At 44.8% G+C, this 144179-nt stretch overlaps 1 protein-coding gene across 2 annotated transcripts; it reads right to left on the bottom strand.

The window, feature by feature from the left end:
* Nucleotides 1-25290: 25290 nt before the first annotated feature.
* SLC6A15 (solute carrier family 6 member 15) lies at nucleotides 25291-98550 on the bottom strand. Of its 2 annotated transcripts, XM_075344780.1 has the most exons (13): nucleotides 98424-98550; nucleotides 97820-97925; nucleotides 86015-86473; nucleotides 82885-83042; nucleotides 77769-77895; nucleotides 67769-67950; nucleotides 64729-64839; nucleotides 47049-47290; nucleotides 46771-46963; nucleotides 40058-40250; nucleotides 36372-36531; nucleotides 35913-36075; nucleotides 25291-30128 (listed from the first exon to the last, which is right to left on the bottom strand). In XM_075344780.1, exons 3-13 carry the CDS (start codon nucleotides 86301-86303, stop codon nucleotides 29751-29753), a joined length of 2196 nt encoding a protein of 731 aa, XP_075200895.1. In that variant the 5' UTR covers nucleotides 86304-86473; nucleotides 97820-97925; nucleotides 98424-98550; the 3' UTR covers nucleotides 25291-29750. The 2 variants fall into 2 exon arrangements, with proteins under 2 accessions (XP_075200895.1, XP_075200894.1); XM_075344779.1 differs by lacking the exon at nucleotides 97820-97925.
* Between the last annotated feature and the right edge of the window lie 45629 nt (nucleotides 98551-144179).

Raw genomic sequence — 144179 nt, forward strand, 5'->3', positions numbered from 1 at the left:
GAGGATGGCAGAGCGTGGGCAGCAGATCAGGGAGGGGCACAGCGGCAGATGCAGGGGGGCAGTGGCAGATGCAGGGGAGCAGTGGCAGATGCAGGGGGACAGTGGCGGATGCAGGGGGACAGTGGCAGATGCAGGGGGGCAGTGGCAGATGCAAGGGGGCAGTGGCAGAGGCAAAGGGGCAGTGGCAGATGCAAGGGGGCAGTGGCAGATGCAGGGGGGCAGTGGAAGATGCAAGGGGGTAGTGGCAGATGCAAGGGGGCAGTGGAATATGCAGGGAAGCAGTGGCTGATGCAGGGGGGCAGTGGCAGATGTAGGGGGGCAGTGGCTGATGGGGAACGGCGTGGGAACAGATGCAGGGGGAGCGGCGGCAGATGCAGGGGGGGCGACGGCAGATGCAGCAGGGCGACGGCAGATGCAGCGAGGCGACGGCAAATGTAGGGGGGGGACAGCAGATGCAGCGGAGGCAGTGGTCGATGCAGCAAAGGTGGCAGCGGCAGATGCAGGGGGGCGGCGGCAGAAGCAGCGGAGGCAGCGGCAGATGCAGGGGGGCGATGGCAGATGCAGGGGGCGGCGGCAGATGCAGGGGAGCCACGGCAGATGCAGGGGGTCAGCAGAAGGACAGAACAGTGGCGATGCAGGGGCGGAGCAGAGCAGGGGCGGAGCAGAGCAACGGCAAAGCAGATGGCGGGCGGCGGATGATCTGGGGCAGTGGCTGCGGCGGTGGATGATCAGGAACAGCGGTGGATCGGGGGCAGTGACTTACCGATAGTCACCCCCAGGGATCGTTCTCCTCAGCTTCCACAGCGGACAAGCTGAGGAGAACACCTACAGATCGCCGGCCCCAGATCCACGGTGATTTGAGAGATCGGTCACAAGGCCAATCTCTCCAATCAGAGCTGGGGGAGGGTGTAGCAAAGGTCACCCAGCTCCAGCCAATGGTCAGTGCTACAGCTGCACTGATCATAGCTGGATTTCAATGTTTCAGCCATTTTCAATGGCTAAACCATTACACTGGCTGTGATTGGCTGAGCGGCGTTTGTCAGCCAATCAAAGCCTCCGTAGGTCTGGGGAGGAGACACCACCCCTCCTGAGGTCAGGTACAGGTCCTCTCCTTCCCGAATCTACAGTTTTTGAGTACCGATCATGGTCACCGGGGCTCCGGAGCCGCGATTTCGCCATGGCGGATACATCCGTCATGGGTCTTTAAGTACCAGGGCACCATGATGGATGTATCCGTCAAAGGTCGTGAAGGGGTTAAAGATGCAGAAAGCGGCGGTGCGTTGGTTGATATCTGCTAAGATGTAGGTTAGGTAAATGCCACTGACCGTTTGGGCAACTAATAACAATGGACAATAATAGCCTAATAATAATGGACAGCAGTCATGATCCTACCTACCCATGTTGTAGATGGTTTCCCGGAAAGGTCAGTCGGTCAGGGGATTCCGCGTTCTTGCAGGGGTACTGGAGCTCTGGCAAGAGCCACATGGAGAGGGACACGTGAAACAGCGAAGCACTGAATGACAGTGAATGACAAAGAGTTCCAGCCGGAAACTCTTCTGCCTGGCAGGTGCATGTGCACAAGCAAGATGAGGTCCCTTTGCTCATGCGGAAGCTTTGCAAACTGCACCAAGTCATATAGGTCTCCCAACAGCAATTTTAAGATCTCTCCACAGGTGTTCAATGGGATTTAGATCTGGACCCATTGCTGCCACTTCAGAACTCTTCAGCACTTTGTTTCCATCCATTTCTGGGTGCTTCTTGAAGTACATTTGGGGTCATTGTCAGCTGGAAGACCTATGACCTAGGACGCAAACCCAGCTTTATGACACTGGGCACTACATCCTTTGGTAATCTTCAGATTTTATGATACCTTGCACACAGTCAGGGCACCCAGCTCCAAAGGTAGCAAAACAACTCCAAAACATCTTTGAACCTCCACCATATTTGATTGTAGGTAATGTGTACTTTTTTGTGTAGGCCTCATTCCATTTTCGGTAAACAGTAGAATGATAAGCTTTATCAAAAAGCTCTATCTAAGTCTCATCTGTCCAAAGATGCTTTCCCAGAAGGAGTTTGGCTTACTCACATATATTTTGCAAACTGCAGTCTAGCTTTTTATGTCTGTGTCAGCAGTGTAGTCCTCCTGGATAGTGTTTCATTTTACTCAAATGTAGACAGATAGTTTGCACTGACACTAATCTATCCTGAGCCTGCAGGACAGTTGAATTTCTTTGGAACTTGATTGGGGATGCTTATCTACCATCTGGATTATCCTGCATTGCAACTTTTCATCAACTTTTCTCTGCCGTCATAGATATACTGTATATTGTTTCCCAGCTTTATTGTAGACTTAAAATTGAATCACATGAATTATTAGGTACAGCTGTTCTGACACAATCATAATTTTTTGATGCAGCCATGTGATAGAGCTGAGGGAGCTGTCCCACCCACACCAGGCTCTCTATAGAGATTAGCAATTGACTGTGAGGTGTCAATCAGAGGAGGAGGTGTGTAGGACTGCCATGCTCCTGACATTGTAGTCCGAACAAAGACAAGTCCTGCTCACTAAACAAATATAGCACATAAACAAAAGATTGGACCTTGACAAGACATCCCTGAATTCTCTGTGTTAACCCTTGCAGCATGCTGTCTTCAGCTTACATAACAAAAATCTGCTAACAGATTCCCATTAAAATGGAATAAATTATCCAATAATAAAATTTTCCTGGTAAAATCCTTAAAGGCCCCCAATCATAGTCAAGTGTGTACGTGAGTGGAGAGGTCTGGAGAGAAAGATGGTGGCCAAATGATCTGATGTGTATAGCTACTCTTAGTTCCCAATTACATGAGCAGAACATTATTAATAAGACACAAAAAGGGGGGCAGTAGGGGCAATATATGACTGTTTTAGACCAGAAAGCATCAGAGTGCTTACATCATGATATATATATATATATATTATATATATATATATATATATATATATATATACATATATATATATATATAATACAATAGAAAAAAACAGAATGAAACAGGGGTTCCCTTGCTGGTTTCCCATGCTGGTACTAACCTGAGTTCAAACCGTACTGGCAGCACCTTTACAATGTGAACTAGTGCGTATCTGGATGGTGTGTAAATATAAGACAAAAAAGACCAGTCGTCCACTGTGAGAAAACAAAATAAATTCTACCTTATACATAAATGGAGGTATTTAGAATATTATGATGGCTACTGTAATACCAGCCCGGCGCCCCTTCACGGCAATATATATACACATACACGCACACACACGAGACCAGCAGAAGGAAAAAACATTTCCTAAAGTATCAAAGTCAGACACTATTTCTGACAGCTAGCTAAAGAGGATGGATTGTTGCTCTTATTTTGTAATTGGCAGCAATCTAAAGGTTATCACTCCTCAGGCAAAACCAAACTTTCCTTGAAAATTGTCTTTCAATGCCATCAATCCTGCTAAGCATATCATAATATCGCGATGATACATATAACATCCACCAGTTACAGAACTGGCTCCAAATATTTGCCATAACTGATGATTCTTATTTTGGGTTTAGAAATAATAAAATAACAGATCAGCATCAGGTCACAGAGGAAATACTTTCACTGAATAAACTATTCTTTAAACACATTCGCATTCCCTAAAGAGAACATGGAATATAATACAGGAAATGAATTAAAAACCATGGGAAATAATTGAAGAAATATTTTAAATATTGAAATAAGCCAGAAGTCATATTGAAGTATCAATGGAAAATAGCCAACAGGATATACTAGGATAGCTATTTATGCATCATGTTTTATGTAAAATGCTGTCAAAATGTGAGATTTACAGGTTAACAACAGTTGTTCCTTTGAACGTTCTGTACTCAGAATAATAATTGTCCTGTGGAAATATGTAAAGGAAATGGAGACAGAGGGGATAGAATAATTGCAATATGTCTGATCTAAATTCAAGAAGACAATAATCTTACACTATGACTATATTACCACACATCTTACCTTAGGTAAACCCAATATTGCAGACATCCTTTCATAAAATCTGGTACGATCTACAAAAGGATGTTTCATGGCAACACTTACTAAAGGCTGGCCTTATAGGTTAACTACTGTGTGTATATATATATATATATATATATAGATATATATATATATATATATATATAGATATATATATATATATATCTATATATATATATATATAGATATATATATATATATATATATCTATATATATATATATAGATATATATATATATATATATATATCTGTATATATATCTATATATATATATATAGATATATATATATCTATATATATATATATATATAAAATCACATTTTAGTGTTGTTCTTATTTTATATATACATATAATATACAGTCCCTGACAGACGTTCTGTCGCTTATCCATGTTATGTACATAAAAGCTTATAATCTGACTTTAAATTCATCCGTTGATTTTATAAATTACTCTTTTGAAAGCTGAAACCCTCCCAAATTTGGTTTAGGTTATGAAAATAAAGTGCTGCAAAGCTGAAATATTGATCATTTAATTTAACACAGAAGGGTCATATTTTGGCAAGACAAAAGTTTTGTCGCCTTGTCATATAATGCAGAGAATTAGAAACAACGCACTCTCAAATGGTGATACAAACTAAGAATTGATTCCATAAGTCTTAAAGCTACATGTGATGTTTCGGTCAGGTGGCCTTCATCAGACAACTTGTTCTTAAAACTGTCAGGGTAGTGGTAAAGGCAGTGGTATCCACCACTATGCTGCATAAGATCTAAAACTTTTCCTATGGGCACAAAAGGCCCTTTTCTCTCAAATATTGTAAATGAATTTGTCTAAATCTGTGTTAGTGAGCACTTCTCCTTTGCTGACAAAATACATCCACCTCACAGGTGTGACATATCAAGATGCTGATTAGAGACCGTAATTATTGCACAGGTGTGCCTTAGAAGAGGATGAAGCACACTGTATACTTCTGGGGCATGAAGACCTGTCCTGGTTCTGGTACACACGTGTGTACATGTATTTACCCTGGAAGAAAAGAATGAAGACTGCTTTATAACAAATAAAAGCTAAAAAAAACCCCACAAAGAATTGAAATAGAAAATACACTAGAAAATTCTACTGTAATTCCCATTTTTACGCTATAGCATTAATTTTATTTCAGAAACTAGCTGCTCATAAAATCAAATGTGACATTTATCTTTGGTCACAAGATGGAGTTTGTTGATAAAAAATAAGAAAAATGATGGATTACAGCGACATCTAGTGAGAAAACTGTGCATTAAATATATGAAATTTGTGCAGGATTCATTTGTTGAAAATTAATTTATTTTTCTAATTGTACTAGACCTGATATCTGAAGAAATATGTAAAAAATTGCAAAATCATGAGTTTATTTCTCTTTTACTCTCAATATCCTAATTATTTTATATATTTATTATACAAAGCACTAGTACACACAGATAGAAGAAGGCCCCAAGCAGGAGCAGTATATACCCTTTGCAAACCAATAGATCATCATAATGCACAATTATACCTACTTTAGAGGTAGAATTTGGTCCCCTAACTCCATGGGCCCTTGTGTGGCTGCACAGGTTGCTCCTATGATATGTCTGCCCCTGATATGATGGATACCAAATATTATGCAATTGCTTTAAAAGTGAACCTGACATCTGATACATGCTGTATAATCACAAGCCAGTTATGTCTGACTCTGAAATGCTGCAGTATTTCGGAGAAAAATATAATTTTAATAGCTATCGGGTCCAAGCCACGTTTTAGACTAGTTAAATTGGCAGGTCACCTGCAGCTTCTCCCCACCCGCTGCCCTGGATTGTCATGTCTCTTATCAGTCACTAACAGTGTTGGGAAGAGGCCCTGGCGGACCTGCCTGCCCCGCTAGTCTCCAGCACATCTGTAGCACCCCTGAGGCTTCAGTCACCACAGAGTTACTGCACCTCAGCCAGAGGTGTGGTATCCCATTCCACGTACGGAGGAGGTCATCCACTGGTATGCGCACAAAACTCACAACCCCTCAGTTAGCAGCTCTCCACCGGGTTAGGGTTAGGACTTGGTTCCATTAATGCTATGTATCGCAACCACTGGTGATGGTTGCTCTCTCCCCCTAATCCGACAGGGCCTGGGGGTGGAGTATAATTAGTTGGGGGCATTGTAGTGTCAGGCAGTTAGAAGGAGAAATAGAGGCGTGAAGACCTGTGGCCTGGAGCTGGTGTAGCTCTGCCCAGGCACAAGACAAAAGGGGTCCTAGAGATCACGGGAAGTGTGTCATGCTCCCTTGGCCTTGTCCCACATACAACCTTGGAGTGGAAGGACTTGGCCACAGATCAGGGACTGGTCCCTAGACTTGGGGAGAAGAACCAACGTGCTCCGCTAGTAAAACCAGTGGCTGCGGACCATTTAGTACCAAAGCTAACTCTGCACACAAATCCGCTGGAAGGTGACCACATAGGGCCAAGGGATACAGCTTCAAGCCACCCAGAGAGGGCCGGCAAACATCGGCCCAGGAAACTGTGTGCATAGGCGCAGGACAGGCGGGAAAGAAGTCAGTGCAGGAAGACGAGCATGGAAGGAACACTAGAAAGGTGCACCGGACTTGACCACCGAACTACCCGGGATCAGCTAGAGCCCTTCACAGTTGAACTTCAGCACTCCAGAAGCGGTCACTGACATGTCGTGGTACCTTGGAACCTGCTGCAGTGAGTAAAAACCTTGAGACTGCATCCCTGTGTCACTCCATTATTCACCTGTGCTTCCGGCCTGGCACCCCCGCCATCGCCTACTATTACCCCCATTCGCCCTTGGGCCCAGCTCTGCCTGTGGAGAGCTATACCAACCAAGCTGCGTCACCAACTGCCCCAGAGGCCTCATTCCGCAGCACGGCACCCACCTTGCCGCATACCACAGGTGGCGTAAAAAATAACTGTCATCATCCCCTTTCTATTTAAACGACACCGACGGGGTCAAGGAACCATGCCTCGCCACTACAGCATCCCAGAAACAGAACCACGGCCCGGTAATGAGTCACCCCACAGCCCCGGCGCAAGCATGTCATATCCGTGTCCCTGGCGACTATTAACACTATGTTTTTTTTCTGAAACACCAGAGTTTGAGTCCAAAATAATTGGCTGTGATGGTACAGCCATTGCCTAATAAATGTTGACCCTGGATTGGGAAGCCCATGTTTGGTATAGTTAAACACCAATTGCCCTAAGACAAAGAGTACACATTTTCCCCCTAACTGATTAATGGTTACGTGCTCTTAATATACTCTAACAATTAACCATACAGCCTCACCAACAGAAATAATTTTCAATCACATGGTTTCTTTCCCAGCTATTTATGAATGTTTGATACATTTAAACAGGCCCTCATCTGCCATGAGGCTATGAGCATCTCGCCTCAGGCGGCGGTCAAAAGTAGCATTCAAGGGGCTGACCAAAGAGTTCTCATAATGTGGACTGAAGCTAATCCTGCCTTACTTTGTCACTCACTGTGCCTAAGGCCTCTTTCTCTCGTCCTTGTCTCCAGTACATATTTGGTCCTTTTCCTCACGTATCGGAGACACAGGCACATGTAGAACCCATTAAAATCAATGGGTCTGCGCTCAAGTGCGTGTTCTGCCATGGACCGTGTGTACGCGTGGAGCATACGTGTGTCCATGTGCTCCACACGTCAATATATCTGTTTTTCTCCGGCATCACGGGTGTCACACGGAATGCAAACGGACCACATGGAGGAGTTCCATGTGACACGCGCTGGAGAAAACACACGTGTTTGAGAAAATAAAAAAAAAAATTTAATCACCTTCTCCAGCCCTCCTGTCTCTGCCGCTGCTGTCACCTGCTTCCGACCCCCGCTCATTATGCTCATTGAATATTCACTTCACTGCAGCCGGAACCAGCAGCAGTGGGGAGTTGGCAGGACCGGCGACCGAAGATCAGCACCACGGACAGCGACGCCAGGGACAGGTGAGCAGAAAGTTGCCATTCTCCGTGTGTTATCATGGATAACACATGGAGAACACACGTAGGCCATAAACACGGCTCCCTGAGGGCAAAACACACCTCTGACACATCCGTGAAAAACATGCGTGGTTTTTCATGAACGTGTGAAAGAGGCCTAAGGCTGCTATAGCTCTGACTCCATTAATTTGCTATTGATGTGGACACACTGCAGTACTTAGAGCAGAGTTTACTCCTATGAACAGCCAATGTAGCCATGCCAGGTTTGGACTGTGTATGCCTGTGAGGTGAGTTGCATAAGCATACTTCCCAAATTTAGAAGAACAGAAAGAGGAACAAACTATTTGGGCCACGCCCATAGCCACACCCCAAGCCACACCCCTTTGACAGTGAGGAACATTCAGGAGAAGACCCAGACTGTTCACTCATTCATAATCGTAGTAGTCAGAACTTTCTCATCTTTATGTAGCTTCACTATATGGCATATGTTTTGTGTGTGTGTACAGCCATGTTCACACGTTGCATAAATCCTGTGTGTTTTGTTTTCTGCAGGTGTGTGCACAAAGCTACACAATAACAATCTTCTCTGATTATTTCACTTTTGCTGCATTTTTTATGTATTTTCCCCATTATAGCAGACCAAAATAAACCTTCTAAAATTTGATACTTTATTAGAAAATATAAAAATGGTCCAAACAAGTAAAAAGAAAAAAGAAAATTGTGGTGCTGCATGAAATGTACACATGACGATACCTGCAGTGGTTTGAGTAGTTAAGGCAAAAGGAAAGTGATGACCTCCAGGTTACAGGTTATGCAGCCCTGAATTGATCTCTGGGATTAATAGGCTCACCCTTCATTGCTCCCTGCCTGGCAACAGAAGTTATACACCCTAGATTTTTTGGTGCCCCCACTCCACCATAGCTATCCCTTTTATGCCCCTATCTGTCACAAAAATAGGGTATCCATCACCAGGAGAACCTCAAAAAAGTGCTTGTGCATAGTAAAAATAGTCAAGTATGAATATCGAGCAGTCCTAAACCAATGATAAATTGAGAAACCGGACCACTGTATTCGTCACTTCACTGGGCCTATTAGTAATGCTCTAGAACAATAAGTACATTAGACTCATTCAAGAGTGAGAGACATCTTATACATTGACTAATAGATATGGATAACCATAATAAAATAAATAGCCCAAATGAGGGGTACTTAGTTTCAGAAAATAGTCCTAGTGTTGATCCAAAGGAGGTTTTTTTGGTGCTGGTAGGTTCCCCACACACACACTGATCTCGATAAGTTCCCCCCTCAATGAAAGGGGTTCATCAGGGGATTTACAAAGAAGCAGAGGGACAATCAGTAAGTCCTTATGGGTAATGACCACCTTTATGGAGATCAGCCATTCTGGATGAGAGCGTGCCCGAGATCCTCACTCCCTATACGGCACTAGCTCTGGATCGTATCCTTGCTCCACGTGTCATGCATTTTTGGTGTAGCTGTGAAGCTGCGTTTTTAAATGTTTTTTATAGTACAGAAAAGTTTTAATTCTGCACTTAAAAAAGTAACTGCAGATTTTTTCCTTCTTTTTTTTTTTTAACCCCATAACGACGGCCTAACGTCTCAAGACGTCGGAAAAACAGGGTACTTGTTCTGTACCGATGCTTTGAGACATTATGCCAAAAAAAGCTTGTAGCGCCCCCCAACGATGGAAAATCTCCGGGATTTCAGCTACCATGGCTAGCTGAGACCCTGGAGATCATGAGTCAGGCCGTTTTTTCCGGTCCCCGCTCACGTGATCACCGGTATACACCGTATAACGATGATCACGTTACAGTTAATGACAGCGCCGGTAAAAAATGATTCATCTCCCACCTGGCATGATCAAACATGTCAGATGGGAGATAAATCTCCTCCCCGGTCCCCTCTGGTCCCCCGGTGTCTCCAAAGTGCCTCCCCCGACCCTACACCCCCTCCATAATCTAAGATGGCAACGTGCACACTGGCATTCATCTTCCTCCTCTGATTTCTGTCGCATGTGCCATGACACATGCAACAGAAAACTGCTCCCCAGGCCCTGCCAAGTCACCCACTATTGCCCCCCGGTGTCCTCCAGTGTTCCCCCCGCACCTGTTGCAGTGCTGATCCCCCGCGGCCCCCTCCTCCTTCACAGTGCACGCTGGTCACATGTGTGCAGAGCATCTGTCAGCCAGCTTCCTGCTTTGCTTTCAGAAACGCTGGTTGCTGCTCGCACTCTGCAGCTGTGACCCGGAGAGAGTGGGTGCAGTGTCATTGCACCCACACTCCTCACATGGAGGGTCTGCACTCCTAGAAAATGGGGGACACGTTCCCTGAGCGTGCCCCCATATTCTAGAAGGTCCAGAATCGTCGTTGGACCTCCAAAATGGATTACAGCGGATTTCTTTTTCTCTTTTCAATAAATTGGTGAAAGAGGGAATGTTTTGGGGAGTGTTTTTTTTATTACTGTCAATTAGTTATGCCGGGTATCTGGTAGACAGCGTGACATAACTGCTGGGCTTGATGTCAAGTGACATTACACATCTGGTATCAACCCCATTTATTACCCGTTTGCCACCGCACCAGGGCAACGGGATGGGTTGGGGTGAAGCACCAGGATTGGCGCATCTAATAGATGTGCCACTTCTGGGGGGGCTGCGGCCTGCTATTTTTAGGCTGGCTGCGGCCTGCTATTTTTAGGCTGGGAAGAGTCCAATAACCATGGCTCTTCCCACCCTGAGAATACCAAACCCCAGCTGTGAGCTTCACCTTGGCTGGTCATGTAAGTTGGGGGGACTCCACGTTTGTTTGTTTTTTTTAAAAAAAAAAAACAGCCTGGGGAGCCCTCCAAATTGATCACCAGCCAAGGTGAAGCTGTCAGCTGTGGTTTGCAGGCTACAGCTGTCTGCTTTACCCTAGCTGGCTATCAAAAATAGGGGGGACCCCACGTTGTTTATTTTAATTATTATTTTTTTGGGGGGCTAAATACAAGGATAGGCACCCTTTAGTGCCACATGAAAGGCACTAAAGGGCACCAACTTAGAATATGCAGGGGGTGGGGCAGGTATATTTGTTTGAAATCTATCCATTCATCCATTGTAGCATTTTAGGCTCTGTGCCCACAATCAGGGTTTGCAGCATTTTGGGCGCAGAATGTTTTCCCTGCGTCCATAATGCTGCGTTGTGCTTCTTTTCTCCGCAGCATAAACCGACCTGTGGTGCAGCTTCCCGAGCCTCAACATGTCAATTTATGCTGCGGAAACAAGTGTTCTCTGCAGGTAGAATAGAGCTAAAGTCCACAGCAGCCTGAACCCAAATCGTGGGCATAGGCAGCTGCGTTCTCCCATGGACAACACTCACATCTCTGCAGGAAGGCTGACACTGTGTACTAGACGCCGTGTCGCTGGATCATGGCCACATAGCCTAACAGTGAGAATATTGTTCCTGCAGCAACATTTTTGTGAAGTACCTGTGGATTCAAAATGCTTACTATACTCCTGAATAAAATCCTTGAGGGGTCCAGTTTCCAAAATGGGGTCACTTGTAGGGGGTTTCTGATATATAGGTACCCAAGAGGCCCTGCTAATGTGACATGGTGCGCACAATTTATTTCAACTTTTCCAAAATTCAAATGGTGCTCCTTCCATTCCAAGCCCTCCCATTTATCCAAACAGAGGTTTTTGGCCACATGTGGGGTATCACTGCGCTCATAAGACATTGGATAACAACCTGTTGGGTCCACTTTTTGTTGTTGCCTCTTGAAAAGTCAGAAATTTGATGCTAAAGCAACTTTTTGTGAAAAAAATGAAAAATTTCAATATGGCGACCTAAGCTTATCAAATTCTGTGAAGTACTCGTGGATTCAAACTGCTAGATACACCTAGATAAAAGCCTTGAGGTGTCTTTTTTTCCAGAATGGGGTCACTTGTGGGGGACCTCCACTGTTTAGACACCTTAGGGGCTTTCCAAATGCAACATAGCGTCCGCTAATGATTCCAGCCAATTGTGCAGTCAAATGGTGCTGCTTCCGAGCCCTGCTGTGCACCCAAAGAGTTGATTTCCATCACACATAAGGTATCAGCATACTCAGAAGAAATTGCACAATGAATTTTATGCTGAATCTTTTTCCTTTTACTCTTGTAAAACAAAAAAGCTACCTGGTTGAAATAACAATTTTGTGGTAAAAATGTATTTTTTTTATTTTCACAGCTCATCATTATAAACTTCTGTGAAGCACCTGGGGGTTCAGGGTACTCACCAAACATCTAGATAAATTCCTTGAGGGGTCTATTTTCCAAAATGTGGCCACATGTTGAGGAGCTTCACTGTTTAGGCACCTCAGGTGCTCTCCTAATGCAACATGGCATCCGCTATTGATTCCAGCCAATTTTGCAGTCAAATGGCACTCCTTCCCTTCCGAGCCCTGCCGTGTGCCCAAACAGTTGATTTCCATCACATATAAAGGTATCGCCAAACTCAGGAGAAATTGCACAATAAATTTCATGGTGATTTTTTTTCCTGTTACCCTTGTGAATAAAAAGCTACCTGGTTGAAGTAACAATTTTGTGGTAAAATTTTATTTTTTTATTTTCATGGCTCAACATTATAAAATTCTGTGAAGCACCTGGGGGTTCAGGGCACTCACCAAACATCTAGATAAATTCCTTGAGGGGCCTAGTTTCCAAAATGGGGTCATTTGTGGGGGGTTTCTGCTGTTTAGGTACCTTAGGGGACCTCCAAATGCGACATGGTGCCCGCAATCTTTTTCAGCCAAATTTCCTTTCCAAAACTCAAATATTGCTCCTTCCGTTCCAAGCCCTCCCATTTGTCAAAACAAAGTTTCAGACCACATGTGAGGTATCATCACACTCATAAGAAAGTGGGTAACAAATATTGAGGTCAAATTTGTGGAATTACCTCTTGAAAAAGTGAGAAAATTGATGCTAAAGCAACACTTTTGAGAAAATTATTAAAATTTTCAATATGACAACGTAACGTTAACAAAATCTGTGAAGTACCTGTGGGTCTAAAATGCTCACTATACCCCTAGATAGAAGCCTTGAGGGGTCTAGTTTCCAACATGGTGTCACTTGTGAGGGGTTTCTTCTGTTTAGGTACCTTAGTGGACCTGTAAATGCAACATGGTGCCCGCAATCTATTTCAGCCAAATTTGCTTTTTAAAATTCAAATATTGCTCCTTCTGTTCCGAGCTCTCCCATTTGTCCAAACAGAGGTTTCTGACCACATATGAGATATCGGCGTGTTCATAAGAAAGTGGGTAACAAGTTTGGTGGTCCATTTTGTTGTGTTATTTTTTCTAAAAGTGAATAAATTTGGGTTAGAGCAACATTTTTAGGTAAAATTTAATTTTTGCTTTTTTTCATTCCACATTGCTTTTGTTCATGTGAAGCACCTGAAGGGTTAATAAACTTCTTGAATGTTGTTTTGAGTACTTTGGGGTGTACTTTTTAGAATGGTGTCACTTTTTGGTATTTTCTTTCATCTAGGCCTATCAAAGTCACTTCAAATATGATGTGGTCCCTAAAAAAATGGTTTTGTAAATTTTGATGTAAAAATAAGAAATCGCTGATAAACTTTGAACCCCTCTAACTTCCTAACAAAAAAAATGTAGTTTCCAAAACTGTGCTTATGTAAAGTAGACAAGTGGGAAATGTTATTTATTAACTATTTTGTGTCCCAGAACTCTCTGGTTTAACGGTATAAAAATTCAAAAGTTGAAAATTGCTAAATTTTCTAAATTTTTGCCAAAATTCAATTTTTTTCATAAATAAACACAAAAAATATTGTTCTAAATTTGGTACTAACATGAAGTCCAATATGTGATGAAAAAACAGTCTCAGAATCACTGGGATCCGTTGAAGCGTTCTAGAGTTATAACCTCATGAAGTGACACTGGTCAAAATTGCAAAATTTGGTCTGGTCATTAAGGTGAAAATTAGCTCCGTCACTAAGGAGTTAAAACTCCAAATAGAGAAGACAGGTTTAAAGGCTTTTGGTTTCAGTCCCGGGGGAGATGAAAGTTAAGAAAATTACACTTCTGTAAGTAGTTTTCTAGGAACAAACAATCTGATTTTATCTTCACCTCCAGGGAGATACCATATTTTTCGGACTATAAGACGCACCGGATTATAAGACGCACCCTGGTTTTAGAGGAGGAAAATAAAATTTTAAGCAAAAAATGTGGTCATGACACATTGTTATGGGGCGAGGATCTGCTGCTGACACTGTTATGGGGGTAATGTCCCCAAATTCTCTGCTAAGGTACTCCATCCTGGTATATGCCCTCATCCTGCTATATACCCCCATCCTGCTATATACTGCCATCCTGGTATATACTGCCATCCTGCTATATACCCCCATCCTGCTATATACCCCCATAATGCTATATACTGCTATCCTGGAATATGCCCTCATCCTGCCATATCCCCCCATCCTGCTATATACTGCCATACTGCTATATGGCCCCATCCTGCTATATACCCCCATTCTGCTATATGGCCCCATGCTGATATATACCGCCATCCTGCTATATACTGCCATCCTGCTATATGGCCCTATCCTGCTATATACCCCCATCCTGCTATATGGCCCCATGCTGCTATATACCCTAATCCTGCTATATGGCCTGTATCCTGTCTCACACAAAAAACAATAAACGTTTATACTCACCTTTCCTCACTCCATGCAGCATCGCTCCTCCCACTGTCTGTGGCGGTAGCAGCGCCACTGATCTGTGTGGAGCCATCACCGGTCACTTCCCTGCAGCATCGCTCGTCCTCCTGTCTGTCTGTCAGCTGACTTGCGTGGAGACTAGCGGCGAGCACAGCGATGACGTCATCGCTGTGCTCACCGCTCTCTACACAGATCAGCTGACCGGCAGACTGGAGGAGATCATGATGCTGCACGGAAGTGGCCGGTGAGTACTGTACTTATTCACTGCCCCCTGCACTGATAATGATGCGGGGCAGTGAATATAGCCGCACATGATCACTCCAGGCTGTAGTTGCCAGGGGTGATCACGGCCGGCTGTTAATTATGCGCGCACCTCCTGCCCATCATCCCCCCCACCTGTCAGCGCTGGCTTCAGTGCTGAGGGATGATAGGTGGGAGGATGGGCGTGCATATGTAATGAGCGGGCCCACATTGTCACGGCAGGCGCTGCTACAGCCTGTTCGTTCCCCCGATGGCCCGCTCCACCGCAGCACACTCATTCCCGGCCACAGGCCTATATTCAGACCATAAGACGCACCCCCAACTTTCCCCCAACATTTGGGGGAAAAAAGTGCGGCTTATAGTCCGAAAAATACGGTAGATATATATTTACAGTGTATCTTTATGTAGCTGAATAATCTCCTTTTGGACCTGAAATATAAGTCAAGATTTCCAAATCCTCCTATAACTCAGTCCAGGCAGTGGCTCAATGGTAGAGCTGCTGCTTATCTACAAACAGTTCACTGGGAAGAGCAGAGGAAAATATTTAATTTATGTACTGTGTGACACCCCACGGAGCTCAAGATAGGAGCTTACCTTCGTACCTTGTATACCCGTTGCCAGGCCAGTGGTTTGTAGAAGTCATGGCCTGACTCAGTTCCATGGCCCCGTGGTGCACAGTAAAGGGAGGCTAGCAAAGATTGTTCCTGGAGAGGTAGTCACCGGTTACAGTGGTGACTAGGGTCCAGGCCTCCTCCGCTGCTGACCCATCCTCCGACCTTTCCTCCTCCTGAAGTGGAATGGATGATGTCGACTATATACGTTATACATCTGGTGTTTTTGTTTTACGAGTATTAGTCTAATTTGTAGACTCAGGCAGTTTGACCTTGAGTCTTTAACAACTGAGGAAGACTTAATTATTGCCTCATCATTTTTTTGACCTTTGACAGATTTTTGGCACGATTTACTTCCATAATTATTTATGGTGAGGGAGGTTAATCTTTGGCAAATATTCTTTTAGGGTAAGGTAGGAAAGAGTCGATCAGGAGCAGGGGGCACCCAAAACATCATGGTACAACTCCGCTGGTAGGTAGGTGACAGTGAGGGCTAATTGTCAGATATAGCAAATCTTATACCATCATAATTTTTTAAAGTATTGGTGAATACCCACTACCCCTTCTCCTGTACCTTATTTTTTTGTGTTTTGCACCCCCCTTCACTTGACCATGGTCTGGTGGGATTATGTTTATAGTTCTAGGGTATACTGTTTTAATTAGTATTAAATAAAGTATTTTTTTAGGGGATTTTTTTCTTTGGGCTTTATACTTAATTCCTCTTTTAGATTATTTCCTTTGGTTTTCTATGATACATCAAAGCATCAAAGCAATTATATAAATGACTTTCAAAAGTCACAATTTTTGTGCAACGTGTAGTTACGCAAAAATGTATCACTTATCATTTTTATGCCAGTGTCTCACCCAGTTCAGTCAAGATCGGCAAAGTTAGGACAGTACAGGGGGTGAAATAAGGGTGTTTCTATTTCATGAAGAGTTGTGGTGTACCTTATGCAAAAAATCTTACACTGGAGTAAGATTTCTGCAAGGTGTATGTATGTGCATCACATAGATCACACGCCAGATAGGTCACATCAGTCTCTTAGGGGGTGACAAATTCCCACAGTGGTCGTATTAGCTTTAACAGTAGTTACATGCATATGTATATCAGCCTCTCATAAATAAACACTAAGCAACTAACCTGAAGAGTTAACTCCTGAGATACCAGTCATCTCATTCTCCTAATTTATGCTCTCACTTTCCTGAGCCATGTGCTTGTTTAAAAGCCCTTTAACTTGTATATGCAAATATAGTGATAATAAAGTAGACTGCAGAACAAGTGCTGACATACCTGAATGTGTCACAGTAGCACAATATCAACAATAGGACAAAGCTACTATACTAGAATCTGCCCTATCCACCCCCACATCATCACCTGTGAAAGATTCTAGAGAGCTGTGTTTAGCATCCAAAATTCAGGAACATAACTTAATTTCCTCCAGTGCCTCCAATAATAGAAAAAGGCAGCACTCTAAAAAATAAAAATTGAAAAGGTGCTGAACTGTGATGGGCAAATCCAAACTATAAAGTTCGGGGTCCATGCCCGAACACAGACTTCTCATGGAATTTCGTCTTACTGTTTGGGTTCAGCCACCCGGGTAAAAAAAAAGTTAAAAGAAAGCAAAATAGTCATTAAAGCAAGAGAATTCTACTTACCGAGTCACCTTCATTGCTGTCACACTGCTTCCGGGTTCGACCATTCACTACTTCCCCCGCCCACCCTCTGTGACAGCGTCTGTGATTAGCTGCAGTCAGGCTATCGATGTGCTGGTGTCTGTAATTGGTTGTGGAGTGAAATAATAAATAAATGGAAAAAATGACATAGGGTCCCTCGTATATTGATATCCAGTACAGATAAAGCAGACAGCTACAGACTGAAGCCCCCAGCTGTGTGCGTTATCTTGGCTGTGTATCAAAATAAAATGGACCTCATAAAGATTTTTTTAAATTATTTAAATAAATAATTAACAAAATGACATGCAGTCAGCCCCAATTTTGACACCCAACCAAGATAAAGTGACAGCTGGGGGATGGTATTCTCAGGCTGGGGAGGCCCATGTTTATTGGGTAACCTTAGCTTAACAATAGCAGCCCACAGCCACCCCGCATTTGTTGCATACATTTGATGCACGAATCCTGGCACTTTACTTGGTCATCCCGATTTTCTCTAGTGTGGTGACAATCACTGTAATATAAGGAGCTAATGATAGCGTGATTTGTCAAAAAGTCACAGCTGTCACCTAGCCCAACATTAGTAATGGGAAGGGGTCCATGAGACCCCCCCCTACTACTAACTCTGTAAGTAAAAATAAATAAACACAGAAAAAAATCCTTTATTAAAAAAAACCCTCTTTCTCCAATTTATTAACCACAAATACAAATCACAGCTGTCATTAATCCATTGTATTCCCACAATTGGCACCAAACCAGGGCAATTGGGATGAGCCAGGCAAAGTAACGGAATTGACAGATTTAATGGCGTAAACAATTCTGGATGGCAGCTAACTGCTATTTTTAGGCTGGGGACGTAATAACTATGAGCCACGACAGCCTGAAAATACCAGCTCCCATCTGTTGGCTTTATCTTGACCAAGTATCAAAATTGGGTGGAAACGCATGCTTTTTTAAATTATTTGTTTAAATAATTTTTAAAAAAGCTGCATAGTGTCCTTCATATTTTGATGCCAATATAACGCGCACAGCTGGGGGCTACAGCCTGTAGCCATGTGCTTTATCTGTGCTGGGTAGCAATATATGGGGGACCCTAAGTTATTTTTTTAACTTATTTATTTATTGTTACACTCCAATAGGGGACCCAGACAACCTCTATGAGGGCAATCAATCAGAGCATTCTGGAGTGAAAGAAAAAGAGCGTACCTGATATACCTGATATACTTGATATACCTGATTTTTCTTTCACTTCACCATGCACTTGTTTCCGTACCTAGGTGATCCCACCAGCAGGTCTTCCCTCTCCCTCTTTTTTCAATTTTTTGACAATCAATCAGAGATGTCGGTACTTCGGCAATTTGAATGTAGCCATTCACAAACAGTCACAGACAGTGTTCGGGGATAACAGTGAATATGCATGAGATGTAATGAGCGGACCCGGAAGCAGTGTGACAGGTGAGTGCTCAGAGACTGGTAAGTATGTCCTGCTTTAACCACTTTGCTTTCTTTTTTTTATTATCCAGGACTCAGACACCTGGTGTTCGGTACAAGCCTCGAATTTTACAGTTCGGGTTCGCTCATCCCTATTCACTGATGGTATACACAGAGTCTTGAAAAAGTATTCATGCTCCTTGATCTTTTCCACATTTTTTCAAGTTACATTCACAAATTTAAATGCATTTTATTGGGGTTTTATGTGATATACCAACACAAAGTATCAAATATTTATGAAGTATAAAGTAAATGATACATGATTTTCAAATATTTTAAATATATATATCTGAAAATTGTGATGTGCATTTGTATTCAGCCCCCATTACTAAAATCATGAGTGACCAATTGCCTCAAGAGGTCACCGAATTAGTAAATAGAGTTCACCTGTGTGTAATATATTCTCAGTATAACTACAGCTCTTCTGTGAAGGCCTCAGAGGATTGTTTGAAAACATTAGGGATAAAAAAGCATCATGAAAACCAAGGAACACACCACATAAGTCAGGAATAAAGTTGTGGAGAAGTGTACTGCAGTAAAGCAGGTTTTGAATATAAAAAATAGCCCAAGCTTTGAACAAATCACTTAGCACTGTCCAACCCAGTATCCAAAAATAGAAGGGTTATGGCACAACTGCAAACCTACAAAGACATGGTTATCCACCTAAACTAATTAAAGAAGCAGCCAAGAAGCCTGTAGTCACTCTGGAGGAGCCTCTACAGCTCAGGTGGGAGAGTCTGCCCATAGGATAACTACACAAAAACAAAACAAAAAAAAGCCTTTTTTTGAAAGCAAGCTATAAGAACACCCGTTTGCAGTTTGGGGACATATAGAATGTACAAGAAGGAGCTCTGGTCAGATAAGACCAAATTAGAACTATTTGGGCCAAAGATAATATAGTTTATTCACTGCTGTTATTTAATGTGCATTTTTTTGTTACAAATTGTATATTTGTGTAAATAGTCTATTCTCTACTAGTATAATATTATATTTACAGTCCATAGGGATGTTCATTTTAAGAGCTCCTTTACACATCAATTTTTTATATACAAGTCCTGTCCATTTTTTTTCACGCATACCACTTGTATTTATTTTTGCAGTCAGAGTGGTCCATGCAAAATCATGGAGACATGTTGAATCAAACTCAGCAATGAAAGTCATTAAGTCCATGAAAAAAAATTACAGTACTCCATCCATGAGAACTTTTTTTGGGTGTGTGTCGCCCAGGGCTATGTGGTACTCGGTCCCGGGTGGTGTACTGTTGGGGAGATGTCACTTGGTGGCCGTTGCCCTTTTCCGTGTCCCTGGGGATGCTTTTTAAAAGGGCTATATTTACAGGGGAGATTAAATGAAAGTTTATCACGTGACGCCACTAGTGGGTTTCCGGCTATGTAGATGGAGATGCCGCTGCACATTTCTCATTCCTGGGGCTGGTGTTGGTGACAGCCTGGATGTTAGGCCCTCTGCGAGCAGGGCCAAGCCCCAGAGGATAGGTGATGAGGATGGGTGCAGAAAGAAGGTAGGCCACACAAGGGGTTGTAGTGTAACTGGTTTCTTTACTCAGGGAGATGGAAACTGGTCACCTGAGGAAGACTGGTCTTGACCACTGGTCCCCTTAGTCACAGTGGCAGTTTGGTGACCTGGTGGCTTCTTTCCCCTGCACCTTTCTTTGGTTGGTGGGTCCCCGTGGCTTGGAGCATCTGGGGGTCCCCTCCTGGTAGTCTTTCAACGGTAGTCTGTATGATGGTAGCGTGAACCATGTGGAGTTAGAGTTTCTGGTCCTATTCCCCGGTTTTCCCATTGCTACTGTATCCCGAACTTCAAGGTCATTGAGGTCCTTGATGGTCCCCTCATTGTGCAGATTTTATCAGGTCTGCCTGGAGCATTTGCCTGACCTAGGATTCTTTACCCTGTTGGTGCTATGGTTCCGGGAGCGTTCCACCATACTCCACCGGCAACCAAACGCCTGGGCCCTCAGGTCACTGTCACACTCCTGTCAGTGCGTCTGCTCACTTCCTCTCTCTGTTGTGTTCTGACTTTCACTGTCCACTGTCTGACCCTCCCACCTGGTCGTCTAGTGGACTGGATCAGCTCCAACTCTAGTTGGCCATCCATTAGGTTTGGCACCATTCTATGGGCAATTTGGGGAAAAACAGGGATTAACTGGAATGCTTTTGTTGTTACCGGCACTGGTCTTTTGGGTCCCTGGGGGTAGGCCCTGTATCCTGGTGTGGATGCAGTACTTTGTAGCTCCCTGATGGCTTCAGGGGAGCTACATGTGGGAATCAGAGAAAAACTGATGAAACTCTACCAAATAGGTGAAACTCTGTGAAACTCTGATAACACTTTGATGAAAATCACTGATAAAACTCAGTCTGTTTTTCTCTTACATTAAAAAAAGTCTGATGTCTGAATAAAGCTTAAGTTACAGAAATACAATTTTAGATTTTATTTGTTGTATAGTTTTTCTTATTATTATTGAATGGTGTTTGTGGGCACCAATTTATTTTTTTACTCAGAATGCAGACAAGCCATGTTTTACATAATCAGAATAATGAAGGCATCACTGCAGCTCACACCACCAGTAATACTGAATAAGGCCGGAGTCACACTTGCCAGTTACTCACACGAGTCTCGCATCGCATCACCCAGCATGGCCACACTCTCTCCGGACAGCAGTGGGCCTGCTGCATGTATTTCTTTGCAGCTGAGACACTCTTGTCAGGAGAGAGTGCGGTGATGCCGGGTGTTGCGATGCGAGACTCGTGTGAGTCACTCACAAGTGTGACTCCAGCCTAAAAATGAATCTTTCCGAGGATAAATGACCAATGTGTCTTTGTTGCAAGATCAGGAATGTTGGGAGTTTTAAAGGCTACAACAAGAATACTTTTTTCGCCTTCTGAATGCCTCCTAATTTACTCCCAATAAATATCACCAATCATATGACCACCATGCTTCCTTTACATCATTAGACTAGAATTTGATTAGCAGGCTGAGGTCATTGATGGAGCACTGATTGGCCAAAGAAATTACAATGTCAACAAGACCTCAACATATAGCAACAAAGAGTGGCAAAGAACAAAGGATTGGCATTGGTTTATACAGGTAATACGTTTTATTATTAATTTATTGAATTTTCCCAAATTTGGCCATGTTATTTAAATCATTGATAAACAGTTATTGAGTGACTATGTCATAATATTTTCAGGCCATGAAAGGATACCCAGGATGCCCGGGCTGCATAATATAGTGTCTATCACTTTTAAGGACTAAGAGAAAATTTGTCAAGACTTCGTAATTTGTCAAGACAGTCCTGATCCGTGATCCATTGGAGTAGATGCGCCATATTCATTAAGAGGTACACAGCTCTTAATGAATTACGTACATTTCTGCTATCACTTACATCACCTTGGGGGCTGCATTAGACCATGACCCTCATATTAAGCACCTCCACCTTTTCAAATAATTGTCAAAGCTGCCATAAAAGTGCCAAATGTCACACATTGTTTTGCACCACTATGATTTACGCCAAATAAAAGTGCATCTTTTCTATTCATTTGCTGGGTTATAATGTTTAATAAATTTAATTGGCTTTTAATACTTTTCCACAGTACATGTGCCTGTAATTATAGAACCAAATCAAATTAGATGGCGGCTGAGCGAGCTCCAATGTTATAATGCCTATCTGCCAAATTGTGGCATTGTCAGGCTATGCTACACACCAATAAATCCAGAAGGAAGAAAATTAATATTTCCTGATTACATAGCCTCAAAATTGTAGTTACAAGTCATTAATTTGAAATCTTAGCACCTAATCTTACTATTTTAGCATAGGCTACTGTCAATATTAATTAATTAAAATTAAACACATGTATAAAATATATTCAGAGTGTCTGCTTCATGTCATCACAGGTAAGTATAAGCTTTGCTAGTACAGTAAATATAATTTCCTCCCTCTAATTTAAGTTAAACTAATTTCAAATGTATTTTTGTTAGCATATTTGGCATTTGTGGTGCAATCAAAAGAGTGCCCACAATTACGGGTATGTCTTTGGACTCAATCAGCTTTGATTGTGGCTAGAGATGAAACTGAGTGTTACTTGAGTCGTACAAAAATACGCATTTGCCAAAATGCTGATTTTTTTATAATTAATTTCCATGGAGATTCAGCAAAATAGTGGGTGCTATCCACTATGAATCGTAAAGTGCCATCATAAAGTAAAAAAAAAGTACTCATCTTACCACTCACCTCTTTGGCCACTCTGCTCCACTTTGTCAACTGTCCAGTCCTCATTATAACTTCTGTTGGCCGCCATGAGCACTAGATCCTGGAGTTGTGAACACGTCTGCCCAGAACCCTCCTGGACCTCATCAGAGCCGGAAGTCACTGCCTAATGTGAAGAGGCACGAAGATTTAGCATTCACAGCAGTGATTAAAAGATGTGACGAGGATCAGAAGGGTGACAATACGGAATGAAGAAAAGTGTGGAAAGATCAGGATGGGCTGAAACGTTCAGTTGGATCATTGTGATTTAAGGGTATCATTAAGGGTACCGAGGTATATATATATATATATATATATATATATATATATTCCATCAGCGGGAATCTGTGATATATACATTTACCCTTGCTGTGAGACCTCCAATATTTGGCATTATTAGCTCAGCAGCCTCATTTTATTCATTGTCCTGCAGTACCAAACGTGGCCTGCCAACAAGAGGGGCGCTAGAGAGTAGCCTGTCTTTGACAAATCAGCGAAAAGCTGCAGGATATCTGAGTGACTCCCCCGGCTGTTTGTGACAAATTGGCTTGCAAAGTCTCCTTAAGGAGAATAGTGTTGCCCCGTGGTCCCCACATAGCTTCTAATAAGCCGGATCAGACCCCCCATACTTTGCACTGACGAGGGGCAAGCACCCCGAAACACCACGACTGCAAATTGGGATTCTGATCTGGCATAAATCCTAAGTCATATGCAAAGGATTGTTAAAAATCCACTTCTGACTTTTAGGATCGCTACTTCCAATAGGTGGCGCTGCGCTAGAGTTTGTCTCCTTTCCTGGAGAGACAATTTGTGATTTAATACAGATATAAAGTTATACCTTCCATGAATATCAGGACTTGTATGATTTTGCAGTAAGGGGCGAAGAAGCCGAAGAAGTGAGTGATAAGGTGAATACAAGTATATTTTTGACATCTTGCATTTACAATGCATCAGGATTTAAATTGTCTCTTCAGGGAGGAAGGAGACAAACTCTAGTGCCACCTATTGGAAGTAGTAATCCTAAAAGTCAAAAGTGACCTTTTAAAGAGCCTTTTCATATGACTAAGGGGTACTTTGCACTCTGCGACATTGCTAGCATCGGCTAGCATTGCCGAGCGCGATAGTACCCGCCCCCGTCGCACATGCGATATCTTGTGATAGCTGCCTTAGTGAACATTATCGCTACGGCAGCTTCACACGCACTTACCTACCCTGTGACGTCGCTCTGGCCGGCGACCCGCCTCCTTCCTAAGGGGGCGGGTCGTGCGGCGTCACAGCGACGTCACACGGCAGGCGGCCAATAGAAGCGGAGGGGCGGAGATGAGCGGGACGTAAACCCACCTTCTTCCTTCCTCATTGGCGGTGGAGGCAGGTAAGGAGATGTTCCTTGCTCCTGCGGCTTCACACACAGCGATGTGTGCTGCCGCAGGAACGAGAAATAACATCGTATCTCCTATTGGTGCGACATTATGAAAATGTCCGACGCTACACAGATCACCGATTTACGACGCTTTTGCGATCGTTTATCAGCGCATCTAGGCTTTACACGTTGCGACGTCGTTACCGGCGCCGGATGTGCGTCACTTTTGATTTGACCCCGACGATATCGCAGTAGCGATGTCGCAACGTGCAAAGTACCCCTTAGGATTTATGCCAGATCAGAACTCCAATTTGCAGACATGGTGTTTTGGGGAGATTGCCTCTTGTCATACAGCCAGATCAGATCTCATACTTTGCTCTGACGAAGGGCAATCATCCCCCCGAAACATTGTGTCTGCAAATTGAGGTTCTGATCTGGCAAAAATCCTAAGTAATATGACAATGTTCGTTAAAGGGTTACTTTTGACTTTTAGGATTGCTACTTCAAATATGTGGCACTAGAGTTCGCCTCCTTCCTCCCTGAAGAGACAATCTGAATATTTCCCAGAGGAGCATTGCAGCTATAAGACTCCTCACTGGCAGCCACAGTGGTTTGTCAGTCTTTGCCATGAGAAATGTTTTTCCTTAGACAATGCAGCAGGAGACACGCCAGAGCAAAGTACAGGACATTCAATTGGTGGGGAAAAAATGATCTGGTAATCCAGAAAAATGTGCGTGAACAGCCAAATTCAAAATGTTACCACTTAAGTACACATGAGCGAGTGACAGACTCAATGGCAATGGGTTAGGCCTACATTAAACACAGCACTATAAATAAGTTCTGACAATTAGTTTTAGCAAACCGGATATTTATAATAAAAGTATAATAATGATGACCACACGTATCACGCTTCTTGTTAATGTTTTAATAACATACAATATAATACAACTAAAGAATGATGTAACAGAACCTGATGTACAGGTACATGCGAATAACAGAAAAGGTAATGAATGTATGGCGGCTGAAGATGAATACCAGAGTCACTAGTTTTACCTTTCAAGTTAGAAGGAAAAAAAAGTACAAAAAATATTGTTTGTTCGTATCTCACTTTATGCGTGTTTTCACAAGAACTCCAAAATAAGTCCTCTTTCAATAAAAGAGATTTGCTTCTACGGCCAGCTTATAGCATGTCAGTGTATAGGAATATACATATTTACAGCACAAGTAGATCGTATAAATATACAACATATCAGACATGATGTAACCACAATAAATAGCAATCAAAGGCTTCATTAGGAACAAGACATGTAAAAAACCTTTAATTCTCACTGTAACTTACTATAACCCGATAAGAGATCATCTTGTAGTTAACATCAAATTTCTTTACTCAAAATATACAACTTTATGTCATACATCCACAGCAAAGGGGACAGATTACACCCCAGAGTTACTAAGTGCTATCGTTTTCATTTTGTACTACTAATTATCTAGAAAGCTAATACATGAGAAAATAAGAAGCAGACTATTTTATGCAATTCTGACCTAACAGTGCTAATAACATAAGAGTACCTATGTATATTACAGTACAATCAAGTGCAGGTGTATGTATAAGTGTCAATCATTTTAGGGGGTAGGGCAGCTATACTAACCCCAGGAGGAAACAGTACAGAGATAGTTGGCTTTAATGTGTCTTTTTGAAGCATGGCCTGTTCACATTATCATTAAAGGGAATCTGTCAGCAGGTTTTTGTTATGTAAGCTGAAACCAGCATTCTGCAAGGGTTAACACAGAAAATTCAGGGATGCCTGTCTTGTCTGTTTAACCAGCAGGATTTCTCACTGCTCGGACTACAAAGTCAGGTGCACATCAGTGCAGCACGCCCCCTCCTCTGATTGACACATCAAGGTACAATCTCTGTTGAGCGTCTGGTGTGGGCGGGACAGCTGTCTTAGCTCTACTATATGGCTAAATCTAAACAATCTGATTGTGTCAGAACGACTGCAGCCAGTAATCTAAGTGATACATCATTGGATTTAGGGTCTGCTTGCATACATCTTGCTGGTCTCAGATGAGGTAGCAAAAATCTGCTGACAGATTCTCTTTAAGTGTTTTAGAGGTAGTGAAGGCCAGAACTAATTGAGATTAACCTGTCACATTGACCATGCGGTCCTGCCAGTACAATGTTCTAGGGCAGGAGGAGCTGAGAAGATTGACGGCTTTGTGGAAAAAGACTCAGGAGAATTTATGTTTTATTCATTTTCTCTGCTTCGAGGCTTTGAGTCCTACCCAGTGTTTGACTGCTATCCAGTATTTACACACATAAGGATCTGAATCATTCAGTAAGAACATATCCTAGACTCATAAGCCTAGAAATAACTGAAACCTAGATCAGTAAATTACAAGGTGTACAGAACATTTTCCTACAAAACTATATAGTAATCATCTCAGCTTTAACATACCCCCAACAAGTACTGTAGTACAGGATTTCCAATGTGAAATGTTCCCTTTAACAGTTTATTAGGCATATCTTCCATCCTTAATTAAAGGATTATTCAAGTGCTTTGCAATTTACTTGTTATTTAAAAGTCTTTCTGTTCTCAAGAACAGAACAATATTTAATTTCATTGTTTACTGTGTGTTGTCTTATTTACCGGCCACTTGTGCAGTCTGTCAGTATTTTTTCTCCAGTCTCCTAGGAATTTAGAGCAGCGCTTACAAGCTATTTCCATTAGAGCTTGTAAGCACTGCACTGAAGCTGGATGAGAACACTACAGTGAAATGCCAGCTATAATTCGTGCTATTGTGCGCTTCCAAGGCTGCAAAGGGAAAATTGCCTTATGTAGCATCAATGGAGAGGGCACAAATGGGGCCAGTGGTGCAATAATATCATTGGTATGAACTGTCTATCAAGCAGGAGTGTGCCTCCCCCTAGAGATCAAGAATCGGGGAGGCTGAAGAGTGGTGTACTCCTACTATAGCAGATGGGAAAACCAGTTTAAAGACAATCGTAAAGATAGCATAACTACTAGCAATCGTTTACCTGATACAGTACATAACCTGACAATTAAAAGCATTTTACCATTAAGTCCTACAAAACTTTTACTCAGATTTTTAGTCTCATTATAAAAGGTAGCATTTACTAATACTGTATTTCTTTCATTTTTTGTTTTACTCTCATCTTTAATGGAGGATGAAAGGCATAACTGATACACAAAGTGCTTCAGCTGTAATATTTACTAGTATGTTCTTTTAATGGTAGTGGAACATTTTACAACACTGGAACATAAAAGAATAAAGCAGACTACACCTGCCTTTAGCTCTGTATACTAGTCAATGTATTGTTTATTACAATCATTATGAGCTATAAATACATGTTCAGGCATTAATAGTATCTGAGGTCGACATGAGTTGTTAAGCATTAAAACATATGTGAAAGCTACTGGAGCAGAGTTTAGGTAATTTCAGATATCGGGTAGGTGCACACAACCGTTTTCTCTCCATCCGAGAAAAACAGTCTGATTATGCTAATCAGACTCTTCAAGGGTGAGGGAAAAAAAATTGTTTCTCCACCTCCATTACGTGAGTCCATGAAAATCAGACTGCGCTTGGTTGTCATCCTACTGCAGTCATATTTGTTTCATGGACCCATAGACTTGCATTACCGATTTTGATCCAACACTCGGATCAAAATTGGACATGTGACTGAAGTTTTCCTTTGTCCAAGGAAAAAATCAGACATGGGCACATCCTCGAAGAATACCATAGGTTCCAGACCTATTTGAGAAAACTATGAATAGCACTCGGATGAGAAAATTGGTCGTGTGCATGAGCCAGTTGAGTGCAATGCCAATCTCAAGCACTTGTATATTAGCCTATTATTGGAGCACATAATAAAACTGGGGTCAGTCTGTCTCAAAAACATATCCATCCATAGAGTAAACTGCAGCCAGTTTATAATGAGAAATGATCAATGTGAATGAACTTCTGTAACTAATTCCAAACTAAACAGTGACTGCATCCCCAGCAATAGAACAGACCCATCAGATCTATACGCAGTGCCATATACTAAACGTCACGTTTCCGATGCAAATGTGCGTGTTTAAGTGTTCCTGATTCCCATATCATGCAAACTGACCAATGTTACTTTAAAACCAAAGAGTAGTATTCTACTTGGTCAACGAAACATTCTGTAGAACTTTATGCACCTAATAGTTGTACAATCATTGTCATTGTGCAAATTATGTTAACTGATATTGCATGGTAGCATAATGCAAGGAACTGAAGTTTACATAAAAATATATCACCCTTTGCCCTACATGTAAAAATAGAAAAGTCTATTCTGAATCTGATGTCTATTACTGACAATGAGGTGATACTTGTAACTTATTGTATATTAGCATTAGTGAGCAGGCATCAAGTAGCTTCTTAATAATGGTCCCTAACTGTACAGATTTACTTTGGAGCATGTCGATAATATAAATGCTCATGTCTACTTTACAAAAATGTAAGTCATTTTGGCACGCATAGCTTTGTCTTGTGTACATAGTCCTAATAATGCTTCTCTATATAGAATACATTCGTGAGGAATTGTAGACATATACATTTAGCATTTCTGTGCCATATGTGTCTATGGCAAATGCCAATTTTGGTCATCGGAAAAAAAAAAACATTCAGAATTGAGAAAACATTCTTTTAGATTGTGAGCACTGAGTGACCCTGTCATTCTGACATAAAAATAATACTGAAGAAAGAACCTGGAAATGAACTATAATAAAATCACATAAAATGGACCAACATGAGAATGGATCAGCTGCTTGATAGCCCTGAGCTTCAACTGACCTACATGACGGAAATGATCCGCACTAATAAAATACTGAGAAATATCCATAATACGTGATAATACTGCAGCTCACAAACCAACCACTTATATGGCTTCAAGGGAGCTTAGGGACCCGCGATAATTATTCCCATGTAAAACAATTTCATTTCTGGCACTTTTAATTTCATTGCCCTTATTGTTGATTGTATCCATACAATGTTAAGATTTGTGACGTTTCTACGCATGTAGAGAAGACAGATGTCAGTAATTTTCCACTTGATGTTGGGACATATTAGGCACAGAGAGGTAAGACACATACAGTACTTAAGGTCCTAGAAAGTGCTAAGGGCTAAAGCCATATCCAGAACATAATAGTGCCATGCCTTTTGGTAACAATCCTTAATACCCTTCTCCCTCTCAAACTAGGTGTCCTCAGTTCTGAGAACATTAAACAGTTATCAGTGCTCCTCAAGCATTAAAGCCAACCTCTTCACTTCAGAAGAGCTAGTGTACAGTGCCAAGAAGGAAAAAGTTGCATCTTGCCATGGCATTCACAAGTCTGATTCAGGCATGTCTGGCATATCTGCCATTAGGTACCCAATGCCATAACGTCCATTGGGGGCAGTATCTACTTTCAAAGTTGGAGATCCACTCTGCTTCCTGTAGATGCTATTTCCAATATTGGGAGATGGCATTTCACTTTGAATCTTCTCATGGATTAGACTAGCGTCATCTTCTTCAGGATTGGATGTTTCCTTAATAATACGTCCCCTTTTATATGAGACTGAAGCCAGACTCCCAGTGGTATCATCAATAAGATTAAAGAATCGGACAACAAAGACTAGTGGAACGGGCAATAAAGCGAGTACTATCAGCAATATACATACAAAAAGTCCCCAGGGTGGATAACTTAGACGCTCTTCAGTTGCCTGAAAGAAGAAAAGGATTCTATAAGTCTAGAATGGAATGGAAATAGAGTTCAATGTTTTAAAAATCGATATATTGGATCATCTACACCAGTGTTTCTCAACTCAAGTCCTCAAGGTCCACTAACAGATCATGTTTTCAGGATTTCTTCAGTATTGCATAGATGATCGGTTTTCAGGATTTCCTCAGTATTGCCCAGGTTATGGGTTTTCAGGATTTCCTTAGTATTGGACTGTTTATGGGTTTTCAGGATCTTTTCAGTAATGCACAAGTGATCGGTTTTAAGGATTTCCTCATTTTTGGACAGGTTACGGGTTTTCAGGATTCCCTCAGTATCACCCAGATGATGGGTTTTCAGGATTTCTTCAGTATTGAACAGGTGATTAGATTTCAGGATTTCCTCAGTATAGCCCAGGTGTTGGGTTTTCAGGATTTCCTCAATATTGCCCAGGTGTTGGGTTTTCAGGATTTCCTCAGTATTGCACAGTTGATTGGTGTTCAGGAGTTCCTCAGCATCACAAAGATGATGAGTTTTTAGGATTTCTTCAGCATTAAACAGGTGATCGGATTTCAGGATTTCCTCGGAATCGCCCAGATGATGGGTTTTCAGGATTTCTTCAGCACTGAACAGGTGATCGGATTTCAGGATTTCTTCAGTATTGCACAGGTGATCGGTTTTCAGGATTTCCTCCGAATAGCCCAGATGATGGGTTTTTAGGATTTCTTCAGCATTGAACAGGTGATCAGATTTCATGATTTTTTCAGTATTTGCCCGGGTGATTGGTTTTCAGGATTTCCTCAGCATTGGACAGGTTATAGGGTTTCAGGATTTCTTCAATATTGCACAGGGAAAAGTTCCATCACCTTTGCAATACTAAGGAAATTCTGAAAACCTGATCTGTTGGAGGGCCTTGAGGACTGGAAAGGACGAATACTAATCTAGACCTGCTTTTCTTAAAAACTATATGTATTGAAAAGCTATAAAAATAAAAATATGTAAAGTGCTTAAAACATAAAATGCTGGAGCTAAAAACTCCCCAGATAATACACATTACAAGATGCATACACTATTGCATAGATCTCCTATAGAGCTAATGAGGCTGGTGTACTCTCTTTGAAAATCCTTTTCAAAAATGCTATTAATTCTAATTTTAAAATGAAGGTATTATGAGTGCAGCTCAAGGTTGCCAACTTGACTTTTTATTTTTTTCTGGACAGCTTATCAAAAAAATAATTGGAAAACCGTAATAAATCATTATGATAATACTGTAAGTGATCCATGTCTACAGCAAATAGTTTTGATATTAAGACATCAGCTGCATTCACTGTAAGCTGTAAAATGGTGATGATAATTACAGTCAAAATAATCTGTTTAAGTTGTTTCAGCTTCAAAAATCATGGACACCTACATTTTTTTTACAAACAAGACAAAAAAGTGCCGTGTTTTCATGGACTATCCTGGAACTTAAAGGCCCCATTACACGCGTCGATTTATCTTGCCATCGCATGTGCGATCGCATCCGCCCCCATCATTTGTGCATCACGGGCAATTTGTTGCCCGTGTCGCAGAAAGTCGGTCACCCCTGTCACACGTACTTACCTCCCAAACGACCTCGCTGTGGGCGGTGAACATCCTCTTCCTGAAGGGGGAGGGACGTTCGGCGTCACAGCGACGTCACACAGCAGCCGCCCAATAAAAGCGGAGGGGCAGAGATGAGCGGAACGTAACATCCCGCCCACCTCCTTCCTTCCTCATTGACGACGAGACGCAGGTAAGCTGTGTTCGTCATTCCCGAGGTGTCACACGGAGCGATGTGTGCTGCCTTAGGAATGACAAACAACCTGCATCCAGGAATGTGACCGATATTTTGAAAATGAACAACGTGTCAACGAGCAACGATAAGGTGAGTATTTTTAACCATTCACAGTGGTTCGTAGCTGTCACACGCTACGATATCACTAACGATGCCGGATGTGCGTCACGAAATCCGTGACCCTGACGACATATCGCCCGATATATCGTAGCGTCTGATACCGGCCTAAGGACAGTTGGCAACCCAGTTCCAGCTTCAGCTCATTTTACTGTTAGGTGGGGAAACTTTCACAAACGATTTTAGAATCATTCTGACATTGATTTTCAAAGTGAATTAAAGGGAACCTGTCAGGTGCAATATGCACCCAGAACCACTAGCAGGTCTGGGTGCATAATAGTAATCCCTGCATAACAGTCCTTGTATGTAGTAGCATACATAAAGAGATCTTTAGAAAAATTATTTCTAAAGATCCTTTATGATATGCTAATGAGTGCAGGGACTAGTTGCAAGGTCGTTAGTTCCTCATTAACTCATTTAACCCTATTAGCTTGTTAGCACACCCATCGGGGTGTGCAAACATGCTATTCAATGCCTATGGCCAAACGTCATGATTGGCAATGACTCATGTACCTGTGTCCGTTGCACCACCTCAGACGCCAGGTATGGGGTCATGCGCACTAGACCTGGCTGAAGCTGGGAGGCATACACCCGACTTCATCGTGCGCATGACCGGAAATGCCGGGCATTCTGATCCTTGTGCACTGACCCTAATCCTGGCGTATAAGGCAGTGCGACTGGCACAGGTATGAGCGTCACTGCCAATGATGATGCTGGGCCACAGGCATTGAATAGCATGTTAGCATGGCCCTTTGGGCATGCTAACATTCTAATAGGGTGGAATAAGAGCAGGAACTAATGCCCATGCAACTATTCCTTGCGCTCATTAGCATCTCATAAAGAATCTTTAGAAATATTTTTCTAAAGATTCTTTATGTATGCTACTACATACAGGGAAAGATAGGCAGGGATTAGCAATATGTACCCAGAACTGCTTATGGTTCTGGGTTCATATTTCACCTACAGGTTCCCTTTAAATCAATGCTGAAGCTCCTATAATCACAAAACATTATAAAGTAACAAGTTACCTCTATAGACACACAATCAGATTATAATTTCCTTCTACTATTAATTAATATTACTTTAGTTTTCACTAAAACTAAAGAAGTCTGCATTTATGGGAAAAAGATAACAATAAGGAAAGATCACCCATTCTAAATAGAAACGGTCACCATGAAAATGCCATCTAATCTGCAGGCACCATGTTATAGAGCAGGGGGATCAGAGCAGATTGATATATAGTCTTGTAAGTAAGGATTCACTATAACCTGTGTTTTATTAATTTAATCCTCTGCTCTTCCTGGGGTATTTGGTCCAGTGGCCGGTGCTATCAGTAACTGATAGGTAGCCCTGTGTGCAGATTTTTGCAATGAAAGCTGTCAGTTACTGATAGGACCGCCCACTGGACTGAAAACACCAGAAAGAGCAGAGGATTAAAACACAGGTTATTGTGAATCTTTACTTACAAGTGTGATGCAGTCACTACTTACGGGCAGAATGGATGGAAGAGTAGTCAGGAAAGCCGTGATTTGGTAATGGAAAAACACGTAAGAGCAAAAGGAGTAAATGGAGGCATAGTTAGTTCAATATCCGGGGTCAGAAATCTAGGAGAGCACGTAATGGGTTCAAGGAGAAAACAGATACGTGGTCATGTATTGGTCTGAGGTCAATAGGCAGGTCACGACTGGTGACAGGGAGCGGGCAGAGAAAAGTCAAAAAACAATCCGAGCTCACAACACAAAGATCATAACACTAGCAGAGGCAACAGCACAACAGCAGAACCAGAAAATACAACTGGCAAAGTTCTGGGCGAGCATGCACAGTTAGAAGCCTGAGCAATTACCAGTAAGGAGGAACACCTGAATAATCAGCACCAACATGGAATCCTGTGCTGTCAAACAAGCTGCTAGCTCAGTAGCTCAGGAAGGCACAGCAAAGCATCTCGAAAGGCATAATGCTCTGCACAGAGGAATCGTGTAACTGTCAGGAATGTAATTCAGGAAAATGCAGCAGAGCATCTTCTAATCTGCAAGATGCTCTGCACAGAGGAATCGTGACAAGACTATATATCAATCTGCTTAGCTCCCCCTGTTCTACAGTGCCTACAAGTAGTATTCAACCCCCTGCAGATTTAGCAGGTTTGATAAGATGCAAATAAGTTAGAGCCAGCAAACTTCAAACAAGAGCAGGATTTATTAACAGAGGCATAAATCTTACAAACCAACAAGTTATGTTGCTCAGTTAAATTTTAATAAATTTTCAACATAAAAGTGTGGGTCAATTATTATTCAACCCCTAGGTTTAATATTTTGTGGAATAACCCTTGTTGGCAATTACAGCTAATAATCATCTTTTATAAGACCTGATCAGGCCGGCACAGGTCTCTGGAGTTATCTTGGCCCACTCCTCCATGCAGATCTTCTCCAAGTTATCTAGGTTCTTTGGGTGTCTCATGTGGACTTTAATCTTGAGCTCCTTCCACAAGTTTTCAATTGGGTTAAGGTCAGGAGACTGACTAGGCCACTGCAACACCTTGATTTTTTCCCTCTTGAACCAGGCCTTGGTTTTCTTGGCTGTGTGCTTTGGGTCGTTGTCTTGTTAGAAGATGAAATGACGACCCATCTTAAGATCCTTGATGGAGGAGCGGAGGTTCTTGGCCAAAATCTCCAGGTAGGCCGTGCTATCCATCTTCCCATGGATGTGGACCAGATGGCCAGGCCCCTTGGCTGAGAAACAGCCCCACAGCATCATGCTGCCACCACCATGCTTGACTGTAGGGATGGTATTCTTGGGGTCGTATGCAGTGCCATCCAGTCTCCAAACGTCACGTGTGTGGTTGGCACCAAAGATCTCGATCTTGGTCTCATCAGACCAGAGAACCTTGAACCAGTCTGTCTCAGAGTCCTCCAAGTGATCATGAGCAAACTGTAGACGAGCCTTGACATGATGCTTTGAAAGTAAAGGTACCTTACGGGCTCGTCTGGAACGGAGACCATTGCGGTGGAGTACGTTACTTATGGTATTGACTGAAACCAATCTCCCCACTGCCATGAGATCTTCCCGGAGCTCCTTCCTTGTTGTCCTTGGGTTAGCCTTGACTCTTCGGACAAGCCTGGCCTTGGCACGGGTGGAAACTTTCAAAGGCTGTCCAGGCCGTGGAAGGCTAACAGTAGTTCCATAAGCCTTCCACTTCCGGATGATACTCCCAACAGTGGAGACAGGTAGGCCCAACTCCTTGGAAAGGGTTTTGTACCCCTTGCCAGCCTTGTGACCCTCCACGATCTTGTCTCTGATGGCCTTGGAATGCTCCTTTGTCTTTCCCATGTTGACCAAGTATGAGTGCTGTTCACAAGTTTGGGGAGGGTCTTAATTAGTCAGAAAAGGCTGGAAAAAGAGATAATTAATCCAAACATGTGAAGCTCATTGTTCTTTGTGCCTGAAATACTTCTTAATACTTTAGGGGAACCAAACAGAATTCTGGTGGTTTGAGGGGTTGAATAATAAATGACCCTCTGAATAAACTTTTCACAATTTAAAAAAATAAAATAAAAATTAAATAACATTCTTTTTGGCTGCAGAGCATTTCACACTTCCAGGCTGATCTACAGTCCAAATGTCACAATGCCAAGTTAATTCCGAATGTGTAAACCTGCTAAATCTGCAGGGGGTTGAATACTACTTGTAGGCACTGTAAAACATGGTGTCTGTACATTGGACAGCATTTTCATGGGGACAGCTTCCTTATAATTTATACATTTTGTTACAAGCCCTAAGAAGCTTTTAAGTGGATCACTGGAGATAACTTTAACTAAGTATCTACATTGTATAGCAGAGGCAATTATTTCCATCACTTACCGTTTCAGCAATCCATGCATAATAACCAGGGGGAGTAAAGCCCATCTGGACAACACTTGCTATAAATAAAATAGTCAACAGTATAGGAGAGATATATTTCCACATATAATAGTAGTATCTGTAGGGGGTGAATCCAAGCATATCCTTTAAGTCATCCATAAACCTAAAACAAAACAACACAATTTAACGGAATATTTATATAAAATAATAGAAATTAATATTGACAGGTAAATATATACATCTAGATGTTGAAAAGAAACATAAGTAGAAACCAAATCTCAGTTCAATGGAAGCCTATGGAAAATACTTTCATTTGTTATGTCACCAATTTTACAAGTAGACGTGCAAAGGTTTTGTTTTCTGTGAGATCCATGTGAAGTTGAATGGTGCTGTGTCCTATCCAGTCATTTTATAAAACATTCTGGACTAACAGCCTTGCTACAAAAAATGACAACTTACTTGTCGATTCCATATATCCAAGAGATAGTGACATTCTCCAAGATGACCACAACAAGAAGAGGTAACGTTGCAGAATAGTCATCAAACATGGTAACAAAATAATTTCCAGATCTCTGTACGAAGAGTAAGCCAATGCAGAAAGCAAGTAGACAACATCCAACTGAAGGGTAAAAGATGAAATATACCCAGAATGAGAGACTATTCATAAAAACAGCAATACAATAATACAGTGAAATTCTAAGTTATTTACTGAAGATATTAAGCACACAAAGGCATTTACACTGAAAGATTATTATGAGCTATAGTAGGAACACTCATTTCATGATCATCTTGCAGTGTAAACAAGAGACTGATCGCCCAACATGCTAGCAAAACTCTCATTCCTTGGGTGAAATGATTTTTTGTGCTGTACAAAATATCATTGTTTCAGCAAAACATCATCCTGAGTAATCAACACTCATGCTGTAGAGAATAATGGAAGCCTATGTGCACAGAACAATCTATTACAGATATTAAGTTTGATGAGCCTGTGTTAACATGCTAGTAATTGCCCACTGATCAGCAAATAAGCAACTGATGGGCAGTCATTTAGTGCCTCAGGTCAGCCCATATAAACAGCTCCTTAAAGTGTTTGTCCACTACTAGGACAACCCCTTCTGATCCCACAAATTTCCCCAGGTAAAATAGTAAAGCCTATATTCACCTCCCGTACCGGACCTCTCCCAGCACTGCTGCGACTTGCAGTGTGGGGGCTCATGTGGGACTGTGACATCACAGGAACCTCGTGTCCAATCAGCACCAGTTTCTATCTCCCTGCCTTCAGTCCCACGTTAATCAACAGGAAGTGAGAGCAGCTACTGCTCTCACTTCCCATTTATTAACTTGGTACTGAAGGCGGGGAGACAGAAGCCGGCGCTGATTGGATTCAGGCCGATGGAGGCCGCTGCGCTCACTTCACGTTGATTGCAGGTTTAATTAACTGAACTATGATCTTGACTGGGATGAGGAATAGACGCAATGTCAAAAGTATATTAAAGAGCTTGCCAGCATAGGGTACTGTCTTTAGGCTACTAAGATTTGTGCCAAATTTACACAATGCTGATGTGATAAGTTTCACAATTCTACTAACAGAAATGATATAGTTATAGAACACAACAGTCATGTAAGTTAGAATCTGTAGAACCAGGCGTGGGCTGAGTTTTTGTGGCCATAATGTTCCTAGTACCATAAGTTGCATCTATTACTTTTCTGTGAAACAGACCTACAAGTATTTAGTCTAAACAAGTTTCCCTATGTAAAGTGAGAGGTTAAGCAAAAAGCTGTTTCGTAAGTAGTTATATCCGTGGCCTCCAAATTCTACTACCATATGATTTTTACTGTATTGCAAGTCTAGAAAAATAATATTTTGCATTGTGAAGCTCCATGGCCCTGTGCATAACGTAAAACATGTCATTCTACCTACCATGTTCCATTTGTACGAATTGTCTCTGCTTATGTGGCAGAAATGTCTTTGGTACCCTGGCCCACATGCAAACTAAAGTTATATACTTAGATTAAAAGGGGGGGGGTCATATCCACCTGATGGTGCCCAGTTATTTATAATTATGCCCTGGCAGCGTATATAAAGTGAATAGAATGTTGTAAAAAAGAAAAGTTTTTCCATAGAATAATGAGCATATTTTCAGTTAGTACAGTTAGGTGCAGATTGTAACGTTTAATTTGAAGGTTTGAACAAAAATATCTGATAGAAATTGTAGGAATTGTACACATTTCTTTACAAACACTCCACATTTTAGGAGGTCAAAAGTAATTGGACAAATAAACCAAACCCAAACAAAATATTTGTATTTTCAATATTTTGTTGCGAATCCTTTGGAGGCAATCACTGCCTTAAGTCTGGAACCCATGGACATCACAAAACGCTGGGTTTCCTCCTTCTTAATGCTTTGCCAGGCCTTTACAGCCGCAGCCTTCAGGTCTTGCTTGTTTGTGGGTCTTTCCGTCTTAAGTCTGGATTTGAGCAAGTGAAATGCATGCTCAATTGGGTTAAGATCTGGTGATTGACTTGGCCATTGCAGAATGTTCCACTTTTTTGCACTCATGAACTCCTGTGTAGCTTTGGCTGTATGCTTGGGGTCATTGTCCATCTGTACTATGAAGCGCCATCCGATCAACTTTGCGGCATTTGGCTGAATCTGGGCTGAAAGTATATCCCGGTACACTTCAGAATTCATCCGGCTACTCTTGTCTGCTGTTATGTCATCAATAAACACAAGTGACCCAGTGCCATTGAAAGCCATGCATGCCCATGCCATCACGTTGCCTCCACCATGTTTTACAGAGGATGTGGTGTGCCTTAGATCATGTGCCGTTCTCTTTCTTCTCCAAACTTTTTTCTTCCCATCATTCTGGTACAGGTTGATCTTTGTCTCATCTGTCCATAGAATACTTTTCCAGAACTGAGCTGGCTTCATGAGGTGTTTTTCAGCAAATTTAACTCTGGCCTGTCTATTTTTGGAATTGATGAATGGTTTGCATCTAGATGTGAACCCTTTGTATTTACTTTCATGGAGTCTTCTCTTTACTGTTGACTTAGAGACAGATACACCTACTTCACTGAGAGTGTTCTGGACTTCAGTTGATGTTGTGAACGGGTTCTTCTTCACCAAAGAAAGTATGCGGCGATCATCCACCACTATTGTCATCCGTGGACGCCCAGGCCTTTTTGAGTTCCCAAGCTCACCAGTCAATTCCTTTTTTCTCAGAATGTACCCGACTGTTGATTTTGCTACTTCAAGCATGTCTGCTATCTCTCTGATGGATTTTTTCTTTTTTTTCAGCCTCAGGATGTTCTGCTTCACCTCAATTGAGAGTTCCTTAGACCGCATGTTGTCTGGTCACAGCAACAGCTTCCAAATGGAAAACCACACACCTGTAATCAACCCCAGACGTTTTAACTACTTCATTGATTACAGGTTACCGAGGGAGACGCCTTCAGAGTTAATTGCAGCCCTTAGAGTCCCTTGTCCAATTACTTTTGGTCCCTTGATAAAGAGGAGGCTATGCATTACAGAGCTATGATTCCTAAACCCTTTCTCCGATTTGCATGTGAAAACTCTCATATTGCAGCTGGGAGTGTGCACTTTCAGCCCATATTATATATATATATATATATATAATTGTATTTCTGAACATGTTTTTGTAAACAGCTAAAATAACAAAACTTGTGTCACTGTCCCAATATTTCTGGACCTAACTGTATGTTGTTCATGTGTCAAATGAACCATACATGGACAGCACACAGACCAACGCAGTGAATGGGTAATGCATAGAACATCTTTACATGCAGATTGATATTCCACTTGTAAAGTGTCATAGCACGTACTAGTCTGATCCAATTTTCTGGCCCATTTGAGTAAACAGATGTGTAGAAAAATGGATGTGATACAGACCACCCAACATTTTTTGACAGATCTACTGCAATTATTAAACAAAAAAAATAATATGTTTTAATTAATATAAAGAAAACAGATGACAAACTGGTGCCATATAGATGTCAAAACTAGACATATGAATGGCAATATGGATGGAAAATAGTTTTTTTTTTCCTAAATTAAAATTGGACAATTTTTTTCTATGACAGTCTGGACCCATTCTTTAATGTGAAAACAGATGCCTGGACTTACCGGTGAGTGGTTCCTTCCTTATTTTAAACGTGTCAACTATTGGTGTGGTGATTCCTTCAATCGTCCCAAACATGCTGCCAAGGCCCAAGTTTACCAACATGAGGAAAAACATCACAGACCAAAACGGGGATGCAGGAAAGTGTGTCATGGCTTCAGTAAAAGCAATAAAAGCCAAACCAGTGCCCTGAACAGACTGCAAATAAAGGAGAGATCGTTATAATTATTATTATTAATAGTAGATATAACAGCAGTAATAGCAAAAAATGATAGCATCGGTAAGGGTGTGTTGTGCCTTGAAATTTGTTGTACACAAGTTGATGCCAGCTGAGGCCCATTATACATCACCTATTAACACTAATACTGTACAGTAGCTGAAAACTCCAGTTTTAGGCATCATTGCGTACCTACAGGAATTTCTAGGTATTGTATAAATGTTTTGCACAATGGCCAAGCATTTATGGCATGCCAACAATCCATTTGAAAAAAAGCACCACCTGTAATCAACGCCCCCCAATTCAGGTAAACTCCTTGTTTGTATTGTATTTCATCAATGCACTAAAATGTCTTGACTTTCGGTGCTTTCACGCCCTTTGCTCCCAGCTCCAACAAAGTGGGTAGAGCTAGAGCGCCCTCTCATCAAGACCGGTGTGAAAAATGATGGTCTTTATGAATTGGGGTCTAAATCTATTAAAAGCAGTAAATTATTAAAAAAATATCCCAAATATAATATATAAAAAATTGGAATTGCCAGAATCAAATTGACCTGTAAAATAATGTTGCCACATAATTTTTACTGAACAATGAGCATTGTAAAATCAACACCCAAAAAACAATGGCAAAGTTTATTATCTTTACCACTTTACCCCACATGGCTTTTTTATCCCAATTTTCATTGTAAATTTTAATGGTGCATTTAAAACTACAACTCATCCAGAAAAAAAAATAAATAAATGCAAAAATATAATCCCTCATTGGGCTATGTTTATAGAAAAACAACAAAGATATGAACTAGTAGAAAAAGGGAAATAAAAAATGGAAACATAAAACTAAAAATTTGCCCTGCCATGAAGGAGCAAGTGACCAACTTTAACTTATGAAGTACACCTAAGTGTGTAAAATCAAAGCATAGTGTGTAAAACATTGAATATTTTCCCAGAACAACGTATTAAAAGCTATATGTGAGTCTGCTGAAGCATTTGCTAGCTAGTCCTGTGGTCGCAGCAGTATCAGCATTGATTGAAGTAGTGTGTACGGCCTCTTTCACACATCCGTGCATTAAATTAATTAATGTGTGGGACGGTCCATGGGGAAGGTACATGTGTCTGTGTGTGTTCTACATGTGCTGTCCGTATGACATCCGGATAGCACATGGACAGCATGAACTTGTATACTTACTTGTCTCTACTGCTGCTGTCTCTGGCGCTGCTGTTACATCCGGGTCTGCGGTAAATACAGTGAATATTCATGAGGCATAATGAGCAGAACCCAGAAGCAACAGCAGCGCCGGAGACAGGTAAGTCAAAAAATTATTTTTTTTTTAAGTGACGTGTTTTCTCTGGTTCGTGTCACACGGATCACATCAGTGTGCAGTCCGTGTGACACCTGTGCTGCTGGCATAAAATGGACATGTCACCTTGTGGAGCACACAGACATGCGTGTGCTTCATACAGACACACGGTCCGTGTAAAAACATCTACACGTGCGCAAAAACATTGAGTTTAATGAGTCTACATGTGTCCATGTCTCTGGTATGTGTGGAAATGGACGTCACACATACCAGAGACATGGATGTGTGAAGGAGGCCTAAGAGTGTACTAAGGGTACCGTCTCACTAAACGGCGTACCAGTGATTCTGACCACGATACAACCTGGTCAGGATCGCTGGTACGTCGCTACAGGGTCGCTAGTGAGCTGTCAATCAGGAACATCTCACCAGCAACCAGCCACCAGCGACTCATGTAACGATGCTGCACTTGGAAACCAGTGTAAATATCGGGTAACTAAGCAAAGCGCTTTGCTTGGTTATCCGATATTTACCCTGCTTACCAGTGTACACCGCTAGGCTGCCAGCACTGGCTCCCTGTATACGTAGCTAGGGTACACACCGGGTTACTAAGCAAAGCGCTTTGCTTAATTACCCGATATTTACCCTGTTTACTAGCATACACCGCTTACACAGAGTCGGTGCTCATTGGTCTCCCGCCGTCAAACACGCCGATGTGTGCTGCACAGCGGGAGACTAACAAGCAAACAATGAACCAAAACAGTGTGTAACGATCAGCGATTTCACAGCAGGGGTCAGGTGGCTGCTTAATGTCACACACAGCGAGATTGCTGATGAGGTCACTGGTACGTCACAAAACCTGTGACTCAGCAGCGATCTCGCTATGTGAGCAGTACCTTTTACAGGGGAGGGAGGAGGAGGACTGGAAAGTGTAATGTGTGCTGTGAGATTTGTAGATAATTTGTGCTCCAGACCCACTGTAGCATTACAAAGAAGGCAATTTTAACAACTTCCTTTTACTTAACTAAACCAAATAAGCCCAAAGAGTACATCAAATCTTTCCATTCTATGCAAAATTCCTATAAATAAACAGACACGAAAAAGCATTGCTAAAAAATATTCATTTTATTATTTAAATATTTATTAAAAAAAAAAAACAACAAACAAACCAAAGAATGACACAAAAGATAATAAAATACTGTAATAGTGATGTGAAACATTGCATAACCAGTCAACACATGACTGGTACAATTGTATATGTATAAGTATTGGATTTCATGCAAACATTTAAGTGAATTTCTGTTGAACGCAGTACCAAAATAGGTCACTAGATGGCAGTCATTGAATCTGTTGTCAATAAAGGTCAATATTTTTCCAAAGCTTTTTCATTTTCCACCAATTTTCATTGTAATGTGAGATAAATATTGCCTGATGGTCTGGGATTGCATTTTTTGGGGGGAATGGGGGGGGGGGGGGGGCAAGTAACTCATCTCTTTTATGCTGCAATGCTTATCTGATCACTTTTTTACTGTATCCACTTTCCATGAATTTGGTTTCATGAATTCCAGGGGGCACAGCTAACATGTGGTCTGCTCATTAGATTCTCTGGTGTCTGTTCACTTGCTGTTAATGTATTCTTGTTTTTAGCGATACACCATTTTTTTAGTAGTGAACCATTCTTCTGGATGGTGTGGAGGACTTCCAAAAGAATCTTTTGCCCTCGCTTTTTACTTTTCTTAATTTAGTCGACATACCACATCTTTTCAAATTAAAATTATATTGTGGTTTGACTGCCATCTAGTGGTCTATTTTGGTACTGCTGTCAACAGAAATCCATTTAAATGTTTGTAGACAATCTGATAGAGTAGAATGCTTTTCTGCTCTCTGATAATAACATATACAGTGCCTTGCGAAAGTATTCGGCTCCCTTGAATTTTTCAACCTTTTGCCACATTTCAGGCTTCAAAAATAAAGATAAAAATTTTAATTTTATGGTGAAGAATCAACAACAAGTGGGCCACATTTGTGAAGTTGAATGAAATTTATTGCTTATTTTAAACTTTTATAAAATATAATAAACTGAAAATTGGGGCATGCAATATTAGTCATCCCCTTTAAGTTAATACTTTGTAGCGCCACCTTTTGCTGCGATTACAGCTGCAAGTCGCTTGGGGTATGTGTCTATCAGTTTTTGCACATCGAGAGACTCAAATTCTTGCCCATTCTTCCTTTGCAAATAGCTGGAGCTGAGTGAGGTTGGATGGAGAACGTTTGTGAACAGCAGTTTTCAGCTCTTTCCACAAATTCTCGATTAGATTCAGGTCTGGACTTTGACTTGGCCATTCTAACACCTGGATACATTTATTTGTGAGCCATTCCATTGTAGATTTTGCTTTATGTTTGGGATCATTGTCTTGTTGGAATATAAATCTACATCCCAGTCTCAGGTCTTTTGCAGACTCCAACAGGTTTTCTTAAAAAATAGCCCTGTATTTGGCTCTATCCATCTTCCCATCAATTTGAACCATATTTCCTGTCCCTGCTGAAGCAAAGCAGGCCCAAACCATGATGCTGCCACCATCATGCTTGACAGTGGGGATGGTGTGTTCAGTGTGATGAGCTGTGTTGCTTTTATGCCAAAGATATAATTTGGCATTGTGCCCAAAAAGTTCGATTTTGGTTTCATCTGACCAAAGCACCTTCTTCCACATGTTTGGTGTGTCTCCCAGGTGGCTTGTGGTAAACTTTAAACAACACTTTTTATGGATATCTTTGAGAAATGGCTTTCTTCTTGCAACTCTTCCATAAAGGCCAGATTTGTGCAGTGTACAACTGATTGTTGTCCAATGGACAGACTCTCCCACCTCAGCTGTAGATCTCTGCAGTTCATCCAGAGTGATCATGGGCCTCTTGGCTGCATCTCTGATCAGTCTTCTCCTTGTTTGAGATGAAAGTTTGGATGGACGGCCGGGTCTTGGTAGATTTGCAGTGGTATGATACTCCTATTTCAATATGATCGCTTGCACAATGCTTCTTGGGGTGTTTAAAGTTGTGGAAATCTTTTTGTAACCACATCTAGCTTTAAACTTCTCCATAACAGTATCATGGACCTGCCTGTTGTGTTCCTTGGTCTTCATAATGCTTTCTGTGCTTTAGGCCCCTTTCACACGTCAGTGATTCTGGTACGTTTGTGCTTTTTTTTAAACGTACCAGAATCACTGACATACGCAGACCCATTATAATGAATGGGTCTGCTCACACGTCAGTGATTTGTCACTGCACGTGTCTCCATGCGGCGTACCCGCATGTGCGTGATTGCTGCACGGAGACATGTCCATTTTTTTCTGGCATCACTGATGTTCCATGGACCACGCAGTGGTGTGGTCCGTGAAACACGTGCCAGAAAAAAACGTGCATTTAAAATAATAAACATTTTAACTCACCCGGCGTCCAGCGATGTCCTCTGCAGCCCGTTCTCCCTGCTCATTCTGTGCCGGCTGATTACTGTCGCGCATATTCATTATGCGCGACACAGCCGACCCGGAAGCAGCTGCTGCAGGTGTCGCGGGCAGGGAGGAGGGTGCCGGCACCGCGCTCACCCCCCTGCTCGGGTCCGGCTGCTGCTGCTCAGTGGTGGCTCGAGCGGTGGGCCGGATCCCGGGGGTTCTCGAGCGGCACTCCTCGCCCGTGAGTGAAAGGGGTATTTTCTAGGGGAGATTGTCCGTGACGCCACCCACGGTTGTGGTGATTTGTAGCACCACCGCTGCTCAATATGGGGATCCCGGGAGTGGTGATGCGGAGCAGCCAGGTGTTGTGTTGCCCCTCCGTGGGTAGGGGTTGGTGATCCCGGGGCCCGGTGATGGCGTGGAAGGTGCAGGGCCTGGTGGGCGCAGGGACGCGGGGGCAGCGCTGTGCCTTGCGGCACTGTGGTACTCACTCAGCCTGAGACGTTGACACAGTTTTACGGTAAACCACACGGCTGGAAAGACGGTTCCCACGGACGGCTGCACTTGCTCTCCCAGCAGGTAACGGTGATGTCCCTCTGACCTGCACCTGATGTTTCTAAGTTGGTAGCGATGGGTTCCCACCGGTAAACGTCTGTGTTTTTCACTGACGTGTGAAACGGGCCTTAAACAGAACACTGAGACTATCACAGAGCAGGTGCATTTATACGGAGACTTAATTACACACAGGAGGCTTATATTTATCCTCATCAGTCATTTAGGACAACATTGGATCATTCAGAGATCCCCAATGAACCTCTCGAGTGAGTTTGCTGCACTGAAAGTAAATGGGACGACGCACCAATTTTCAGTTTATTCTTTTTTCACAAAAGTTTAAATTAATAAATTTCATTTAACTTCACAATTGTGTCCCACTTGTTGTTGATTCTTCACCATAACATTAAAATTTTTATCTTTCTGTTTGAAGCCTGAAATGTGGGAAAAGGTTGAAAATTTCAAGGGGGCCGAAAACTTTCGCAAGGCACTGTAATTATACCGGTTACGTGTTAACTGGTTATACAGTATTTCAGATCCCCAATACTTTTTATTATACTTTGTGTCATTCTTTATGGGTTTTTTTAAAAAAATATTTAAATACTATAATGAATATTTGTTTAGAAATACTTTTTTGAGACTGTTTAAAGAATGTTTCCTTTTAGTCAAGTAGGAAAAGGAAAGATTTGCAGAAAAAATGGATAAGCTTTTAAAGGAAAGACTTCACAAAAATATACTATTTAGGGATCTAAGGGCAGACCTTTAAAGAGGTTGTCTACTACTTTTACATTGATGGCTTACCCTTAATATAGGTCACCAATGTCTGATCAGCCCCCCACCCCCACCAATCAGCTGATATCTGAGCCATTGGCGGCAGCAGGCAGCTGGAAATACTCAGTTCCGGAGCTGCCCCGTCTTCTGATAGCGGCCGCGTCTGGGTGCTGCTCATCCGCCCTCTATTGATTTGAATGACCGGTAGACGCTATCAGTTGACGCGGCAGCTCGAAAACTGAGCGTTTCCAGCTGCCTGCTACTGTGGGACCAAGAATAGCTGATCAGCAGGGATGCTGACCAATCAGACATTGATGACCATTCCTAAGGATAGGCCATCAATGTAAAAGTAGTGGACAGCCGCTTTAAGGCACTTTTTAAAATTAGGAAACAAACAGATACAATACATAAATAATAAAAAATGATGGGGTAATATTTACCTTGTCAAGTTCATCTTCGATCTGGCAAGCTGCCAACCCAAGCCCTTCAAATTCTTCTTCTTTCACTTTTTTAATTATATCATACACCAATTGGTAATCCGGTGCTGTGATACTGGAGAAATTCACATGATGCGGAATAACACTGTGACTGAGATTGCCCGTCTGCAGCAGTTTTACAATCTTCCCTGCATTCCTACAACACCAAAGAAGATTACTTTTTACATGCTGATGTTACATTTTGTGACTATTATATATTAACAAAAATCTCAAACTCTTACTCAGATATGCAGCCCTCATTCATAATGTTCGCTTTGAATCCTAACACAGCAAACACAACCAATGTTGCCAAAACTGATGTAAAGAAGTTGATTAATGAGACCAAGACGGCATCGAAGTGGCAATTGTTGTCTCGCTTGTTGTAGCTTGAAAAAGCAATAACTCCTCCAAATCCCAAACCCAGAGCAAAGAACACTTGTGTCGCTGCTTCTCTCCAGACCTTGGGCTCTAGCATTATTTCAAGCTGAAATGAGAAAACAAGTTACTAAGAAATGATTGCAGCAACTGTGCCGGCGGCATAATGTTCCAAAGTTATTTGCCCTTTATATATTGTAATCTGATATTTTTTACTTTTCTTTTTTTTAACCATCTTTAGACTTTTATGGCGCCTCTGCAAAGTCAAATGGACTATGATAAGAAAAGGGAGAGGAAAACATATTTAAAGTATCTAAGAGATACATTAAACATTTCAAATATTCCTACTATGTCTCTATATGAGAGAAGTAATTATGTTACGTAACACTAGGTGGCACTATATACTGGTGTCAATAATGGTCACTATCACCACCAGCACAGAGCGCCTGGTAGGTCATATAAATTGCTACAATTAGGCCATGTGTGCACGTTGCGTTCTCTGCAGTGCGGAAAAGAACGTACCCTCTGGCAGACTGGACACTGTGTTTCTAAAATAAAATGCATCCACAACGCATGCATTTTGGATGCTTTTTCCATGCATTTTGGATGCATTTTTGACAGTGCGTTCCCACGGCAATTCAGCTCTGCTACATGCCAGCTGACAGCACACACAGAGTCGCACAATGAGAATGAACTCGGGTGAACTGCACCCGACTTCATTGTCATACCGCAGCTCTGTCTGTGTGAGGCGTCCCGATTATCATCTTCACCGCACACATCCCATTACCGCCGACATCCCCGCACACAACCCGACATTCTCGCACACATCCTGATATTACCGCCGACATTCCCGCACACATCCCGACATTACCGCCTACATCCCGACATTACCGCCGACATCCCCGCACACAACCCGACATTACTGCCGACATCCCCGCACACGTCCCGGCATTACCGCCCACATCCCGGCATTACCGCCGACATCCCCGCACACAACCCGACATTCCCGCCGACATCCCCGCACACGTCCCGACATTCCCGCGCACACATCCTGACTTTACCGCCAACATCCCCGCCCACATCCCAACATTGCCGCCCACATCCCGACATTACCGCCGACATCCCCGCACACATCCCGACATTACCGCCTACATCCCGACATTACCGCCGACATCCCCGCACACAACCCGACATTACTGCCGACATCCCCGCACACGTCCCGGCATTACCGCCCACATCCCGACATTACCGCCGACATCCCCGCACACAACCCGACATTCCCGCCGACATCCCCGCACACGTCCCGACATTCCCGCGCACACATCCTGACTTTACCGCCAACATCCCCGCCCACATCCCAACATTGCCGCCCACATCCCGACATTACCGCCAACATCCCCGCACACAACCCGACATTACCGCCGACATCCCCGCACACGTCCCGACATTACCGCCCACATCCCGACATTACCGCCGACATCCCCGCACACATCCTGACATTACCGCCGACATCCCCGCACACATCCCGACATTACCGCCCACATCCCGACATTACCGCCAACATCCCCGCCCACATCCCAACATTGCCGCCCACATCCCGACATTACCGCCGACATCCCCGCACACATCCCGACATTACCGCCCACATCCCGACATTACCGCCGACATCCCCGCACACAACCCGACATTCCCGCCGACATCCCCGCACACGTCCCGACATTCCCGCGCACACATCCTGACTTTACCGCCAACATCCCCGCCCACATCCCAACATTACCGCCTACATCCCGACATTACCGCCGACATCCCCGCACACATCCCGACATTACCGCCTACATCCCGACATTACCGCCGACATCCCCGCACACAACCCGACATTACTGCCGACATCCCCGCACACGTCCCAGCATTACCGCCCACATCCCGACATTACCACCGACATCCCCGCACACAACCCGACATTCCCGCCGACATCCCCGCACACGTCCCGACATTCCCGCGCACACATCCTGACTTTACCGCCAACATCCCCGCCCACATCCCAACATTGCCGCCCACATCCCGACATTACCGCCAACATCCCCGCACACAACCCGACATTACCGCCGACATCCCCGCACACGTCCCGACATTACCGCCCACATCCCGACATTACCGCCCACATCCCCGCACACATCCTGACATTACCGCCGACATCCCCGCACACATCCCGACATTACCGCCCACATCCCGACATTACCGCCGACATTCCCGCACACATCCTGACATTACCACCGACATCCCCACACACATCCCGACATTACCGCCGACATCCCCGCACACATCCCGACATTCCCGCACACATCCCAACATTACCGCCGACATCCCCGCACACATCCTGACATTCCCGCGCACACATCCTGACATTACCGCCAACATCCCCGCCCACATCCCAACATTGCCACCCACATCCCGACATTACCGCCAACTTCCCCGCACACAACCCGACATTACCGCCGACATCCCCGCACACTTCCCGACATTACCGCCCACATCCCGACATTACCGCCGACATCCCCGCACACATCCTGACATTCCCACGCACACATCCTGACATTACCGCCGACATCCCCGCACACGTCCCAACATTCCCGCGCACACATCCTGACATTACCGCCAACATCCCCGCTCACATCCCAACATTGCCGCCCACATCCCGACATTACCGCCAACATCCCCGCACACAACCCGACATTACCGCCGACATCCCCGCACACGTCCCGACATTACCGCCCACATCCCAACATTACCGCCGACATCCCCGCACACATCCTGACATTACCGCCGACATCCCCGCACACATCCCGACATTACCGCCCACATCCCGACATTACCGCCGACATTCCCGCACACATCCTGACATTACCGCCGACATCCCCACACACATCCCGACATTACCGCCGACATCCCCGCACACATCCCGACATTCCCGCACACATCCCAACATTACCGCCGACATCCCCGCACACATCCCGACATCCCCGCAAACATCCCGACATTACCGCACACATCCCGACATTACCGCCGATATCCCCACACACATCCCAACATTACTGCCGACATCCCCGCACACATCCCGACATTACCACCTACATCACCGCACACATCATCACCGCACATACACCGGCATTACCTCATTGACGTCCCCGCTGTCAGCGCGATTCACTTCAGTTGCTGTGTGGAGCTCACTGGAGCGGCGGTGTTCTACGGCCGCTCCTGTCAGCTTCATGTAGCAGAGCTGGAAGTGTCGCGGGACCTCTGGATTACGCCGGACCTGGAGGGGTATTTGGGGATTTTAATAAAGTGGTGAAAGAGGGTGTTTTTTTATCTTTTATTCCAAATAAATGATTTTTTCGGGGGTATGTGTTTATTTACTTTCACTTACATGTTAATTATGGAGGTATCTCGGGGAGATGCCTGTCATGATTAACCTAGGACTTAGTGGCAGCTATGGGCTGCTGCCATTAACCCCTTATTACCCCGATTGCCACCGCATCAGGGCAATTCGGGATGAGCCGGGTAAAGTCCCTGGACTGTCGCATGTATTGGATGCGGCAATTCTGGGCTGCTCCTGGCTGATATTGTTAGCCTGGGCGGCTCCCCATAATGTGGCGCTCCCCATCCTAAGAATACCAGCCCTCAGTCGTGTGGCTTTATCTTGGCTGGTATCAAAATTGGGGTGGACCGCACGTCATTTTTTTTAAATTACCGTGTTTTTCCAAAAATAAGACCTCCCCCAAAAATAAGCCCTAGCAGGGATTTTCAGCATTTTCGGAGAAAGGCTTAAATATAAGCCCTTCCCCGAAAATAAGCCCCAGTCGCGGATCAATAATGAAGTGTCCGTGCAGCTAAAAAGATACAGATACAGCAGGACACTTCATTATACATAGCGGCACCCGGCAATCACACTCACCCGACACTGAGCGGCAGGACCTGCAGTGATCACACACCCGCACACATCAGATCACACACACACACACACCAGATCTCACACACACACCAGATCTCACACACACACCAGATCTCTCACACAAACATCGGATCGCACACACAGTCAGATCGCACACATAATCAGATTGCACACACAAACATCGGATCACATGCAAACATCAAATCACACACACCAACATCGGATCGCACACACATCAGATCGCATACATACTCACCTCATCCAGAGACACCGATCTCTTCTCCTGAGAGGCAGTGCAGTGGAGCGCAAGGAACAGGACCTGCGGCCGGACACGTGACTTGCTCTCATTCCCTGCGGCCGTAAGTGCTGGATGTGTTGTGATGTGGTGTGTGTGTGTGTGTCTGCGAACAGCTGTGTTTTTCTGCGATCGGCTGTGTATGTCTGTGATCGGATGTGTGTATCTGTGATCGGCTGTGTATGCCTGCGATCGGATGTGTGTGTCTGCGATCGGATGTGTGTATCTGTGATCGGCTTTTGTGTGCCTGCGATCGGATGTGTGTATCTATGATCGGCTGTGTGTGATCTGCTGTGTATATCTGCGATCTGCTGTGTGTGTGTGTGATCTGCTGTGTGTATGTGATCTGCTGTGTGTGTGTTTTTCTGCGATCGGCTGTGTGTATCTATGATCGGCTGTGTGTGCCTGTGATCGGCTGTGAGTGCCTGCGATCTGCTGTGTGTGATCTGCTGTGTATATCTGCGATCTGCTGTGTGTGTGATGTGCTGTGTTGTTGAGGAGAGCCATAAAATGAAATACTTAATTAACCTCTGGACATAGAGCATTGTGGGAAATATGTCGATTTGCCTTACATAATTCAGGTTTCAGATCATATACATGACACAGATATAAAGGTGGCTGTCATTGCCTGTTTCTCCACACCTTGCCTGGAATGCAAGGAATGTCCAGGTGTAAGAAGATACCATATAAGATCAACCCAAAGATCAGATGACATTACAGACCAGACCATCCAGCATGGATTCACCAGATGACGTCCCTCCCATCACCTTCGCCATGGATCCATCCAATGATGTCATAGACCCGCCTACAATGACGCCTACCAATCAGCTCGTGGACTAATACATTGTTCGACCCACTGACCAATGAACACATCCGGACATGCCCCTTTGCAAGGTTATATCAGAGCAATCTCAGTTGTAATAAAGCAGAGCATGGGCTGACTTCTGTCGAGGAAAGATGAATATCCGACTGTGTCTGATCTCATTTTTCAAGCATGCACTCGACCCACACCAATTAGGCCAGGCAGTAGGCAACTAGTGATCTCTGGTTAAGAGTTCACCTTAACATTATGTGTGTTTGTGTGTGTGATCTGCTGTGTGCCTGCGATCTGCTGTGTGTGCCTGCGATCTGCTGTGTGTGATCTGCTGTGTATATCTGCGATCCACTGTGTGTGTGTGTGTGTGTGTGTGTGTGTGAGATCTGCTGTGTGTGATCTGCTCTGTATATCTGCGATCTGCTGTGTGTGTGTGTGTGTGTGTGTGTATGTGTGTGTGTGTGAGATCTGCTGTGTGTGATCTGCTGTGTTTGTGTGATCTGTTGTGTGTGCCTGTGATCTGCTGTGTGTGTCAGCGTGTCAGCTAGCAGCAGGGTAGGACAGCGTGCAGCACCGACCGGAGATCACAGGAGGACCTTTGAATCACGCAGACGTCCTGGTCTGGTGAGTATGAGTCTCCTGGGAAGTGGGGGGTGTGTGCTTTTTTGGGGGGTAAACTTACCCTCAACCGTGTTTCTCCAAGAATAAGACCTCCTCCAAAAATAAGCCCTAGTTCTTTTTTGGGGGGCAAAAAAAATATAAGACAGTGTCTTATTTTTGGAAAAACACGGTATTTATTTATTTATTTTACTGCATGATATAGACCCGCCCACCTGTGGCTGTGATTGGGTGCAGTGAGACAGCTGTCACTCAGCGTGGGAGCGTGTCTGACTGTAACCAATCATAGGCGCCGGTGGGCGGGGAAATAAGGGAATACGAGATTGAATAATGAGCAGCCAGCATTTTCAAAAGAGGAAAAGCCGCCGGAGCAGTGTGAACGCCGTGCAGTGCCGCGCTGGTGATCGGGGATCAGTGAGTATGAGAGAGAGAGAGACAGACAGAGCGACTAACTGACAGAGAAAGAGACCAACCGACAGACAGAGAGAGATTCACCGACATCCACAGACAGAAATTGACCGACATCACAGAGACTGAAAAGACCTGCGTTTTGCTTGTCAAAAAAGCATGCAGAACGCAACAAAAATGCAGTCCAAGTGCATTTTGGTTGCGTTCTGACCCACATCATTGATTTCAATGGGTGGAGAACGCAGTTACAACGCACAAAAGAAGTGACATGCTGCTTTTTTTTCCACAGCGATTTTGGGCATCCAAAACGCTGCGTTTACAAACGCAGCGTGTGCATTGATTTTTCGGCTTTCTCATAGACTTTGCTGGGGAAGCTGATCGCATGCAGTTATGCTGTAGTTCAAAACGCGGAAAAAAACGTAACGAGCACACATAGCCTTAATTATGCATTGTACATTTTCTACCAATAAAAAAACTAGCATTCATAACAATGTTATTCATTCTTTATGTCCAAAGATTGTAGAAAAGCAAAATTGCCTAAAGGCAACAAGGTGCAACCCAAATCCTGATATGAACAACAATATAGCAAGGATTAAAATGTAACTTTTAATTTTTACTGTCTAAAAACAATAGACCTTAATAGAATAATAGATAAAGTGCAGTGCATAAACAATAGGGATAATAAAAGGATGGATCTCACCCGATATGTCTCTCCCGAGCAGATCACACACCACCGGAACGAACCACAGGCGGAAGAGGGCAAAATCAGACAAAAGAGGAGGGACCAGCAATTTCAATAATTCCTACCCCTGTCGTGCCCATGCAAAATGCTTCCGCCCTTACAAGGGCAGCACCCAAGTCAGGTCAAGCTACCCCAATGGAGATATACCCCTCCCAACGCGTTTCCCTCTCCGCGTTACCAGAGAGTTCATCAGGGGAGATTAATGTGTACAACCTGCAATGGCAGGAATATACAACACACAGCACGTTGGTCGCATATGTGTTCACACACAGCTCGATTTCTGTGTGTGTGCTAGTGGCCAGTGGGACCACTGGCCACTAGCACACATTGCAGGTTGTACACATTAATCTCCCCTGATGAACTCTCTGGTAACGCGGAGAGGGAAACGCATTGGGAGGGGTATATCTCCATTGGGGTAGCTTGACCTGACTTGGGTGCTGCCCTTGTAAGGGCGGAAGCATTTTGCATGGGCACCAAAGATTGTAGCTTACATCGATTGAATATAGTTAAATGCTAATATTCAAACTAGAGAATGTATTGAAAATTAAGCAGGAAATTTTAAGGGCTTAAAGGGAACCTGTCACCAGTTTTTTTCAGAATTTAACCAAAAGTATCACCTTCTGCAGCTCCTGGGCTGCATTCTATGAAGGTGCACCATGTTCCTGACTCCCCTTGCAGACCGCAGAAATAGCTTTAGAAAATCTGCTGCCACGTACAGTACAGACCAAAAGTTTGGACACACCTTCTCATCTCTAGAACAACTGTTAAGAGGAGACTTTGTGCAGCAGGCCTTCATGGTAAAATAGCTGCTAGGAAACCAGTGCTAAGGACAGGCAACAAGCAGAAGAGACTTGTTTGGGCTAAAGAACACAAGGAATTATGGATTAAGATTATGGATTAAGGACATTAGACCAGTGGAAATCTGTGCTTTGGTCTGATGAGTCCAAATTTGAGATCTTTGGATCAAACCACCGTGTCTTTGTAAAAAAGGTGAATGGATGGACTCTACATGCCTGGTTCCCACCATGAAGCATGGAGGAGGAGGCGTGATGGTGTGGGGGTGCTTTGCTGGTGACACTGTTGGGGATTTATTCAAAATTGAAGGCATACTGAACCAGCATGGCTACCACAGCATCTTGCAGCGGCATGCTATTCCATCTGGTTTGCGTTTAGTTGGACCATCATTTATTTTTCAACAGGACAAGGACCCCAAACACACCTCCAGGCTGTATAAGGGCTATTTGACTAAGAAGGAGAGTGATGGGGTGCTACGCCAGATGACCTGGTCTCCACAATCACCAGACCTGAACCCAATCGAGATGGTTTGAGGTGAGCTGGACCGCAGAGTGAAGGAAAAAGGGCCAACAAGTGCTAAGCATCTCTGGGAACTCCTTCAAGACTGTTGGAAGACCATTTCCGGTGACTACCTCTTGAAGCTCATCAAGACAATGCCAAGAGTGTGCAAAGTAGTAATGAAAGCAAAAGGTGGCTACTTTGAAGAACCTAGAATATAAGACAAATTTTCAGTTGTTTCACACTTTTTTAAGTATTTCATTCCACATGTTTTAATTCATAGTTTTGATGCCTTCAATGTGCATCTACAATTTTCAGAGTCCTGAAAATAAAGAAAACTCTTTGAATGAGAAGGTGTGTCCAAACTTTTGGTCTGTACTATATGTAAATTAACCGTTCTGGTTGAATGGGTGCCCTGTTCTTGGTAAGATGGGCGTCCTTTTCTTCAGCTCTTGTCCCTTCTTCTGCCATTGTTTGCCGTTCTCCTTTCATGATTGATGTGGGTGACGCCTCCCTCATCATCCAAGTTGCTCTGCAAAATATCGTGCCTCTGCAGAGTCATTCCCGGCTCACGAAGGCTCAGTTCACTCTGCGCCATCACGGGCAGAGCCAAAAACATAGGTGCACTTGTGCGAGCCGGTGAGCTCTTTACGTAGGCACGAGATTATAGCTGGCAATATGGATGACTTCACCTGCGTCATCCTCGTATCCGACCTAATTCTTGCGCATGCACAAAGACCTCACCGTCTCGAGCAAGCGCACCTATGCTTTCGGCTCTGCCCGTGATGGGGCAGAGTAAACTGCGCCTGCGCAAGTCAGGAACGACTCTGCACAGGCGCGAGATTTTGCAGAGAAACTTGGATGATGAGGGAGACATCACCCATGTCAACCATGAAAGGAGAACGGCGAACAACGGAAAAAGGAGGGACAGGAACTGAAGAAAAGGATGCCCATCTGATCAGAACGATTCATTTACATATGTGGCGGCAGATTTTATAATGGTATTTCTGGGGTCTGCAAGGGGAGTCAGGGTACAAGGTGCACCTGCATAGAATGCAGTCCAGGAGCTGCAGAAGGTGATACTTTTGCTTCAATTCTGAAAAAAATGGTTACAAGTTCTCTTCATTTCACTTCACTAGTTCTAGATCATTTGATTCTAGACTAGTGATGAGCGAGCACTAAAATGTTTGAGAACTAATTACTTGAATCCAGCTAATAGGAATCGCAGAACGTCTTGACTCGAGTAATGAGCATAATGGATGTCAATGGGAAACTGGAGCATTTTTTCATAACCCACCAACAGGAGGGCCGGTGGGGAGATCAGGCCCAAGCTCCAGAAAAATTGGAAAGGATATGGCCACTAGGAAAGTGAGCATATTGAGCACCCTGTTACTCGACCAAGTATTGACAAAGTAGTGGACTTTGTAGTGTGACTGTTTGAGGTTGTGGACAGATGTCTTTTATACTAATAGCAAGTTCAATCAGGTGCTATTACTACAGGTAATGAGTGGAGGACAGAAGAGCCTCTTAAAGAAGAAGTTACAGGTCAGACAAGGTGACATTCTGGATTTTTTTTTTCCCATTTTGTCTCTCATTGTTGTGGTCTACCTATGATGTCAATTACAGGCCTCTCATCTTTTTAAGTGGGAGAATTTGCACAATTGGTGGCTGACTAAATACTTTTTCCCCACTGTTTGTGTGATTTTCCACATAGACCGAAGTGAATAAAATCACAGCAAATACTACTCTTGTCCGTGTTGTAGACAAGACACTGCTTATGTTAATGGCAGGTAGTTTGTTGACATTGATGACAATTGCAGCTGGTGACTGAATGTTCGTTTGAAAGCAAACGTTCATTTTCATCTTGTTAAAGCACAAATCCTGAGTTTTTTCTTTTCAGTGCTGAAGTAGTGCTTCTAATCTAAGTTCACTTACCCTAGTCTTATACTTACTCATGAGCGTCTTCACCTATTATTGGTGCTGCTCCAGTCCCGCAGCGCCATCTTGTGACAGCGACTTCTGATTGTCAGTAGTCAAAGACAATGGTCACAGGTTCTCAATACGAGTCTATGAGATCAAAAACGAGGCTCTCATAGACTTGTATTTAATTGTGAACTTCGGTTCACTCAGACAATTACTGGAGAGATCTAGCAGGTAACAAAGAGCAGGAGAATCAGAGAAACAGAAACAATGACAATAGAAGGTGAAGATGTTGGCAGTTAAGTTTGAGACTAGGCTCAGGGAACTTCAATTAGAAGCACCACTCCAGTGGTAAAAAAAAAAAAACAAAACAAAAAAGAACACTGGAGTGGTTCTTGTGCTTGTGCTTGTAAAAACAATGAACTTTGCAATTTACTTCTTATTACAAATCCTCTCCATTCTCAAGAATGGAGGGATTTTAAATTCTCCTACTTTACTGCTTGTTGCCAAGGTTACTGGTCAGCTTTGCAGTCTATCAAGTCTATCAGAGGTGGACGGTAGAGATGAGCGATGTTGGAGTCAAACGGTTTGCCAATTTCATGTTCGAGTGATTTCGGGGAGTGTTCGAGTCGTTCGACGAACTCTAACGATTTGCTTAAAGTTCGGCAGTTCGAGTTACGTTCAAGAACGGTTCGAGCACCAAAAGCGTGGCTTTTCACAGTAAGTGTGTGCGCACGTTGTGTATCTGCATGCGTCCTGCATCCCCAGCACAATCCCTCTCTCTTTCCTACTCACCGATCACAGGCGCCTCGCTGCACGGCTGTCACAAATCTCCGGTGGCTTTTCCTCTTTTGAAAATGGCTGCCACTTCATTATTCAATCAGATATTCCGTGCCATACCCGCCCACCGGCGCCCATGATTGGTTGCAGTTAGACACACCCCCACGATGAGTGACAGCTGTCTTACTGCAACCAATCATAGCCGCAGGTGGGCGGGTCTATATTGTGCAGTAAAATAAATAAATAAATTAAAAAAAATTACGTGCGGTCCCCCCCAATTTTGATACCAGCCAGGATAAAGCCACACGTCTGGAGGCTGGTATTGTCAGGATGGGGAGCACCACGTTATGGGGAGCCCACCACCCTAACAATATCACCCAGCAGCCGCCAGGAATTGCAGCATCCATTAGATGTGACAGTCCCGGGACTCCACTCAGCTCATTCTGAATTGCCCTGGTGCGGTGGTGCTCTTTATAAATCCTCAAACAACACTCCAGGTCCGAAGTAATCCACACGACAATGTCAGCTCTGCTACATGAAGATGACAGGGAGCCCCGTAGAACACGAGCATACTCCATCCAGGACTATTTGCAGGAGTTTTTTGCCCCCCAAAAAAATGACGTGGGCTTCGCCATATTTTTGTATGCTAGCCAGGTACAGCAGGCAGGTACGGCTGCCCCCAACTTCCAGCTGCCTATTTGTACCCGGCTGGGAACTAAAAAAATACGGAAGCCCTTTTTTTAATTATTTCATGAATTTCATGAAATAATTAAAAAAAAAAATCGAGATGGGCTTCGCCCAATTTTTGTGTCCAGCCAGGTAGAACTAGGCAGCTGGGGATTGGAATCCATAGCACAGATTGGCCCGAGCTTTCTGGGCCCCTCTGCTGCGAATTGCAGTCCGCATCTGCCCCAGAAAATGGCGATTTCATAGAAGCGCCATCATCTGGAGTTGTATCCAACTCTTCCAGCAGCCCTGAAGTCGTGTGGCTTGCTGGGTAATAATGAGTTAATACTAGCTTTGTTTTACTAGTTAGTATTAAGCCAGAGATTCTTAATGTCAGGCAAGTTTGACCCGGCCATTAAGAATCTCCAATAAAGGGTTAAAAAAAACACCACACAAAGAAAAAATACTTTAATAGAAATAAATACACAGACACATCAGAGACTCCATGTTTATTACTCCCTGTCAGCCCTCCACGATCCTGCTCTTCTGTCTTCTTTCTCCTTCAACCCATGCAGCTCTGCTACATCAGACAGCACAGTATGGGAGGAAGAATGCTGCTGCTCCCGTGCAGTCTATTCACTCAGTGAGTGAGCAGAAGCTGCGTGCTGTAAGTGGTGATGTCACCGCTGACAGGCGGGTTACCATAGCAATGGTGCTCCGATCACGTGATTCCCGGTGCCGCTATTTACCGGCTATGACAGCTAGTCCCTACATGTGGGCTGACTTTGTAAAGAGCGCCCACATGCAGGAACGGGGAGTTGACCATGTGCCAGAGCATTTCGCCGGTACACGGACATCTCCAATAAAGGGTTAAAAAAAAGACACCACACAGAGAAAAAATACTGTACTTTAATAGAAATAAATACACAGACACATTAGAGACTCCATGTTTATTACTCCCTCTTATCCCTCCATGATCCTGGTCTTCTGTCTTCTTTCTCCTTCAACCCATGCAGCTCTGCTACATCAGACAGCAGTGCATGGGAGGAAGATGCTGTTGCTCCCTGTGCAGTCTAAACACACAGTGAGAGTGAGCAGAGGCTGCGAGTTGTAAGCGGTGATGTCACCGCTGCCACCATTACTATAGCAACACCAATCTCCGATCTTCCCAGTGCCGCTATTTACCGGCTGTGGCAGCCAGTCCCTGCATGTGGGCTGACTCTGTAAAGCACCCCCACATGCAGGAACGGGGAAGCCGACCATGTGCCAGAGCATCTTGCCAGTACACGGAGATGCACAAATGAGCACCGCGTACCGGAGAGATGCACTGACAGGACCTAGCATGACGTTTAGCCATGTGCCCAGTCTGTAGCCAATGAGATAATACACACGTGACTGGTCACATGACGTCACGGAAGGTCCTATCATCAGTGCTGGTTACCGGGAGGATGCAGCGATTATCGTAAGGAAAAGCGTCAGGAGACAGAGTGCAGGACGCGTCGCGGGGACCTGTAAGTGTTATGGCAATGTTTATTAACTATATGTGTACATGTATAATGTGTTTTTTTGTGTTTGTGTTTGCCTGCCATTGTTTTCAATGGGGTTCGAAGGGGTTCGTCGAACGTTCGCCGAACGGAGCCTCCGTTCACCGAACCGAACTCGAACTCTAGGGGGGTGGCTCATCTCTAGTGGATGGTTTCTTAGGCAAGAGAAGCTCTTTGCGTTATAGACTGCAAGTGTTGCTCTGAACCTGGAAGGACAGCTGAATCCGACCAGCTTCAGTGCCCTTGCCTAATCCGATGCTGCGGAGGCAAAGTTGGCAATGCTTTCAACACTGGAGAGCACATAGTTCAGAGTAGAGATGAGCGGTTTCATGGAGGCTCGGTTCCCCGGCAGCAAACGAGCCGAGCATCCATAGGCTCGATCCAGACCCGAACCCAGGAGCAAGTCACTGATTGGCAGTTTGAGTCTCCACCCACATATAGCAGATACAGCCATAAGCAGATGACTTCCATGGAAGGGTGGGCAGACTTTTTCAAAAAGATTTTGGGGATTACACACTACATGTAAACACGCTGTTGTTACCCCCAGTACGAGCCGTTCAAACACTGCAAGCGGCTCGCACAGGGCTGAGCCCCAAGTGTACCTGAGCACAGCATTGTCAGTGCAAGTGAAGTTCACACGAAAAGCACCTGATCCCCGAACCTAAACCTTGATTTTTAAATTTGGTGTTCAATTTGAAAGCCGAACCTCAGGTTTGCTCATCTCTAGTCCAGAGCATCAAAAAGCACAACAATCCATCTGATCCTAACTGTCAATCTTCTGTAGTGTTCTGAATTTCAGGAAGCAAAAAGGAAGGAGGCAAAAGAGCGCTGCTCAATCATGAGACAACCCCTTTACATGTATACCTATATACCTATATTGCATGGGTCTGCCATTGACATGTTTTGTGGTTTCCAGTAGTAGAGAGAACAGTTAGAGAGCTTGCCAACCCAGACATATCATAGAATATAAGTCAAATGTATGGTGAAAATGATGTTGTTTATAAGTCAAATTGTGACACATAGAGTCCCCATGTAATATAATGAGAACCTCACCCCAGTACAGTATTATATTGCTGGAATTGTTATGAATTTTTTATGGATGTAATGTTTAGTAATCATAATCTCTCTGTCTTGTTTTTTTTAATGAAGGTCAACAAGTCTTTATACAGTCGCCTGTCTCATGTTTATGATTAATTCAGAACAATTCATCCTACAATACTTTGTTATGTCTCCAACCAAGGGAAATAAATAAGTAAGAAATATCCTAATAAACATTATACTATTTTAGCAAAGAATTCGGTGACAGAAGTTGTAGCCATGTGCCTTAGATAAAGATTCACAAAGAAGATGCATATAGCAAAAAAAAAAAATCTGGATTTGTATGGTATCCACATCACAAAGTGCATTCATAACACCAAATCTCTAAGGCCTCCTTCACACATCCGTGTAAAAATCGCATGTGTTGCACGTTCTATTTTGTACATCCTTATGGCCATCTGTGTGTCCATGTGTGTCATCTGTCTGATATTTGTGTGCCGTCCGTGAGTCCGTGTGACATGTCCGTATGACAACTGTGTGAAACATATCGGAAAAATATGCATGATACTGAAATGAATGGATTTTTATGTGGTATGTGTAAAAGATGTGCAAAAACAAAAAATTGCCTGCAGTGATTCTCACACAAAATAGGGCGAGAGCGGGTGGCTGTAAAAAGCGGTGACGTCATGAATTCACCACAGTTCATTGCTTCATTACTTTGTGTGATAATCACCACGGGTAGTGAACTGCGATGAACTCATGACGTTATCGCTTGTCATTGCCCATGGCAGGTCACACACTATTGTGTGACCTACATTCTGTTAACTGCAGTGATCTCAGGAGGTCATCAAAGTTCACCGCCGTGATTCTTACGCAGCACAGTGTGTGAGTCAACAGTGGCTGCTGTCCCAGCCTATAGGGAATGTTCTGTTCTTCATAGACTGGAACAGTGAATCTGTGAACACCATGGGACCTCCATATGGATTTCCAAATTATGTCACACATGGCGATATCACAAAGCGTCCGATGGTATCAATATATCATCACATCCCCCTTGTAATATATGGAAATAGCTATAAATATGAGTCAATTATCTCTATAAACCAAAACATAGCCAATACAAAAAATAAACTGTAAAATACAAATTTTATTGATAAATGATTAAAAGTAAGATAAAAATAATGAAATGATTCAAGACGCACCACAGAACAGCACGGCAAGGGACAAATAGCGAAATATCTCAATTTTTTTTATTAATATGAATCACAAAAATATGTATCACAAGATTATTATTGTAAACTCCGACAGATATAATGTATCAAAAATATGGGTAATATGTAATATATAAAAGGAGTACAACCGACATAAATAGCATTGATTACAAAATATGAGATATAGCAAAATGTCGGTTGTGCTCCTTTTATATATTACATATTTCCCATAATTTGATACATATTATCTGTCGGAGTTTACAATAATAATCTTGTGATACATATTTTTGTGATTCATATTAATGAAAACATTTTTTGAGATATTTCGCTATTTGTCCCTTGCTGTGCTGTTCTGTGGTGCGTCTTGCACCATTTCATTATTTTTTATCTTGCTTTTAATCATTTATCAATACAATTTCTATTTTACAGTTTATTTTTTGTATTGTCTAATTTTTGGTATATCGGGATAGTAACTGTCTCTCTCACAGTCTCTGTCTCTGTCTGTCTCTCTGTCTGTCTCTTTCCCTGTCTGTCTGTGTCTCTCTCTCTGTCTGTCTCTGTATCAGTCTCTCTGTCTTTCTTTCTCTTTGTGTCTCTGTGTCTGTCTGTCTCTATCTCTGTGTCTGTCTATCTCTGTGTCTGTCTGTCTCTTTCCCCGTCTGTCTCTTTCCCCGTCTGTCTCTTTCCCCGTCTGTCTCTTTCCATGTCTGTATCTTTCCATGTCTGTCTCTTTCCATGTCTGTCTCTTTCCCCAGTCTGTCTCTTTCCCCGTCTGTCTCTTTCCATGTCTGTCGCTTTCCCCAGTCTGTCTCTTTCCCCAGTCTGTCTCTTTCCCCGTCTGTCTCTTTCCCCGGTCTGTCTCTTTCCTTGTCTCTTTCCTTGTTTCTGTCTCTTTACCGGTCTCTTTCCTTGTCTCTGCTTCTTTTCATGTTTTTGTCTCTTTCCCTGTTTTTGTCTCTTTCCCTGTCTGTCTCTTTCCCCGTCTGTCTCTTTCCCCGTCTGTGTCTTTCCCCATCTGTCTCTTTCCCCGTCTTTCCCTGTGTGTTTTTGTCTGTCTCTCTTTCTGTCTCTTTTCCTGTCTGTCTCTTTCCAGGTCTGTCTCTTTCCAGGTCTGTCTCTTTCCAGGTCTGTCTTTGTCTCTCTGTCTGTCTCTTTTGCTGTCTGTCTCTTTTCCCGTCTGTCTCTTTCCCAATCTGACTCTTTCCCAGGTCTGTCTCTTACCCCGGTCTGTCTCTTTCCCCGGTCTGTCTCTTTCCCCGGTCTGTCTCTTTCCAGATCTGTCTCTTTCCAGATCTGTCTCTTTCCAGGTCTGTCTCTTTCCCCATCTGTCTCTTTCCCCATCTGCCTCTTTCCTTATATCTGTCTGTTTCCCTGTCTCTTTCCTTGTCTCTGCCTCTTTTCATGTTTTTGTCTCTTTCCCTGTTTGTCTCTTTCCCTATCTGTCTCTTTCCCTGTCTCTTTCCCTGTCTCTGTCTCTTTCCCTGTCTCTGTCTCTTTCACTGTCTGCCTGTCTCTTTCCCTGTCTGTCTATCTGTCTGTCTACCTCAGTCTTTTTGACTGTCTGTCTCTCTCTCTCTCTTTCCCTGTCTGTCTGTCTCTGTTTGCCTCTGTCTCTTTGACTGTCTGTCTCTCAGTCTCTTTTCATGTCTGTCTGTCTCTTTCTGTCTGTCTCTATCCGTTTCCCCACCGACATCTTATTACCTCACACATAAGCTTTTTATACTATGAATGTCCTTTGTTCCTATAGCAACCAATCACAGCTGCTATTAATGACCTATAACTCGCAGTTCCATTGACTTTAATGGAGGCAGGTTTTTTGGAGAGTAACTGTAAAGCGCAAAGTTAAATTTTCCCCTCAAAACATAATCTATGATGTTCTCTGAGTCATATGCGGTGTCTGCGCAACAATTTGTGAATGTAAATGCGACGGTGCGGATTCTTTTAGCGGACATACATACACACATACACTTAGCTTTATATATTAGATGTGTGTGTATTTTTATAATGGGACTTTTTTGGTAGACATATACTATAAAGTGCATATGTGCAAACGTTTACAATGTGTATACAACAAACATGGTGTTAATAGAGTCTTACAGCTAGAACAGCTTTATGAGCAGCACTTCCTCAGATTTGAGACTGGTAAAATCGGGAGCTTAATAATACCGAATGAACAATATATTTGTGTTATCACTTTTAGCAAAACATACAGAAAAGAAATAAAAGGTCATGTACTCCTGATTTTTTTTATCTGACTATAAAGTCTTACCCGTGGAGTAAACATGTGCCGGATGCCATCAACTGAGCCATTTAAGAGCAAAGCACGCACGAGGAAACATGTTAGAACCACATATGGAAAAAGAGAGCTGAAATACATGACCTGGGGAGAAATAGAGATTATATTAGACCATGACACAATCCTAGTCTTGGCCTCTCAGGACCCTCCTTTCTGTGATCATTGTATGTTTTGGTCTCATTCACCATACAAGAAGTTAGAATGGTTGTTGTATCCAGGGTACATTAGGCACACCAGCGGAATTGACTTTGAGGATCCACACCTATACAACTCATTACATGCTGGATTCCCAATGTTTCCTGAAGCAATGCCATCATTTAATGCTGCTCAAAGGTTTTATCATTCAGAATCTTTTCACACTGTAAATCTTTGCTGAAAGGTTGTGACAAATACCATACTGTGGCATCCATCATTCAAAGGAATTCATATATTCCTATATCTATAGGGCCAAAATAAATGGAGACTGTGATGTACACTACAGTATATTGACTTCTGTCTGGTACATAATGGTCTATGGATGTAAAAGATGCAGTATGGAAGACATTATGTAAATCTAACACAATTGCTAAACGAGAGCAGCATGTGATAGGATGAATGTATACACTGGTTGCATCTCACAGACATAAACTTTATTAGATTAAAAGGTACATGGATGTCATAGAGGGAGGCCCAGCCCTAATCCACCGTCTGAGTCTAATAGGAAATCAGCCCTATAAGTGTTCCAGTTCTGGTAGACCCTAGCCTTTCATGTATAATGGAAAGACTGTCCACCACTATAGGAGAAATGTCTGACTGGCTTTAGCAGGGCCTAAAAGGAACCAGTTAGAAGATTTCTTTTGGGCGATCAAGAACCAGCACAGTAAAGGAACAGGTTGTCTTATTACAAACTGCTAATTTTCCCTGCAGAGCTTTGTTCTTGAGGTTCCATAACTCCAACCTCAAGATCACTGGGAGTTCCAACAGCTGGACCCTCAGTAATCACCAAGTTATCCCACATCCTACAGGGATAACTTGCTTTTTTGCGAAATGATCCTTTAAATTCTTAGTACAAATTATTTGTGAACCATATTATTTGTGAAACGAGCTTTTGGAAAATTCAATTTTCCTTTGCCTACATCAAGTATGCCCTCAATTACATTTCATGCTGTGACAACAAAAGCAATTTGGAAAATACAAAGGCCCTGATTCATCAAAGGTTTCACACCAGAAAACGGGCATAAAACACTTTGAATAGTCATAAAATATTTGTGCACTGAGGAGCTAAACAGAAATTTTGCAACTTTTGGCATTTACATTCCATCTTCAGGCAGCCAAAAAGAGTGAAGCTAGAAATGAGTAGGGTCAAGCAAGATGGAGCATGGCTATGGCTGTGCATCAAATTCATCAATAGTGACAGTGTTTTTCTTAAGCCAGAAATGCTACTCCAGACCCTAAATGAAGTAGCATTTCTGGCAAGGTGCACAGTGGTATATGGCACTAAAAAAAGATACACCAAATTAATTAAAGGGCATCTGTCAATAGGATTAACCCTCATAAGCTATCTATATGGACACGTAGTTTATAGGAAGCGGAATAATATGATGCCATGATATCTTATTTCAAAGAAATCCACATTTTTCTTAATATGTAAATAATCTATTAAGATCTGTTGGCTGACACTGACCTTTTTGAGAATCTGCATCCAACGCTTATTATAAATAAAAGGATTTTTGTTACAAGTGTGAGACATATAGAACAGAAGAGCAGACTGTCATGTGGCGCCCCTAAGGCTCCAGTCGCCACAGAGTATTGCACCTTATTTAAGGTGCGATATTCACCTCGGGAAAGAAGGAGTTTAATCACCGGTGTTTCACATTCACACATTACATAAAGCTTAGGAGCCTTCCCATAGGGGGGATGGCTCAGGGTAGGCGGGGGGGTGGCCATCATGAGGCATGGGACTTCCCCTGTCACTGAAGCCAGCCACCTGGGGGGCGGGGTCCACTTGGGGTAGAAATAGGAGCAAACTCACACAATCTTCAGTCGGTCTACCCGGGACACCAGTTCTGGGACACGACACCACCACCTCTTTCTCGTCTTCTCTTCACGGAGCCTGCGGCTTGGAGCAGAGCACTCAGTCCTAGTTCCTCACAGCTGGAAGGGCAACTCTGAAAAAGGACTTTCTTCTTTCAAACACCGGTGACTGCTTCTAACTCATCCGAGGTCGACGAGGCACGTCACAGCGGGTGACCAGTACTAACCGGGCGAGCGGCACAAAGAGTGAGTAAAGACACCTGGAACCGCAGCATCTGACTCGGACTCTTATTACCGGCGCCGCCGCCCTCGCGCCTCGGCGCCAAAGGCCATCACCATCACTACTCCACTTATCATCCTCCCCGGGGCCCACTCCACCTGTGGGGAGCAACACCATCTCTGCTGCTATTACCATCCGCCCCAGAGGACAGCGACAGCAGCGGTGGATAATCTCTGGCCGCATACCACAGGTGGCGTCACGACAATCTTCCTGTTACAACCCTCATCATCCTCTCTCCTTCTTGGCGTACACCTCGGGGGATGAAGACGGGCAGGCCACCGCGACATCTCAGATCCCCACACCAGCCCGGTGATGAGTAACTCAGGTACTAGACCCCGTGCCTGATTCCCCCCTGCTCCCTGGGTGCTCCAGTCAGTCATCCCATGTTTCACACTGGTAATGCCCCCTTTCATTTAAAATACAATCTGGAGGCAATTTTTTGATGAGATGTGTCCTGCCCGGATATCCTAACAGTCCATTTACATATTAAAAAAAATGTGATATTTCTGGTATTAAGAAATCGGAACACAGATAGTAAGGTATCATTTTGCTCAACTTTCTATAACCTATATGTCAATACTGTAGATATTATGGTATCAATATATGGTAATCTAAATACAATAATATAGAATTAAAATGATGTCCCTGCCCCTTTTTATGAACTTATAAACCTGTTATTAGTACATGGAGTATGTGGAAGGAGTGCTCATTTATACTCACTTTGCCTGAAGATTGAATGCCTTTGATCATAGCGAGACACACCATTATCCATGCCGCTAGTAAGCACAGAGTCATCTTCCAGTTGAGGCCTCCTCCTTCTGTTATTGAGTTAGAAATATTTAAAGCTTCTCTATACCAGTAGTATGTAGTTGCAGAACTTTTCTCACATTCAGGTTCAATATCTGAAAAACCATAAATTAGTAATATTAATTCTCCTAGGTGTGCAACACATGATCAGCTTGCTAGTGTTTGCCACTTTTTAAAGCCATTTAGTTTGGTCCAGAGGTGAGGAAAATAAAATAATATATTTTCTCACCTCTCTTCTGGTTCTGGTTGGACAACATGTAAACAATACAGCTGATCATTGGCCACTGATTACCTGCAGCGCTCACATGATGCCTCTGACAGATATTGTTGTTTACATTGAATGAACGGGGGATGCAGTGTTGACTACGGAGGAGGCATTCCTCTCAGGGAAGGAAGTATCAATTTTCTCATTGGGAAGGGGTTATCAAATAGTGGACCACTTATTTAAGGCCTACTTAAGAGTTAAAAAATTGACAAATTTATAATATTTCAATATATTAAAAATTCCCCTGAATCTCAAAGGGTTATATAAAAAAATTATCTTTAGATGTATTCCTCATTTAACTACATAAAACATACTCATTTATTTATATTTGCAAAGGTGCCCTGATCTTTAGATATCAGCAACAGTCCCTGTAGTTCCCCACAGAGTCCTATCCTCAACATCGCACAGAGTTTCCTGTCTCGGCACATCATCAGTGTTGTGTGGGAAGTGGCTTGCTGCTCATTTCAATAGTTAAGCCAATACGTTTCCCTGTTTATGCAATAAAATTGACAGTCAACCAGCCACCTTCCCACACAGCACTGATGATGTGCAGACAGAGGAGATTTGGATCTCTGTACCAGTCAATGGTGTAGAGGGGCAATAGGAAGAAGGAGTAGTCGTGTTAGCAGGGGCTTCCAGGCCGCAGCGCAGCCGGTCGTTAGTCCCTTGCCTCCCGGTCACCACTGTATTGCAGGGAAGCTTTCGCAACAGTTCATTCAACAACTGAGACAATAGATCTGACACAAACATGCTTCTTTTAACCAGTGGAACCTTACTCGTAACCAACATATAGATATATTCAAGTCGCATTACATGGGCACCATTTCTGACCCTGACAGGGTACCCTTTAAGCTCCGTTTCACACTTCAATTTACCGGCCGACCGCTTTCCTGGCACCTGAGTTTTGTTGAATGCTTTTAGGCCCCTCATACTCTTGTCTGACGTCAAACTTTACTGGCAGATTCAAAAAGTACTTTCAGCCCTCTCTGTCCCACCCACAGGGATTTAGCTTGCGCTATTCAAGGGGCCTCTGATGACAACACTCCTCCACCCGTGCTTCTGGCCAGGACCTACTCTTCTCCTTTAACCCTTTCACGACCGGCCGATTTTTCGCTTTCCGTTTTTTTTTTTCGCCATTCTTTTTCTGAGAGACGTAACTTTTTTATTTTTCAGTCAATATGGTCATGTGAGGGCTCATTTTTTGCGGAACGAGCTGTACTTTTAAATGAAACCATCAGTTTTACCATATTGTGTACTAGAAAATGGCAAAAAAATTCCAAATGCTGAAAAATTGCAAAAAAAGTGCGATAGCACTATGGTTTTTTAGATATTTTATTCACTGTGTTCACTATATGGTAAAACTGATGTGTGGGTGTGATGCCTCAGATCAGTGCGAGTTCGTAGACACTAAACATGTATAGGTTTACTTTTATATAAGGGGTTAAAAAAAAATCGGAAGTTTGTCCGAAAAAAGTGGCGCACGTTTTACGCCATATTCCGTGACCCGTAGCGTTCTCATTTTTTGGGATCTTAGGCTCAATGACGGCTTATTTTTTGCGTCTCGAGCTGACGTTTTTAACGGTACCATTTTTGCGCAGATGCTACGTTTTGATCGCCTCTTATTGCATTTTGCGCAAAAGTTGTGGCGACAAAAAAACGTCGTTTTTGCGTTTGGAATTTTTTTGCCGCTACGCTGTTTACTGATCAGATTAATTGATTTTATATTTTGATAGATCGGGCGTTTCTGAACGCGGCGATACCAAATGTGTGAATATTTTTTATTTTTTTAACCCTTTAATTTTCAATGGGGCGAATGGGGGGTGATTTGAACTTTTAGGTTTTTTTGTTTTTTTTTAATTTTTTAAAACTTATTTTTTTACTTTTTTTTTTATTTTACTAGTCCCCCTAGGGGGCTATTGCGATCAGCATTCCGATCGCTCTGCAGTATCTGCTGATCACAGCTGGAAGGCTGTAAACAGCAGATACGCTGTCTTTCTCTTTTGCTGTGCCCCGGGCACAGCGAAAGTGAAACCAATTCATGTGTAGTACAGGAGTCATCACATGACCCTGTGCTACCATGACAACTATCGGGAGTCACGTGATCGCGTCACGTGACTTCCGGTTTCGGCGGTAAGTAAAACTTTACCGCGATCGCGCTTATAATGGCGCTGTCATGTATTGACAGCGCCATATAAGGGGTTAATCGGCACGAGCAGATAACGATTCTGCTCGTGCCTAGCAGGCACACATCTCAGCTGTGAAAATCAGCTGAGATGTGTGCCGATCGCGGCATGCTGCCGCCGGAGGACCGCGGGCAGTAAGATTATGTCATTTAGGACGTAATTTTACGGCCCGCGGTCGTTAAGGGGTTAAGCGCCCACTGACCCTTCTGTCTCACAAGAGGATTTCTTGGGTATTCCTTCCAGGAAAACAGATGCCACCCTGACCGTCTGGACTCTACCCTTTTCTAGGGATGCGATTATCACCAGTCCTTTCGTGAGCAGGACCCCGAGTGTCCAGTGTCAAAGGTTGACCCTTAGGATCTTTTTCTAATCAAAGATTGGGGCTTCTTGTCTTTTTCTGCACACTGGCGACTCTCCTCCCTTCCTACGGTATCATGCTCTTTTAATACTTACATAGTTACATAGGTTGAATAAGACCTAGGTCCATCTAGTTCAACCTTCCTCCATCAATTATACATTTTGTCACTAAGTCATTTATAATCAACAATGTTATCTGTACTGAGGAAATCATCCAGCCCTTTTTTAAAAGCTGTCATAGTATCTGCCATCACTAGCTCTTGTGGTAGGGCATTCTACAGTCTGACTGCTCTAACTGTAAAGAACCCTTTCCTATTTAGCTGCCGGAATCGCTTTTCTTCCACTCGCAGTGTATGCCCCCTGCATGTGGAAGTATACTCTATACTCCTCCTTGTCATTAACCCCTTTATACACAAATGAGTGTCAGGAAAGTGGTCACTGCACCATGTTGCCACCTGGTGGCTACTCACCAAAGTACAACATTCTGAATAGTACACTTATTAAACGTCCATGCATGCCAACCACTTCTGAAGAGGTGGTGGAGCCTTGGCAGTACTTTAACCTCTACGTAATAAAAGCACCACTCCTGTGGAATGTATTTCATTGCTGGAGTAGTGCTTTAAATCTAACTTCCCTGCCTCCTTTCTTATAATCACCCTCCAGGGTCTTCACCTTTTTTCGGCGTTATCTTGTGCCTGCAACTACCGGCTGGAAGTTAAAAGTTATATCACAAGCTTTCAATGTAAGTCTGTGAGAGCAAGAATGAGGTTTTCATAGACTTGTATTGAGCTGTGACCTCCATCTCGCTCTATGAAACACTAGAGCACCTGGCAAGTCACAAACTGAAGGAAACCGACAAGAGCGGTGCTCATAACAGATGAAGATGCCAGAGAGTGAGTAAAAGAATACGGTGAGAGCAATATGCTAATGACCCTGTGCTGAGAGCGTCAGCCAAGGGTCATGCGACTCTGATGCGATCTTGCGATCGTATCACAGCAGCGGAGAAGTGGGAGGGAGTACTTTCTCCCATCTCCTCCACTGTCTTTGTCTCTTGGTATATCGCACTGCACTCGGAGTACATGCGAGTTAAGTGCGGTGTTTCACATGCTCCCATAGACTTGTATGGGGGTGCATGAGCTGACACTCACTGCCAAACGCAGCATGCTGTAATTTATTCCACATGCCACTATGGTATGAGAAATCAATCGCAGATAGACACTGCCCCATAGTTTTGCACTAGAGTGGGAGCAATCAGATGTTTTTTCGGATTGCACTTGTCCGTACAAAACGCAAATGGAACCGTACCCTAAGACTAGGGGCAGAGGACTTAGATTTAAAGCATCACTCCAGTGGGGAAATAAAATAATGCTGTAGTGGTGCCTTAAATTAATTGACACAGAATTTTAAATGTAATCGCCAAATATTATTCAATATAGAGCTCTATTAAATGCAAAATATAAAGTACGGTAATTATAAGTAAGTATTGGTATAGCGGACAGCAACAAACTCTGCTCCAAATCCTGTGGATATTGCTGTGGAAATCCTGTAGATTCACCATAGAATTAACCTCTTGTATGACAATTTGCTGTGATTTTCTTTCTAGCATGCAAATAAGCAATTATAAGGGCTTTTCCACAACGCTAGGGTTGAAATATTCAGACGGGTTTCCGGACAGTAAATCCACTGCTTAGCCTACAAACCCATAATACTTGCACTAAAAACTAAAAACCTATAACCTGGGAGAATGTAATGCGAAATGCGTGTTGGGGCTGATCTGTTCCCACCTAGTTTTCTCTGTAGGATTAATGCCTTAGGCATATTTCTGGGTACATGCTATGTCTCATCTATTTACCTTCTCTTGCTTCTCTTGTTTAGCCACTAGGTTTATATATATATATATATATATATATATATATTGTGAGGTAGCGTGGTCGGCTGCGCAGCAGAAGACACGGGATCCAGGCACCAAGGTTCACAGCACACGGTTTAATATTCAAACAAAAGTCCACAACAGTACACATGTGCCTCTCCGGCAGAAAACTCAGGGAGTTGTGTTCACTCCCTCACACCCGGCACACCCGCCCTTGTTCCTGTTTCCTTTTAACCCTTCATTCAGCTTGTAGGGAAACAGCATTAACCCCTGAGTGGAGTTACTTTCTATCATGGAGTGAGCACAACCGGGGCGAGACATACCGGCCGTCATAGATAACCCCGGTCACAGTCTCACATACCCCCCCCCTCAGTTCAAGCGTGCGGGGTTGAACTCCTGCCATCAAACACGGGCCGCGGGACAAGGCATCGGCGTTGCCCTGCAACCTACCGGCCCGATGTTCAACCGTAAACCGGAAGTTTTGCAGAGAAAGGAACCACCGGGTAACCCGGGCATTCCGTTCCTTGGCGGACCTCATCCAGACCAGCGGAGAGTGATCAGTCACCAAGCGAAACTGCCGTCCCAGCAGGTAATAGCGTAGGGACTCCAAGGCCCATTTAATCGCCAGGCACTCCTTCTCCACTACGCTATAATTCCACTCGGGAGGGGTGAGCTTCCTACTCAAGAAGGTGACGGGGTGTTCCTCCCCCTGAACCACCTGAGACAGCACTGCCCCCAGGCCGACCTCAGAGGCGTCAGTCTGTACTATAAACTCCTTCCGGAAATCAGGGTTGACCAGAACGGGTTGTCCGCACAGGACCCCTTTCAGGGCCCGGAAGGAGTCCTCGGCCTGCGGAGTCCAGCGCACCATGACGGACTTCTTGCCTTTGAGAAGGTCCGTCAAGGGGGCTGATAGTCCCGCAAAATCTTTTACAAACCTCCTGTAGTACCCCACGATACCCAGGAAGGCCCTAACCTGCTTCGTGGTCAGGGGTCTAGGCCACTTCTGGATCGCCTCAACCTTGTTAATTTGGGGCTTAATCACTCCTTGGCCTATCACGTAGCCCAAGTAGCGGGCTTCCGTGAGTCCCAACGCACATTTCTTGGGATTGGCTGTCAATCCAGCTGTTCGAAGCGCGTCCACCACCGCTTGTACCTGTTCCAAGTGGGTCTGCCATTCGGAGCTGTAAATAATGATGTCATCAAGGTACGCTGATGCATACGCCTGGTGGGGTTCCAGCACCAAGTCCATCAACCTCTGGAACGTGGCTGGAGCGCCGTGTAACCCAAAAGGCAAGACAACATAGTGGAAGAGACCCTCCGGCGTAACAAAAGCGGTTTCTCCTTGGCGGACTCCGTCAGTGGCACCTGCCAGTACCCCTTGGTCAGGTCGAGCGTGGTGAAATATCGCGCCTGTCCCATCCTATCAATCAGCTCATCCACCCGGGGCATGGGGTAGAGATCGAACTTGTATATTTCGTTTAATCTCCTAAAGTCATTGCAGAACCTTAAGGAGCCATCGGGTTTTGGTATTAGGACTATGGGACTAGCCCATTCACTCCGGGATTTTTCGATGACCCCTAGTCGTAGCATTGTCTTCATTTCATCTGATATGGCTTGTCTTCGAGCCTCCGGTACCCGGTATGACTTCAGGCGTACCTTCAGGTGAGGCTCGGTGACAATGTCATGGCGTATCAGACTTGTCCTACCAGGCAGATCGGAGAAGACATCGGGGTTCTGCTGAACCAGCCGTCTGGCCTCTCGCCTCTGTTGCTTGGTGAGGGCTTCTCCAATCCTTACTTCCGGTTCGTCCTCTCCGGAGGTCGCCGGAGCCGGATGTGAACGACCCGAAGAGGAGGGAGATGGGGAAAAAACAACCATCAGGCTTTCCCGTTCCTGCCAAGGTTTTAATAGGTTGACATGGTATATTTGTTCAGGTTTTCGCCTACCGAGCTGCAATACCTTATAGTTGACCACCCCGACTCTTTCCTTTATCTCGTAGGGGCCTTGCCACTGAGCCAGGAACTTACTCTCCGCCGTGGGGATTAATACCAACACCCGATCCCCGGGTTTAAAGGTCCGCACGGTGGCTTGTCTATTGTAGCGGCCGCTTTGCGCGGCCTGAGCCTCCTGTAAATGCTCCTTCACAATTGGCATGAGCGCGCTTATGCGGTTCTGCATTCCTAAAATGTGTTCAATCACACTTTTATGGGGGGTGGGCTCTTGCTCCCATGTTTCCTTTGCCAGGTCCAACAATCCCCGGGGATGTCGCCCGTATAACAACTCAAAAGGCGAAAACCCCGTGGATGCCTGTGGCACCTCTCGTATCGCAAACATCAAATAGGGAAGCATCATATCCCAGTCTTTCCCGTCTTTGGAGATCACCCTTTTTAGCATGGTTTTCAGGGTTTTATTGAATCGTTCTACTAACCCATCCGTCTGAGGATGATACACAGACGTACGCAACTGCTTGATCTGGAGTAGCCGGCATAGCTCTTTGGTCACTTTAGACATGAATGGGGTCCCCTGATCCGTAAGGATCTCCTTGGGCAACCCCACCCGGCAGAACACCGCAAACAACTCCCGAGCTATAAGCTTCGCCGCAGTATGTCTGAGAGGTATCGCCTCTGGATACCGAGTGGCATAGTCAACGATCACAAGGATGTGTTGGTGCCCTCGAGCAGACTTTACGAGGGGCCCCACCAGATCCATCCCTATCCGTTCAAAAGGGACTTCTATAATGGGTAACGGTACCAACGGACTGCGAAAGTGGGTCAGGGGTGCGGTAAGCTGACACTCCGGGCAGGTTTCGCAGAACCGTTTTACCTCCCCAAAGACCCCGGGCCAATAGAACCTTTGCAATATTCGCTCCTGCGTTTTCTTGACCCCTAAGTGGCCACTCATCAGGTGTTTATGAGCCAAGTCGAGGACCCACCGGCGATACGGCTGGGGCACCACCAACTGCTCTACCCCCACGCCCCGTATTTCATCTACCCGGTAGAGTAAATCCTGCTTAAGAGCGAAATGGGGGTACCTTACCTGGGCACCGGGCAGCTGTGCCACCCCGTCAACTACTGTCACCCGACTCCGGGCATGTATTAATGTAGGGTCCTGAAGTTGGGCTGTCCCAAACGTATCCGGGGACGCCTCCAACTCCGGGATGCGCTCGACCGTCTCAGCCTCTCCTGCCAATACCTCTAGGGGCGACCTATCGGGTTCACATTCTGTCCCTATCATGGGAACCCCTACGGCAGGTGTCCCGGATTCAGGATTGTAGGGCTCAGGTCCCGGACTGACCAATATCTGAGGGGACTTAGGAGGTCCCTTCCATAAAGTCCAAAAATAGGGCAGATCCCTTCCTAGGATCACGTCATAGGGAAGAGTGTTAATAAGTCCCACCTCATGTTGCACCTGACCGCAAGGTGCTGTGATGGTGACAATCCCCGTGGGATAGTCTCGGCGGTCCCCATGTATGCAAACCACCCCCACGGTACGTCCTGTGACCTTTACTTTAGCCCTTAGGGTTGATCGCACAAGGGTCACTAAGCTTCCGGAATCCAACAAGCCTGTAACCGGACATCCATTCACCTGTATTTGGCACAAGTGGGGCTCAGTCTCTGGGGAGACCAGGTCAGTGGTACACACCACCTGAGCATACATTGAACCCCGCCGGGTAACCCCACAATCCATGGGCTCCGTGGTGAGTGGACACTGGGCTTCCATATGTCCCACCCGCTGGCACCGCCAACATCTAATAGGGAAGGAAACCCCCTTGACGAGTTGTCGTTTAGGGTACAGAACCTTCCGGACCTCAGGGACGGCGGGCGCAGCCTCAGACGGGACGGTAGCGGACTCCTGCACCGGTGTCGGCGGTGGGTCCTTAGCCCTAGGCTTGGAGGGGCCGGACCGACGGGCGGTACGCAAAGTCTCAGTGTCCCGTATCAAGTCCTGCGTAGCCACATGCCGCTCTACCAAGGACACTAATTGGTCCAGGGTACTCGGGTCGCCCTGTCCTACCCACCGTTGAATGGTGACGGGTAAAGTGCGCACAAAACGATCAACTACTACCCTTTCCACCATTTGCGCCGGGCTCAGAGTGTCAGGCTGCAACCACTTTTTTACGAGATGCAACAAGTCATAGGCCTGGGAGCGTACGGGTTTGGCTTCCTCATAGAACCACTGATTTACCCGCTGAGCCCGTACATAGGTATTCACCCCCAACCGAGACAGTATTTCGGCTTTCAAAGTCGCATATTCTATGGCGTCCTCGGTACAAAGGTCCAGGTACGCTTTTTGGGGTTCCCCCGTCAGATAGGGCGACAATACCTCAGCCCACTGGGGGGTCGGCAGTTTTTCCCGCTCGGCCACCCGCTCAAACACCGCCAGGAACGCTTCCACATCATCCCCCGGGGTCATCTTTTGCAACGCTTGTCTCACCGCTTTCCGGACGCTGCCGTCGTCACCCGGTCCCGGGGTTGTTGCTGCCGGTCCGGCACGGATCGACTTGGCCAGGAGGACCATCTGTTCTTGGTGCCTTTGTTCCTGCAATTTCAAGGATTGCTGCTGATGATCCAACGTCCGGAGCAGGTGTGTATTCGTCTGTTGTTGCTGTGCAGTAGCCTGAGCCAGCTGCTTTAGTATGTCCTCCATGGCGTCGCCGGGTTTGGGCTGTAGTATAGCCGCTCGAATCCAGGACATGTGCTGCTGGGTCACCAGGGATGGATGCTACACCTCACCGGGCTGGCATGCCCGCCGATTCTCCACCATATGTGAGGTAGCGTGGTCGGCTGCGCAGCAGAAGACACGGGATCCAGGCACCAAGGTTCACAGCACACGGTTTAATATTCAAACAAAAGTCCACAACAGTACACATGTGCCTCTCCGGCAGAAAACTCAGGGAGTTGTGTTCACTCCCTCACACCCGGCACACCCGCCCTTGTTCCTGTTTCCTTTTAACCCTTCATTCAGCTTGTAGGGAAACAGCATTAACCCCTGAGTGGAGTTACTTTCTATCATGGAGTGAGCACAACCGGGGCGAGACATACCGGCCGTCATAGATAACCCCGGTCACAGTCTCACAATATATATACTGTATATATTATATTGATGTAGTTTTCTATCCTTATTTATTGTCTATATTATGCAAATACTATTTTGTTGTTTTTTTAGTAACGTTCATACTACAAGTCTATGTGATGCATTTTAATCTGAGTAAATCACAATATGTTAATTGCTCACAGGTATAAGAAGCATTTTTCACCAAAGGGCATTGGTCCCAAGGCAGAGGATGCTGGAAGGACTGTGAGAAATAAAAGAGACTCCATCCAATGATGACATTGTAGTATAGAGCCACAAACAAGCAGACCTGGAAAATAAATGAAGTATATGAGTACAAATAGAAACAACGACCACAGAGCAATAATAGAAATAATACGGTTGCCGCACAGATGATGTCATCATGTTATTGCTGTCTTTTTTAAATACAGCACCATTTAACAATGTGACCCCTGGACTGAAAAACGATAATGGTTTATTTTACAGCATATGTATCAGTTGTATCCCACCATTGAATATGAGGGTTCACAAAAAATACAATGAATTGCTTCATGTATCCTTCTTCATCGGAAAACTAAGCAGTTTTATTAATTGTCCCACTTTCACTACAGGAAATTTACATTTCATTTGAACCTATTTTGTGACCTGTTTATGTAATAAACTGAAATAACGTAACCTGCATATTTCTTTGTGTTGATCTTCGCAAGTTAAATTGATAAAGCTACAAGTATTCTTATCAGTAGTTCATTAAAATTCAGACTATAAACTTGGGAAGGTGCTAAGCAGAGATACCAAAACCATTAACAATGTATGGGGCTATAGGACAATAGAATAGAAAATAGTGGAAAGAAAATATTTTCTATCTTTATCTACTGACTACGTATTATTATCCACTAATAATAAGCTGATCTTAAAGTATCCTCCACAACAAGAGACGCTCTTTACAACCACTATTCCCTCTGGCCAAGAGATCAGGATTCTCAACAATCTTTTAACCCAGAATTTCTTAAAGTACCAGTGGGGAGGAGGGTCACTGCCAATGTTGTACTTTAAACCTAAGTCCCCTGCCCTAAGTCTTGTACTAACCCTCTGGTGTCTTCATTTTTTTCAGCGTCGCTTCAGTCCTGCGGTGCCATGCTGTGGCTGCAACCTCAGACTGGTCAGAAGTTATTTCCGAAGCTCTCAATGCAAATCTATGAGAGCAAGAACAAGGCTCTCATAGACTTGTACTGATTTGTAACCTCAGCCTCGCTCCATGAAACACTGGAGCAGTCGACAAGTTATAAAGTCCAGAAGACCAATGGGCACAACACTGAAAACAGATGAAGACGCTAGAGAGTAAAGGCCGCTTTACACGCAATTACATCGCTAACCAGATGTCGTTGTGGTCACGGAATTTGTGACGCACATCCGGCCTCGTTAGCGACGTCATTGCATGTGAAACGCACGAACGACGGTTAACAATCAAAATTACTTACCTTATCGTTGTTCGTTGACATGTTCTATTCCCAATTATCGTTACTTTTGCAGGACACAGGTTGTTCATCATTCCTGCAGCAGCACACATCGCTATGTGTGACACCGCAGGAACGAGGAACATCACTGTACCTGCGGCCGCCGGCAATGAGGAATGAAGGAGGTGGGCGGGATGTTCCGTCCACTCATCTCTGCCCCTCCGCTTCTATTGGGCGGCCGCTTAGTGATATCGCTGGGATGCCGAACTGCCGAGGAGGCAGTTCGCCGGTCATAGCGACGTCGCAGGACAGGTAAGTACATGTGACCATTCTTAGCGATGTTGTGTGCCACGGGCAGCGATTTGCCCGTGACGCACAACCGACAGGGGCGGGTGCTTTCACCAGCGACATCGCTAGCGATGTTGCTGTGTGTAAAGTGCCCTTAAGTATTATATAAGAGGCGAGCGACTTATATCTAAAGCACCACTACAATGATGAAATTTAAAAACAAAACTGCTCTGGAGTGGCGCTGCAATGAGGCATATAACAATGGGTTTCCTAAACCAGATGACCCTTTTAATGAAGACGCCAACTCCCATAGCCGTGTAACAAATGGCCATCAGTATGACTGCACATACCGCTAGTTGCAAAGCAATATATGATTCCGGTAACTACAGAAGTCAAAAGCACAATTAAACATCCTATTTAATATGCCATTAAAGGGGTTGTCACTTTTCATATATTTCAGCTCACATGCTCAGTTATGTAGAAAATAATAAACTGAACTATACTTTCCCTTAATTAGTCCAACAAGGCATCTCCGCCATTGCCTCAGTCTTTTAATCGGCTGCAGTGGTGACTAAATAAGAGCAAGCACTAAAATAATCGGGTGCTCTGTGCTTGAGCCGAGCAGCTCAGACGCTCTGAAAGTGCTCAACTTGAGAAACAAGTATGATGGAAGTCAATGATTAGGCAATTTGGTTCTTCACCTACATAAACCCAGCCATATACAGAGCATTTACGTGGGGAGGGGATTTTAGGGGGTTTTTTTTGCACGCTACATCCTAAAACGTTGTTTTAACCCCAGTGGGAGCCATTCAGATATTGTAAGTGGCTCTCCCTGGTGTACCTGCTCACATCATGCAGTGGAGCAAGCCTGTGCTTTGTGTTCATTGTTTCATGGACGACACATCTGAGCACCCACGATATTCAGCCGAGCACTGGGAGCACCCGAGCACCCCGATGCTCATTCGAGTGCATGCTCACTCAACATTAGTGGTAACACCTTGTTAATAGTAAACTCAAAATGTCCATGTACATAGAAATACAGTGAGGTGGGTCATATATAAATCGCCACACCACTGTAGAGCTACTCCAATAGCATGATCAGAACAGAGAACAAAGAGTAGAAATGCTTCAGATTCATAATTTATTTGTACAAAAATTCATACACATAGAAAATACAAGGTCAAAGGACCAGGATAAATAAGGCACAAGGGGTGACAAGAGATGAAATAGGCAAAAAAAACCCGGAAATCTGCACTTCCATGAAGCTCTGACACAATCAAATACCCAGTAGGCCACATGGGAGTAAGACAATACAATAGCGTATCTGAAATCAGCATATAAAATTTATCAGAACCATGTGGATCATACCAGGAAGAGTAACAGAGTAAACAGGCAGTAATGTCAAGACACATGCATCATGTTCCTGTATAATATGAGTAAAACCTGAACAAAATGTTCAATAGATTAAACAATTCAAAGGATAGGAAACCAATGCATGCGTACTTAACAAAACACCAACCTGCAGCTCTATACAGATGAAGTACTGCACATGGGTATGCAGATAAGTCCGGAGGTGACGAGAGGGGTGAACCCCCAAGATAAAACTCCAACGTACGTTTCACGTGGATGTTATGTTCGCTTCATCAGGGAGTGATTAAAAAGCGCAGCAGGGCTACTATAAATAGCCCAATGTAAGTATGTATCAGCTGGACATTGGGCTATTTATAGTAGCCCTGCTGCGCTTTTTAATCACTCCCTGATGAAGCGAACATAACATCCACGTGAAACGTACATTGGAGTTTTATCTTGGGGGTTCACCCCTCTCGTCACCTCCGGACTTATCTGCATACCCATGTGCAGTACTTCATCTGTATAGAGCTGCAGGTTGGTGTTTTGTTAAGTACGCATGCATTGGTTTCCTATCCTTTGAATTGTTTAATCTATTGAACATTTTGTTCAGGTTTTACTCATATTATACAGGAACATGATGCATGTGTCTTGACATTACTGCCTGTTTACTCTGTTACTCTTCCTGGTATGATCCACATGGTTCTGATAAATTTTATATGCTGATTTCAGATACGCTATTGTATTGTCTTACTCCCATGTGGCCTACTGGGTATTTGATTGTGTCAGAGCTTCATGGAAGTGCAGATTTCCGGGTTTTTTTGCCTATTTCATCTCTTGTCACCCCTTGTGCCTTATTTATCCTGGTCCTTTGACCTTGTATTTTCTATGTGTATGAATTTTTGTACAAATAAATTATGAATCTGAAGCATTTCTACTCTTTGTTCTCTGTTCTGACCTTGTTAATAGTGCTGCAGCCAAACGCTTGGTCCAATGTAGACATCAGGAACTTCTGATATCAGTGATTGGTTACAGCATTATCAAAGTGATGTCACCACTTCATCTGAATAACAGAGACTGGGGCAATGGCAGAGACATCTACCTACCAGCGAAGCCTAAGTATAACCTAGTTTATTTTATACATGGATAAGCCTTTGCGCTAAAAACAGGTGAAAGGGAATGACAAGTTTTATTTCATCAAAAAACTTCATAGAGATGCATACATATCTCATTATTCATTACTAATTTTATATGAATTTTTATATTACTTTTTCAGCTTAGATACTTATCATATGGGTGGCATGGCATTTACTCTTCCTAGATGACACTGATATAACATAATAAACAAATGTATGACTTGTCCTTAATATTATGCCATTTTTTACCAATACCAGCAATCCAGTTCTTCAATTGGCAACCCACATTGGTATTGATCTTACTTAAGAAAACAACAATGTTTGCAAATCACGGTAGAAATTAATGGCGCTCTACAAGCAAATAAAATAAATAAAAAATATATATACTATGACCTTTTTGAGGGAAATGTGAACTATTGTTCAGGTGAAGAAACCCTGGTATAGTAAGACTTCAATACGAATGCCTGACATAGAGGAGTAGTGTATGAAATAATGGACTAGTGCTTAAAATACCCTTTCATGTACGCACTAAACAAAGGTGTCTTAGCATTTGGACATCTGCCGGAGCTCTCTGGTTCTTAGAGGTTATGACTCAGAAATGCTTCACAATCCCTCTATTGAAATCACTGGATGCACGGCTTTTTCAGATGCATGGCCTTTTCAGACGCATGACCCAGAGATAATCACCTCTGATCTGGCTGCTTATTGAGTGCTGGACCCTTTTCGTTCAGTGTATTATCCTTATGACCTTACCATTATCCACTGATATGGCTAGTTCACATACCAGAATATTGTCAAATTAAAGAATCTTGTTTTGGCCTGATTTAGGCATGCAGAGTCTTAGATAGGCTTGTGTCACCATGGCCATAATTTGGTTTGTTACCCAAGCCTATAACTAAATATCCAGAGTGGCTTTTTGGCTTCCCCTCCTAAGCTCATTAAATTTACCCCAGCTACCCTCCTGCTGACTGGATACTACATTTATGTTGCTACTTTTCTTTCACACCGTTATTTCATGCTTCTGCTCACTGTGTGGAAATGAACCTTTGAGTTAGCACCAACATGAATACTTACAATACAGCTGGCAAATCCAATTCCACCCATTTTAGGGCTAATATAATTCCAGACTCCAATACTTCCTCTACGTATTCTCTGGCCCACAGAAAGCTCCAGGAAAAAAAGTGGAATTCCAATAACTAGAAGAAGTATTAAATATGGCACCAAATATGCACCTACAAGGAATATAAAAACAATAATTATGGGTAGTTGAATCCCACTTCAAAGTACAGAAAATAAATGGGAATGGAGATCTTAAAATAACTTTACCATCTGTACATAAAAACATAGTATGTTAGGCCCCTTTCACACGTCAGTGATTCTGGTACGTTTGTGCTTTTTTTTAAACGTACCAGAATCACTGACATACGCAGACCGATTATAATGAATGGGTCTGCTCACACATCAGTGATTTTTCACTGACCATGTCTCCGTGCAGCGTTCACGCGTGTCCGTGATTGCCGCACGGAGACATGTCCATTTTTTTCTGGCATCACTGATGTTCCACGGACCACGCAGTGGTGTGGTCCGTGAAACACGTGCCAGAGAAAAACGTGCTTTTAAAATAAAAATCATTTTTACTCACCCGACTCCAGCGATGTCCTCCGCAGCCCGTGCAGCCTGCTGCTTCTAAGCCGGCTCATTACTGTCGCGCATATTAATGATGCATGACACAGCCGACCCGGAAGCAGCTGCTGCGGGGGTCAGCGCCGGCCGGATGCTGCACCGCGGGAGCGATCAGCACCATGGAGAGCGGGAGCGCGCACAGGTGAGTTAATCTCTAAGTGCAATCACGGGCCACGGAGAACGGACCCCGGATTGCACATAGACAACCCACGTGTGCCGTAATTCACGGCACACGGAGGGACATGTGCGTGTTTTACACGCCAGTGAAAAACGTCAGTGTTTTTCACTGACATGTGAAACGGGCCTAAGAAAGCAAATTGTAAAACAAAACAAAATAAATGCATTGTATGGAGCTTTAAAGGAACCTATCAGCTGATTCATGCTGCCCGAACTATGGGCGACGTGAATCATAAACTCGTACATGTTTCAATTTGTAACGCTGCAGCATGTCAGAGGAAATATACTTTATAATCTATGTATAGGGAAATAGCTGTCACTCACAAAAACAGGGCGGGGAAATCCACCAAGGGCTTACCTGATAGACTAGTGACCCAAGTCAGATCATTCCCGGCAGGCTGTAGCATTTGAGAATGCACATAAGTGCAATAATGGAGCTAGTCTCTGATTTATGCTGCCTGTGGTTTGGGCAGCATAAACTCTTTACTACTATAGTGTGCATGAAGCATAAAATAAATAACTAGGTGAAGTTTTGATGTCCTAGTAGATGCCTATATATTTGTATAGAAACAAGCTTATTGTACTGTTGGCAGTGACATGAACAGTGCACTGCAACCCCTTCAATCAGCTAATTTTTAATGGTACCAGCAATCTGACCTCCAGTAATCTGATATTGATGATGTGCTGCCCCGGTAGACCTCTGATGTGGTGGGTCTGAGTGGCGATGTGGCTGTTTGGGGCGCGTGAGACAGGCTTTTGTAGTGGTGGTTAAAAAATAGTATTAAAAAGGGGAGAGAAAAATAATAAAATAAATACATTAATAAAGAGTTTGTGATGCCTGTTAGGATTTTCGGCTTTGGTATGGCCGGGCACTGCTGAAGGTCCCCAGGAGTTAGGTGGTGATGCACAGTGCTAGAGGGTTGTCCCTTCGCCCCCCCCCCCAACTAGGGATGGTTCCTAGGGATGCAGAGGTAAGGATGGCACATCAGAGAATAATTCAGCCAGAGAAAGGACAGGGAGCTTGTACCTTTTACTGAAGCTCTGAAGAACAGTATGGAACATTCCTTACAGCACTCACAATGATGGTGATCTAACATGCCCCAATGAGAGTTTGGTTTCTCTGCTCTGTGGTGGTAGAGTATTCTCCTGCCACTACTTCCCTACCTGGAAATAGGTGTCTTGAAATCCTGGGATTTTCAAGACAAGAAAACTCTAGATATTTTATCCCTTCCAGTGAACAGGAAACTTGAATCCTGAGGGAAAACTCACTGTTTCTTCTAGAAATTCCTACACTTAATCCCATCGCTGAGCTCCCTGGCAATTTCACTGTTCCTTATGAAAAGGCTAATAGCAGTCTCTCAGTTTGCCACTGACCTTGAAAGTCCAGGTGGCCTAGGGACTGATACCCTGCCAATTTGTAGCTGGCCCCTACAGAGTTATCTTAGGATAGGACCATCTCCATTTTACACTCTTCTCACATGCTCACCCTGACTTTAACTTCAACTGCCACTCTCTGAATTTACCTCACACCTGGGCTCCTTCCTTTTCTCCTTCAGAGGACTCACACTCAAGCCTTGTTATCAGCTCAGGTGAACAGCCCCATAAAGGGAGTGGGTGCAAATGTTTTTATGTAGTGAACAGCAGAGAAAACCAAATCTCATTAAAGCTGGCAATACAGGTTATACATATTGAAATACTTATGAAGTTATTCTTTGTGACAATTCAGGTACAAGGTGCCACAATGACCTACCCTACAGACATGTTATCAAGTTAATTTAAAAAAAATCCCTTTAATCTCCCTGGAAAGGGGCTACTAAAACAGGAAATTGTGATAAAGTTTTTATTGGTATGCTAAATCTGAGAAGTAACAGGTTGGTGAAAGATTCAAGAAAATATCTAATACTTATTCCTGGATAACCAAAATCAGAAAGAGATTCCAGATGGTAAAATAAAACAATAGATTTTTGATATTTTGTTATTTTAGTCTATTTGTATGGCATTATCTGAATTTTTCTTGCAGTTTAAAAAATAAAATTTTAAAAACTGAAAATGGACCTCAGCAAAACAGTCTGAACTGAGTGTGAGATAAAAGTACGGTATGCTTTTGAATAAATTAAAAAACTCACAAATGCACTAAAGTAAAACTCAGATTTGCATTGCGCCTGTTACTTTCATATATAATATGGCATGATTGTTTTTTACTATTACTCTCTACATTTTGTATTTTGTTCTTTTTTTCTGCCAAAACTAACGATAAGTTGTAATTCTATATACAGTATCTACTGAGAATAAAATATAACCATTATTTGTTAATTTATCATACAAAAGCATATTTATTCCTTACCGCCACCATTCTTCTGGCATAAGTATGGGAATCTCCATACATTTCCTAACCCTACAGAAAAGCCAACTTGTGCAAGAATATACTGTAGTTTGCTGTTCCATGCCGGTCTTTCATCATCAATATCAGATCCGTCCTCAATATCTCTGTCTTTGTCCAACTCATCCTGGACCATCAACTCACTCTTTTTAAAGCTTTCTTCGCATGAATCTTCATTGGACAGCAGATCCTTAACCGAATCCACAACATCATCGTCCAGCTCTCTTTTAGGTTTCTTACTGTTCTTAGGCATCTGAAGGTATGATACAGTTTCTGTATTGGCTCCAAATAAAAAAATGAATGTCCTCAAGTATTGGATCTGGTCAGCAAAGTTGATTTGATAAAATAGGTTTACTTTGTAGGATTAGTTTATGTTTGCGGCATCACTTGCAACCTTCTCTAAAGATCCATAGTGGCTGGTATCTATGAAATAAATAGAAGGCTTACATTTACATAGTAGTATATAATGTTTCAGCATAAGAAAGTAATCTCCTTGGTTATTTTAACACCCGCTACATTGCTTCACTTTCAAAAGGAATTTTTAAATGGACTATACAGAATATTTATTAACTACTGGGAAAAAGCCAAGCATGAGATTAAAATGACTGTAATATTAGTTCGGAGGGATTATTTCACATTCACAACTCATTATGTGAGGCATAATAGCTTTATTCAATGTAGCCCCTTCTCTGAAGAACATTGCTAGTACTGGAATACGCAGAATTGTTCCCACAGCATGAGGAAAGTTACCACACAAAACTTTCCCAGATTACAGTAGACCTTAATATTGAGAGTCAAGGTTTTTATGGCTTGACGGTTAGAAGGATTGGCCAGTAGGCCAGTATTCGAGAATTAATGCATAATCCTTTTCTAAAATCTTCAAGCCTGAAATGGAAAAAGCACTTTACTAGACTTGTATACTTGAATAAATACACCAGCCTCAACAAGTTTTAGAGCCCTCTCTGATAATGTACAGTTTGTATTGCTAAATGTGATGACAGATTTGCTATAAGTTGCTCAGTCTTCTTTTGTCAAATGAACCGTAATTCTTATGATACTGTTAGAAAATGTGACATAAAGATAATCTATTTTAAAAATCCTGTAATTTATATATAGATAGGTAAGTAGAGGGATTGATAGACGGACAGACACATAGATAGATAGATAGATAGATAGATAGATAGATAGATAGATAGATAGAGTGTCACTGTACAGTAATGGAGGGGAGAAAGGAACTTAGACCCACTATTCTCAGAACCAGGCTTAATCTGAGACACCAGATACAATTTGTGGATAGTTCCAGGCTGCTGCGCTCTATCTAGGTCGACACAAGGTGAGACAGGAGAAGGGATACATTGCCAGGGAAGGATAAAGAGGGGCAACCCCTGACACTTTCCTTCAGCAGCCCTGACCTCCCTTATGACACTAGACGGGTTATTTGACCTCATGCGGTGATCACGTTCCTGTCCCTATGTTTCCCTGAACACAACCCTGACTAGTGTGCAAGTCAGTGGGAACGCTACACCTGCTTTAGGTTAAAGACACACAGGAGATAAGACAGGCTGGGGTAAAAGAAACAGCAATCGCACAAGGTACATCAAACTACACTAAGGAGTAAAGGGAACAACAAAGTGAGGCAAACCGAAATGGGATTAAAAGGATGAGAAAACACCACACAACTTCTACATAGCAATCTCCTGCTATGGTTCTCAAAATGACTTCTTAGTCCACAGCATACAGATTTACTCCTGAGACTAACTATATATCTCTAGCACCTCTCTGAGCTTAGAGGGGGGTATTTATGGCAGAGGTGAATGGGAAACTCAGAACAGCTGAGGCCCAGCTTTTCATCCAGAGTTAGGAGACCCAAAAAACTGCTGAACCCTTGCAGCAGATCAAGAAGAATCTGCATAGCCAGCAGTTTTACCCTGTGCAAGTGTGCGTGTAGCCATGCACTGCCATCTCCTGACACCAGAAATACAGGGGACCACTCTCCACCGTGTTACCCTCTTGACAGATAGATAGATAGATAGATAGATAGATAGATAGATCGAGTTCCATATATAAATACAGCCAAAATAGTGATTAAATGGTTTAGATTACAGAAACTGCAAGGATCCATGATGTGAAAATGTATATATTGTAATGAGTGTGTAAAACTTTCAAACTTTTGTGAATAATCTGAAAATGAAAAAAAGACAAAATGCTATTTGCAAATCAATTAATGCCTGATAATAGAATTAATATATTACCTTATAGGAATTAAAGGGTTATTTAGCAGTAAATTGAGTATGCACATGGCTATAAATTTATAAGTGAAAGACATATTTCCTATTCTAATTATCTAATATACCATTAACACAGATACAGTTAGGTCCAGAAATATTTGGACAGTGACACAAGTTTTGTTATTTTAGCTGTTTACAAAAACATGTTCAGAAATACAATTATAAATATAATATGGGCTGAAAGTGCACACTCCAAGCTGCAATATGAGAGTTTTCACATCCAAATCGGAGAAAGGGTTTAGGAATCATAGCTCTGTAATGCATAGCCTCCTCTTTTTAAAGGGACCAAAAGTAATTGGACAAGGGACTCTAAGGGCTGCAATTAACTCTGAAGGCGTCTCCCTCGTTAACCTGTAATCAATGAAGTAGTTAAAAGGTCTGGGGTTGATTACAGGTGTGTGGTTTTGCATTTGGAAGCTGTTGCTGTGACCAGACAACATGCAGTCTAAGGAACTCTCAATTGAGGTGAAGCAGAACATCCTGAGGCTGAAAAAAAGAAAAAATCCATCAGAGAGATAGCAGACATGCTTGGAGTAGCAAAATCAACAGTCGGGTACAATCTGAGAAAAAAGGAATTGACTGGTGAGCTTGGGAACTCAAAAAGGCCTGGGCGTCCACGGATGACAACAGTGGTGGATGATCGCCGCATACTTTCTTTGGTGAAGAAGAACCCGTTCACAACATCAACTTAAGTCCAGAACACTCTCAGTGAAGTAGGTGTATCTGTCTCTAAGTCAACAGTAAAGAGAAGACTCCATGAAAGTAAATACAAAGGGTTCACATCTAGATGCAAACCATTCATCAATTCCAAAAATAGACAGGCCAGAGTTAAATTTGCTGAAAAACACCTCATGAAGCCAGCTCAGTTCTGGAAAAGTATTCTATGGACAGATGAGACAAAGATCAACCTGTACCAGAATGATGGGAAGAAAAAAGTTTGGAGAAGAAAGGGAACGGCACATGATCCAAGGCACACCACATCCTCTGTAAAACATGGTGGAGGCAACGTGATGGCATGGGCATGCATGGCTTTCAATGGCACTGGGTCACTTGTGTTTATTGATGACATAACAGCAGACAAGAGTAGCCGGATGAATTCTGAAGTGTACCGGGATATACTTTCAGCCCAGATTCAGCCAAATGCCGCAAAGTTGATCGAACGGCGCTTCATAGTACAGATGGACAATGACCCCAAGCATACAGCCAAAGCTACCCAGGAGTTCATGAGTGCAAAAAAGTGGAACATTCTGCAATGGCCAAGTCAATCACCAGATCTTAACCCAATTGAGCATGCATTTCCCTTGCTCAAATCCAGACTTAAGACGGAAAGACCCACAAACAAGCAAGACCTGAAGGCTGCGGCTGTAAAGGCCTGGCAAAGCATTAAGAAGGAGGAAACCCAGCGTTTGGTGATGTCCATGGGTTCCAGACTTAAGGCAGTGATTGCCTCCAAAGGATTCGCAACAAAATATTGAAAATAAAAATATTTTGTTTGGGTTTGGTTTATTTGTCCAATTACTTTTGACTTCATAAAATGTGGAGTGTTTGTAAAGAAATGTGTACAATTCCTACAATTTCTATCAGATATTTTTGTTCAAACCTTCAAATTAAACGTTACAATCTGCACTTAAATTCTGTTGTAGAGGTTTCATTTCAAATCCAATGTGGTGGCATGCAGAGCCCAACTCGCGAAAATTGTGTCACTGTCCAAATATTTCTGGACCTAACTGTACTTACATGTATCTTGTATCGTAATATCACATTCCGGAGTTTGGCTCATAATGGAAAAAATTAACCCAATATATTTTTAACAAAACTTTTCTTTTGACAGGAGAACAAATCTCATATTTTCTGCTTCAAAAATTAAAAGGGAATGTAATTTGAAAAGACAAAATATTCTGAATAATCATAAATATCTTATTCACATGACATACTCAAAGAAACTTCAAAGCTATCAATATAGCTGTTTGAAAAGTTTGCCAAAAAAATAAATGGCAGTAGAGTTTCCATCATGTGACAACAATCCTTGGAGGATTAAAGCAAAAAAAGTTCATTTCCATAGTTTCAGTAGCCATAGAAATGCAGCAGTTTTATCCAATGCCGTATTTTGCGTATTTATCTGACAAGTGCACTTAGGCATATGGAGGATATGTACCAAGAATGTGCATTCATTAAAATTTATTTCCAGCTCTCCCACCACTATGTGTGGTTTTCTCAAAATCTTTACACTAAGAACTTTTGGGGGTTTTTTTAGATACATTTCCATAGAAAATAATATTTGAGTGGGACTTCATTAGTCATTAGTATATTAATTCATTTACTTTTTTATATTTTTGTTATATTTTAAGAGTTTGTTGACACTTACAGCATATAGACAAGACATTTTATTTTATACTTTATTATAACTTTATAATCTGGGAAAATTTATTAAATTTGTTCCAACTGTTCAACAACATTATCATAAGCTATTAGATGGCAATTCTGTCTTATTCCGGGGACCTATATGGATAGGAGGAATCATCGCATGTTGCAGTATTTCTAAACAATAGACTAAAAGACTGTACATTGGCAAACAAAGTGCCATATGGCTCCATACTACAGAGCCATAATTTAACTGTCTAAATTAAATAACAGGCTATAAATATAATGGAGGGTTTTCCAGTTTTATAGGAATAAAGCTTAGTCACCGACTTTCTATTCTTCTTTTTCATGTTTTCAGTTTTGTGCCAGTGAAAAGAACATTATTGTGAAAACAAGAGCTTTGAAGGTCGATTTGATACTTTGGTATTTATCTCTGATATTTCTAGTTGGTAAGACATTTTGGCCCCAATTCATGTAGACCGTGTTGTTCAGGCTGATCTTGATGAACGGGTGTACTGGAGTCAGAGGCACCTGCTTAATTAGGAGGTGCATGTTCCCAAACGAATCAAGGGCTTCTAAAAAGCTGTGTGCACCTCACCACAAATCTTACTCCTGTCAGAGACTGGAATAAGATTTCCCCTGCTCATCATGAATGAAATGAGCTGTGGTGTCACTACCCATCCCATCCAGCTATGTCAGTTTGAGCATAGAATGGTGGAAATAGCGTGAAAAACTCAGCAAGTCGCAAAAATGTTGCAACTTTTTAAAGCGATTTAATTCTGACGTAATCCCTAGATGAATTGGAACCTTCTTGTTTGGATAACGCTAAAGCTAGGTAAACACTGTTTTTTGGCCCTTGGTGGGTCCTTTTAAATCATGTTTCCAGACAAGCAAATTCTAATAATATTGTAGTTTCAGCAGGTATATGTTTTATGGTAACTGATATTTTATTGTATGGACAGTACAGTGCCTCCGTGGTCTAGTGCAGTTGTGTTGCAACACTGAAGTCTTGGGTTGGAATTTGACCAAGACCAATATCTACAAAGTGAATTTTCTGCCCATGTATAAATGGCTTTCTGTCAGTGCTCCTTTTTCCTCCCATAATCCCCCTTCAAAAAACATACTGATAAGTAAATGTAAAATTTACATTGTGAGCCAAAATTGGCACAGAGATTGAGGAGAGAAATGGAAATCTTTGTACTGTGCTGTGCATGGTGTATCTATGGAGGTTGTGTTCATGTTCATGGATGTGCATTGGTATAATTTATAGATCGCTATGTTGGGATGTATGTAAATATGCACAGCACATACATAGAGCCATGATACCAAAGATTCTAGCTCAGGACCACAATACAAAATGATAGGAGTAAACTAGAATTGAGCAACATGAGTAGTTTATGCCCACTAGATCGAAGGTGAATTATCTATTTCCTAGCATCCCCCGGCTCCACTTCTACTTAGTAGATGCAGCAGAGCATCATTGTCGTGGTGCAGCATCCGCAGCATATCCCACCAGGACAAATAATGGGAGAAGGTACCATGGATACTGGCAGGTAAAAGGAGATCTATAGAGCTCTGATTCAGCAGCCATGGGTTATGAACGTTTCCAAATACTAAATTATGCTGAAGTTCATGTCAAAAGAAAAGTACAGAGCCTTTAAAAAGTGACAGTTGTTTCAATTTTTATTTCATAAATCAATAGTGCACATAAAAATAAACAACTTTGTAATATATTTTATCAGAGCAATCAGCTTCTCTGTTCCTGGCGGACTGATTGTTGGAAAAATCTGTAAACCCTGTATGTAATTCCCATTACCAACATAGGAAATGACAGTTGGTGCTTTTAAAATTTTATGAAGGGGGTGGAGAAAGCAGACAATGTCATCTCCTGTGTAAGTGATAGAAATAATCTGTATTCACCACAGACAGATTTTACCTGTGAATTCAGAATTTTTAAAATTAATGATCAGTACAAGGGGAGGAGAAAGCAGATTTTTCTATCAAGATAAGTTGCAAAGTTTCTTATTTTCATGTTTCCTAATCCTAACTGGTCCCATTGGGGCTTACTTCCGAACCCCCTGGCCAAAATAGTACAGTGGAACCTTGGATTACAAGCATAATTGGTTCCGGGAGTGTGTTCTTAAACCAAGTTACTCTTATATCAAAGCAAATTTTCCCATAGGAAATAATTGAAACACAGACAATTCGTTCCACAACTCAAAAATATTTACTGTACTAATTGTAGTACCCGAGCATTGCCCGGGATAGAAACTGTCTCTCTTTCTCTCTCCCAGTCTCTGTCTGTGTGTCGCTGTCTTTCTATCTCTCTGTCTGTATTTGCATCAGTCTATCTGTTTCAATCTCTGTGCCTGTCTGTCTCTGTGCCCGTCTGTCTCTGTGCCCGTCTGTCTCTGTGCCCGTCTGTCTCTGTGCCCGTCTGTCTCTTTGCCCGTCTGTCTCTGTCTCTCTCTATCCGTCTCACCACTGACATCTTTTTACCTCACACATAAGCTTTCTATACTAACAGTTTATTTTGTTCCTATAGCAACCACTGACACTTGCTATGTATAGCCTGCAGCTCCTAGCTCCATTCAGTTTAATGGCTGCAGGATTTTTGTAGAGTAACTGGAAAGCACGGGGTTACATTTTCCTGCCCAAACATAGTCTGTGATGTTCCCTGAGTCACATGGAGTGTCTGTGCAAAATGTCGTGATTCTACATGTGACGGTGCGGATTCCTTTAGCGGACATACATACACACACATACACTGAGCTTTATATATTAGATTTATACAAACTTATTACAGTAATACAAATTAATGTACTGTATTCATATAACACTATTACAGTACACTACAAAATACTGTACAGTGCAGTCAAATGCATATAAAACAGATTAAACTGCACATTAGCTTACAATAGAATTGTTGGTGTGTGTGAGAGGTACAATATAAGAAATGTACTGTACTGGGCAGCAGAAGGAAAGTACAATACTATATCCACAAATGCAAATTAATAGACATGCTATATAGTATATACTGTACTGTAAAATGGTATACGGTATACAGTAAACAGTACATATAGACAGAAAGTTACCTCCAGAGCAGGTCAGAGCGTGGTGAAAGGACGCAACCGGAAGTCTGCACGGTGGGAATTTGCTCTTATTGCAAAGTATTGCTCTTAAACTAAGTTACACATTTTTAAAAAGCTTTGCTTGTCTTGCAAAACGCTCTCAAACCAAGTTACTCTTAAACCAAGGTTCCACTGTATTTGGATATTTGGATGTAAGTGCCAACAGGGCCATTGACTATAATAGTGCAGACAGAGTCGCCGCATGCAGTTGTGCACTATTTTGGGGTATATACGCATACTGGAGGCATACACCAAGGCTGAATCTGGGGAGAAACGCAGTATGAAAGGGCACTAAGGCAACTCATTCAGACAACCAGTGCCTTGTAGATCAGATTTTTATCCAAAATGAAGAGAGACTGGTTTGTCTGATATCAGACAGCATTCTTTCTTGAGGAAGATAGATAATTGCTTTTTTTATTTTTCACAGTACACACTGCCCGTAAATAAGTCTCCATTCACTAAAGTGTCTCTTCAATAAGAGCCATTACCACTCTGACGGTTTGCAACAGAATAGCTCTATTGCATCATCAAGTGCATAGATTTTATGTGTATTGATATTGTACGCACTAAAGAAATCAATGAGCTTTAATCGCAGTAGAACCTACACTAGGTTCGATCATTGGTAAAGGAGCTAAGTCAGTCAAATGTTTAATTTATATATATACTATTGGGGTCTACAACCTTTTCTCGTCTAAGAACCAAAACGTCAGATTGAACCAAGGTTCCTAGGTCAAATAAGCTATTATGACTATGATGTTCCATTATTCCCATAAATCAGTAGTCTATGTCCGCCGGACCAGAGGCGGGCCTCCTCTAATTATTTTACTAGTCGGTCCGACGCGATGTCATTGCATGGTGTTGTACCAAGCCTACTAATCAGAAGAGGTGCATTACTGACTCATTAAGTCTCTTCTAGAGTGCCACCTGGTCAGAATGCCAAGGTATGGGGGTGACAGGAATGGCCACATTGTTAGCGCTCTCCACTATGACATGAAAAATACATGTCTATAACTGTATGGTGGGGGCTACAAAAAATGACATTGAGGGGCACAAGTGGCCTCCGGTTGTAGGTTGTGAACCCCTGCTGAAGAAAAGACTAAAGACCCCGTCACACACAGAGATAAATCTTTGGCAGATCTGTGGTTGCAGTGAAGTCATGGACATATTGTTCCATTTATACACAGCCACAAACCTGGCACTGATTGTCCACAATTTCACTGCAGCCGCAGATCTGCCGCAGATCTGCCGCAGATTTATCTCTGGGTGTGACAGGGCCAAGTCCAGATAGTACTGCATCACCCACTTTAATGTAGTTTCAGAATTTGCTCTTTCACATAATCACTAATTTTGGTTAAAGATGAAAATCCTCATTAAAATCTGTGTAACCAACCATCTGTAAAATGAAGGTTATACAATGAGAGCTAATGTTTGACCGGTTGCTATGGTTTTAAAGTAGATTTACACATATTTGAAATGTAACTGAATAACCTTACATTGCAATTTAATTCCCTGACCTAACCTGCTGCAATGTATGCTTGCATTTAAGTGGTCAGAGACTGACTAAAATGTAATAGAGAGTTGATACACACGGCACTATTGGGGTGATGCTCAAGTAGGGTCCAAAACCGTCTCAAGTAGATGTAAAAACTTGGCACTCAAGTGGCCATATACAGAGGTGGACACCGCGTCATACCTGAGTACGCCAGTTGCCAAGTTGCTATACCTTCTGAGGACCCCCTGTACGCACACTGATGAAGGTTTTTGACCGAAATGTATGTGCTTGTGCTGGTCCTACAAGCTCTTCTCAATAAAAGACCACTATTCACATTTATTTTGAGTGCCAAGTTTTTACATCTAAATTGTATTAGAGACATGTAAGACTTGGACATAAATGAATTTAGAATGTCAGAAACAGCCAAAAAGTGAATGATGCCCAGCATATAAGGCCACGTGCACACACTGAGTATTTGATGAGTGTTTTACCTCAGTATTTGTAAGGGAACATGCACACATTGAATATATGGTGAGGTTTTTACCTCAGTATTTGAAAGGCCATGTGCACATATTGAGTATTTGGTAAGTTTTTACCTCAGTATTTGTAAGGTCACGTGCACATATTGAGTATTTGGTGAGCTTTTTACCTCAGTATTTGTAAGGCCATGTGCACATATTGAGTATTTGGTGACTTTTTTACCTCAGTATTTGTAAGTCCATGTGCACACATTGAGTATTTGGTGAGTTTTTACCTCAGTATTTGTAAGGCCACGTGCACATATTGAGCATTTGGTGAGCTTTTTACCTCAGTATTTGTAAGCCCATGTGCACATATTATTTGGGGTTTTTTTTTTACCTCAGTATTTGTAAGGCCACATGCACATATTGAGTATTTGGTGAGCTTTTTACCTCAGTATTTGTAAGGCCACATGCACATATTGAGTATTTGGTGACTTTTTTACCTCAATATTTATAAGCCAAAACCAGGAGCAGCTAACAAATATAGAAGTGGTGCATAGGTTTCTATAAGGCTATGTGTGCACTTTGTGTTTTTACCTGCGTTTCCGCAGCGTTTCGAACTGCAGCGTTTTAATGCCAAAAGGCTTGCGTTTTGATTTTCAAGCAAAGTCTATGGGAAATGGGGATTTCTTGTGCGTACTTTGCAGTTCTAAACGCTGCGTTTAATTTGCATATATTTGGGCAAAAACTCAGCGTTTAAAGAAGCAGCATGTCAATTGTTTTTGCCATTTTGGCAGCGTTTTGCTAACATGGAAGTCAATGAGAAGTTGCAAAACGCAAGCAACAGCAAAAAATTCTTGCGTTTTACCTGCTTTTTTGATGCTGAAAACATGCGTTTAGGACCAATTAATTGCATGCGTTTTTGGCAAAATATTAATGGCATGATATGTCCCTTTACACACACACAAACTCCGACAATTATTTTTAAGAAAATCCATAAATAAATGTAATTTTATGCTTAATTATTATCACAAACTTATCATTTTAATAAAAAAGCCAATTTTTGATTGAGAATAATGTTGATATTTGTTATCATTTTTTTCCGTATTTTTTCATAGTGTTTGAATGTTTAAACTTTATTTAGTAGTGTCTTTGTAGTCAAAACGCATCTGACTTTAAGCAATGGAAAAGCATGTAAATCGCGCTAAAAACGCGGTAAATACGCACGCGTATTTATCGCGTTTCTGTGGTCAAAACCAACTTTGGCAAAAAACATTTCTGCCAGAGGATGCGTTTACAACTGCAACTACCTCAACGCAAAGTGCGCACATAACCTTCTACTTTTCCTCTGACTGTTCCACTCCTGGTTTTGGCTTACAAATACAGTACTGAGGTAAAAAACACCAGATACTCAACGTGTGCACGTGGCCTAAGAGGTTGAACATTCTTGGACATATTGTTTTATATTTTCTTTTAAAAGCAATTGTTCCCATGCTGGAGCACTCCTAGAGAGTTCATGTTTTAAAGATGACAAGAATACAATGAATATGGGGTGTTCGACTCAGATGAAAGTGGGCCTGTCCTTGTCATTGAGGAGAACAGACACAAGAGGAAAGGGAGGAGGCCACTTATTGCAAGCAAGGCAATCCACACAGCTTCAGTGTACCAGGCAGCAGCAGGGCAGGGTTTACTCTACCGTAGTTTACATGGAAGAAGGGGGGCAATGGAGGCTGCCCTTGAAAGGCAATGCTCTACCCCAGAGCATGGACCGTGTGCTAGGCTGCTTACTGAGTTTTCAAAACATAGTAACTTGCCGTAAACATTAATCAATAATAATTACTGCTACTATTTCTTATAGGTCTTCTGTTCCCGTGTCTGAGAGCTGTATACCAGACACGCTATACCAGCGGTAGCATCAGCTTTCATCCCTTTATCCTCCCTGTCAGCTTATATGATTAGGAACCTGCATCGTCCTAATGAGATTTAGTAAGGCCATCAAAAAGGGTAATGACATCAAGATTTAACCACAATTCTACCTTTCGACCTTCACAGTCGCCTGAGGCTGATATCAGTAGGAAATGAATCATTCACAATGCGCAGACGTAAAGGGTTTCTTCATCCAGTCAATACAATGTATCTACTCTGAAATGAAAAAATAAGGAGCAATTGTTTGAGCCGGCATTTACAAGGCAAAACCTCTAATTAGGTAGTCCATTTTTTATTTTTTTTTGTAATTCTGTAATATAACATCTATATTCTTGTGTACACAGACTACCACCATACAATTGGTGCCGGCTCTCAGTAGGTATGTAACGCAATAAATCTGCGTCCTGTAAGGCGCTTGATCATCTTCCCATGATTTGTGATCAGGCATCACTTACATGATAGTAAACAGAAGAATGCTAACCACAAGCACATAATGACCTGCACACTGGCAGAAGCACCAGCTGCACACATGTGTTAGGCACACACTCTCCATCCCATGGTAGAAATAAAATCCCATCAGCATCCTACAGGCCTCCAGTGCTTTGTAAGGAGCCGCACGCAGCATCACCGCTGAACATACAAGCCCTTCACCTCCCCTCCACCTATTTCAGCCATACATAAATCTAATAATGGTTATAAAATGATACACCTTACCTCCCTAAGGAAAGAAGCTGAGGATGATGGGTGATGTGATCAGAGAGCACGCCTGCTGTGTATACACTGTGTGATGATGACGGATCTGCACATGTTCCATCAGAGCTGGGTTAAGAGGAGGAATGAATGGGAGGAGACTATAGTGTCTGAAACAAATCCACCTCATACAAGCTGTAGCAAGCTGCATGCATCATGCTGGTCCCAGGGAGTGGTCCATACATAGAGCATGAGAGTCTTCTTAGCTCACCCTAAATTATCTTTTAGGCCTGGACTAATAAAGTATTTATCCAAATCCTAAGTAATGCCTAATATGCAAGTATACCATAGTTGGTAATATCACTGTTAAACAAATTATAATTAAGAGCTAAGTGGATTTGTTATCTCCTGTTGTGTATTTTATATATTTACATGTTGTTTATTATGACTCTCTTTTTAGTATACACAATGACATCTTCAGTCCCCTAAGCAGAAAGCATAGGTAAGGGGAAATGAAGTTTAGATATTCAGATAACTATAAGGGCAGGGCTGGCTCCAGGATTTTGTGGGCAACGAGCAGAAGAATCTCAATGGGCTCCATGCACACGCATACACGCACAGACAGATACAGGCATATGTACATGTAGATATTTAAGGACAACTTCACAAAAATACATCTAAATATACAAATATATACACAGTCATATACACTGACATACATAGCTATACATAACATACATTCAGACACAGATGCATTAGACATTTTTAATATGTGGAAGCCGGCAGCAGCCTCATTCACCTCGCCCGCTTGTCGCCCATCCAGCTCCTCCAGGGCATATGGCTGTGCTGCGCTTATTGGTGGCCATGACTAACAGACATGGCCGCGCACAGTGCACACTGACACTGCTGTATATATATTACAGGAGAGGCTGGGGATATACAGCAATTGGGGACATACAGCTCTAGAGGGGGCATTCAGCTCTGGGGGGTATACAGCACTGAGGTGGAAGGGCAGACAGTTCTGGAGGGTATACAGCACTGGGGTCAGTGGACAAACAGTTATGGAGGGTATACAAGTACTGGGGTCAGGGGACAAACAGTTTTTGGAGGGTATACAGTAGTGTGGTGGGGGCACACGGTTCTGGAGGGTATTATTATTATTATTATTTATTATTATAGCGCCATTTATTCCATGGCGCTTTACAAGTGAAAGAGGGTATACGTACAACAATCATTACCAGTACAAAACAGACTGGTATAGGAAGAGAGAGGACCCTGCCTGCAAGGGCTCACAGTCTACAGGGAATGGGTGATGGTACAATAGGTGAGGACAGAGCTGGTTGCGCAGTGGTCTACTGGACTGAGGGCTATTGTAGGTTGTAGGCTTGTTGGAAGAGGTGGGTCTTGAGGTTCCTCTTGAAGCTTTCCACGGTAGGGGAGAGTCTGATATGCTGAGGTAGAGCGTTCCAGAGTATGGGGGAGGCACGGGAGAAATCTTGCACGCGATTGTGGGAAGAGGAGATAAGAGAGGAGTAGAGAACGAGATCTTGTGAGGATCTGAGGTTGCGTGCAGGTAGGTACCGGGAGACTAGGTCACAGATATAGGGAGGAGACAGGTTGTGGATGGCTTTGTATGTCATGGTTAATGTTTTGAACTGGAGGCGTTGGGCGATGGGAAGCCAGTGAAAGGATTGGCAGAGTGGTGAGGCTGGAGAATAGCGAGGGGAGATGTGGATTAAGCGGGCCGCATAGTTTAGGATAGATTGGAAGGGTGCAAGAGTGTTGGAAGGGAGGCCAGAGAGCAGGAGGTTGCAGTAGTCGAGGTGGGAGATGATGAGGGCATGCACTAATGTTTTTGCTGATTCTTGGTTAAGGAAAGCACGGATCTGGGAGATATTTTTGAGTTGTAGTTTGCATGAGGTGAAGAGGGCTTGGATGTCTGGCTTGAAGATTAGAGCAGAGTCGAGGGTTACTCCAAGGCAACGAGCTTGTGAGACTGGGGAAAGTGAGCAACCATCAAGTTTGATGGAAAGGCTTGTTGGAGGAGATGAGTGAGGAGGAGGATCAATGAACTCTGTTTTGTCTATGTTAAGTTTTAGGAATCGCGCAGAGAAGGATGAAATAGCAGACAGACATTGTGGAATTTTGGTTAGTAGAGAGGTAATGTCAGGTCTAGAGAGGTAGATCTGTGTGTCATAGAGATGATACTGAAAGCCGTGGGACTCTATGAGCTGTCACAGGCCGAAGGTGTAGATGGAGAACAGCAGGGGTCCAAGAACTGAGCCTTGCGGGACACCGACAGATAGGGGGCGAGATGAGGAAGTGGTGTGAGATTGGGCGATGCTGAAAGCTCGGTCGGTTAGGTATGAGGAGATCCAAAATAGGGCCAAGTCTGTGATGCACAGAGATGAGAGAATCTGTAGTCGGAGGGAATGGTCTACAGTGTCGAAGGCAGAGGACAGGTCCAGGAGGAGGAGGATAGAGTAGCGTTGCTTGGCTTTGGCTGTTAGTAGATCATTGGTGACTTTGGTTAGGGCAGTTTCAGTAGAGCGATGTGGTCAGAAGCCAGATTATAGCTGGTCAAATAGGGAGCAGGAGGAGAGGTATGAGGACAGTTCAAGATGGACATGCTGTTCGAGTAGTTTTGAGGCATAGGGGAGAAGGGATATGGGGCGATAGTTTGACACAGAGGATGGGTCAAGGGAGGGCTTTTTGAGGATGGGTGCAATGGAGGCATGTTTAAATCATGAGGGGAATACACCACTTGTTAGTGATAGGTTGAAGAGATGGGTTAAGGCTGGGATGAGGACTGCGATGATGTTGGGGATGAGGTGCGATGGGAGCGGGTCCAGTGCACAGGTGGTTAGATGTGATCTTGAGAGTAGAGTGGAAAGATTGTTTTCTGTCATGGTGGAGAAGCTGGATTTGGAGGAAGAGGGTTGAGTAGCTATGATGAGGGGCCGTGGTGATTGTGGGCCAAAGCTTGCTCTGATGTTGTCAATCTTCTGCTTGAAGAAAGAGGCAAAGTCTTCAGCTGAGATGAGAGGAGAGGGAGGTGGTACTGGAGGACAGAGGAGAGAATTGAAAGTGTTGAATAGTTGTTTAGGGTTGTGAGGGAGAGAGGATATGAGGGATGAAAAGTAGGTTTGTTTTGCAGCAGTGAGTGTGAACTTGAAAGTGGTGAGGGACTCTTTATATGCAATGAAGTGCTCAGTGGAATGAGACTTCTTCTATCTGCGCTCAGCAATTCTGGAAGCCCGTCTCAGTTCTTTAGTCTGCCTCGTGTGCCAGGGTTGCCTGTTGATTGTGCGGGTTTTGTGTGCGTGAGGGGGGGCAGCTGATTCGAGAGCTGCAGAGATTGTAGTGTTGTATAAAGTTCCAGCAGCATCTGCATCGTGTAAAAATGCAATGTCTGTGAGAGGGAGAAGGGACTGAGAAAGTGCGTGTAAATCAAGGTGTTTGATATTCCTGTGAGGGTGTGAAAGTTTGTGGAAGGGGGGTTGTGTACTTGGAGAAGAAAGGGAAGAGAATGTCAGTAGGATGTGGTCAGACAGGGGGAGAGGTGAGTTAGAGAGGTTAGATAGAGAACAGAGGCGAGTGAAGATGAGGTCCAGCATGTGGCCATCTTTGTGAAGTGAGTAGCTGCAGAAGACCATTGGGTGAGGCCAAAGGAGGAAGCGAGTGTTAGAAGTTTGGAGACAGATGAGTGGGAAGTGTCAATGGGGATATTGAAATCACCCATGATGATGGTGGGGATGTCGGTGGAAAGGAAGTGTAGTAGCCAGGTGGTCAAATGGTAAAAAAAGGCAGTGGCTGGCCCTGGAGGGCAGTAAATGACAGCCAGTTGAAGGTTGTAGATGCGTACGGAGTGCACCTCAAAAGATGGGAGAGTAACAGAGGGTGGTAGTGGAATTGGTGTAAATGAGCATTGGTCGGACAGGAGCAAACCAACTCCTCCACCATGCTTGTTGCTGTGGTGGGGGGTGTGAGAGAGTTGGAGACCACCATAAGAAAGTGCAGCAGGAGAGGCTGTGTCAGAGGGGGTGAGCCAGGTTTCTGTGATGGCGAGGAAGGAAAGTTTATTAGTGATGAAAAGATCATGGATGTAGGAAAGTTTATTGCAGACAGAGTGAGCGTTCCATAGAGCTCCTGTTAGTGAGACTGGGGGAGTGAGGGCTGGGTGGATGGGTATGAGGTTAGAGAGGTTGCGGAAATTTGTTATAGGTTGTGGATGAAAGTTTGAAGTGACAATGGGGATGTGGTGAGGAGGACCAGGATTAGGAGAGATATCCCCAGCAGTGAGGAGCAGCAGTGAGAGTATTAGTAGGTGGGAGCAGGAGAGGCCATGAGATGGTCGTGTGTGTCTGGATACACTGGGTGAAATGTGGAGGAAAATATCTGAGGCGAAGGTGAGATGGGTGGGGAGGATGGAGGGAGAGATGAAAAGTTCATTACTGGGTTTAGGGATCAGAGGGGGCAGTAGAAAGTGAAGTATTATAGGAGTGAAAGTGAAGGTAAACACAAACAATGTTTACAGTGACTATGTATCCAGTTACCTTCCGGTCACTTCCGGCCTAATTCTGGCCTAATTCAATGCATCATACTTATATGGTGCATACTTGTCTTGGTGCAGACAAAGAATGCACCATAGGGTATACAGCACTGGGGTCAGGGGACAGACAGTTCTGGGAGGGTATACAGTACTGTGGGGGGGCAAACAGTTTTAGGCCCCCTTCACATGTCCGTGAAAAACACGCACGTGTGTTACGGGCCGTTTTTCGGGTCCGTGTCCCGTTTTTGTGTCCGTTTTTATGGTCCGTGTGGCACCTGTGTGAATTGCGTATGCTAGCCGTGTTTGTGTGTAGAACGTCCGTGTGTGCGTGGGGAATTAATGTGTATGTGTACGTGGAATGTCTGTGTGGAATGTCCGTGTGTGTGATGCACAATGTCGTTTATAAATGTCGGCTGACAGCAGACAGAGTTGCGCGATGAGAATGAACTCGGGTGAACTTCACCCGACTTCATCCTCATACCGCGGCTCTATCTGTGTCGAGTACTGATTAGCGGTCACCTGTGAAGGATTCACCGGTGACCGCTAATCCCCCGAGTGACTGAAGTTTCCCCCCCTCTCTCATACTCACCGTTCCTCAATCCCCGGCGCGGCGCTGCACGGCATTCACACTGCTGCGGCGGCTTTTACTATTTTGAAAAAGCCGGCCGCTCATTAAACAATCTCCTATTCCCTGCTTTCCCCGCCCACCGACGCCTATGATTGGTTGCAGTGAGAAACGCCCCCACACTGAGTGACAGGTGCCTCACTGCACCCAATCACAGCAGCCGGTGGGCGTGTCTATACTGTGCAGTAAAATAAATAAATAAATAATTAAAAAAAAACGGCGTGCAGTCCCCCCCAATTTGCTGCATGGAGGTGACAGGAGCTGCAGAAGACACCGCCGCTCCGGTCACCTCCACGCAGCAACTGAGGTGAGAAGCGCGATCAGCTGAGCTGTCACTGAGGTTACCCGCTGTCACTGGATCCAGTAACAGCGGGTAACCTCAGTGACAGCTCAGCTGATCGCGCGGCTGTCTTCATTTGCCGCGTGGAGCTGTCGGGAGTGGCGGTGTCTTCTGCAGCTCCTGTCACCTCCATGCAGCAGAGCTGGATGCGATGCTGGACCATCCTGGATGACGCCGGACATGGAGGGCTTTTTCGGGCTGATTAAATTGTTGAACCAGGGTATATGTGTGTGTTTTTTATTTCTAATAAAGGATTTTTTCTGGTGTGTGTGTGTTTATTTACTGTAATTTACAGATTAATCATGAAAGGAATCTCGGGGAGACACCTGACATGATTAATCTAGGATTTAGTGGCAGCTATGGGCTGCCATTAACTCCTTATTACCCCAATTTGCCAAAGCACCAGGGCAAATCGGGAAGAGCCGGGTACAGCTCCAGAACTGTCGCATATAATGTATGTGGCAATTCTGGGCGGCTGCTGACTGATATTGTTAGGGTGGGGGGCTCCCCATAACGTGGAGCTCCCCATCCTGAGAATACCAGCCTTCAGCCGTATGGCTTTATCTGGCTGCCATTAAAATTGGGGGGACCGCACGCCGTTTTTTTTAAATTATTTATTTATTTATTTTACTGCACAGTATAGACACGCCCACCGGCTGCTGTGATTGGGTACAGTGAGGCATCTGTCACTCAGTGTAGTGTGGGGGCGTGTCTCACTGCAACCAATCATAGGCGCCGGTGGGCGGGGAAAGCAGGGAATAGGAGATTGTTTAATGAGCGGCCGGCTTTTTCAAAATAGTAAAAGCCGCCGCAGCAGTGTGAATGCCGTGCAGCGCCGCGCCGGTGATCGGGGAACGGTAAGTATGAGAGAGGGGGGGGAGCTGACCGACAGACTGTGAGAGAGGCACAGAGAGACCGACAGAGAGACCGACCGACGGACTCAGGGAGATTGACCGACATACACAGAAATAGAAAGAATAGCCGACATCACTAGAAATAAAAACACCAAACAGACACGGACTATAGGTAGATGCATGTGTGTGCACATACCCATAGACTTTCATTGTGTCCACGTGTGCATGCTCTGTGCAGATAACGGACATGCATCCGTGCAAAACGCAAACACATACGGATCACGGACACGCACACACGGACATAATGAAATAACGCACGTGTGACCACAATCATAGATTAACATTGGTGCACGTTTGGCCGTGTCTCCGGTATATACGGAAACGGACCAAACACGCACGTGTATCACGGACGTGTGAAGGGGGCCTTAGAGGGTATACAGCACTGTGGGGGGTGCAGACAGTTCTGGAGGGTATACAGCACTGTGGGGGGCAGACAGTTCTGGAGGGTATACAGCACTGTAGTGGGGGGCATACAGTTATGGGGAAGGTATACAACACTGTGGTTGGGCAGACAGTTCTGGAGGTGTATACAGCACTGTGGTGGGGGACAGAGATCTGGATGGTACACAGCACTGGGGTCAGGGGACAAACAGTTCTAGAGGAATATACAGCTTGGCAGGATATTAGTGCTGTGGCTCCTTTCTTCTTGGTAGATGCAAGTGTGCTGCCCCTGCAGCGGCTGAACCACTCGGATCCGGGGTTGCTGTGCCTCGAGGGTCTCCGGACCCGGGGGTTTGCAGCAACTCAAATGTAAAAGGGACTATTTACAGGGGATAAGAGTTTGTGACGCCACCCATGGTTCGCGGTAAGGGGAGTACCGCTGCTGCCGATGGGTGCACCCGGGGGAGATGAAGCGAGGCAGCCAGATGACGTTCCCTACACGGGTAGGGGAGGCCCCGGGACTCTGGATGGTGGGATGCTGGTTGTAGGGGAGCGCAGCACTGGTTGGAAGCAGGGAAGGACCATGTACTCACTCAGGCAGTATGGGTGATGATTCGCCCTCAAAGCAGACTCTGACAACAAGGTAAACCAAGTCTCTCGGTGCCGCCGCCCTCTTGGGGGAGCCCGTCCGGGTATCCGTCCCTTATAGTACTGCCGGGTGGCCTGGAGCCTGCCTCCATGGACAAATTAGAAGTGTTCTTGTGGCCCATTGGTGTAAAGCTGTCCGGGCCCTGCTCCCTACTTCTTGGTAGTTGAGCTGTGCTCTCAAGGGCTCACGCTTGGGATTTCTGTGGCCTCCGTGGGGTGGAAAGCCCTATTCCCCTCATTGCGCTAGTGCCCCCGATCTCTGAGCTTCTTGGGGACAGTCCATAAAATCAATATCCTCCACAGGTTAATTGCCGGGTTGCCTGAAGCTACTCCCCGACCTAGGGTCCTGTACTCCGCTGTGCTTTCAGCCCCGGACCAGTTATTAGACTTGAGCTGCTGACCGTTCTCCAAGACCAGGTCAAGGCACCCAGCCTCAATACCCTGCGACTGGGTCTCCGACTCCTCCGGGCCCAGACCACCGTCTGCGACCCAACCGCTAACCCCCTGGGAGCCACACACTCCTAGCTCCTCACTTCTCAAAGGCTAACACTCAACTCACTACTTCTCCTTCCTTCCCTCCCACCAGTCTGCCTGACCCTTAGGTGGACAGCCTTATTCCAGCTCAGCAACCCATTGGTGTGTCTGACAGGGTGTGGTGTGAGGTGTGGTTGGGATTTGGATGCGGATGGAGGCAGTACCATAGGTTGGGAACCCAGAACCATGGGGGGTTGAGCCCTGCACTAAAGAGCAGCAAGTGCAGTACCCTGTGACGCCCTGACTAGTCTAGGGTCGTCACACAAGGGTAGATGCTAGAGTGTATGGGCTCCTTCCAGGTACCTTCTCTTCATCTGTGGGATGGGAGTTCAGCACACTGCGCGTTAGCTCAGCCCACAGATTAATTTCAATGCCCCTGCACACAACGCTAATCAGTGACATGATGCATGCAGGAAAGTGCGGCTGCCGCCCGAGCACTACAGACCACGGAACTCGGCCCAGGGGCCACAGGATACATCATTTCCCCTGCTGACAGTGTGTGGGCCCCCCCAGCGGTCCAGTGCCCCAGCAATTGCCCAGGTGTTCTGGGTGCTGATGCTAGCCCTGTATAAGGGTACGTGCCCTTGATCAGGACCCGCTCTGTACTGGATGCGGCAGGTCCTGACCTGTGCGGCCGCGACGTCTCCTCTGTAGGAGAATGCAGGAGACCGCTGCTGCCCGTGCCCACCACGATCAGGGTTCAGGATGTTGCGGTCATTCGCTTGTGTTCTCCCTACGGAGGACGCCACGTAAAACTGTAGCAGAACTACATCATTTGGCAGGAAATAACCTGCGGTTTTGATGAGGTCTTTCTGGCATCTTTTGCTGCTTTTTTACAGCGTTTTTGCACGTCCTCATTGCTTTGTAACGTTAAAAAAACACTGCAAAAATGCAGCAAAAGTACTGAAAGAATTGACATGGTACTTCTTTCAAAGACACAGCAAAAACCAAACAGGTTACTGTACTGCCCCAGCGCCAGAAGCCGGGCTGCTGCTCGGATCCGGATCCGTGGTGGCTCGAGGGGTCTCCGGACCCAAAATGGGCCGCGCGGACACTCGAAATAAAAGGGGGTTATTTACAGGGGATTTTGTAGTTAGTGTTTGTGATGCCACCCACAATGTGTGATAAGGTGGAATACCACTGCTGCTGTTGGGAGCGCCCGGTGGCGATGGATTGGCAGCCAGGTGTTTAATCCCTCCGTGGGTAGGGGGGAAATGCCCCGGGGCTTGGTGATGGTGAGAAAGGAGCACCGTTGGGAAGGAAAGGGTCACTGTGTACTCATTCAGTCCAATAACGCTGACACCGACAACTTGTAAACCGAAATTCTTAGCACCGCTGTAGCAGGGAGGGAGTATGCTGGGGTCCCGTGCCCGATGGTGTTGCTTGCCCACCGTAACAGAGCAGAAAAATAGCAAGTGAGGAGCGCTGCCTCCCGGTTTAAGGGGCCACGGTGCCGTGGCCTTGTAGACCGGTTTGACTGCGAGCAGGGATGGGATTTCATCCGAGAAGCAGGCCTCACTGCCTGGGTGTTTGTGTCCCGATTGGCGCAGCATCTCCCTTGGGGGCACCCCGAGTGCAACCTTCAACCAGAGGAAATGGTTACCTATACCTAGACGAATTATGAAATCTTCGCCCTCGTTGGGTAAATTTCCAGGACGCGTGAAGCTACTTCCCGGCCTAAGGGCCACATAGTCTGCTGTGCCCTGGCCCCTGCCCGGAGATGGCTCAAGGCTGCCGGCTGCCCTGCCCGGCAGTTCCGTGTCCCTTGACACGATCCCCTGCGACCGAGGTTTCAGCTCCTACCAGGCCCAGACCAACGTCTGCCACCTAGTAACTGAGGAGCCCAGCTCCTAACCTCCTCCGACTAACGTGTGACCTCTCCTCTTGAGGGTCAACACTCAACTACCTACTCCTGACTCTCCTGACCCTCTCTAACCAACCCCCCAAGTGGGCAGCCCTATTCCCTTCAGGCTACCCATTGGTGTGTCTGGTGGGTGTGGTGCAGAGTGTTTCTAGGATTTTGATTAGCTTGTTCTTAGCAACACCAAAGGCCAGGACCTGTAACCAAGGATGAGATGGACACCATGCAGAAGGGCAGATTGCACAATGTCCTGTGACGACCTGATAGGCTACGGCGTCACATTACCACTTCAGTTTCAGTGTTTGTGTTTGTGTGCTTAAGTACCGGGAGACTAGGTCACAGATGTAGGGAGGAGACAGGTTGTGGATGGCTTTGTATGTCATGGTTAATGTTTTGAACTGGAGTCTTTGGGCAATAGGAAGCCAGTGAAGGGATTGGCAGAGTGTCGAGTCTGGGGAATAGCGAGGGTAGAGGTGGATTAAGCGGGCCGCAGAGTTTAAGATAGATTGGAGGAATGCAAGAGTGTTGGAAGGGAGGCCACAGAGCAGGAGGTTGCGGTAGTGAAGGCGGGAGATGATGAGGGCATGTACTAATGTTTTTGCTGATTCTTGTTAAGGAAAGCACGGATCCGGGAGAGGTTTTTGAGTTGTAGTCGGCATGAGGTGAAGAGGGCTTGGATGTGCGGCTTCAAGGATAGAGCAGAGTCGAGAGTTACTCCAAGGCAACGAGCTTGTGAGACTGGGGAGAGTGTGCAGCCATCATCTTTGATGGATAGGCTTGTTGGAGAAGTTTTGTCCATGTTAAGTTTTAGGAATCGCGCAGAGAAGAAGGATGAAATAGCAGACAGACATTGTGGGATTTTGGTTAGTAAGGAGGTAATGTCAGGTCCAGAGAGGTAGATCTGTGTGCAGTGGCGTAACTACCGCGGTCGCAGCGGTCGCGATCGCGACCGGGCCCGGGAGGTTAGGGGCCCGGCGGCCGCCAGACAGATCAGCAGCCAGCTCCTGTCAGTGTGAGAGGAGCTGCGCTGATCTGTCACAGACCTCGCGGCCGCTATTTGACCCGCTGCCGCCGCCGACACCGGGCCCCCCTGCCTGATGTCAGCGGCGGCACCGGGGCCCCCTGCCTGGTGTCAGCGGCTGCAGCGTCTCCCCCGTCACCGCGCACAGTAATGATGAAGCATAGCGCGGCCGGTGCCGCACTATGCATCACCATTCTCCCCCTGTGCGATGACGTCACTCCCGAGCGACTGCTGTGCTGAGTGCACAGAGTGCAGGACAGGAGGACGCCGACCGCAGCACCGGGAGAACGAGCAGCGGGTAAGACAGCAGCGGTGGAAGGAAGAGAGAAGGTGAGTACTTGGGTTTTTTTTAATATAAGTGAGTAAACGGTGGCCAGAGGCTTGGGAAGGCAGTTCTGGGGAAGCTGCATTATTGTATATGGAAGCCTGGAGAGGCTGCTTTATACATGGAGGTCTGAGGAGGCTGCATTATATGTGGAGGTCTGGGGTAGCTGCATTATTATACATGGAGGCCTGGAGAGGCTGCTTTATACATAGAGGTCTGAGGAGGCTGCATTATATATGGAGGCCTGGAGAGGCTGCTTTATACATGGAGGTCTGAGGAGGCTGCATTATATATGGAGGCCTGGAGAGGCTGCTTTATACATGGAGGCCTGTAGAGGCTGCTTTATACATGGAGGTCTGGGGAGGCTGCATTATATATGGAGGTCTGGGGTGGCTGCATTATTATACATGGAGGCCTGGAGAGGCTGCTTTATACATGGAGGTCTGGGGAAGCTGCATTATTATACATGGAGGCCTGGAGATACTGCATTATACATGGAGACCTAGAGATACTGCATTATACATGGAGGCCTGAGGAGGCTGGGTGCATTGTTATACATGGAGGCCTGGAGAGGCTGGCTGCTATATTATACATGGAGGCCTGAGGAGGCTGGGTGAATTGTTATACATGGAGGTGGTCTGGAGAGACTGGGTGCTATATTATACATGGAGGCCTGAGGAGGCTGGGTGCATTGTTATACATGGAGGCCTGGAGAAGCTGGCTGCTACATTATACATGGAGGCCTGAGGAGGCTGGCTGCATTATTATACATGGAGGCCTGGAGAGGCTGGCTGCATTATTATATATGGAGGTCTGGGGGGGCTGCATAATACAAAATGAAGGACACCTTATATATGGAATATAGGGGTGCCTTATGCATGGAGGAGTATGGGGCTGCATAATGCAATATGAAGTTTTATGGGGTTGCATTATAATACATATAGGACTATGGGGGCTACATTATAATATATGGAGGACTATGGAGGCTACCTTATACATGGACTATGAGGGTGCATTATAAAACATTGGGGACTATGTGGTGCAGTATAATATATGGAGAACTATGGGGTGAATTATAATATATGGAGAAGTATGAGAAATTCATTATAATAATTGGAGGGCTACTTTATACAAGGAGGACTATAGGGCTGCATTATAATATATGGAGGCCTATGTGGTGCAGTATAATACATGGAGAACTATGGGGTGAAATATAATACATAGAGAACTATGAGAAATTCAAGATAATAATTGAAGGGCTACTTTATACATGGATGATTATGGTGGTGCATTATAATATATGGAGGACTATGTGGTGCAGTATTATATATTGAGTACTATGGGGTGAATTATAATGCATGGAGAACTATGGGAAATGCATTATAATACATGGAGGACTATGGAAGTGTATTCTAATATATGAAGGGTTATGTGGGACCCTTTATACTATTTGGAAGGCTATGTGGGTGCCATTATTTTATTTGGAGAACTATATACAAGGGGGGACAAAGATACAAGCAGGGGATGGGAACGTTTTGTGCTGAGGGAAAAAGGCTCTTTTCCCTCAGCACCCAGCTTTCCCATGCTCTGCTATACATCTTCTCTCAGCACCCAGCTTTCCCATGCTCTGCTATACATCATGTCTCAGCACCCAGCTTTCCCATGCTCTGATATGGGAAAGCTGGGTGCTGAGGGAAAGATGTCTAGCAGAGCATGGGGAAGCAGTGTGCCGAGGACAAGATGGATATCAGAAAATAGGAAAGCTGGGTGCTGATAGAGGGATTTCAGATCATGGGAAATCTGGGTGCTGTGGGTAAGAGCCAAGTGTCAGCATCATTATCCTGTACCCCGAGTGTCAGTGTCATTATCCTGTACCCTAAATGTCGATGTACGTGGAGGAGGGGCCCAGGTCTGAACTTTGCACCGGGGCCCATCAAACTCTAGTTATGCCCCTGTCTGTGTCATCGGCACAGAAAAGTTACGTCCATTCCTACGGGTAAGTGTTTTTGTATTATAAATTGAAAAGGTTTTGGTACCGTGTTAGCCAGTTGAAAAATTATTGAATTTTCTCAGTGAGAGGAACAAAATTATAATCTTGTGAAACTATAAAAGGTAAAAGGTAAAAGGTATCACAAGATTATAATTGTGTTCCTCTCACTGAGAACATTCAATTACTTGTATTATAAATATAATGTATATGAGAGTGTATTGCATTTAATGTAAGAAGTTCTTATAAGTGCTCTACTGTATCAGTGATGTAGCAGTGATGTAGCAGAGCTGGACGGGTGTGACAGTCGGCACCATCTATCGTCCGCCAGCTTCATATGTTTTATTGCGAGTAATTTATAATGTAAGATGCTAGCCCCTTGTGTTGTGTCAGACGGGAGACATAGTGTAGAGAGCCAGCAGTACTGAAGGTAAAGGGTTATAAATAGGACAATTTAGTGTAGTGTAACTAAGGTAAAGGGTTATAAATAGGACAATTTAGCGTAGTGTAACTAAGAATCAAGTGTGCAGGAATGGATAGTTAATGGGTTTGTTAGGATAGAGCAAAAACAGGTGCAAATAGTTAAATGGTACCCAAGGAGACTGAGATAATGAGGGAGGAGTGAGTAGGGAAGTCTCAGGAAGACAAGAAAGTTAGTAGTCAGGAAGCTGAAGAGGTACAAGTGAGCGAACAGGGCCAGAAGTAAAGCCTATCCTGGATGGAAGGAATCCTCCAATGTGTCAAAACCTCACCTTGCGGACGGGCTGTAGAGCATCCTGAGATCGGTGGCACATCGGGGTATAGAGACCGCCGACTAGATCTTGAACTTGTTGGGAGCCAGTAAATCATCCGAGGTCCCGAGTGAGACACGAAAGCCGCTAGGAGAGGTTAAGGGGAAGAAGCAGGTATTTGACTCGGCTGCTGGAAGAAAGAAGCCCAGGGCAAGTGCAAGCAAGTTAGAATCCCCCAGGAGTGCGGCGGCAGCATGAGAGGGCCTGTCAGTCCGAAATAAGGAAGCAGTGGTGTACTACAATAAACCTGTTCCTGAGTATTTTAAAAAGGGAACTTATGTGTGTGAATTGTGTAGCCCTCCATGTCTACGACGAGGACTAGAAGCTGAGATGGAGATAACAATGGACATTATTGTACACACATTGAGTGAAGCGGGGGAACAAGTAACCCTCGCGTGGGATAGGCCTCCCTGCCTTTGTCAGGTGTGTACAAATGACTCTAGTGCTGCAAGAATGCTGTGCAGTCTACAAATGCAACCTTAGTGTTGTTTGCTTCAAGAGAAAAGTCAGATGAAAACTAAAAAACACCTTTAAGGAGACCCAGGTGAAGTAGCATAACTGCCAAAATTTTTTAGCCATTAATAATGTTGACTGCATTGCCAAGGTGGTAAGGCTGCTAGCATACTATAGCATACCCAAAATCTTTAGAAACTTGATTTCACTTAAAGCCTGCTTTACATGTTACGATTCTGCATACGATATCGTATGCGATCGTAACCGCCCCCATCGTATGTGCGGCACATTCAATTTTGTTGAATGTGCCGCACAAACGATTAACCCCCATCACACGTACTTACCCGTCCATACGACCTCGATGTGGGCGGCGAACGTCCAGTTCCTGGAGTGGGAGGGACGTTCGGCGTCACATCGACGTCACGCGGCAGCTGGCCAATAGAAGCGGAGGGGCAGAGATGAGCGGGACGTAAACATCCCGCCCACCTCTTTCCTTCCGTATTGCTGGCCGGGAGCCGCAGGTAAGATCTGTTCATCGTTCCCGGGGTGTCACACACTGCGATGTGTGCTACCCCAGGTACGATAAACATCCTGACGTTCAATTCATGAGGAATGAACGACGTGCGTGCGATGAATGTTTAACCGTTCATTCGCAATCGCACGTAGCTATTACACACTACAATGTACCTTACGATGCCGGATGTGCATCACTTACGACGTGACCCCGCCAACACATCGTAAGATATATTGTAGCGTGTAAAGCGGGCTTTAAGAGTAACTATTGTTTGCAATCTTTTTTATATTGTTCTGTCCTTTTAATTGCCCACAGGTGATTGGGGTCCGGAGACATACAAAAGATGTATGAGAAGCTGCATAATTAGCAAACTGTATCTCACAGATCCTGCCTGAGCATGCACTCATTGAAGAGTAAAGATTCAATAGAAAGTCTATGCTCTTCACCGTGCACTTATCAGGTAAGCTGAAATGCTATGTCTATATTCTTCAAGAGGTCTTTTGAATAATTGGTTGGGTCTCAGGATGCAGACCCGCACTGAGTTACAGACAACTAAAAGGACACAAAAATTAACATTTTTTGCAAAAGTTTTACTATTTAACTATAGCATCTTCTATTTTCTTGAATAACAGTAGAGAAATTGTTCAATTGGTATATAGGATACCAAAAACTTATCTGTCTGTTTCTTTTCTCATTTAGAAACACATCCTCTGAAGCAGGGCTGGGCAAAGTGCGCTCCATGGGCCACATCCGTCCCTCTGGCTGTTTTAGTCCAGCCTGCAGATCGAGACAGCTTAAGGGCTGAAATTAGTGTCCCACGGGTCACTTTTTGCCCTCCACTTACCCATCTGCCGCCACCGCTGGGATGCAGACATCAATGAACACAATGATGGAGGAGGGCCGCTAGCTCCATCTTCCACCAATCAGCATGAGGCACAGCAGACGCAATGACATGACATCATAACATGTGCTGTGTGGAGCAACAGTGCACCGGAGACCTCAGCAGGGGAATGGGAGCAAGGTGAACATGTGGTTTACTTTTTTATTTGTGTGTATGGGATGTTTGTATGTTAGGAGGCTGTGTGGGAGGCTGTGTAGGGGATCATAAAGTATATAGCAGGCCAGGTGGGGGCTCAGAAATGTATATTGGAGGCTATGCGGGGGTCATAAAACATATAGGAGGCTATGTGGGTGCTCATGCTATATTTAAGAAGCTATGTGAGGGATCAAAATGTGTATAGCAGGCTATGTAGGTGCTCATGCTGTATTCAAGAGGCTAAATGGGGGCTCATACTGTTTATAGGAGACTAAGTGACACTCATAATGTATATAGGAGTCTATGTGGGGGCTCATACTGTATGTAGGAGGCTATGTGGGGCTCATAATATACAGTGCCTACAAGTAGTATTCAACCCCCTGCAGAATTAGCAGGTTTACACATTCGGAATTATCTTGGCATTGTGACATTTGGACTGTAGATCAGCCTGGAAGTGTGAAATGCACTGCAGCAAAAAAGAATGTTATTTCTTTTTTTTTTTTTTTTTAAATTGTGAAAAGTTTATTCAGAGGGTCATTTATTATTCAACCCCTCAAACCACCAGAATTCTGTTTGGTTCCCCTAAAGTATTAAGAAGTATTTCAGGCACAAAGAACAATGAGCTTCACATGTTTGGATTAATTATCTCTTTTTCCAGCCTTTTCTCACTAATTAAGACCCTCCCCAAACTTGTGAACAGCACTCATACTTGGTCAACATGGGAAAGACAAAGGAGCATTCCAAGGCCATCAGAGACAAGATCGTGGAGGGTCACAAGGCTGGCAAGGGGTACAAAACCCTTTCCAAGGAGTTGGGCCTACATGTCTCCACTGTTGGGAGCATCATCCGGAAGTGGAAGGCTTATGGAACTACTGTTAGCCTTCCACGGCCTGGACAGCCTTTGAAAGTTTCCACCCGTGCCGAGGCCAGGCTTGTCCGAAGAGTCAAGGCTAACACAAGGACAACAAGGAAGGAGCTCCGGGAAGATCTCATGGCAGTGGGGACATTGGTTTCAGTCAATACCATAAGTAAGGTACTCCACCGCAATGGTCTCCGTTCCAGACGAACCCGTAAGGTACCTTTACTTTCAAAGCGTCATGTCAAGGCTCGTCTACAATTTGCTCATGATCACTTGGAGGACTCTGAGACAGACTGGTTCAGGGTTCTCTGGTCTGATGAGACCAAGATCGAGATCTTTGGTGCCAACCACACACGTGACGTTTGGAGACTGGATGGCACTGCATACGACCCCAAGAATACCATCCCTACAGTCAAGCATGGTGGTGGCAGCATCATGCTGTGGGGCTGTTTCTCAGCCAAGGGGCCTGGCCATCTGGTCCGCATCCATGGGAAGATGGATAGCACGGCCTACCTGGAGATTTTGTCCAAGAACCTCCACTCCTCCATCAAGGATCTTAAGATGGGTCGTCATTTCATCTTCCAACAAGACAACGACCCAAAGCACACAGCCAAGAAAACCAAGGCCTGGTTCAAGAAGGAAAAATCAAGGTGTTGCAGTGGCCTAGTCAGTCTCCTGACCTTAATCCAATTGAAAACTTGTGGAAGGAGCTCAAGATTAAAGTCCACATGAGACACCCAAAGAACCTAGATAACTTGGAGAAGATCTGCATGGAGGAGTGGGCCAAGATAACTCCAGAGACCTGTGCCGGCCTGATCAGGTCTTATAAAAGACGATTATTAGCTGTAATTGCAAACAAGGGTTATTCCACAAAATATTAAACCTAGGGGTTGAATAATAATTGACCCACACTTTTATGTTGAAAATTTATTAAAATTTAACTGAGCAACATAACTTGTTGGTTTGTAAGATTTATGCATCTGTTAATAAATCCTGCTCTTGTTTGAAGTTTGCAGGCTCTAACTTATTTGCATCTTATCAAACCTGCTAAATCTGCAGGGGGTTGAAGACTACTTGTAGGCACTGTATATAAAAGGTTAAGTGGGGCTTATAATGTATATAGGAGGCTTTATAGGGCTCATAATATATATAGGAGGCCAGATGGGCTCAAAATGTATGTAGGAGGCTATGGGCAGCTTATAATATATATAGGGTACTGTATTTAGGAGACTGTGCAGCCTCATATTGTATATAGGAGGCTATGTGGGGGCTTATAAAGTATTTACTGTAGAATGCTATGTGGGGGCTTATGCTGTATTTATGAGGCTACGTGGAGCTCATAATGTATATAGAAGGCTATGTGGGACTCATAATGTATATAGGAGAATATGTGAAGATTAATATTGTATAAATGAGGCTAACTGGGGCTTAAAATGTATATAGGAGGGTATGTGGAACTCGTAATGTATATACAGTTAGGTCCAGAAATATTTGGACAGTGACACAATTTTCGCGAGTTGGGCTCTGCATGCCACCACATTGGATTTGAAATGAAACCTCTACAACAGAATTCTAGTGCAGATTGTAACGTTTAATTTGAAGGTTTGAACAAAAATATCTGATAGAAATTGTAGGAATTGTACACATTTCTTTACAAACACTCCACATTTTAGGAGGTCAAAAGTAATTGGACAAATAAACCAAACCCAAAAAAAAATTTTTATTTTCAATATTTTGTTGCGAATCCTTTGGAGGCAATCACTGCCTTAAGTCTGGAACCCATGGACATCACCAAACGCTGGGTCTCCTCCTTCTTAATGCTTTGCCAGGCCTTTACAGCCGCAGCCTTCAGGTCTTGCTTGTTTGTGGGGCTTTCCGTCTTAAGTCTGGATTTGAGCAAGTGAAATGCATGCTCAATTGGGTTAAGATCTGGTGATTGACTTGGCCATTGCAGAATGTTCCACTTTTTAGCACTCATGAACCCCTGGGTAGCTTTGGCTGTATGCTTGGGGTCATTGTCCATCTGTACTATGAAGCACCGTCCGTTCAACTTTGCGGCATTTGGCTGAATCTGGGCTGAAAGTATATCCCGGTACACTTCAGAATTCATCCGGCTACTCTTGTCTGCTGTTATGTCATCAATAAACACAAGTGACCCAGTGCCATTGAAAGCCATGCATGCCCATGCCATCACGTTGCCTCCACCATGTTTTACAGAGGATGTAATGTGCCTTGGATCATGTGCCGTTCCCTTTCTTCTCCAAACTTTTTTCTTCCCATCATTCTGGTACAGGTTGATCTTGGTCTCATCTGTCCATAGAATACTTTTCCAGAACTGAGCTGGCTTCATGAGGTGTTTTTCAGCAAATTTAACTCTGGCCTGTCTATTTTTGGAATTGATGAATGGTTTGCATCTAGATGTGAACCCTTTGTATTTACTTTCATGGAGTCTTCTCTTTACTGTTGACTTAGAGACAGATACACCTACTTCACTGAGAGTGTTCTGGACTTCAGTTGATTTTGTGAACGGGTTCTTCTTCACCAAAGAAAGTATGCGGTGATCATCCACCACTGTTGTCATCCGTGGACGCCCAGGCCTTTTTGAGTTCCCAAGCTCACCAGTCAATTCCTTTTTTCTCAGAATGTACCCGACTGTTGATTTTGCTACTCCAAGCATGTCTGCTATCTCTCTGATGGATTTTTTCGTTTTTTTCAGCCTCAGGATGTTCTGCTTCACCTCAATTGAGAGTTCCTTAGACCGCATGTTGTCTGGTCACAGTGTCAGAGTTCCGGGTTTTCCAGTTTTCTTTTGAAAGAGCTTGCCCTTTGTTAACATGGAGTTTTCTGTTCTGTTGCCCTACTTCCTGTCCATCTGTTTAAAAGCCGCCCCTAAAGCTTAGTCCAGTGCCTGAGTATATTGCTTCCTGTGTACTCCTGCCCTGCTGCTCTCATCTCCTGATTGCTGTTTGGATTCAGTGGAAACACCTGACACCAGTTCTGGACTTCACCTCTCATCCAACTGTGCTCGGACTCTGTCTGCTGTCTCTGGACGGCATTTCTGCCTGGTCCCTTCCATTCATATCCACCCTAGGACTCTCATCACGTACGGACATTTTCTGGACTATATCTGCTGCCCTTTGTGTCCCGGCTGCTGTGCATTTAGGCCTTCTGGGGTGATTGCCGGACAGCCCCTGTATAGGGGTTCGCTCTTGGTGGTCTCCCTGGGGGAGTCCGGTGTGCAGCCCGGGAATTCCCTTTTGCTCTGAAACCAGCAGGTATTTACTGTGTTTATGTTCCACTGTGTATATACTGTTCTGTGTGCATTTTGCAGTTACATATTACTGTGTATATCTTTGTTCTGTTTACATTTTGCAGTTACATATTACTGTGTATATCTTTGTTCTGTTTACATATTGCGGTTACATATTACTGTGTATATCTTTGTTCTGTTTACATATTGCGGTTACTTATTATTTTGGATTTTCTGTTCTGTGCACATTTTGCGGTTACATATTGTAAAACGTCTTTTGCACCAAGAACTCGTCTCTGGTTGTCATTGCCCTAACGCAATCGAAATCCTCAGTACATACAGTAGTATTACATTATACTCAGGCCATAAAAAGGATTTCGCTGGGGCAATGACTGAGACACGAATAGATCAGCTTTTCTCCATGATTAACTCCTTGCAGCAGGAGATGGAGGCGGTGCAAACTAAGCTTAGAGATGTGGAGGTACAGCTGGGCCATGATCACCAGGTACTGGGTCCGGCTATTCAGGATTTGCAAGTCAGAGTGGAGGCTCAGGAAGCCACCCCTGCTACATCCGTATCAGCTGCCGGTATGCCTAGGTTACCCCCGTTTCGTTTCAGTGGTGATCGTAGTCAGTTTCGTGGGTTTGTTAACCAGTGTATACTGTTTTTTGATGTACATGCTGATTATTACCGTTCTGACCGGTCAAAAGTGTTATGTATAATCATGTTGCTAACCTCACGAGCACTGGCTTGGGCTAATCCTATGATAGAGAATCGTGATATCCGTTTAAATAACCTGGATGACTTTTTAACAGCAATGGCACAAATGTTTGATGATCCTAAACGCCGTGCTACCGCTGAATCGGCTCTGCTTTCCTTACGTCAGGGAAAGCGGTCTGTAGTCGAATACGCCACTGAGTTCAAAAGGTTAGTGGTAGACACCGACTGGGGAAACAATGCACTGTTGTCCGTTTTCAGAAAGGGTTTGTCCGGTACCATCAAGGACGAGTTAGCTCGTGCTGAATCTCCACAGGAGTTTGAACTGTTTCTCCAACACTGTGTGCGTATCGATACCCGCTTCACGGAACGCCGACAGGAAAAATGGGCAGCGGTAAACCGGGTAACCAACTTTGCGTTTCCTTCTAGAGAACCCGCTCACAAGACGCCACGGGAGGCCGAGGATGTTCCTATGCAAGTGGACTCTCTACAAAAGTGAGAGACCAACGAACGTCGTGAACACCGGCTCCGTGAGCGTTTATGTTTCTATTGTGGTCAATCGGACCATTTTCTGATTGACTGCCCAAAACGTCCAAATCGCCCAAATAAGGTATTGGCAGCAATGGCAGAGTGTGACAACACGGACGCAGAGTCCGATATATCTGAGGCAAGTGGACACCTGGATGCGGTATTTCCCTTGACTTTGAAGTCAACTTCACCTAAGGACTCAGAAGGGAAATACACCCATTGCTCGCTTCCCATTCAGATACGGTGGGAGGGACAGTTGATTCCTACATCTGCTATGATAGACTCTGGGGCAGGGGGACATTTCATGGACTCTTCTTTTGCCAGGAAACACGGTATCCAGACTCAACAAAGATCCTCACCGGTTACCATGGAGACGGTAGACGGTTCTCCATTAGTTTCTGGACCAGTTGATCGGGAGACAGTACCCTTAGAGTGTGTGATGAAACCAGGTCAGCAGGAGACCCTTGTTTTCATGTTGATTTCTTCTCCCCATTTTCCGATAATTTTAGGAATTCCTTGGCTGCGGTCTACAAATCCAGTCATCGATTGGGAGACTAAAGAAATATCCTTCCCACTCCAGAGTGGTCCGACCATTAGTCCAACTGTGCCGGTTCCAGTAACACCGAGTGCAGAGGGCACTGTACAGGTACCTGTTCTACCCCCGGTTTATAATGACTTTGCTGATATATGCGACAAAAGAAAAGCAGATCGGCTTCCCCCGCATAGACCGTATGATTGTCCCATAGACTTAGGCGGGCTTTGCACACTACGACATCGCAGCCCGATGCTGCGATGCCGAGTGCGATATTGCCCGCCCCCGTCGCAGCAGCGATATGTGGTGATAGCTGGCGTAGCGAAAGTTATCGCTACGCCAGCTTCACACACACACTCACCTGCCGTGCGACGTCCCTGTGGCCGGCGACCCACCTCCTTGTTAAGGGGGCGGGTCGTGCGGCGTCACTGCGACGTCACACGGCAGGCAGCCAATCGGAGCGGAGGGGCGGAGATGAGCAGGATGTAAACATCCTGCCCACCTCCTTCCTTCCGCATATCCTACGGAAGCCGCAGTGAGGCCGGTAGGAGACGTTCCTCGCTTCTGCGACTTCACACACAGCGATGTGTGATGCCGCAGGAGCGAGGAACAACATCGGACCGTCGCGTCAGCGTAATCATGGATTACGCCGACGCTGCACCGATGATACGATTACGACGCTTTTGCACTCGTTAATCGTATCATCCAGCCTTTACACACTGCGATGTCGCATGCGATGCCGGAAGTGCGTCATTTTCAATTTGACCCCACCGACATCGCACCTGCGATGTCGCAGTGTGCAAAGTGCCCCTTACTCCCAGGGGCAGAGATCCCGTTTGGTCATGTCTATCCGTTGGCGGCACCTGAGTTACAAGCACTAAAAGATTACATCGATGAAAGCCTAGCCAAGGGATTTATTCGACCTTCTACCTCTCCAGCAGGGGCACCCATCTTTTTTGTGAAAAAGAAAGAGGGGACTCTGAGACCTTGTATCGACTACCGCAAACTAAATAAGATAACCATTCGGAACCGGTATCCGTTACCGTTGATTCCCGAACTATTGGAGAGAGTACAACAGGCCAAAATATTTACTAAATTGGATCTCCGTGGGGCATATAATCTACTCCGCATACGTCCCGGGGACGAGTGGAAAACAGCGTTCAGATGTCGGTATGGACATTATGAGTATCTAGTGATGCCTTTTGGACTTTGTAACGCTCCTGCGGCTTTCCAACACCTAGTCAACGATATTTTTAGGGATATAATGGACCAGTTCATGGTGATTTACCTGGATGATATCTTGATCTTTTCTGATTCCCTACAGGAACACCCAGAGCACGTCAAGACAGTACTTACCCGACTGAGGGATAACCACCTGTATATTAAACTGGAGAAGTGCGAATTCCATTGCTCAAAAATACAATTTTTAGGATATGTCATCTCTCCTCAGGGACTGAACATGGAGTCTGGCAAGATACAAGCAATCCTAGACTGGCCGGAACCGGGGAACATCAAGGAGGTACAACGCTTTGTCGGTTTTGCTAACTATTACAGACGCTTTATTCGTAACTTTTCAGAGATCGTCCGTCCTATCACTCTGTTAACCAAGAAAGGACAGAAATTTGTGTGGTCTGCCCAGGCCCAGGAAGCTTTCAATCGTCTCAAGATTTGTTTTACCTCAGCACCAATACTAATACACCCAAATCCCGCACTCCCCTTTATTGTGGAAGTCGACGCTTCTGATTATGCATTAGGGGCTATCCTTTCCCAAAGGACTGGGGACAAGAATCTCTTGCATCCGTGTGCTTTCTTTTCTCGCCGGTTGTCCCCTGCAGAAAAGAACTATGACATTGCGGACAAGGAATTGTTGGCGATTATTGCAGCTTTTAAGGAATGGAGACACCACTTACAGGGAGCTGCGCAGCAAGTGATAGTACTCACAGATCATCGTAACCTGGAATAAGTCTGCCAGGTGCCTGTCTCCACGGCAAGCCCGTTGGAGCCTATTCCTTAACCAGTTCAATTTTATCGTTACATACCGTCCAGGTTCACGTAATGGGAAAGCCGATGCCTTGTCCCGAATCCACGCCATGGACTCCGTGCCTGGAACCCCGTCTCAGACCGTGTTATCAGATGCCAATTTCGTTGGAGTAATCCAGGACCAGGACTTGTGGAAGGACATCAAGCTGGCCTATGATGGTGACGTATTCCTTGCTGCCCCCCCGAATGATGTGACTCTTGTCCTTCGGAATGGTGTGTGGTTGAGAGAGCAACGTATTTATGTCCCGGAGGCTGTAAGACTTCGGGTTCTCAAGTTGGTCCATGACTCCGTATTGGCAGGTCATAGGGGGGTACAGAAGACGCAGGAATTTCTGAGTCGTTTTTTCTGGTGGCCAACCTGTTTAAAGGATGTGAAAGACTATGTCCACTCATGTGTGGTTTGTGCCCGGTGCAAGGTCCCTCGTGTGGCCCCTACGGGACTCCTTCAACCGTTACCCGTTCCATCTCGCCCTTGGGGATCCATCTCAATGGATTTTATTGTAGAGTTGCCAGTCTCAGGCGGTCACAATACCATCTTAGTGGTGGTGGATCGGTTGACAAAAGCTGCTCACTTTATTCCGTGTATCGGTCTTCCCTCAGCCGCAGAGACAGTGGATTTGGTTATCCAGAATATATTCCGATTACATGGGGTACCAGATGAGATCATCTCTGACCGGGGCGTGCAGTTCACGTCTAAGTTCTGGAAGGGGTTTTGTTCGGCACTCCAGATTAATGTCTGTTTGTCTTCTGCATACCATCCTCAGACAAATGGGCAAACCGAACGGACTAATCAAACCCTGGAGCAGTACCTACGATGTTATGTCAGCCATCTGCAGGACGATTGGTTGAAGCTGCTTCCTTTGGCGGAGTTCTCGTATAACAACACTCAGAGCAGCTCCACTAAGGTAACTCCTTTTTTCGCTAACTTGGGTTACCATCCGAATGTTTTGCCTAGGTCACCGGTGGCGGTTTCGGTGCCAGCGGTGGAGGACAGATTGACGGAGCTACGACAGAATCTGGAAGTTTTAAAGGACACTATGGCTTCGGCTCAGGAGCATTACAAGAAGTCGGCAGACACTCACCGGAAACAGGCACCCATGTATAAGGTAGGGGACTCGGTGTGGTTATCCACCAAAAACCTGAGATTGGGTGTCCCTTCGCAGAAGCTGGGGCAGAAATTCATCGGTCCGTTTAAGATCACCGGAATCGTGAGCCCTGTGGCCTGTCGGCTGCGGTTGCCGCACCATTTAAGGGTACATCCGGTCTTTCATGTTTCTCTACTCAAACCCGTTTCCCCTAATACGTTTCATGGTCGTATCGTGCCTCCTCCTCCGCCTGTGATGGTTGACGGCGAGGAGCAGTTCGTGGTTGAGGACATTATTGACTCCCGTCTCCATCGGCATCGGCTCCAGTATCTGGTACGTTGGCAGGGGTACTCCCCCGAGGACGATTCCTGGGAACCTGTGGGTAACATTCGAGCGCCCCGGAAGGTTGCTCAGTTTCATCGGCGGTACCCAGACAAGCCGGGCCCTGATCCGTCCTGAGGCCGTTTCTTGGGGGGGGAGTACTGTCAGAGTTCCGGGTTTTCCAGTTTTCTTTTGAAAGAGCTTGCCCTTTGTTAACATGGAGTTTTCTGTTCTGGTGCCCTACTTCCTGTCCATCTGTTTAAAAGCCGCCCCTAAAGCTTAGTCCAGTGCCTGAGTATATTGCTTCCTGTGTACTCCTGCCCTGCTGCTCTCATCTCCTGATTGCTGTTTGGATTCAGTGGAAACACCTGACACCAGCTCTGGACTTCACCTCTCATCCAACTGTGCTCGGACTCTGTCTGCTGTCTCTGGACGGCATTTCTGCCTGGTCCCTTCCATTCATATCCACCCTAGGACTCTCATCACGTACGGACATTTTCTGGACTATATCTGCTGCCCTTTGTGTCCCGGCTGCTGTGCATTTAGGCCTTCTGGGGTGATTGCCGGACAGCCCCTGTATATGGGTTCGCTCTTGGTGGTCTCCCTGGGGGAGTCCGGTGTGCAGCCCGGGAATTCCCTTTTGCTCTGAAACCAGCAGGTATTTACTGTGTTTATGTTCCACTGTGTATATACTGTTCTGTGTGCATTTTGCAGTTACATATTACTGTGTATATCTTTGTTCTGTTTACATATTGCGGTTACTTATTATTTTGTATTTTCTGTTCTGTGCACATTTTGCGGTTACATATTGTAAAACGTCTTTTGCACCAAGAACTCGTCTCTGGTTGTCATTGCCCTAACGCAATCGAAATCCTCAGTACATACAGTAGTATTACACACAGCAACAGATTCCAAATGCAAAACCACACACCTGTAATCAACCCCAGACCTTTTAACTACTTCATTGATTACAGGTTAACGAGGGAGATGTCTTTAGAGTTAATTGCAGCCCTTAGAGTCCCTTGTCCAATTACTTTTGGTCCCTTGAACAAGAGGAGGCTATGCATTACAGAGCTATGATTCCTAAACCCTTTCTCCGATTTGGATGTGAAAACTCTCATATTGCAGCTGGGAGTGTGCACTTTCAGCCCATATTTTATATATTTGTATTTCTGAACATGTTTTTGTAAACAGCTAAAATAACAAAACTTGTGTCACTGTCCAAATATTTCTGGACCTAACTGTACGAGGCTATGGGTAGCTTATTATGTATATATATATATATATATATATATATATATAGGGGTTATGTGGGAGCTCAGAAATATATATATATAGGAGGCTTTGTGGGGCTCATACTATATATAATGGGCTATTTAGGGGCTCATGCAGTATATATGAGCCTAAGTGGGGCTCATAATGAATATACTGTAGAAGGCTATGTGGAGGCTCATACAGTACAGTCCCTGACAAAAGTGTTGTCGCTTATTCATGTTAGGTAAATAAAAGCTTATAACCTGACTTTAAATTCATCCATTGGTTTCATAAATTACTCTTTTGAAAGCTGAAACCCTCCCAAATTTGGTTTAGGTTATGAAAATAAAGTTGCTGCAAAGCTGAAATATTGATCATTTAATGAACACAGAAAGGTCAGATTTTGGCAAGACAAACGTTTTGTCGCCCACAGAAAGTAATGTGAAATTCAAACAAGTAATTAACTTGTAATACAAAGATATGTTGCATAACATTGGTTAATGAGGTTGTGGTGCTATTAGAGCCATATTTAATATTTTGTGTGACTTCCATGAGCTTGAAGGACTGCACCCATGCGGTTCAATAATGATTCATACAATTTATTGTAACATGGATAAGCAACAGAACTTTTGTCAGGGACTGTATATAGGGGAGCTATATGGGGGTTCATGCTGTATACATGAATCTATGTAGGGATCATAATGTATATAGGAGGCTATATGGGACTCATGCTGTGTTTCAGAGACTGTATGGGGCTTGTATTGTAAATAGGGGGGCTATGTGGGGCTCATACTATACATAGAGAGGCTATGTGGGGGCTCACAATGTATATAGAGATGCTATGTGCAGGCTCACACAGTATAAAGAAGTGCTATGAGGGGGCTCACAGTGAATATAAAGGGGGATATGTGGGGGTTCACATTGTATAGAGGGGAGTTATGTGGGGCTCACATTGTATATAGAGGGGCTATGTGGGGCTCACATTGTATATAGAGGGGCTATGTGGGGCTCATACTGTATGTAAGTGGCTGTGTGGTGGCTCATACTGCCTGTAGGGGGCTGTGTGGCAGCTTATACTGTATGTATCATGCTGAGTTTGTTCTTATACTGTATATAGGGGGATGTCAGCATACTTAATTCAATATTAAGTAATATACTTATTATTTTATGTTAATAATAATTGTAACTAATATGTTAATATTCATATTAAACAGAATTAATTTCAGCCTTTAGGTTCAGCCCTCAAGACTAGTCACGGTCTCTCATGTGGCTCCTTGGGAAAATTAATTACCCACCCTTGTTCTGGAGCATGGACAAACTGCATAGAGACCCAAGATAGTTTTAAAAACAAAAGTACTTTATTATGAAAAATTAAAATACAATATAAAAATTGGTGTAACACTTGCATCCCTGCATTGCCCCACTATCTCCTCCCAGGGACGCTGACATACTCACTGCTGAAGCTGCATACGTGTCCCGTCTTAGGCTCCGATTCCCATAGGGGCTCCCAGGCCCCTGGGCCTGCACACATTGCGTAGGCCTCCTGGCTGCGCGCCTATGACACATTCACAATCCCTGCATATTAAAGGGTCAGCGCGTGCTCTGGAAGTGTCCTCAGCCCAGGTATTTAATACACTCTTCCCTCTACGGAGGTGCCTGAGCAATGTTAGTTCCTAATCTGTCTTGTGAATACTAGTAACTATGTCAGGTGCGTATTCCTGTATCTCAGTACCTGTGAACCTGCCTGTACCAGAACCTGTGCTCTTCCTTTGTACTACGGTAGTACCTGTCCTGTGACTCCGAACCCATCCTGTGTACCTGAATTCGTACTGCTGCCTGAACCTGAAGCTGTCCTGTGTGAGCCAGCTGTCCTATCTGCCCCTGAACCTGTACCTGAACATGTACCTGTCCTGTCAGACTCCAGCCTGTGGCTCCAAATCCAACTCGCTTGTTGCCAGTCTAGACTCTAGAATGGGGCTCCTACTCTTTCTTGCCTGTTGCCAGTCCAGACTCCAGATTGTGGCTTCAACTTCGTCTCATCTGTTGCCAGCCCAGATTCCAACCTGTAGCTCCAACTTCGTCTTTCCTGTTGCCAGTCCAAACACGAGCCTGTGGCTCCAACTCTGTCTCTCCTGCTGCAGGTCCAGACTCCAGCCTATAGCTTTCTCCGCTCGGTTCGTCTGTTGCTATTAGGGTTAGCTACTGTGGACCCGGGGACTGCTTTGGAGTGGTACATGGTGTCTTCTAGCAACCAAGTCAAAACTCACAATCAGAGGCACTTAGATAAACCTCTCCAGTGTAAACCCTGGCTTCGTGGTCAAGTGGGTCCACATCCCCATCTCGGCTGTAACGGTCATTGTCGCCCAACCGTAACAATTGGCGATGTATCCTCCAAGGGGGCAACATCAAAACCAGGTATAGACAGTTATGCACATAGATTGTTGAAGGTATACTAATAGTATAGTGTCTGCATAACAATAGAATAAATATCTGACTTTGGTCAGATAAAGTTGGATAGGTACAGTTGAAACCAGAAGTTTACATTCACTATCTAAAAAATACACATCTGCATGTTTTTCTCACTATCTGACATGAAATCAGAATTAACCTTTCCCATTTTATGTCAATTAGGATTACCAAAATGATTTATATTTTCCAAATGCCAGAATAATGAGAGAAAGAGAGAGAGAGAATGTTTTCAGGCATTTTTATTACTTTCTGCAAAGTCAAAAGTTTACATACACTAAAGCATGCTATACACCAGGGGTCTCAAACTCGGCTGGGTGTATGGGCCGCACAGAGGAAAAAAATAATTTGGGGGGCCGCATTCTTTGCGGGACAAAGTGACATTTTTATTGGTACCATTTATATTTTTTACACACCTTTGGATCACTTATTTTCAACATTTTTCACTTGTTTATTATAACAAATGTGCACATTCTTTGGTTAAATATATAAAAAAAAAAAAATTAATGGTAAAAAAAAAGTCATGTCTTATTTTGGTTTTTTTTTTACATTTTATCCCTTTCTTGTAACTAATAGTCTTACAATTATCACTATATAGAAATGTTGGCCAACATCTTTTAGTAATGTTCCCCATCCTGTAGTAATGTGCCCACCTTGTCCCCATCCTATAGCCTTGTCCCTACTCTAATGTCCCCATCCAATAGTATTATGCCTATCCTTGTAATGTCACCATCTTTTAGTAATGTGCCCACCTTGTCCCCATCCTATAGACATGTGCCCACCTTGTCCCTATTCTAAAGTAATGTGCCCACCTTGTCCCCATTCTATAGTCATGTGCCCACCTTGTCCCTATTCTATAGACATGTGCCCACCTTGTCCCTATTCTATAGTCATGTGCCCACCTTGTCCCTATTCTATAGACATGTGCCCACCTTGTCCCTATTCTATAGACATGTGCCCACCTTGTCCCTATTCTATAGACATGTGCCCACCTTGTCCCCATCCTATAGTCATGTGCCCAGCTTGTCCCTATCCTATAGTCATGTGCCCACCTTGTCCCCATCCTATAGTACTGTGCCCACCTTGTCCCCATCCTATAGTACTGTGCCCACCTTGTCCCCATCCTGTAGTCATGTGCCCACCTTGTCCCTATTCTATAGACATGTGCCCACCTTGTCCCCATCCTATAGACATGTGCCCACCTTGTCCCTATTCTATAGACATGTGCCCACCTTGTCCCCATCCTATAGACATGTGCCCACCTTGTCCCCATCCTATAGACATGTGCCCACCTTGTCCCCATCCTATAGACATGTGCCCGCCTTGTCGCTATTCTATAGACATGTGCCCACCTTGTCCCTATTCTATAGTAATGTCCCCATCCTGTAGTAATGGGGGGGGGGCAGTGGCGGCGGCGGGTGAAAGGGGGCGCTATAATTTACCGAACGCTCTCGGCTTCCTTCCACCCACAGACGCTGGAGTGAAGCTGAGGGGGGCGGTCTCCGGCCCCAGATCCACAGTGATTGGAGAGAGCGGTCACAAGGCCGGTCTCTCTAATCAGAGCTGGGGACGGGTGAAACTGAGGTCACCCAGCTCCAGCCAATGATCGGTGCTACAGCTGCACTGATCAGGGCTGGATTTCAATGTTACAGCCATTTTCAATGGCTGTAACATTACAGTGGCTGTGATTGGCTGATGAACGCCGCACAGCCAATCACAGCCTCCGTAGGTCCGGAGAGGAGACACCACCCCTCCTGAGATCCCCTCCTCCCCGAATCTAAGGTATTTGCTATTGGCATTGCAAACGGCGATCGCAGCCACCGGGGCTGCGATTTCGCCATGACGTACTGGGTATGTCATGGGTCCTTAAGTACCAGGGAGCCATGACGTACCCAGTACGTCATAGGTCGCTAAGGGGTTAATGTGCCGTCCTTCACATACACAAAAAATAAAAAAACACCATTCTTCTCACCTGTCCCGCGCTCCCTCGGCTCCTCATCTCTGCTTCTTGCTGTCTGCAGGCCGTGCCCCGGTGACTATCGCAGCTGGTGCAGGGGCCGCAGCCACTGGCAGCGATTTATGTCAGATGAATGTTCTGCCGGCGCTGCGTGCGCGCGCACAGTCCTTTCTTCTGAGAGCGCAGCACCGGCAAAACACTCATCTAACAAAGTGCAGACAGTGGCTGCGGCCCCTGCACCGGCCGCAATAGTGAACAGGGGCACGGGTCTGGGGGCCGCACGAAGCAGCCTGACGGGCCGCGTGTTTGAGACCCCTGCTTTACACGCTACGATATCGTTAATGAATTATCGTCGGGGTCACAGTGTTTGTGACGCACATCTGGCTTCATTAACGAGATCGCAGTGTGTGACACTTTTGAGCGACCTTAAACGTTCGCAAAAACAGTCAAAATCGTTTGTTGCGGAGAGGTCGTCATGAAACAAAAAATCGTTTAATGCTTATTAGTGATGTTGTTCCTCGTTCCTGCGGCACCACACATCGCTGTGTGTGACACCGCAGGAGCGACGAACATCTCCTTACCTGCCTCCACCGGCAATGCGGAAGGAAAGAGGTGGGCGGGATATTATGTCCTGCTCATCTCCGCCCCTCCGCTTCTATTGGACGCCTGCCGTGTGACGTCGCTGTGACGCTGCACGAACCGCCCCCTTAGAAAGGAGGCGGTTCGCCAGCCAGACCGACGTCACAGAGCAGGTATGTGCGTGTGACGCTGCCATAGCGATAATGTTCGCTACGGCAGCGATCACACAATTTCGCACGTACGACGGGGGCGGGTGCTATCGCGCTCGACATCGCTAGCCGATACTAGAGATGTCGCAGCATGTAAACCCCACTTAAGAGTACTATGCCGTTAACCAATATGGATCAGCCCAAATGATGATGTCATGTCTTTTGAAGCTTCTGATAGGTTTATTGGCAACATCTGTGTTAATTAGAGACACACCTGTGGATGTATTTTAATGCACACCTGAAACACACTGCTTCTTTTTGTGTGGAATATGTTGGCGCTATAGAAATAAAACTTTATTATTATCATGGGAAAGTCAAAAGAAATCAGCCAAGAGCTCATGAAGAGAATTGTGGACTTGCACAAGTCTGGTTAATCCTTGGGTACAATTTCCAGATACCTGTCCAGCCATCATACCGATCAAAAAGTAGACGGGTTCTGAGATAAACATTCTTTTGTCAGACATGTGGATATCAACCGAGAGCATCCACAAAAGACCTTGTGAAGATGCTAGCAAAAGTTGGTAAGATTGTGTCATTAACCATAGTAGACTGAGTACTGTATCAACATAGGCTGAAAGGCTACTTTGCCAGGAAGAAGCCATTACTCCAAAAGAAACAAAAAAGACAGATTAATGTTTGCAAATGCACACAGGAACAAAGACCTTAATTTTTGGAGACATGTTCTGTGGTCTGACTAAATTAAAATTGAACTATTTAGTCATAATGATGTTTGGAGGAAAAAGGGAGAAGCTTTAAAGCCTAAGAACACCATCTCAACTGTGAAACATGGGGGGAGGCAGCATCATGTTGTTGGGTTGTTTTGCTGCAGGAGGGACTAGTGCACTTCACAAAATAGATGGCATCATAAGAAAAGAAGATTATGTGGCAATACTGAAGCAACATCTCAAGATATCAGCCAGGAAAAGTTTAGGTGGAAATGGGTCTTCCAAATGGACTATGACCCAAAGCATACTGCCAAACTGGTTACAGAGTGGCGTAAGGATAACAAAGTTCAATGTTTGGAGCGGCCATTAGAAAGCCCTGATCTCAATCCTATTGAAAAGGCAGGTGTGAGCAAGGTGACCTACAAACATGGCTCAGTTACACCAGTTCTGTCAGGAGGAATGGGCCCAAATTACCTACCAACTATTGTGAGAAGCTTGTGGAAGATTATCCAAAACGTTTCAGCCAAGTTATACAGTTTAACCCCTTCAGCCCCCAGCCTGTTTTCACCTTAAAGACCCGGCCATTTTTTGCAATTTTGACCAGTGTCACTTTGACAGGTTATAACTCTTGAACACTTCAACGGATCCTGGCGATTCTGACATTGTTTTTTCGTGACATATTGTACTTCATTTCAGTGGTAAATTTAGGCCGATATGTTTAGCGTTTATTTGTGAAAATTTTACGTTACGTTAATTTACGTTAGGAAGTTAGAAGGGTTCAAAGTTCATCAGCAATTTCTCATTTTTCCAACAAAATTTACAAAAAAAATTTTTTAGGTACCACATCACATTTGGAGTGATTTGAGAAACCTAGGCGACAGAAAATACCCAAAAGTGACCCCATTCTAAAATCTGCACCCCTCACTCTGCTCAAAACCACATCCAAGAAGTTTATTAACCCTTTAGGAGCTTCACAGCAACCAAAGCAATGTAGAAGAAAAAATGAAAAATTTACTTTTTTAACACAAAAATGTTACTTTAGCCATAAAAATTAGTATTTTCACAAGGGTATCAGGAAAAATGCATCATAAAATATATTGTGCATTTTCTCCTGAGTACGCAGATACCCCATATGTGGTGGAAATCAAATGTTTGGGCACACGGCAGGACTCGGAAGGCAAGGAGCGCCATTTGAATTTTTGAGTGCAAAATTAGCTGCACTCATTAGCGGACGCCATATCGGGTTTGAAGACTCCCTGAGATGCCTAAACAATGGAGCTCCCCCATAAGTGACCCCATTTTGGAAACTAGAGCCCTCAAATAATTTTCTAGATGTTTGATGTGCACTTTGAACCCCTGGGGGCTTCACAGAAGTTTATAACGTTGAGCCGTGAAAAGAAAAAAATGTTTTTTACCACAAAACTGTTGCTTCAACCAGGTAGCTTTTTTTATCACAAGGGTATCAGGAAAAAATGCACCATAAAATGTATTGTGTATTTTCTCCTGAGTACGCAGATACCTCATATGTGGTGGAAATCAAATGTTTGGGCACACGGCAGAACTCGGAAGGCAAGGAGCGCCATTTCACAGCAAAATTGGTTGGAATTATTAGCGGACGCCATGTTGCGTTTAGAGACCCCCCTGAAGTGCCTAAACAATGGAGCTCCCCCACAATTGACCCCATTTTGGAAACTAGACCCCTCATGGAATTTATCTAGCTGTATAGTGAGCACTTTGAACCCCTGGAAGCTTCACAAACGTTTGTAATGTTCAGCCGTGAAAATATTTTATTCTTTTTTTTACCACAAAATTGTTTTTTCAAACAGGTAGCTTTTTTTTCACAAGAGTATCAGGAAAAAATGCACCATAAGGCCCGTTTCACACGTCAGTGAAAAACACAGACGTTTTTCACTGGCGTATAAAACACGCACATGTCCCTGCGTGTGCCGAAAATCACGGCACGTGTGGGTTGTCTAAGTGCAATCCGGGCTCCATTCTCCGTGGCCCGTGATTGCACTTAGAGATTCACTCACCTGCGCCCGCTCCTGCTGTCCGTGGTGCTGAATCCTCCCGCGCCGCAGCATCCGGCCGGCGGTGACCCCTTCAGGAGCTGCTTCCGGGTCAGCTGTGTCGCGCATAATGAATATGCGCGACAGTAATCAGCCGGCACAGAAGGAGCAGGGAGAACGGGCTGCAGAGGACATCGCTGGACGCCGGGTGAGTTAAAATGTTTATTATTTTAAAAGCACGTTTTTTTCTGGCACGTGTTTCACGGACCACACCACTGCGTGGTCTGTGGAACATCAGTGATGCCAGAAAAAAATGGACATGTCTCCGTGCAGCAATCACGCACACGCGGGTACGCTGCACGGAGACACGTGCAGTGACAAATCACTGACGTGTGAGCAGACCCATTCATTAGAATGGGTCTGCGTATGTCAGTGATTCTGGTACATTTAAAAAAAAGCACAAACGTACCAGAATCACTGACATGTGAAAGGGGCCTTAAATGTATTGTGCAATTTCTCTTTAGTACACAGGTACCTCATATGTGGTGGAAATCAATTGTTTGGGCGTACGGCGGGGCTCAGAAGAGAAGGAGCGCCATTTCACAGTAAAATTGATTGGAATTATTAGCAGACGCCATGTTGCATTTGGAGACCCCCTGAGGTGCCTGGAGCTCCCCCACATGTGATCCCATTTTGGAAACTAGACCCCCCCATACAAAAAAATTAGTTTGGCGAAATAAAAAATACAGACATCAGTAAAAAAATAAAAAAAAAATTAAAAAAAAAATATGAGCGCCTGCCACTAAGACCAGTGCCAAACGTGAGAGCAATGCACGAGTCTCGCATCGCATCATCCACTCCAGTCTGGAAGTGAGCAACTGCGCTGGATAATGCGATGCGAGAGTGCGGGGCGGCAGATGAGAAAGGGCGCAGCGGATGGAAGATGGGAAAGGGCGCAGCGGATGGAGGAGCGGCAGAGGATGGGAAAGGGCGCAGCGGATGGATGATGGGAAATGGCGCAGCGGATGGAGGAGTGGCGGAGGATGGGGGGAGGGAGGTGCGATAGGGATACCTACATTACAGGATGGATCTAGGCAGCAGGATCACAGCAGATAGAAGAGGCAGCAGATGAAGGAGGCAACAGATTGAGGAGTGTGAGAGGGGGCAGTAGATGAAGATGATGGGAGAGAGCAGGCAGCAGATCGGGGAGGGGGGCAGAGTCTGATGGGAGAGAGAGATGGCACATGGAGGAGGGGGGGCCCCGGGGGGAGGGAGGCCCCAGAACATGGAGGGGGGAGGGTGGCTTGCAGCACATGTGGGGGGAGGGTGGCTTGCAACACATGTGGGGTGAGGGTGGCTTGCAGCACATGGAGGGGTAGGAGGTGTAGTGGCGATGGAGAAGGGGCAGCCGATGAAGGAGGCGGCGGCGGCCGATTGGGAACAGTGGGGGCCGATTCGGGGGCAGCAGCGGCTGAAAAAGGTGGGTGCGACGGCGGCGGGGACAGTGGCGAGCATGGCGGCAGGGACAGTGGTGAACGTGGCGGCGGGGACAGTGGCGGGCGGGGCGATCGGGGACAGCGGTGGATCGGGAGCAGCGGCGGGGTGATCAGAGACAGCGGCAGGGCTGGCGGTGGCGATCGGAGCCACGGTGGGGCTGGAGGTGGCGGGCGGGGCGATCGGAGACAGAGGCGGGGCTGGGGTTGGCGGGCGAGGCGATCGGACACAGCGGCGGGGCTGGTGCTGGCAGGCGAGGTGATCGGAGACAGCGGCAGGGCTGGCGGTGGCGGGCGGGGCGATCGGAGACAGCGGCGGGGCTGGCGGTGGTAATCGGAGCCGTGGCGGGGCTGGCGGTGGCGGGCGGGGTGATCGGAGACAGCGGCGGGGCTGGCGGTGGCGGGCGGGGCGATCGGAGACAGCGGCGGGGCTGGGGCTGGTGGGCGGGGCGATCGGAGACAGCGGCGGGGCTGGCGGTGGCAATCGGAGCCGTGGCGGGGCTGGCGGTGGCGGGTGGGCCGATCGGAGACAGCGGCGGGGCTGGGGCTGGCGGGCGGGGCGATCGGAGACAGCGGCGGGGCTGGCGGTGGCGGGCGGGGCGATCGGAGACAGCGGCGGGGCTGGCGGTGGCAATCGGAGCCGTGGCAGGGCTGGCGGTGGCGGGCGGGGCGATCGGAGACAGCGGCAGGGCTGGCGGTGGCAATTGGAGCCGTGGCGGGGCTGGCGGTGGCGGGCGGGGCGATCGGAGACAGCGGCGGGGCTGTCGGTGGCGGGCGGGGCGATCGGAGACAGCGGCGGGGCTGGGGCTGGTGGGCGGGGCGATCGGAGACAGCGGCGGGGCTGGCGGTGGCAATCGGAGCCGTGGCGGGGCTGGCGGTGGCGGGTGGGGCGATCGGAGACAGCGGCGGGGCTGGGGCTGGCGGGCGGGGCGATCGGAGACAGCGGCGGGGCTGGCGGTGGCGGGCGGGGCGATCGGAGACAGCGGCAGGGCTGGCGGTGGCAATCGGAGCCGTGGCAGGGCTGGCGGTGGCGGGCGGGGCGATCGGAGACAGCGGCGGGGCTGGGGCTGGCGGGCGGGGCGATCGGAGACAGCGGCGGGGCTGGCGGTGGCGGGCGGGGCGATCGGAGACAGCGGCGAGGCTGGGGCTGGTGGGCGGGGCGATCGGAGACAGCGGCAGGGCTGGCGGTGGCAATTGGAGCCGTGGCGGGGCTGGCGGTGGCGGGTGGGGCGATCGGAGACAGCGGCGGGGCTGGGGCTGGCGAGCGGGGCGATCGGAGACAGCGGCGGGGCTGGCGCTGGCGGGCGGGGCGATCGGAGACAGCGGCGGGGCTGGTGGGGCGATCAGAGACAGCGGCGTGGCTGGCAGTGGCGGGCGGGGCGATAGGAGACAGCGGCGGGGCTGGCAGGGCGATCGGGGACAGGGGCGGGCGGCGAGGGCAGCAACTTACCGATGGGCACCCGCAGAGACCGCTCTTCTCGGCTTTCAGGGACGGACACAGGTCACCGGCACCAGATCCACGGTGACTGGAGAGATCGGTCACAAGACCGGTCTCTCCAATCAGAGCTCGGGGCGGGTGAACTACCGATCACCCAGCTCCAGCCAATGGCCAGTGCTACAGCAGCACTGATCAGGGCTGGATTTCAATGTTCCAGCCATTTTCAATGGCTGGAACATTACAGTGACTGTAATTGGCTGAGCAGCGTTCGTCAGCCAATCACAGCCTCTGTAGGTTCGGGGAGGAGGCACCACGCCTCCTGAGGTCAGGCAGAGGTCCCCTCCTTCCCGAATCTACTGTTTAATTAAATAAATTAAACTCCCCGGGGCTCCGGGATCGCGATTTCGCCATGACGTACTGGGTACACCATGGGTCGTTTAGCACCATGTCACCATGACGTACCCAGTATGTCAAGGGTCGTTAAGGGGTTAAGGGAAATGGTACCAAATACTAATGAAATGTATGTAAACTATTGACTTAGCAGAAAGTAATAGAAATGCCTTAAAACATTTTCTCTCTCTCTCATTGTTCTAGCATTTGCCAAATATAAAAAGTTTGGTATTCCTAATTGACCTAAAATGGAAAAGGTTTATTCTGATTTCATGTCAGATAGTGAGAAAAACATTCATGTGTGTCTTTTTTAGATAGTGTATGTAAACTTCTGATTAGAGTTGAGCGCGGTTCGTGGTTCGTGGTTCTCCAGTTCTAGGCTCGAGTGATTTTGGGGCATGTTCTAGATCGAACTAGAACTCGAGCTTTTTGCAAAAGCTCGATAGTTCTAGAAACGTTCGAGAACGGTTCTAGCAGCAAAAAAACAGCTAAATCCTAGCTTGGTTTCTGCTGTAATAGTGTAAGTCACTCTGTGAATCACACTATTATGACATTTCAGTGTATAGTGTGCGTGAACAGCGCCTTCAGATCACTGCTGTTTCTATAATGGCGATCGCCATTTTTTTTTTTTTTTTCTTGTCTTCCTTCCCTAAGCGCGCGCGTCTTGTGGGGCGGGCCAGCATGTCAGCCAATCCCAGACACACACACAGCTAAGTGGACTTTGAGCCAGAGAAGCAACGGCATGTGTGATAGGATGTCCATGTCACATGTCCCTGCATTATAAAACCGGACATTTTCTTCCAGGACGCCATTATCTGCCTTCTGCGTCTTTGGTGTCAGACATCACTGTCGCAGCTCCGTCCTCCTGAGTCCTATCGCCGATACAGCTGTATGCGCTGCATACACAGCGTTAGACAGCTTAGGGAGAGCACTTTATAGCAGTCCTTTTAAGGGCTCAAACCGGCAGGGTCAGAGCCATAGGTGACAGGTCCTGCAAACAGCAACAGCGTCTGTGTAGCCAAGGTCAGGGATTTCCTCCCTGCATTTCACCATTAGGAGGGAATAGAAAGGCAGGCTTCCATTCCTCTACCCAGAGCACCACAATCCTGCCACTGTACCCTCCTGTCCTCTGCACACTCCAACTCATTATAACTAAGCCATTATACTAGCAAACACTCAGTGTACCTAGTGGCATCCTAAACGTGGCTATTGGACTTTGCTATAGTCACACTAGTGCCAAGACATTTGCAGAGCGCATCTGCCTGCGTTGCACACTCCAACTTATAACTAAGCCATTATACTAGCAAACACTCAGTGTACCTAGTGGCATCCTAAACGTGGCTATTGGACTTTGCTATAGTCCCACTAGTGCAAAGACATTTGCAGAGCACGTCTGCCTGCATTGCACACTCCAACTTTTTTAAACTAAGCAATTTTACTAGCAAACACTCAGTGTACCTAGTGGCATCCTATACGTGGCTATTGGACTTTGCTATAGTCCCACTAGTGCCAAGACATTTGCAGAGCGCATCTGCCTGCGTTGCACACTCCAATTCATAACTAAGCCATTATACTAGCAAACACTCAGTGTACCTAGTGGCATCCTATACGTGGCTATTGGACTTTGCTATAGTCACACTAGTGCAAAGACATTTGCAGAGCGCATCTGCCTGCGTTGCACACTCCAACTCATAACTAAGCCATTATACTAGCAAACACTCAGTGTACCTAGTGGCATCCTATACGTGCCTATTGGACTTTGCTATAGTCCCACTAGTGCAAAGACATTTGCAGAGCGCATCTGCCTGCGTTGCACACTCCAACTCATAACTAAGCCATTATACTAGCAAACACTCAGTGTACCTAGTGGCATCCTATACGTGGCTATTGGACTTTGCTATAGTCCCACTAGTGCAAAGACATTTGCAGAGCGCATCTGCCTGCGTTGCACACTCCAACTCATAACTAAGCCATTATACTAGCAAACACTCAGTGTACCTAGTGGCATCCTATACGTGGCTATTGGACTTTGCTATAGTCCCACTAGTGCCAAGACATTTGCAGAGCGCATCTGCCTGCGTTGCACACTCCAACTCATAACTAAGCCATTATACTAGCAAACACTCAGTGTACCTAGTGGCATCCTATACGTGGCTATTGGACTTTGCTATAGTCCCACTAGTGCAAAGACATTTGCAGAGCGCATCTGCCTGCGTTGCACACTCCAACTCATAACTAAGCCATTATACTAGCAAACACTCAGTGTACCTAGTGGCATCCTAAACGTGGCTATTGGACTTTGCTATAGTCCCACTAGTGCAAAGACATTTGCAGAGCACGTCTGCCTGCATTGCACACTCCAACTTTTTTAAACTAAGCAATTTTACTAGCAAACACTCAGTGTACCTAGTGGCATCCTATACGTGGCTATTGGACTTTGCTATAGTCCCACTAGTGCCAAGACATTTGCAGAGCGCATCTGCCTGCGTTGCACACTCCAATTCATAACTAAGCCATTATACTAGCAAACACTCAGTGTACCTAGTGGCATCCTATACGTGGCTATTGGACTTTGCTATAGTCACACTAGTGCAAAGACATTTGCAGAGCGCATCTGCCTGCGTTGCACACTCCAACTCATAACTAAGCCATTATACTAGCAAACACTCAGTGTACCTAGTGGCATCCTATACGTGGCTATTGGACTTTGCTATAGTCCCACTAGTGCAAAGACATTTGCAGAGCGCATCTGCCTGCGTTGCACACTCCAACTCATAACTAAGCCATTATACTAGCAAACACTCAGTGTACCTAGTGGCATCCTATACGTGGCTATTGGACTTTGCTATAGTCCCCCTAGTGCAAAGACATTTTCAGAGCGCATCTGCCTGCGTTGCACACTCCAACTCATAACTAAGCCATTATACTAGCAAACACTCAGTGTACCTAGTGGCATCCTATACGTGGCTATTGGACTTTGCTATAGTCCCACTAGTGCAAAGACATTTGCAGAGCGCATCTGCCTGCGTTGCACACTCCAACTCATAACTAAGCCATTATACTAGCAAACACTCAGTGTACCTAGTGGCATCCTATACGTGGCTATTGGACTTTGCTATAGTCCCACTAGTGCCAAGACATTTGCAGAGCGCATCTGCCTGCGTTGCACACTCCAACTCATAACTAAGCCATTATACTAGCAAACACTCAGTGTACCTAGTGGCATCCTATACGTGGCTATTGGACTTTGCTATAGTCCCACTAGTGCAAAGACATTTGCAGAGCGCATCTGCCTGCGTTGCACACTCCAACTCATAACTAAGCCATTATACTAGCAAACACTCAGTGTACCTAGTGGCATCCTATACGTGGCTATTGGACTTTGCTATAGTCCCACTAGTGCAAAGACATTTGCAGAGCGCATCTGCCTGCGTTGCACACTCCAACTCATAACTAAGCCATTATACTAGCAAACACTCAGTGTACCTAGTGGCATCCTAAACGTGGCTATTGGACTTTGCTATAGTCCCACTAGTGCAAAGACATTTGCAGAGCACGTCTGCCTGCATTGCACACTCCAACTTTTTTAAACTAAGCAATTTTACTAGCAAACACTCAGTGTACCTAGTGGCATCCTATACGTGGCTATTGGACTTTGCTATAGTCCCACTAGTGCCAAGACATTTGCAGAGCGCATCTGCCTGCGTTGCACACTCCAACTCATAACTAAGCCATTATACTAGCAAACACTCAGTGTACCTAGTGGCATCCTATACGTGGCTATTGGACTTTGCTATAGTCCCACTAGTGCAAAGACATTTGCAGAGCGCATCTGCCTGCGTTGCACACTCCAACTCATAACTAAGCCATTATACTAGCAAACACTCAGTGTACCTAGTGGCATCCTATACGTGGCTATTGGACTTTGCTATAGTCCCACTAGTGCAAAGACATTTGCAGAGCGCATCTGCCTGCGTTGCACACTCCAACTCATAACTAAGCCATTATACTAGCAAACACTCAGTGTACCTAGTGGCATCCTATACGTGGCTATTGGACTTTGCTATAGTCCCACTAGTGCCAAGACATTTGCAGAGCGCATCTGCCTGCGTTGCACACTCCAACTCATAACTAAGCCATTATACTAGCAAACATTCAGTGTACCTAGTGGCATCCTATACGTGGCTATTGGACTTTGCTATAGTCCCACTAGTGCAAAGACATTTGCAGAGCGCATCTGCCTGCGTTGCACACTCCAACTCATAACTAAGCCATTATACTAGCAAACACTCAGTGTACCTAGTGGCATCCTATACGTGGCTATTGGACTTTGCTATAGTCCCACTAGTGCAAAGACATTTGCAGAGCGCATCTGCCTGCGTTGCACACTCCAACTCATAACTAAGCCATTATAGTAGCATTTTTTGCTGCCAGTTTAAGGGCCGTAGTTGCATTGTCAGGGATGTTTATTCTTTATTATTCTGCTGTTAATAAAGCTAGACCACCACTGCAATCTTCACCACCTCTCAATTTTTACTACCACATTTTCAGTCCACAATCTTGTCGCAATCAACATGAGTGGCAAAATGACAGATGCTGGTGGAAAGGGGAAGAGGCGTGGTGGAAAAGGCAAAAAAGGTTTTGTCTGTGGGGAAGGTGGCAAAGCTCCATTATCATCTGCTGAAGATAGACCATCTACCAGCAAAAGTAAGATGTCTACTACTTACCGTGGACAATCCGATGTGCTCCCTTTTTTACGGACACGAACAACAGGAAGAAAGGTAGATGATGGGCAAAAAAGGAAAATGCTTGAATGGATCTCAAGTGGTCCAACAAGTGCCCTCTCAGCCACTTCAAGTACCGCATCCAAAAAACACCAGTCCTCTGAGTTGTCATCCCAATCACACTTGATTTCTCCCAGCTCTGAAGTCTCCATCAGCCCTGCACAGTATGGTGGAACTGAGATGGCTGAGTCTGCAGAGCTGTTCAGTCACACTATAGCCTGGGAATCAGAGGTCTGCTCCCAAGCTACAGTGAGTACAGAACAGGAAATGGTCTGCAGTGATGCCCAGAACCTTTGTGACTCGGATTCAGGCCGTGAGGAACAAGTTTCTGAGCATAATGTTGACCCTTTGTCACAAACTGTAACACCTGTGGTTATAGACAATGAGGAAGATACTTATGAAGATGAGACGCAGATACCCGATTGGGATGACAACTTAAATATTCGGTCAGGGCAAGAAGAGGCTCGGTCTGAGGGGGAGGGGAGTGCAAACACAACAATTGATGATGAAGTTCTAGATCCCACCTACTGTCAACCCCCAGTCAGGCACTCGAGGAGGTCAACAGAGGCGGTGGAGGAGGATGCAACCGACGACGAAGTTACCTTGCGCCTTCCTGGACAGAGTTGGAGCACTGGTAGCACGTCTACAACTGCATCCTCAGCCACCACTCTGCCTATGAGCATTATTCGGGGTGGATCAACAGGTCGCATGGCCTCTAAGCCTTGCCTAGCCTGGTCCTTTTTTGACATAGAAAAAGATCGCCCAAATCATGTGATATGTAAAATTTGTCATGATTCTCTTAGTAGAGGTCAAAACCTCAGCTGTTTGACAACTTCTTCCATGAATCGTCACATGAATAAATATCATAGGTCCCGGTGGGAAGCTCACTGTGCTGCAATGCGGCCTAGCGGAGCGAACCATCCACCGCCCGCCCCTTCCAGTGCATCCGCGCGATCTTCATCTTCTAGGACTGTGGGGACAGCTGTCACACCTGTTTTTCCACCCACAACTTCCACCACTGTAACCGCTACAGGCAGTTTGCTTGGTAGGTCGTCAGTTGGTTTGGAAGGGGAAACAAGTGAGTGTGTACAGCTCTCTCAGACATCGATAGCACCAACGTTGGATGAAGGCAACATCATGTCTCCGCCTGCACTTTCCTCACAAACCTGCATTTTTCCAGGGACACCCTACTCAACACCGTCTACACACAGCAGCCAGATCTCTGTCCCTCAGATGTGGTCAAATAAAAGGCCACTTCCTCCGACCCATGACAAAGCTAAGAGGTTGACTCTATCCCTCTGTAAGCTGTTGGCTACAGAAATGCTGCCTTTCCGCCTAGTGGACACACAGGATTTTAGAGACCTTATGTCTGTCGCTGTGCCCCAGTACCAGATGCCTAGTCGACACTACTTCTCTAAGAAAGGTGTGCCCGCGCTACACCAGCATGTCGCACACAACATCACCGCTTCCTTGAGAAACTCTGTGTGTGAACGGGTGCATTTCACCACCGATACTTGGACCAGTAAGCATGGACAGGGACGTTACATGTCGCTGACTGGGCACTGGGTAACTATGGTGATAGATGGTGAAGGGTCTGCTGCACAAGTCTTGCCATCCCCACGACTTGTGTGTCAATCCTCTGTCTGTCTAAGTTCCGCCACAGCTTCTGCATCCTCCACCTCATCTGGGTCCTCCACCTCCGCCCCAAGCCTGCCTGGTCAGGCCACCAGCGTTCTCACTGCGCAGAAGGAATCACGCACGCCTCATTACTATTCTGGCAGCAGAGCGCAACGGCATCAGGCGGTCTTTAGCTTGACATGTCTTGGGAATAAGAGTCACACAGCTGAGGAGTTGTGGTCAGCTCTGCGGTCCGAGTTTAATAAATGGTTGTCTCCACTCAACCTGCAGCCTGGTAAGGCCATGTGCGACAATGCTGCAAACCTGGGTGCGGCCCTTCGCCTGGGCAAGGTGACACACGTACCTTGTATGGCTCACGTGTTGAACCTTGTCGTCCAGCAATTTTTAACACACTATCCCGGCCTAGATGGCCTTCTGAACAGGGCACGAAAACTGTCTGCTCACTTCCGCCGTTCAAGCGCCGCAGCAGAGCAACTTGCATCGCTCCAGAAGTCTTTCGGCCTGCCGGTTCATCGCCTGAAATGCGATGTGGCGACACGCTGGAATTCAACTCTCCACATGTTACAGCGACTGTGGCAGCACCGCAGAGCCCTGGTGCAATACGTCATGACGTATAGCCTGGGCCAACGAGATGCAGAGGTGGGGCAGATCACCCTGATGGAGTGGTCTCAGATCAAGGACCTATGCACCCTTCTGCACAGTTTCGACATGGCGACGAATATGTTTAGCGCTGACAATGCCATTATCAGCATGACGATTCCAGTCATTTACATGCTGGAGCACACGCTAAACACTATTCGGAGTCAGGGGGTGGGACAACATGAAGGGGAGGAACTACAGGAGGATTCATATGCGCAAGGGACAACAACATCACCAAGGTCCAGACGTTCATCATCACCAACGCAGCAGGCATGGGACCATGGGGAACAGGGATCGACAAGGGCGCATAGTAGCAGGCGAAATGTTGAGCGTGGTGCAGGAGAACATGAAGAAATGGAGGACGAACTGTCCATGGACATGGAAGACTCAGCGGATGAGGGAGACCTTGGTCAAATTTCAGTTGAAAGAGGTTGGGGGGAGATGTCAGAGGAAGAAAGAACGGGTAGCACCTCTATGCCACAAACACAGCGTGGACTTGGTCCGCATGGCTGCGCAAGACACATGAATGCCTTTTTGTTGCACTACCTCCAACATGACAGTCGTATTGTCAAAATTAGAAGTGATGATGACTACTGGATTGCCACACTATTAGATCCCCGGTACAAGTCCAAATTTTGTGACATAATTCCAGCCATAGAAAGGGACGCACGTATGCAGGAGTATCAGCAGAAGCTGTTACTCGATCTTAGCTCGGCTTTTCCACCAAACAACCGTGCAGGTGCAGGGAGGGAATCTCCCAGTTGTAACTTGACAAACATGGGACGGTCTCGTCATCTTCAACAGTCTACCCGTACCAGTGGGACCGTATCTGGTGCTGGTAACAGCAATTTTATGGAATCTTTTCATAATTTTTTTAGACCCTCTTTTGCAAGGCCACCAGAGACAACAAGTCTGACACATACTCAACGGCTGGAGAGGATGATA

The sequence above is a fragment of the Anomaloglossus baeobatrachus genome, chromosome 4 (assembly GCF_048569485.1).
Source record: "Anomaloglossus baeobatrachus isolate aAnoBae1 chromosome 4, aAnoBae1.hap1, whole genome shotgun sequence".
Taxonomy (NCBI): domain Eukaryota; kingdom Metazoa; phylum Chordata; class Amphibia; order Anura; family Aromobatidae; genus Anomaloglossus; species Anomaloglossus baeobatrachus.

Bases quoted from the DNA above. Each gene is read 5' to 3' on its own strand.
- SLC6A15 (XM_075344779.1), bottom strand. From the start codon at position 86,303: ATGCCTAAGAACAGTAAGAAACCTAAAAGAGAGCTGGACGATGATGTT. The intron at 67,951-77,768 runs GTGAGCAATTAA...ATGGTTTTTCAG, and splicing joins GAAAAATGCTTCTTATACCT to ATATTGAACCTGAATGTGAG. The intron at 40,251-46,770 runs GTAAATATTACC...CTTTATTTGCAG, and splicing joins TCGAAGATGAACTTGACAAG to TCTGTTCAGGGCACTGGTTT.